This window comes from Schistocerca americana, chromosome 9, assembly GCF_021461395.2.
Source record: "Schistocerca americana isolate TAMUIC-IGC-003095 chromosome 9, iqSchAmer2.1, whole genome shotgun sequence".
Lineage (NCBI taxonomy): Eukaryota > Metazoa > Arthropoda > Insecta > Orthoptera > Acrididae > Schistocerca > Schistocerca americana.
In genome coordinates this window covers 88,693,289-88,837,467 of record NC_060127.1, presented here as the reverse complement: position 1 = coordinate 88,837,467, position 144,179 = coordinate 88,693,289, and the positions used below count along the sequence as shown (strand labels likewise).

Sequence of the window (144,179 nt, the reverse complement as noted above, 5' to 3'; positions counted from 1 at the left end):
TTCATCATAGCAATACTACTGGCACACGAACGAAACCGGGGATAGAAGCTAATTGAATGTGCAAATAAATAGACACTACTACTAATCGTTGAAGGACTTTCGAGTGCTTACAGGTGGCTCTCTGTTAATGTAGCACTTTGCAGCTATGCTTTGGACAAACCGACAGACCCAGTTTTGGTTCAAATGGCTCTGAGCACTATGGGACTTCTGAGGTCATCAGTCCCCTAGAACTTAGAACTACTTAAGCCTAACTAACCTAAGGACATCATGCACATCCATGCCCGAGGCAGGATTCGAACCTGCGACCGTAGCGGTCGCGCGGTTCCAGACTGAAGCGCCTAGAACCACTCGGGCACAAGGCCGGCGAACACCCAATATCAAGAACCCCCAACGACAGTAGAGGATTTGCAACATGGTATTACTGTGGCGTGTGCGGCAATATCTGTAGGAACCCTACAACCTGTGAAATACTCTCGTTACCCGTCTGCAAACGTGTATTGATGCAAACGGAGGGCACTTCGATCATATGTTGACTTGACACATTTTCATTGGTCAAGATGTGGGTGTATTTTCTATGCAGGATGTAATGCATAACAACACAGTATCTGTGGGCGACAGAGCGGTGCTTAGCAAAGAGAATTCATCTTTAATTGTAGCTCTAGTTGTCATTTCGCTAGAATAAACATACATTTACAATTAGAAAAACCTAACTTTGCGTTGGACGTGTTACTTGTTTATTTTTGTGGATTGTGCATACCTTTTCACTGTGTGACCCACTGACACAGGCAGAGTGAGGTGCACGCTTGAGTCTCAGGGCGTGCGCTAGCTGTGCGCTTCATTTATTTCCAGCGTCAACTTCGCATCGCAACTTCTCTAGATGTAATTGACGTATTGCGGTGCTACCAAAGCCATTATTTTTGTGATTTTTCGTACTATTGATTGGATACGAAATAATAGGGGGTGTCCATTTAAAAATACACAAGTTTTTGTTGAAAATAGTGTTTGTTTACGTTTTAAAATTTCGCATAGTATTTGGTTTCCTAAGTTCTTGCAGTACGTTTATGCTAGTGAAACCCGTAGGTGAGACAACCTGCATGTGTAGGTACGTGTGTGAGTGAGTGTGAGTGTGTGTGTGTGTGTGTGTGTGTGTGTGTGTGTGTGTGTGTATCTCTATTTTAAATTGTACTCACAACGCCTACAAGGACATGTTCACGATTCTAATCCTTGTGCTCCAAACAGAAAAACCTGTATGCGTCCCTGGCGGTGCTAAATTCTGCCCCTGACGTCAACTTCCGAAAAAACTTCTATTTTTCTTTTTCCTTTGGTTATCAGTCTTCTGACTGGTTTGATGCGGCCGGCCACGAATTCCTCTCCTGTGCGAACCTGTTCAGCTCAGAGTAGCACTTGCAACGTACTTCCTTAATTATTTGCTGAACGTATTTCAGTCTCTGTCTTCCTCTACAGTTTTTGCCCTCTACAGCTCCCTCTAGTACCACGGAAGTCATTCCCTCATGTCTTAACAGATGTCCTATCGTCCTGTCCCTTCTCCTTATCAGTGTTTCCTACATATTCCTTACCTCTCCTATTCTTCCTCTGAATTTCTGCGTATGCTGCATCCTGGTATTCTCGCACCTGGTACTCCTCCAGACTGCTGTATTGGGATGGCACCACTGCATCGAACGAAATTAAGGATGCTGCCTGAAATCCAGGATAGGTGCTTTAATGAAATGAAACTATTATGGCTCTCAAGGCCTTTTAACGTCCCAAACTTCAATGATGCATATATGCACACTGAGGCGATGAGTGAAAATTTGTTCCAAGGGTAGGAATCGAACTTGGGTCTCCCTTTTTCTAGACAGATGCGCTAACCGCTACATCCTGGCACAGTCTCTTTGCACAGCTGCACACCCCCCCAGCAAACCTCCGTGCCCTCTACAAATTCCCAATCACACCTCATCGCACTCGGTATTCCCATATAGCTGGAGAGCTTCGAGTTTAGGGGAAATATCAAAGTGGGCTGAGTCATGAATGGGAATTTGTATTGAGGAATGAGGCGTGCTAGGGTAGTCTATGGAGGTGTGCAAAGCCACTGTGGTGTAGTGGTTAGCATATCACCATAGTAAGCCAGAGACCCAGGTTCGAATCCTAGCGTTGGTATAAATTTTCATTCGTCGCTTCAGCCTACAAACACACTATTAAAAACTAGGTTTTTCGTCTTTTCCAATACCTCCGCCCACCAAGATTGCAGGAATTGGAGGCATATAGGCTGAAAAATCGCTCCTTCCGTTGACCTTCCACTGGGCGTCTAAGGACACTAGCGTCGAGCTGATAGGCAGAAAACAAAAGCGAATCTCACGGTTGGAAAGCACACTCCCAGATGACTCTGGCTCTACCGCATGATCTGCGCAGTGGGTCCAGCGGTAAACAACACAGACTCCAATAGTCTCTTCCCGTCGATCGCAAGATTGGCCGTTGGAGGTCCGTATTGACTGAAGAAGCGTGAGCCCTCTGTGTTAGTCGAACATTGCTGAACTGTGGAGCTGTCGCCCGTGAGCAGTTACCAGTGCCATCACACCAGATAGGGTCTTGACTGTCATCTTCGCGACCACTGAGGGAAGGGGTCTGCATGTGGAACTGTTGACCGCCCATATTGTGGACTACAGTGAGGTCCACTTGTAACATTACTTAATTTTGCGCCTTCTGTTTCCTCTGGCGCGTTCTTGGTCTGGTCTTCTAGTGCAATCTCACTCGTTTGTATTTGATGAGTTGCACGTCTTTGCGGATTGTGGCGAACGCATATTAAATTTGTAAAATTTTTATTAATTGGTACTGTGGCGTTCTCTGTGTTATTCGGTGGTTTGGTATTTTATTAATTTGTAAATGAAAATGAAAATCTTATTTTATTACAGTTACTAAATAATTTTTCTCCCTGCTAAAGATTTGGTCAAGTTGCTGAAGAACTCCAAGTTAACGTCGTGTTAACAGATTCTATACAACTACTGATTATGATGGAAACAGTTATCTTCAGCAAAATGATCATTAAAACCACCGAATATCAGCCGCGCACAACACTGACGTATGTTATCTGAAACAATATTCTTCGCAACTCGTGCTTAATTAATTTCGGCTCCATACATCAGCTAGAAAAGTTTGTTATAGCGATCGTGCTATGAGCACTGTTTTTAAAGAACCAATCTGATTCGAATTATTTTCATTAAAATGAGTTCGGGACCACCGATGCACATTTATTTTTACACATTTGTATTACGTTTGGCATTTATGTCTGCAGAGTTGCGTAATTTGAATTTGCCGCTGAGATAATTGTTAAGATGGCGGCAGACAATTGATAGAGACTTTCTATTGTCGGAGCAAATAAGATAAGTATTTGAAATGCTTATTAAACTTTACTTTCGTATTGTGCACTATGTAGACTTCATCAAGCAAACATTTGATTTTTTTTCTAAGGAAAACAGACAAAAACGCGTTACAAATCACTATCAACAATGGCTGCGTTCCATGCAGCGGAAAGAAATAATTAATACACATAATGCTTACTGAGAGAGGAGATAAAGTTACAAATAATTATTCACTCATATTTATAATAATAATGAACTCTATTCTCAAGTAATAATTAACAAACAATTACAATTTCTTAACAGACCTCAGTTTGATATGCGTCCACAACCTACAAAAGCCAACCAACAAAAGGTAAAAACTAAGGAAGACAAACGCAGATCATAAAACGAATTTACAATTGTCATTGTCTTTGTATGATACATATAGATATATCCAATTACATCATAAAATATTATATAAATAATTAATATTTATCATCGTTTTCACCGTTTTTTCATATGTCGGATAGATAACGTTTATAACTGTTAGAGGCATAATTTCCTCTCGTCGTACTGTAGCTAAAATTTATCTCGTCGATGTTACAGTACCAACACTGGAACTCGAAACAAAGTCTCGTGCTTGCTAGGCAGATGTACTGGATGCTATACCACACTGGCACTGGTACTACTCTACACGAATTGCAGTACTAAATCAACCACCTCAGTACACATTCTAACTCCCGCGATCCAGGCGCTGGTACACATTTTAATTCATTACTTCGACCTACATATTTATGTAGATAAATTTGAGACTCAGTATGTCTCAGGAACATCTACCGTATAAGTTTTTTATTCTCCACGTTACTGGGCAGCTCGATGTCCTCCGATGTCCGTAAGAGGCGCTTTCTGTTTACATTCATTTACAGTTTTCCTGTTTTATTCTTTTCTCTCACGTTTTGCAATCTTTTAAGGTTTTTGATAGTGTTAAAAGTAGTATTCTAAGCAGCTAATGTTAAGGTTAACTAAAATCCGTCTGCCTCATATTCTATCCAGTGTCTTGCGTTTTATGAAAACAGTTTTCATTCAGTTGGTTTTGCTGGTGCTTTCGGCTTTCGGCTTTAAATTAAATTTGTTTAATCTCATAGGTTCTGCATACTTTAAGATAGAATTGAAGAAAATAATTTATTTCGCAGAGTGCCTTTATAGATCCTCAAAGCAATCTCCGTCCACAGCTCGTGGTCGTGTGGTAGTGTTCTCGCTTCCCGCGCCCGGGTTCCCGGGTTCGATTCCCGGCGGGGTCAGGGATTTTCTCTGCCTCGTGATCACTGGGTGTTGTGTGATGTCCTTAGGTTAGTTAGGTTTAAGTGGTTCTAAGTTCTAGGGAACTGATGACCATAGATGTTAAGTCCCAAAGTGCTCAGAGCCAATTGAGCCAAAGCAATCTCCGTTCTTGCTTATGACAGCTTCCCATCGCTCTGGCAATTTCTGTATTCCGGATTGGACACATTCATTGTTGAGCTGTCTGTTACTCGGGTCACGCCACTGGGAAGCTTCGTCAGTTGTATTGAAAGTTTTCCGCGGAGTACTTCGTTCAGTTTGGGAAACAAAATATAGCCTGGTGGGCTTAAGGCAGGGCTGTGTGGGTGGTTCGATCACTTGTCTGACTGCTAGAGCATTATGTGGCTTTGCATTATCGTGCAAAATAAGGACACGATCTGCTAGTCCTGTTTGATGAATTTTCGTGCTCAATGTGTTTTGCAGAGACAGCTTGTACTACACACATGTTACAGACGTTCCCTGGGGTATTCTATGTGTAGCTGTGACTCCATTCATGTCACACGTAGTATCATCATCAGTTTCGCCTTAATTGTTGGCGGTGGTGGAATTTTTAAGGTTATGAAGGGTCGGAGCTTTTCCACTGTGACGACTGAGACCTCAGATCCGGTTCAAAGTCTCGTATCCGCGTATCGTCGAGTGCAACAATCCTTTACAGAAACTGATCCCCTCCTGTTCCACCAGAATGAAACAAATCTTCCTCGATTCTTTTGCGACATGCTTTCTGCTCTTCACTCAAACCATGCAGAACCCATCTGGCAGCAGCTCCTCTCACCTTTAATTGTTTAGTTACGTTCTGTAAACTGAAGTGACAGACATTCTGGTCTCATATGCAGTTTCCTAACATCTATTTCGCCGATCCTCTCTCCTAACGTAGAGTGTAGTCTGTTGGAGTTGATCGCCTTCCAGTTCTTGAGTTGTCCTTAGTGCTTACCCGACCTTCACGGGACGCTTAGTACGACGACCTAACGCACTACCGACTTCCCCAACGAGAGCTCCACACGATAGACGCTCGTAACAATGCTATTCTTGTGCTCCGATAGGTGATGCGCCACTTATTACGAGGGCTATTCGGAAAGTAAGGCACGATAGGTTGCGAAATGGAAACCACAGTAAAAATGAAAACTGTTTTATTTGCAACAGTTAAAAAATGGTTCAAATGGCTCTGAGCACTATGAAACTTAACATCTGACGTCATCCGTCCCCTAGAACTTAGAACTACTTAAACCTAACTAACCCAAGGACATCACACACATCCATGCCCGAGTCAGGATTCGAACCTGCGACCGTAGCGGTCGCGCGGTTCCAGACTGAAGTGCCTAGAATAGCCCCGTCACAACGGCCGACTTGCAACAGTTAGCTACAATTTCCATCTACTTATCTCCATAGTCGCCGATCCGACTTAGACGTTTGCCGTAGAGTTATTATAGAAGGTAGCCGCCAGTGCTTTTCGCCAATTCTCTATGTTGACCTACAGCTCGTCGTCTGTATCAAGATGTCTTCACAGCCAGCGTTTCATGTGAGCAGAGATTAAACTCAGAGAGAGACAATGACTGGCTGTATTTTGGGTAATCAAACATTTCCAACTGAAAACGAAGCAGGAACATCTTCATTGCCCCTGCAGAGTGTGGCTGAGAGTTGTGTTGAAGAAGAAAATGCGCGACAGTTATCTAATGTGGGCTGCATAGCTTCAGGCGAAGTTTCTCACCAGGCCCTCAGATTTTCTCTGTGGTTTCCATTTCGCGACCGATCGTTCCTTACTTTCAGAATAACTCTCGTACTTACCGTTGACGCACGTTCTCCTCGATGACAGCAAGTAAGACAAGCTGTATCAGAGTTTTGGTTTACGCTCTGTCCATATACAACGTTTGGTAGTGATCTGGCTGTCTGACTTCTGGAGGTTTGGGTGTTGGCACAGTGCCTTCCTGAGTCTACTTCTCGTCACTCGTTCTGGAGTCTTTTCATTCCAGCCAGTTACCTGTGTGATCTCATCTCTCGCTATGTTGCTCCCATGCGTCTCATTCCATTAATGAGACGTTTCTCATTGTCCGAAAGATGGCGATACATCCCACGCACGTCGTCTGTGCGTGCTGATAAAAATTTCCGATAACGTTGGACTCACTCATCAGCCGTCATGCGCTCACTGCAATTTTATTCTCGAACGGGCCAGGGTACCATGTCATCTTTATTTCAACCTAAAAATTTGTTTTATGGTACATTCTCCATGGGCGATCAAATACATCATTTGCGCTGAAGTCGTATGTTTACAATTTCTGAGGCCTGAGAAATTCTTTATTTACACTTGTTATTGTTTAGCTTACGATTATTTAGACATAGGTAATTCATGTAGGAAACAATATATCCAAAATTAGTTTTCAGTTTCAGTACTTCAATAAAAGTTGTTTTGGGCATAATGCTATAACATTTCACATCAATTTAAAACATTTATAAAATTTATCAGGGATTGAAACGGCACTGTAGTAGTAATTCTTACAGTTTCCATTTGCATTTTTCAATATCTAGCATTTAAAAATTAGGGTTATGTGAAAATTAGTTAACCCTTGCCATTTTACCATGTTGTTGTTGTGGTCTTCAGTCCTCAGACTGGTTTGATGCAGCTCTCCATGCTGCTCTATCCCGTGCAAGCTTCTTCATCTCCCAGTACCTACTGCAACCTACATCCTTCTGAATCTGCTTAGTGTATTCATCTCTTGGTCTCCCTCTACGACTTTTACCCTCCACGCTGCCCTCCAATACAAAATTGGTGATCCCTTGATGCCTCAGTACATGTCCTACCAACCGATCCCGTCTTCTGGTCAAGTTGTACCACAATCTTCTCTTCTCCCCAATCCTATTCAATACTTCCTCATTAGTTATGTGATCTACCCATCTAATCTTCAGCATTCTTCTGTAGCACCGCATTTCGAAAGCTTCTATTCTCTTCTTGTCCAAACTATTTATCGTCCATGTTTCACTTCCATACATAGCTACAGTCCATTCAAATACTTTCAGAAGTGACTTCCTGACACTTAAATCTATACTCGATGTTAACAAATTTCTCTTCTTCAGAAACGCTTTCCTTGCCATTGCCAGTCTACATTTTATAACCTCTCTACTTCGATCATCATCAGTTATTTTGCTCCCCAAATAGCAAAACTCCTTTACTACTTTAAGTGTCTCATTTCCTAATCTAATTCCCTCAGCATCACCCGACTTAATTCGACTACATTCCATTATCCTCCTTTTGCTTTTGTTGATGTTCATCTTATATCCTCCTTTCAAGACACTGTCCATTCCATTCAACTGCTCTTCCAAGTCCTTTGCTGTCTCTGACAGAATTACAATGTCATCGGCGAACTTCAAAGTTTTTATTTCTTCTCCATGGATTTTAATACCTACTCCGAAATTTTCTTTTGTTTCCTTTACTGCTTGCTCAATATACAGATTGAACAACGTCGGGAAGGCTACAACCCTGTCTTACTCCCTTCCCAACCACTGCTTCTCTTTCATACACCTCGACTCTTATAACTGCCATCTGGTTTCTGTACAAATTGTAAATAGCCTTTCGCTCCCTGTATTTTACCCCTGCCACCTTTAGAATTTGAAAGAGAGTATTCCAGTCAACATTGTCAAAAGCTTTCTCTAAGTCTGCAAATGCTAGAAACGTAGGTTTGCCTTTCCTTAATCTTTCTTCTAAGATAAGTCCTAAGGTCAGTATTGCCTCACGTGTTCCAGTGTTTCTACAGAATCCAAACTGATCTTCGCCGAGGTTGGCTTCTACTAGTTTTTCCATTCGTCTGTAAAGAATTCGTGTTAGTATTTTGCAGCTGTGACTTATTAAACTGATAGTTAGGTAATTTTCACATCTGTCAATACCTGCTTTCTTTGGGATTGGAATTATTATATTCTTCTTGAAGTCTGAGGGTATTTCGCCTGTTTTATACATCGTGCTCACCAGATGGTAGAGTTTTGTCAGGACTGGCTCTCCCAAGGTCGTCAGTAATTCCAATGGAATTTTATCTACTCCGGGGGCCTTGTTTCGACTCAGGTCTTTCAGTGCTTTGTCGAACTCTTCACGCAGTATCGTATCTCCCATTTCATCTTCATCTACATCCTCTTCCGTTTCCATAATATTGTCCTCAAGTACATCGCCCTTGTATAGACCCTCTATCTACTCCTTCCACCTTTCTGCTTTCCCTTCTTTGCTTAGAACTGGGTTTCCATCTGGGCTCTTGATATTCATACAAGTCGTTCTCTTATCTCCAAAGGTCTCTTTAATTTTCCTGTAGGCAGTATCTATCTTAGCCCTAGTGAGATAAGCCTCTACATCCTTACATTTGTTCTCTAGCCATCCCTGCTTAACCATTTTGCACTTCCTGTAGATCTCATTTTTGAGACGTTTGTATTCCTTTTTGCCTGCTTCATTTACTGCATTTTTATATTTTCCCCTTTCATCAATTAAATTCAATACTTCTTCTGTTATCCAAGGATTTCTACTAGCCCTCGTCTTTTTACCTACTTGATCCTCTGCTGCCTTCACTACTTCATCCCTCAAAGCTACCCATTCTTCTTCTACTGTATTTCTTTCCCCCATTCCTGTCAATTGCTCCCTTATGTTATCCCTGAAACTCTGTACAACCTCCGGTTCTTTCAGTTTATCCTGGTCCCATCTCCTTAAATTCCCACCTTTTTGCAGTTTCTTCAGTTTTAATCTAGCAATAGATTGTGGTCAGAGTCCACATCTGCCCCCGGAAATGTCTTACAATCTAAAACCTGGTTCCTAAATCTCTGTCTTACCATTATATAATCTATCTGATACCTTTTAGTATCTCCAGTGTTCTTCCATGTATACAACCTTCTTTCATGATTCTTGAACCAAGTGTTAGCTATGATTATGTTGTGCTCCGTGCAAAATTCTACCAGGCGGCTTCCTGTTTCACTTCTTAGCCCCAATCCATATTCACCGACTACGTTTCCTTCTCTCCCTTTTCCTACACTCGAATTCCAGTCACCCATGACTATTAAATTTTCTTCTCCCTTCACTATCTGAATAATTTCTTTTATTTCATCATACATTTCTTCAATTTCTTCGTCATCTACAGAGCTAGTTGGCACATAAACTTGCACTACTGTAGTAGGTGTGGGCTTCGTATCTATCTTGGCCACAATAATGCGTTCACTATGCTGTTTGTAGTAGCTTACCCGCATTCCTATTTTCCCATTCATTATTAAACCTACTCCTGCATTACCCCTATTTGATTTTGTGTTTATAACCCTGTAGTCACCTGACCAGAAGTCTTGTTCCTCCTACCACAGAACTTCACTAACTCCCACTATATCTAACTTCAACCTATCCATTTCCCTTTTTAAATTTTCTAACCTACCTGCCGGATTAAGGGATCTGACATTCCACGCTCCGATCCGTAGAACGCCAGTTTTCTTTCTCCTGATAACGACATCCTCTTGAGTAGTCCCCGCCCGGAGATCCGAATGGGGGACTATTTTACCTCCGGAATATTTTACCCAAGAGGAGGGGACTATTTTACCTCCGGAATATTTTACCCAAGAGGACGCCATCATCATTTAATCATACAGTAAAGCTGCATGCCCTCGGGAAAAATTACGGCTGTAGTTTCCCCTTGCTTTCAGCCGTTCGCAGTAGCAGCACAGCAAGGCTTATAGTCTGACAAATTCACGTGATATGTGTTCTGAGACATGTAAAGTCTAATTATAGCCAGTGAAACTGAATAATTAAAATGTTGTTAATTTCATTATTTTTACCGTCGCATCTGTCTGACTATTCTGAAATCATCAGAACTTTCTGTAAATTACATGTGTGTTAAAATTACCTAAATAAGAATACCTAATTTCAGCAGGACACTTGAGACCGTAAGAAGTTTGGGTATGAAAGCAAAATCTGGGTAACACTGATGTATTTAAGAGCGCCATCTTTTAAGTTCGCGCCATGTGCAAATTCAAACAAGTGCTAGGTTCATAGTCTCACAATGGGAAAAAAAATCTACACTTTCGATTCAGATTACTTCTCAGTATGGATAAAGCAAATGTCAAGAATGAAAAAAGTCAAATCTGAATCAATCACAAGGACGTCAACAGTTTGTTTACCTACATTGTTGAAGAATATGAATGCTTCCTCTTTCATAGGAAATGGTCATAACTCTGTCCTCACAATTCTCAATTACTTTGAGATAAGTATATACATATTTGGTTATTCATTTCATTTACACGTTTATTCAGGCTTCGCACAGTCACAAGCAGAACACTGCACAATGTGAAGAAGCATACTTTTGGTTCTGGCATGTAAAATTATTATTCCATTTCATTACCATCCCAAATTAAAAATAGAAGTTTTAGAGGAAGTAGCAAGGGACCTGTTAGATATCTTTAATCTTCTTGAAAATAGTCTGTCACTTTCATAATTTTCAGTTGCGAAGTTATTTGCTGTTCTCTTATAGTGGTGTAAGGTTTGAGTAAAATTGAAACCACAGCCTCTTGTTCATCCCCCCGGTGTTTGCCCTATTAATGTATGCCTATTTGTTTATTGTTACTACATGGCTTGCAGAGCTAAAAAAATGGTTCAAATGGCTCTGAGCACTATGGGACTTAACATCTATGGTCATCAGTCCCCTAGAACTTAGAACTACTTAAACCTAACTAACCTAAGGACATCACACAAAACCCAGCCATCACGAGGCAGAGAAAATCCCTGACCCCGCCGGGAATCGAACCCGGGAACCCGGGCGTGGGAAGCGAGAACGCTACCGCACGACCACGAGATGCGAGCTGCAGAGCTAATACTCACTGGATTATTAGAACTTTTTTGAGTAGTTCCCATGTTGAAATATTACGTTCATATCTCTGTACAGTGCATGATGTTCGAAGCACGGAACTAAATCGCGTTTCCCGTTAATCGATCGAAATATTAGGGCACTTAAACTCGTTATACTCCTATTACATGAGCTTTTCTCAAAATTTGGTGGAATCGATAGATTTTCTTTTCTCTCAGCATCTCACTTCTTGTGGTCTTCTGTACCACGTGCTATATGCAGATATGTTGTGAGTGCTGTTTTGGTTCAATTATATTTTGTAAGCAATTATAAGATTATTCTGCTTAAACTTTCTAAAATTATCCCAGATTCCATACCAATATTTCCAAATTCTCATGTCTTTACAATCGAGAACCACTATGTCATTACCGAGCGAGGTGGCGCAGTGGTTAGACACTGGACTCGCATTCGGGAGGACGACGGTTCAATTCCGCGTCCGGCCATCCTGATTTAGGTTTTCCGTGATTTCCCTAAATCGCTCCAGGCAAATGTCGGGTTGGTTCCTTTCAAAGGGCACGGCCGACTTCGTTCCCCGTCCTTCCCTAATCCGATGAGACCGATGACCTCGATGTCTGGTCTCCTTCCCCGAAACAACCAACCAACCAACCAACCACTATGTCATTGGTATCAGTCAGTTCTGTGCAACATACTTTTTGTCTTCAGCACTGACAGCAATTTCCCTGAAGTTTCGCTCCCATCAGTACTATGCGTTTCAGTAATAATGGTGAGCAATAAGTTTCATCTATTCTTTTACATAATTTTACAGAGCTGAAGGTAAGTCAGTTGCTGAAGGGAAACTGGAAATTTGTGGTAAGGACTTATGGGACCAACCTGCTGAGGTCTTCGGTCTCTAAGCTTGCGCACTACCTAGTCTAACTCAAACTAGCTTACGCTAAGGACAACACACATACCCATGCCCAAGGGGAGACTCGAACCTCAACCGGGGGGAGCCACGCGGACCGTGACAAGGCGGCTAAGACCGCACAGCTCCTTCGCGAGGCTCTGCTAAAGGAGCTGGCAGTCCATCACTAATATAAAGCGTGAATGTTTTACATCTTGCTTTTGTAGATTCGCTATCACAAGTACAAGCTATGAAACTTTAATATGTTTTCCAGTTCTATAAAATGCATTACTTGGAAAAGACTTCTGATATAACAGAAAACTACACTTCAAGAAACTGCCTGTTAAGTACAACGATTGTAAATTTTGATTTAAGTTGGCGGCAAAGTATTCTTGCCAAGATATTTCACTGGCTGCTCAGCATCAAAAGTGTCTTTATCTCTTATGTAGAACTAAATGTTAGTTGTAAGGTTCTAGGGAAGTTCCCCAGCAGCCATCACCTGTGGTGTTTTTCAGGAGTGGAACAGTATACAAACAATCTTTCCCACACATAACCGGTGTAATACTACACTGTGAATGAAATGTTGTTAAGTATTTAATTTATTATTGTTACCATAATTTCCTCCCTATTCTATTATTTCGTATAAATGATACTTAAATCCTTTAAAGCAAGTGAAGCGTTATACTTCATTGCTATGTGACTTGGTAAAAGTATTGGCGCCATTCTGCTGTACAAGGATTGCCCAACGACGACAACGAAAAACTACAGTGGCAGACCAGGTGGCGGCAGGTCTTGCACACTGCACACACACGCCTACCTTAAGCCCCGACACACGGCAGCAAGGGCGTTATTGTCTCAGCAATACTGTAGCAAGCCTCATGCCATGTGTTTGTTACTTGTTTCTGTCGGCATTGTAATTAAAATACCACTGATGGCTTTTCACATTTTCTGTACTAATGCAATGTTTCAAACCAATGCCAACTGCGAATAAAACTTACTCCTTTCTTTAAAATAAGGTTTAATTCAAAACGAAAATATTTTGCACTGTTGCGATGGCTAATTGATATTTCGAATTTTTCCTTGAGTGTTACTAATAGATAAAAACACCTACTACAATCGAGACCAAAAAAATACCGAAAAATACCAGTTATTCAGATCTGCACGGAACAACCAAACATCACCCATTGCAATATTCTGTGATCTCTCAAAGGCTTTTGATTGTGTGGATCACGAAATTCTTCTAGATCAGCTTAAGTATTGTGGTATGAGGGGGACAGTGCACAAATGGTTTAATTTATACTTAACTGGAAGAATGGAGAAGATTGAAATTTACAGTAATGATAGTCTTCAAAAACCAACACAGTGCTCTAACTAGGGAGGCATCGAGAATGGTGTCCCACAGGGTTCAATCTTGGGTCCCTTATTGTTCTTAATATCTATTAACGACTTGCCACTCTATATTTATGTGATGCAAAGCTAGTTCTTTTTGCTGATGATACAAGTATAGGAATCACACCCAACAAGCAAGAATCAGCTGAGGAAATTGCAAATAATGTATTTCAGAAAATTATTATGTGGTTCTCTGCAAATGGACTCTCACTAAATTTTGAGGAAACACAATTTATACAATTCTGTACGATAAATGGCACAACACCATTGATCAATATAGACTATAAACAGAAGTCTGTTGCTAAGGCAGAACACTCAAAATTTCTGGGTGTGTGCATTGATGAGAAATTGAACTGGAAGATTCACATTGTTGATCAGCTGAAAGTTAGGTTCAACTACTTATGCTATTAGGGTTATTGCAAATTTTGCTGATAAACATATCAGTAAATTAGACTTCTATGCCTATTTTCATTTACTGCTTTCATATGGCATCGAATTTTGGGGCAATTCATCATTAAGAGAGAATGTATTCATTGACACAAAAGCATGTAATCAGAGTAATAGCTGGAGTTCACCCAAGATCAACTTGCAGACATTTATTTAAGGGACTCGGGACATTCACAGTACATTTGCAATACATACAGTAGATTCCCTTATGAAATTGGTCATTAATAACCCATCCCAGTTCAAAAACAACATCGAAGTGCATGACTACAACAATAGAAGAAAGGATGGTCTTCACTATTCTGGATGAAATCTCACTTTGGCACAAAAAGGGGTGACTTATGCTGCGACAAATATCTTTGCTCATTTGCCAAATAGTATTAAAAGTCTGACAGATAGCCAACCAACATTTAAAAGCAAATTAAAAGAATTTCTGAATGACAACTCCTTCTACTCAATAGATGAATTCTTAGATAGGAAGTAGTAACTGTATATAAATAAATATACATATTAATTATCACTTTCTGTAAACACATGTTAAAGTGACACGTTCTACATCATTACGAAATAAATTTTTAGACAATATAGTTTTGTGGAGATAACAGCGATTAGTTTACTTACAATCAATTATTCAAAATCACAGTAACAATCGCATTATTTATTTTGCCGCCAACCGGTTTCAACCCGCGATGGGATCATCTTCAGGGCAATTTACTCCATTTGGTCGCTCGCTGGAGTCGTCACCCTGCCTGTACACAGTTGGCAATGTTACCAACGGTGCACAGGCAGGGTGAAGCCTCCAGCGAACGACCAAACGGTGTAAATTGCCCTGAAGATGACCCCATCGCGGGTTGAAACCGGTTGGCGGCAAAATAAATAATGCGATTGTGACTGTCATTTTGAATAATTCATTACGAAATGTCGTATTCATGATCTATGGAACAAGGATTAATATATGTATGTATGTATGTACTAAAATACCGGTAATGATTTTAACCGGGCGGTTTTTCCCATCCCTATCAACATTGCACTGTTCTAGATAACCATATTTACACGGAGCTGACTTGATCCTCTGGTAAAAATGAACCGATTACTGACTGGAAATGTCTATGTTCGGCTACCTGGAGACCATTTGCAGCCAGTCATTTTCATGCTCCCAAACAACGATTTCATGCCATCGGGCCACAATTGTTCGCGACTGGTTTGAAGAACATTCTGGAAAATTCGAGCGAATGATTTGAGCACCCAGATCGCCCCATATTAATCCCAAGGAACATTTATTGGACATAATCGGGCACAACACCCTGCACCAGCCACATGTTCGCGATTATGGACGGCTATAAAGGCAATGTGACTCAATATTTCTACAGAAGACTCACAAGGACTTATTGAGTCCATGCCACGTCGAGTTGCTGCACTGGCAAAAGGAGGTCTAAGTCGATATTAGGACGTACCCCATGATGATGATGATGATGATGATGATGATGATGAGGTCCCCTGCTGCTTGGCAGAGCGTAGGGGACGATGCGGGAGACCCGCACCGCTCTACTAGGCAAGGTCCTAATGGAGGTGGTTTGCCGTTACCTTCCTCCGACCGTAATGGAGATGAATGATGATGATGAAGACGACACAACAACATCATATATATATATATATATATATATATATATATATATATATATATATATATAGGGTGTTACAAAAAGGTACGGCCAAACTTTCAGGAAACATTCCTCACACACAAATAAAGAAAAGATGTTATGTGGACATGTGTCCGGAAAGGCTTAATTTCCATGTTAGAGCTCATTTTAGTTTCGTCAGTATGTACTGTACTTCCTCGATTCACCGCCAGTTGGCCCAATTGAAGGAAGGTAATGTTGACTTCGGTGCTTGTGTTGACGTGCGACTCATTGCTCTACAGTACTAGCATCAAGTCTACGCTAGACGGTAGAGGCGGACCAATTCCATGGCTTCCACGCTCTCCTGACCTCACCCCTCTTGACTTTCATTTATGGGGGCATTTGAAAGCTCTTGTCTACGCAACCCCGGTACCAAATGTAGAGACTCTTCGTGCACGTATTGTGGATGGCTGTAATACAATACGCCATTCTCCAGGGCTGCATCAGCACATCAGGGATTCCATGCGACGGAGAGTGGATGCATGTATCCTCGCTAACGGAGGACATTTTGAACATTTCCTGTAACAAAGTGTTTCAAGTCACGCTGGTACGTTATGTTGCTGTGTGTTTCCATTCCATGATTAATGTGATTTGAAGAGAAGTAATAAAATGAGAAGAGTATATATACTCTTTCCTGGCCGGTGAGCTCACTGCAAAGATAGTTACACTCTTTGTTGTGCCGGAGTGATGCTGAAGGAATGCAGCTCAAACTGTGCTTCCACCAACCTGCAATGCGACGTTATCGGGCAGCGACCTGCTGTAATTCCTTGCAATTCGTGTTTGCGGACTGCCTTAGTGCGAAAGGAGTTTTGCCCCGTGCGGCCTGTGGAGCCCCTCTTAGCGCTTTACGCCTGGTTACATAATCTCCAAGGGCGCCACGCGCCAGCAGCGGAACTGGGGAGGAGACAGGCGGAGAAGATTAAAATTTTAATTACTTCGCCAACGCGGAGTGTTTGCACTCACTTAGGCGGAAGGAAGGCGCGGCCGCGAAGGGAAGCGAAGAACGCGGCCGAGGAAACAGCGGTCGCCCTTCTGGCAGCCCTTAAGGGTCTGTGGCTTGCGAGGGCAGGTAGACTCGAAGGCCGGAGCTGATCTCGCAGTCTGGCCTGGTATCCGCCTTATCTTGCGCGAGCTTGAAGATGCGTTGCACACGAAGTTCTACCGTTAACTGAACTGGTCTAACACGGCTGCCGTGTGGTGGTAGAACAAGTGCATCTGAGGGAATTAGCAGAGACACGTAGTCTCGCGGAAATTACACTTCTAAACTGCCATGAATCCGTGCATAAGCAGTAGACAGACGGGGATAATATTGCAGGAGAGTCGGCGAAGAAGGATCCTATATTATCCCTTCCTTTCTGTGGTTGTTGTTGTTGTTGTTGTTGTGGTCTTCAGTCCTGAGACTGGTTTGATGCAGCTCTCCATGCTACTCTATCCTGTGCAAGCTTCTTCATCTCCCAGTACTTACTGCAACCTACATCCTTCTAAATCTGTTAGCGTATTCATCTCTTGCTCTCCCTGTACGATATTTACCCTCCACGCTGCCCTCCAATGGTAAATTTGTGATCCCTTGATGCCTCAGTACATGTCCTACCAACCGATCTCTTCTTCTAGTCAAGTTGTGCCACAGACTCCTCTTCTCCCCAATTCTATTCAATACCTCCTCATTAGTTATGTGTTCTACCCATCTAATCTTAAACATTCTTCTGCAGCACCACATTTCGAGAGCTTCCATTCTCTTCTTGTCTAAACTACTTATAGTCCACGTTTCACTTCCATACATGGCTACACTCCGTACAAATACTTTCAGAAATGACTTCCTGACATTTAAATCTAGGCTAAATTTCTCTTCTTCAGAAACGCTTTCCTTGCCATTGCCAGTCTACATTTTATATCCCCACTACTTCGACCATTATCTGTTATTTTGCTCCCCAAACAGCAAAACTCCTTTACTACTTTAAGTGCCCCATTCCTTAATGCAATTCCCTCAGCATCGCCCGAGTTAACTCGAGGCTCAATATACAGGTTGAACAGCATCGGGGAGAGGCTAGAACCCTGTCTCACTCACTTCCCAACCACTGCTTCCCTTTCATACCCCTCGACTCTTATAACTGCCATCTGGTTTCTGTACAAATTGTAAATAGCCTTTCGCTCCCTGTATTTTACCCCTGCCACCTTCAGAATTTGAAAGAGAGTATTCCAATCAACATTGTCAAAAGCTTTATCTAAGTCTACAAATGCTAGAAACTTAGGTTTCCCTTTCCTTAATCTTTCTTCTAGAATAAGTCGTAGGGTCAGTATTGCCTCACGTGTTCCAGTGTTTCTACGGAATCCAAACTGATCTTCCCCGAGGTTGGCTTCTACTAGTTTTTCCATTCGTCTGTAAAGAATTCGTGTTAGTATTTTGCAGCTGTGACTTATTAAACTGATAGTTAGGAAATTTTCACATCTGTCAACACCTGCTTTCTTTGGGATTGGAATTATTATATTCTTCTTGAAGTCTGAGGGTATATCGCCTGTTTCATACATCTTGCTCACCAGATGGTAGAGTTTTGTCAGGACTGGCTCTCCCAAGGCCGTCAGTAGTTCCAATGGAATGTTATATACTCCGGGGGCCTTGTTTCGACTCAGGTCTTTCAGTGCTTTGTCGAACTCTTCATGCAGTATCGTATCTCCCATTTCATCTTCGTCTACATCCTCTTCCATTTCCATAATATTGTCCTCAAGTACATCGCCCTTGTATAGACCCTCTATATACGCCTTCCACCCTTCTGCTTTCCCGGAATGCAAAGAATGCTTAAAACTGGATTTCCATCTGAGCTCTTGATAATGAAAACAAGTGGTTCTCTTTTCTCCAAAGGTCTTTTTTATTTTCCTGTAGGCAGTATCTATCTTACCCCAAGTGAGATAAGCCTCTACATCCTTACATTTGTCCACTAGCCATGCCTGCTTAGCCATTTTGCACTTCCTGTCGATCTCATTTTTGAGACGTTTGTATTCCTTTCTGTGGTTATTAAGTGTAATTATTATTAAGTGACACAGGAAAACGATTATATATATATATATATATATATATATATATATATATATATATATATATATATATATATACTGATTTGTATGTGGCCAAAGATAAATATCAATTTATGTTTCAAATGAGCGCCAGGCTCCCTACAAATTATTTCAAATACATTCGTCGAAATGTAATGCACGCTAAGTTCACTTTGATTAGATTAGATTAGATTAGATTTACTTTCATTCCAATTGATCCGTAGTGAGGAGGTCCTCCAGGATGTGGAACATGTCAGAAAAACAACAATACATGACAAATATTTAAACTAAAACAAATAAGCTAATGTACCATTCCACAGGTCCCAAGTGGAATGATCGTCATTTTTTAATGAACACTAAGAGTCACTGACCTAGAATAAATTGTATCTTTGAAAGTATGCATTTTTTGACGAAATAAAATTAGTGAAGCTTTGCACTTTAGTTAATTGAATAACTACAAATGATTCTTACTGCTCCGGCTGTGGTGCTATGTTACACAGAAAAATAAATTTAAATACGTCGCGTAATGGCGGCCAATTCTTGCCAGTCAAAGACCATCGCTGCTCGCTTCGCAGAGACTGAAAAAATGCTAAATAACTTCTTGCAATTATTAATTCAGAAAGAATTATTTGCGTGCGTTTGCAAAGGTTCTCTTATAAATATATTTCCACAAAGCACAGAATACACACTTGAATTACTCGCTACGTACGAGAACAAAAGCTACCTCAAGCGCACTTTACATACAGCAGCAGAAATGATCTGACTCGAAGTGATTTTAAATATCTTTTTTTCTCTTATGTATAATGACAAAGATAATAGTGTTAGTTTCGAGAACATTATGCACTACGATCTCATCTAATATAAATAATGTCTTTTTATAACACTGCAATCGATATAGTCTTCCTTTGAAGCTAATTTAATACATTTTCATAATTAATTTGTAGTTTATGTCCATGTAATATTATTCAGAGTCCTTTTAATTTTTATCTCAAATATATCGGCTTGAATATTTCAAAAGGGACACTATAATCCCTGTCACTTGCAGTGGGCTTTGAGTTACGTATTACGGTTTGTAAGCACCCTTTGTAAGATTCTCATATGTTTTCTGCTATTGTAAATAATTCACCTTTAGTGTACTGGGACAAAGACAAGTGAGCACACTGCATGAGTAGTGAATAAAATCCATGACTCTGTGTTTAATGCCTGCCGGGGTGGCCGAGCGGTTCTAGGCGCTACAGTCTGGAACCGCGTGACCGCTACTGTCGCAGGTTCGAATCTTGCCTCGGGCATGGATGTGCGTGATGTCCTTAGGTTAGTTAGGTTTACGTAGTTCTAAGTTCTAGGGGACTGATGACCTCAGCAGTAGAGTCCCATAGGGCTTAGAGCCATTTGAACCTTTTTTTTTCTTGTGTTTCATTATATCTGCGGTTGACTTGCTAGTCACTCTTTTGTGACTTCTGAGACCTCAGCTGAGCCGTAGTAGCAAACAGTTCAGTTTTTCAGAGACTGAGGCCTTTTATTGTAAATCTGGGAGAAGCTAAATGGAGTACTTTATTATGTAGATGGAAATTCATTTAATACTGTTTTCTTTTGAAGACCTTAGAAGGTATGTTTGTAATTTTTGTAATGAGAGAATTTTGTAATTGTTAGAGTCTCCTCGTGTTGTACTGTCTTTTTGTCAATAATCAGAGTTTGAATTCTCAAAAACGAGTGTTTAAAGTAAAACTAACCTCCTTGATTCACGGTAAAGTTTTGAATTATCGTGGTGTGTGCATCGCACCTAACGCCACACAAAGCAACAGATTGTGTCCGACAAAAAAATTAGAGTAGATTATTTATCTTTAATTGCTGCATCTGTTGATTTGTATTTGCTTTCGAGAACGTCAGTACTCTAGACACAAAAACTGCGTTTTGAGCAAGTGGTTGGTAACTCTTTCTTTGAGGGCAGTTCTCACCGTGAAGTCTTGTGTAAACAGTGTATAGACAGGATTGCCTGATGTACTAGCAAGTACATTAATTTTCGTGAAAGGTGTTGGTAACTTCAAACAGTTAGTTTCTTCCGAGCAGAGCAGTAATTTATTTTTGCGGCTCCTCTTAGTCTAACATTGCACCTCTTATCACGCATTGTTCATAAAGTGCGTCGGTACTGACTTCTAGTTGCACAGTTTTCAGCGAGCACATTTTGTTAGATTCATTTTCTTTACTTCAAATTTTCCGTTGTATGAAGTTTAAAGTTTTATTCCACGACATTGTTCAAATGCGCAACACGGGAGCAAACAACAGCCAGTTTTGCTCAGCAATTGAATACGATACCTGAAGTATATGTTATATGAGGAGAAAGTTTTTGGAAGCAATATATTCAGTTTTCGCGCATATAGACAATTTTTTATGAAAAGCTTACACCGGTCTTGCTTGAAATTCGAATTACATGCTGATGTATATCCTAAATATGCATTGAATTGAAACTCCCTCATATGCTGGGTAATTATTTTTTGTTAATGGTCTGCAGAAATGCAGTATGAGCCGTAGCGGCCGTGTTGCAGTCAGAATATGCAGTTGTCTTAGCCATACTGTTTATTAATTAAAGCTGCCTTACTCATCTCGATTATACATCATTTTTCAAGGATAAATGGAAAATACATATAGTATAGCACGATGTATCATGGTGATATCATTTATAATGCATAAAAATAAAGTAAATTACCTTTCGAGATTAAATATAACACTAGCACATATTTTGTAATAAAGAAAATATATGAGAGTAAACGTATATGTTTGGACATATGTTATAATGTACATGTGTAGATTTAAATAAACGATGGTAAACGAATTAGTTTATCGTGAAGATAGGGAGGAGGAAGGGAAGGGGTGGGGGTAGCGATACGGGAGAAAGGTGAAAGATATATTATTACAAATAAGAAAATATTAGTCCTGATATAGAAAATATTGCAATGGAAAATCATTTGTGTTTACAGAGAGAGAGAGAGAGACTCAGCTCAATTCAGCTTTAATGCTAACGTTCTTTGTCATGAAATAATTTAATTTCAAGGAGCTTGCTTATTAGTTAACTTCATAATTACTTACTTCATAATTCTTTCAACTGTAGGAGTAGTAAAGCTCGTACAACAGTTAATTACGAGGGTTGGAACTTTAACAGTGGCAACTATTTATTTGCAGCTCGTACAAAATAGATATGTGTTTCAAAGTTTTATTGATCCTCAAAGTAGTCACCAGCATTGTGTATAACCCGTTGTCAGCGATGTGGAAGTCGAAGGATACTCTTAGGAGTGCCAGTTGTGTTGACAGTTCGAGCGGCGCGGTCTATTGTCCGACGAATTTGAAGCAGTTCTGAAGCGAATGCCATGAAGTGTTTCTTTCAGTTCAGAAATCGAGTTGAACTCACGAGGGCTTAAGTCAGGGGAGTGCAGTATGTGGTGTAGCACTTAGTAGCCCCATCAGTCAAACAATTAATCAGTAACAGCTTACACTGTACGTCCTTGAGCATAGTCCTGCAAAATGATGGTCAGGTCCTGCAAAAAGTGTCATCACTTCTCTCTCTGTGCTGTTCAATTTTGGAACATCACCTACGACCAGCTTAGAGACAGGTTCAACGATAACCGCCATCCCTAGAGAGCGGCCGAGTATTGCGTGCGTATCAGAAAACAGATTTCACATGTACGTTCCTGAGAAGAGGGAATGCATGAAAGTTATGTTGGCTGCATAACATCAGGCGAAATCTCTCGCAATGTCCTCATACTTGGCAGGAGACACGATTTTCTTGGCGTCTTTACATGTTCAATGTGCGCTCAGAACTGAAAAGATCGACGTCTCGCGATTGATCGGAATATTAGAGGCACTCCTCAACACGTCTGTAAAAAATTTCATCCGATTTTCACTGGTTTCTAGTTCGCACCAAATTGTACCATATTGTTTTAATAGTTCTCGATTTCAACCATTCCCTTGACCAGCGTTTTGTTTTATTATCATCCTTTATACACAATGCTAAAGTCGTTACAAGAAGTACTTTGTCTGCATTGGTAGACTTTCCCACTACAGTTGAAATGCAGGGTGAGGAAAAAGTCTGGATACATCCCTACACAAGTTGAACGCTGTGAGGAATCATAGTGGCATCTGATGTGGGGTCACTCTAGATGAGTGTACAACTTTTGGGAGCTATGGCGAAGTCGGTGGTCATCTCTTGAAATCCGCTATATTGGATGCGTTACACGTTTCAAATGGGAAGGGGGTGACGTGGCATATCATTTTGAACTGACTCGTTCTCAGGAACGCACACGTAAATCTGTCTTACGATATCTTTATTTGTGTAGGAGCTATGACCTGTTGAAGTCTGAAAATGCAAGGAGGTGATCAATTCTGTTTGTTGTTGCAGGTGATCCACAATGGCACTCACACAGCAGGAAAGCATTGGAACTCTGTTAATGGGTGGTGGAAGAAGTACCAGAGTGATTGCTGCTGACTTCAATTTCCGGCATCCTTTTAGAGAAATGACATTTCGCATATGACAGTATTCAGATATTTGGACGAATTTCGTGCAACAGGTTCTGTGGTGGACAAACCACGCAGTGGACGTCCAAGAACAGCCACCGACAAGGAGACTGCAACAGCAGTTGTGGCATCGTTTGTGAAAAGTCCACATCGCCGCAGACGGTGGTCATCAGCAGTATCTGGTGTCAGTCAATGTTCAATCCTGTGGGTGTTACATACACATACACACACACACACACACACACACACACACATACACACACACACACACACACACACACACACACACACACACACACCAATGGCACCAGTATAAGTTAAAGTCACAACATCCCCTCTCGGAGGACGACGCTGACAGGTGAGTGGAGTTTGTAGAATGGACTCTGGATCAGTGTAACAGGAATCCAAACTACATACGACAGATGTTGTTCAGTGACGAGGCTAACTTTTATCTGCAAGGAAAAGTAAATGAACAGAATCATCGTTACTGGTTAGATACAAAACCGTCGTGGGTGGATCCCCGTAAAGATGGCGGTGGTGAAAAAGTCCTGGTTTGGCGTGGAATTTCAACACAAGAATCATGGGTCTGGTGTTTAATGATGGAACCTTGAATTGGTTCAAAAATGGTTCAAATGGCTCTGAGCACTATGCGACTTAACTTCTGAGGTCATCAGTCGCCTAGAACTTAGAACTACTTAAACCTAACTAACCTAAGGACATCATACACATCCATGCCCAAGGCAGGATTCGAACCTGCGACCGTAGAGGTCGCTCGGCTCCAGACTGTACCGCCTAGAACCGCACGGCCAATCCGGCCGGCAAACTTTGAATGGGGAGAGGTATCAATGCTGTTGAATCCGCAGGGTGATTCCCCAACCTTCTTCCAACAACACGGTGAACCTCCCCACTATGCTACTGAAGTCAGTTTCTGCATGAACAGTCTGGAGGTAGCTGAATAGGTAGGTGTCCTGTCGAGTGCCACCACGGCCCCATGATCTTACACCTCTTGACTTTTATCTGTGGGGGCACTTGAAATCAGTTGTGTATGAGGTAAAAATCAACACTGTAACCAACCATTGCCGGCGTACTAGCCGACCAGGGTGCCGTTCTAGGCGCTACAGTCTGGAACCGTTCGACCGCTACGGTCGCGGGTTCGAATGCTGCCTCGAGCATGGATGTGAGTGATGTCCTTAGGTTAGTTAGGTTTAAGTAGTTCTAAGTTCTAGGGGACTGATGATCTCAGAAGTTAAGTCCCATAGTGCTCAGAGCCATTTGAACCATTTGAACCGGCGTACTAAGCAGGTGGAAACCTCTTTTGACCCACAGATCTTGTTGCGACATGTGCAACAGGACTGGCGAAAAAGCCACCGTTTGTATGTCCAGTGCAGTTGAGGTCGTATTTAGTACATGCTGCAATGCCGACTCCGACAAGTTTCCTATTCATTAACAGGTCAAACCTCCTACAGAAATAATGATATCTTAAAACGTATTTCACATGTGTATTACTGACAAACAGGCAGTTCAAAATAATGTGCCACATGACCCCTTTCCTATTTGAAACACGATCCCAAACCCAAGATGGCGAATTTCAGAATGGCAGTCTCTGTTGCCATAGTTGCGCACTCACCTACAGACATCACATTCCTGACGCCATTGTGATTCCTCAGACCGTTCGACTTATTTAGGGGTGTAGCCAGTCTATTACCAACTGGCGACACGACCAGCGTCTGCTTCAAAAGTGAGGTTGAATAATCAAATTTCCCTGGCGCGTCTGACAACTTAATTCACAAGCCCGTGGATAGAGAAGAGCGAAATTGTCAAATAAGTTTGACCATCTACAGGAGCCATAAAATATCACACTGCAGTCAGCGAGAGAAGATCCCCGTCAATTGCAGTGGTCTAATTTGCGTGTCTGCTGCAGCCAATCGCGTAACGAGATATTGCATACGTCTCTACGGCAAAGCCTCAGCGTTGCCACAGGTCTATAGACAGCCATTGTTATGTTCCACAGCTGCATGCGCTTCGCAGCTGAAACCTGGCAACAGTGCTGACAAGCTGTCAGGGATTTCCTTTCGCCAACTGTATTATAGGAGACTTCTTTCAGCCAGGGATGTCGTCGTTGCCTGGTCTGGTCTAATTTTTAATACCTTCTGTCATGCGTTATGTCCTCCTTCACGCGTTATTTTGCTTTCTACGTAGCAGAAATCCTCCTACTCCATATTCACCACTTTTCATAGTTTCTCACTAACCTCATTTCGGCTACTCCTCATAGATTTCGTCCTCCCTACGTTTACGCTCAACCCATAGCGTCTACTGAGTAGAATGTTCATTTCATTCAGTAAGTTCTGTAATTTTCACCCACTGTCGTCACCGAATAGCATCACTGCTACTCAATCACAATGAATTTCAAAGCACTCGTGAACCTCTCTTTTATTTTTGTTATTGTGAATTCGTTACAAAGATTGAACAGTACACGAGAAAAAATGCATACTTGTCTCACACCCTCTCTAACCTGAGAACTTACTCATTGATTTTCCACTCCTCGCACTTATATGTATCGCATATTATCTTTCCCTATGTGTTACACCTCAACCGGTAAAAACGGAACCTTGCAGAATCATTCTTTGGTCCGTCTGACTGTTTAGACGATTTTTTTTTCTCAGAAACGGGTATGGGTATCAACTGGACATTTATGTCACGCACTAAAGCCTTTGCTCCCTTGGTGTGGTAAAAAATTTAAGTTTTCAAGTCAATGCAATCATTATAATTAAATGTTTCCCTGAGATATTTAAGTCTCTTTATCATCTACGATAATGACCGAAGCTGAAGAAATGAATTAAAATTTCTGCTGTGGCGGGGACTCGAACCCGGATCTTCTTGCTTGCTACCACAGGACAATGGTCAACATTGCTGTACGAACTACCTAAGTTGAGTGCCCTCCGCAACACCAACTCCAATTTATATCTCCTGCTTATTTTCCCTTACATTGTCATTACTGCCAGGGCGCTCCGACATTGGAACAGCAGTCCAGCGTTGGACTCAATGTCTCAGGGAAACATTAAATTATAAGATCTGTAAGATCACCTATGGTCTAGGACTTTCCCATTACGTCCAACGCTGGATTGCTATTCCAATATCGGAGCGCCCTGGCAGTAGTGACAATGTAAGGGAAAATAACAGAAGATATCAAGTTTGAGAGATGAAGTAGTGAAGGCAGCAGAGGATCTAGTAGGTAAAAAGAAGAGGGGTAGTAGAAATCCTTGGGTATCAGAAGAAATATTGAATTTAATTGATGAAAGAAGAAAATATAAAAATTCAGTAAATAAAGCAGGCAAAAAGGAATACAAAAGTTTCAAAAATCAGATCGACATGAAGTGCAAAAGAAAAATTCGAAGTAGGTATTAAAATCCATGGAGAAGAAATAAAAACTTTGATGTTCGCCGATGGCATCGTAATTCTGTCAGAGACAGCAAAGGACTTGGAAGAGCAGTTGCACGGAATGGACAGTGTCATGAAAGGAGGGTATAAGATGAACATCAACAAAAGCAAAATGAGGATAATGGAATGTAGTCGAATTTAGTCGGGTGATGCTGACGGAATTAGAATAGGAAATGAGACACTTAAAGTAGTAAAGGAGTTTTGCTGTTTGGAGAGCAAAATAACTGATGATGGTCAAAGTAGAGAGGATATCAAATGTAGACTGGCAATGGCAAGGAAAGCGTTTCTGAAGAAGAGAAATTTGTTAACTTCAAGTATAGATTTAAGTGTCAGGAAGTCGTTTCTGAAAGTGGTAGTGGTGGTGGTGGTTGTTGGGATGTTTAAGGGGGACTAAATAGCGAAGGTCATCAGTCCCCCATTTCTGAAAGTATTTGTGTGGAGTGTAGCCATGTATGGAAGTGAAACATGGACGATAAATAGTTTAGACAAGAAGAGAATAGAAGGTTTCGAAATGTGGTGCTACATAAGAATGCTGAAGATTAGATGGGTAGATCACATAACTAATGAGGAGGTACTGAATAGAATTGGGGAGGAGAGGAGTTTGTGGCACAACTTGACCAGAAGAAGTGATCGGTTGGTAGGACATGTTCTGAGGCATCAAGGGATCACCAGTTTAGTATTGGAGGGCATGGTGGAGGCTAAAAATCGTAGAGGGAGACCAAGAGATGAATACACTAAGCAGATTCAGAAGGATGTAGGCTGCAGTACGTACTGGGAGATGAAGAAGCTTGCACAGGATAGAGTAGCATGGAGAACTGCATCAAACCAGTCTCAGGACTGAAGACCACAACAACAACATGAAGTTTCTGTTGAGGAGGGCACTAGACTTAGGTAGTTGTGCAGCAATGTTGACCATTGTCCTGTGGTGGTATAGTGGTTAGCATTTCTGCCTAGCTAGCAAGAGTATCCGCGTTCGACTTCCGGCCACAGTACATATTTTAATTAATTTCTTCTGCTTCGCTCAATGCAATCAGTCATTTATGTCACATATTTTGGCACTCGCAAACTCACTCATTAAAACCTATGTGGTACGTCTTGTTTACCTAGAATCATGAAATTTGGGAAGACGTAAGGTTCGGTAGTAGAAATGAACGAAAAAATATGAAAATCGCGAAATTTATTTACATCAGATGAAAAAATATTTTTCTGCCTCATTTGTTATCCGTCTGAATGTCTGTCCGTCTATTAATACCTGTTTTTCTCAGAAACAGGTAGCGATATAAACTTGAAACTTGCATCACATACTAAGGTCTTTGCTCCCTTGGCTGTGTAAAAATCGTGAGTTCCTAACTCAATGCAGGCAAAAAATACGAGTTACATTACACATTTAATTATTGTAGTTATTAGTGTCAGTTATTGTTTTTATTATCGGAAGATTTAGTCATATCTTTGGTATGTTACTCCTGGACAGATGTAAGAGAGGGGCTTAATACTGTAAACTGATCAGGTTAAATAAGCAATAAATAAGAAAGTAAATATTTTGATGCTCGCGAACTCACACATCAAACCCTACAGAGCGTTACCCATGACCTGGAATGATGAGATTTCACAGTAAGCAAGGTTTCCCACTATAAGTCAAGGAAATTCCGAAAATCGCTTATTCGTAATTATATCACACGTAACAAACGTCTTTTTGTAATGGCAAATGCGAAATTACCTAAAAAGATTAACCTGAAAACATTTCGAAATCCTTAGAATTCTGGGGACCAATATATTGCCATTACTGATATGGATAACTGGCAAAATTCGTTGAGATTCAGAATTCCCGGGTTGGATGAACTGTCTGCATCCATAATTATGTTTGTCTGGAAACCTCAGATCACGATTCCTACTTGTATTTGGCCATTTACTTTTTACGATAATTTTAAACATTTCGCACAGTTTTACAGTATCGAACTCTCTTTCTAGGTTGACAGATCATATAATACCTCTCGATTGTTTCAGTTCTTGTTTCCATCGTCCAACGCTACTTCAGGACTGCCTCTCTGGTGCCTTTATCTTTCCTAATGTCAAACTGATGGTTTCCTCAGAGGTCTTCTGTTTCTTTTTCCGTTTTCATGTACATTATTCCTGCCTACAACTTGGATGCATGATATGTTAAGCCGATTGTGCAATAGTTCCCGCTCTTATCCGCTTTTGCTATTTTCTAAATTGTGTGGATGATATTCTTCCCGAAAGTGTAATGGTATGCTATCAGCCTCATAGATTCTACACAACAGCTTGAACAGACGCTTGGTTGCCGCTTCCCTCAATTATTTTAAAATTTCCGAAGGGACATAATCTGTACTTTCTGCCTTACTTGAGCTTGAAACGTTCAAAGATCTCTCAGACTGTTGTGTTGGGTATCCTACATCTTCCACATCCATTTACATTCCTTCTTCTGACAAGCCAGTAGGCAGTTCGTTGCCCTGGAATTGGGTATTATCAAGCAGAATTTACTCATATATATCTACTGCAAGATCTGCGAACATCTTAATATTTGAACTAAAACTATCTCTTTAGACATTAACCCTTTCGTGGGCAAAATTATTGAGCAGTTTTTTTTTAATGAATGGCGAGCAGATAGTAGTTAACAGATAGGTATATTTATCATACAGAATATCAAATCTGCTCCAACTGTGAAAGTGGGGTAACACAACAAGGGGGAAGTATTCTTCCCACTGCCCTTCCTTGTAGTTAAATGACAAAAACAACTTTTTCAATGTATATCATATTTATTTGATAAATCTACTTCTCTTGTTACAACGATTTTTCACAATTATTTGCCATGAAATTTTCTGAAACATGGGTCTATGCAAAGTGGTATTTGACAATATGTACAAACACAGCGAGTGCTCTTTTCCTCAGCTTTGGTACTATAATGACGGCACGTCCAGTAGGCTTCTCCTAAAATGGGTTGATGCTCCCCTACAGCCACATGACGAAAATCTTCGGGTACTTCACCTCTTTTTGCCAGAAAGACAGGTTTTTGTCCACGCCTTTTTTGGGATGAAAAGGCAGCGATCAATTGTCTGGCTAGATGGATCCTGTATGTGAGCTGATCATGCTGTCCACTTTCTCTTTTACTTATTTTCCACAGGATAAAACTATTCACTGCAGCAACGTCGACCAGGAAATAAAATATTCTGTGCCACCATTTTACACAACGTCTGCCAATAGCATACCTTTCTCGTAATTGGTTGGTTGGTTGGTTGGTTTGGGGGATTAAAGGGACCAGACTGCCATGGTTTCTCGTAATTGATCAAACTTATCGACACCACCCATTATTTTGTTGTATTCTGCCACAACTTCAGGACAACAAATCTCTATACTAGTACCATCCTTGTTTTTTCCTTTTCACAGTGGCTGTTTCTCATGGGTCATGAATTGAGGACAGGAAAGTGACTGGACGGTTATCCATCTATTTTACTACGGAAATGGCTCCTTTTGTTTCAAACTGGAAGTCTCCTCGTTCCAATTTTACCCTTTCCTTCATAAATTTGGGTAAATCAAAAATATTTACATTATACTATAGCTTTGAGGAAAAAAAATCACAAAATGTGACGGAAACAGCACTGAAAGGCTCCTCTACAGAGCAACACTCAGCTATACAATGCCTCTGCGCGGAGGTACAGCAAAAACGGCGGGAACTTCCGATTGGAAGTAGTACCCTATACTGTTCACTAGGTGGTAGCACCGTACAGGGGTGGGAACTGTGAATCCCACGGGATTAGGAGCGAGCTCACTGTAGTGGGAAGCATGTTTCCCACGGCTCACGAAAGGGTTCAAGCACATCACATGCATCATCAGACATTACTATAGTATCCAAGGGGTACAGAGGCCCCACGCAGTACAGAAAAGTTAGCAGGGTTGTGTGAACAGCAGGCGTTAAGCGGTGAGACGATACAGCAATTCCTGTCAGATATAGAGAGGATCGCTGCCTTTACCGCACTATTTTGCAGCGCCTGTCACGTGGAAGGATGCAGAGAATGGCTCAAAAGGGGGCCTTAAGAGTCTTTCCATACATATGTGATCGATACAGACGAGTGGGACTTCAACATATATAAACTGAAAGACCCAACTCTCAATACATTTCGAGAAAAGCGTGTTTGAAATTATTAGACGTGCTAGTGTACTCGTTTCGATAAAAACTAAAACTAAACTCCACCAGGACAGAGCATGAAGGGCCAACTGTACCGAGCGGCATTCAGAAGCACTGATGACGTGCGACTGTTGAAAGCTCAGGCTCCAGAAGGAAAAATTGCAAAAATTAATTTCAAAGCAACTATGGCATTAAATAAAAATCTGTGCCTCGCGCTTTATTAACCTCTTACGCAGACGTAAACAATGGTAATTAAACTTTCAAATAATTTTCGGGAGTTCAGCCAGGTAACACTTTCAGCGACCGCCGATATTTCGGCGGGAGCACACCCCGCCATTTTCAAGGCAAACTGCAACGGACAAGCGACGTACATGCAAATTTAAAACTTCGGTTCTCGGACTGAAGCAGGAAAAATAACACACACACTGAACACTAGTGCCGCCAAAGATGACCACAGTCAGAGCTATAGATAGTGAGACTACGAATTCGCAGGCGAGGTAGCATTGACTCTGTCCCTCTGTTTTTTGACAAGGGAGAGAGCCGGATTCCAAACAGAGTTTAAACAAAAAACCCCATCCCTGTTAACGAGGTTGCTCGCTAATTTAACCCCAACTGCCTCCTTAATAACTCTGTCCCAATAGCTGGACGTACATGCCAATATCTCGGTGTTATTATATAACATGGGGTGACCAGTGTCCAAGCAATGTTCGGCAATAGCAGATCTACTTGGCTGCTGTAATCGTGTGTGCCGTTTATGCTCAGTACGTCGGTCGTCCACTGTCCTGATAGTTTGACCAATATATGCCATGCCGCAGCTACAAGGAATACGATATACACCCTCCATTCGCAGACCAAGATAATCCTTAACAGAATTCAAAAGCGCTCTAATTTTAGATGGAGGTCAGCAACCTAGTAGATCTGCTATTGCCGAACATTGCTTGGATACTGGTCACTCCATGTTACATAATAACACCGAGATATTGGCATGCACGTCCAGCTGTTGGGACAGAGTTATTAAGGAGGCAGTTGAGGTTAAATTAGCGAGCAACCTCGTTAACAGGGATGGAGGTTTCTGTTTAAATGTTGGAATCCGGCTCTCTCCCTTGTCTGGCCGAGCGGTTCTAGGCGCTTCAGTCTGGAACCGCGCGACCGCTACGGTCGCAGGTTCGAATCCTGCCTCGGGCATGGATGTGTGTGCTGTCCTTAGGTTTAAGTAGTTCTAGGGGACTGATGACCTTAGATGTTAAGTCCCATAGTGCTCAGAGCCATCTCTCCCTTGTCAAAAAACAGAGGGACAGAGTCATTGCTACCCTTCGACCATAAATATAATAGTCTGGCCCTGACGTCATTTTCCTGGCTCCAACATCTCTGAGCTAAAGTCACGTGAATGTTGGCAAAACATGGTTGTTTCGTGTTGCGCTTATGGCTGTACTCAGCGTTTTGTCGGGGGAAATGGCATTACATTTCACGTGTGATTCTATGATAGTGCAGATGCGTTTATTGAAATCTGCTGAAGTGACTTTTGTATGTTTTTTTACACTTGAAATAGAGTATCACGTAAATTAAAGTGTTGGAAGTGATGCCTGTAAAGTCAGACTCATATTACATGTTGGAAAGTATCTGTGATTGTTCGGTTACAGAAGTAAGTATAACTGTTTCTCGTTCCTACTCATAGGTTCCCTAAGGATGAAAACCGAAGGCAGCTTTGGATACAGGCCCTGAAACGGAAAAACTTTAAGTCATCTGCACATACGCACCTTTTTGTATATACAAGTGAGATTATAATAAGGTAAGAGCACCTATAGTCGACACGTCAAGAGAATTTTTTTTCTACTTTCTAATACTATTAAATAAATGTAGGCTCCAAAATTATTTTCTGAAACTTCAAAGTCTCACCTTTCATCTAAAATACCATTTTTTTTAAACTGATAGTTTAAACTTTTGTAAAAATAGTAGGAACTGAACCTTTGAAGTGCACGTAAAATCGCTATTCTAAAATGGACCTGTTCCTAAAGTCGACAATTTTGGCACCTATAGTTGACATAATTCCCATATCCCATTTTCTTTTATAAGTGACTAGAGCTCAAAACGCGGCGAATCCAATATTTAAAGTTTTGACACGAGCCCACTCTTACTGTTCAAAAGAATTTTAACGACATTTTACATTAATTGATAGTTCATAGTAATTTCGTCCCGCTGCCCACCAGAGTGGCGTTCAATGTATTTGTTAGTTTTTATAAATGGTACTGTGAACAAATCCAGGTCAAATGTAGTTCTGACGTAATTTTTCGCAAATAGGAAAGTAATTTTTGTTGGAAGCGTTTGGCAGTCAATTGAGAAATGTGGGTAAAATACAATATAGGATGGCAGACCGCTGATTTGAAATCCCGCCACATTTTGGCAACAGTCACATGGTTTATGTTGGAGCCACACCTATAGCTTCTGCACAGCAAGGCCAGTCTACTAGTACCCATGGTCTACGATGCTACCTCACCTGCGAATTCGTAACTCTCACTTTCTATAGCTCTGACTGTGGCCATCTTTGGTGGCACGAGTGTTCAGTGTGTGTGTTATCTTTCCTGCTTCACTCCGAGAACCAAGGTTTTAAATTCGCATGTGCGTCGCCTGTCCGTTGCAGTTTGCCTTGAAAATGGTGGGGTGTTCTCTCGCCGAAATATAGGCGGTCGCTGAAAGTGTTACCTGGCTGAATTCCCGGAAATTATTTGAAAGTTGTGTACGCAAGGAGAAACTCAGGTCTCACAATGGTGATTAGAAGTTCAAATCCATATAAAATTTGTGTCGATGGGCGAAAATTGCACAGAATATCAAGTATTATGTTGTACATAATAGCCTCAAGTTTTACAATGTTAGCTGTAATATTTTTGGATATGCATGTGTTTGAGTACAAGAATGCAATTTGTCCTATTTCTGTCCTTAAAAAGCATGTCTTCTGTAGCCGAACGATGTTGGTAAACAAGACGACAGCAGCGCCGCTAGTGGGGAACAGTTGGAGATACTTCTGCACCGGAGGCGACGGCTCGGAGCAAGTAGTGTCAGCAGCAGCCGGTAGACGGCAGGAGCTGCTGGCAATGGCTGCGGCCAGTCTGCTTTAGCGCAAACGATGGTCAACAGATGGCAGGAGGAGGGTAGCAAAGCTTATTAGTAAGGGCCGTCATCCCCGAGCAAACGGCGTTCCTTATACAAAACTTCTATTCACATCCATATAAACTAAGTTGTAGATGAATTTGACTAGTAACTCTCAGTAGGACGGAGCGCATTATGTCAACTTGCCGAACGGGATTCATGTATCAAAACGCAGAGACTAGTATCGAAAATATTTATCACCAAAATCAAAATCTACATTTTCTTCTCCTTAAGTTGTACTATGCTGCTGCTACTGCTGCTTACTTAATAAGTTTGGGAGTATATTGGTTAACGTTCCATAAAATTAACAATATTGCCATCTGTCTGGAAGTTGCTAGAATGAACATTTTTACAGCACGATGTTGCAGTGCCATTGTTATTCCGAATTATGATGCAATGTTCCTCCCGACGTCCATGTCTGTGGGCGTTGCTGCAGTGTATATCCAAGGCAGCGCTCTCCGATCCAGGTACATAGTCATCGACGTGTAGAAAGGGATTGTTGTAGCATTCGCATCTTTCCGACGTGCTTGCGATCAACGCAGCACCGTGAACTATGGTACTGAAAAGCGTCCAAACGGGACCAAAGTGCAGTCATATTTTCTTTGCTCTTTCCGTTTGGTAAGCTGTTAATATTCGTTGTAGTAGATATTACAAGCAAAAGACAGAAAGGGCGACTGTAATGATATAATAGCAACAGAAATGGGCGGAGCCTATGTTGTAGGTGTTACGTCTGCCACAGACGGCCCCTGCCAGGCAGACTACACTCAAGACACCCCAGTGTACCATATAACATACACAAGCACATGCAGGCGCAACCAAGAGAAAAACAATTCTTCAAAATAAACAGAACTTGCTAGAGACTAATAAGAACCTTTTTCTGCAGAGGTCGCCTCACAGACACAGGGAAAGTTGGAGTACTCCGCCGACCTCCGCCGGCTTTATAAGACCACCGCAGCAGCAGTACAGCCAGTTCCTCACTGAGCTAGGACCAGCTCCACCGCACCTCACCAACGCTCTTAATGAATAGTCGTCTACATGTTATTTGTTTCCTTTGTGTGCGTATAGTGATATTTCGAGAAGTGTAGTTCTGTTTCAATAAACGACATTATACTGAGTGTTCTACAATGCTGAGTATTCTTCAGTAGGCCTATTTTAACATGAGGATATCCGGATGTATGTGGGAAGAGGTTTAATCAGTTTTGTGCGTCAGAATTAACTTTGCAAAAAAATTACGCTCATAAATCGGTATTGGAATTCATTATTGTGCAACCGAATGGAGGTTGGTTTGTTTTCTGATCGATGCATTGCATCATCGTATTAAGACGACTAACAATGAATATTTGCTGGAAAGCGTTAAAAATTATCAGATGAGAACAAGGAGAAAATTAAATAATACAAATGAATACAGTAGATATTCATATTAATATTCATATTAGTGTAATTCAGCTTATTTAAAATAACTTTGTATGACACCACTTTTTATTCCATCCGTTCACCAAGACGGCTACAAGGCAAGAGAGTGTAAGACAGTACTTCGTAGGGAAAAAAAGGTGATGCGGCATATCTCAGACGTTGGGAAACTGTAATGAGATAATATGTGAGCTATCTGGAAAGTAAGAAATGGATACCAAAGCGAAAATCAATTTATTATTATTTTGCGATAGTTAGCTACATATTCCAGCTACTTCGCTACATAACTGCTGCTACGACTTTCTTCGTAGTGATGTACCAACGTTCCAACACCCTCGTCATAGAACGCAGCCGCCTGTGCTTTCAGTCACTTCCCTACGCTGGTCCACAGCTCGTTCTCTGTCAGAAAATATATCTTCATAGCCAGCGGTTCATGTAAGGAGAGACGAACATCAGTGGGAGCCAAATCCAGGCTTTATGGTGGATGATCTACATCTACATCTACATTTATACTCCGCAAGCCACCCAACGGTGTGTGGCGGAGGGCACTTTACGTGCCACTGTCATTACCTCCCTTCCCTGTTCCAGTCGCGTATTGTTCGCGGGAAGAACGACTGTCTGAAAGCCTCCGTGCGCGCTCTAATCTCTCTAATTTTACATTCGTGATCTCCTCGGGAGGTATAAGTAGGGGGCAGCAATATATTCGATACCTCATCCAGAATCGCTCCCTCTCGAAACCTGGCGAGCAAGCTACACCGCGATGCAGAGCGCCTCTCTTGCAGAGTCTGCCACTTGAGTTTATTAAACATCTCCGTAACGCTATAACGGTTACCAAATAACCCTGTGACGAAACGCACCACTCATCTTTGGATCTTCTCTATCTCCTCCGTCAACCCGATCTGGTATGGATCCCACACTGATGAGCAATACTCAAGTATAGGTCGAACGAGTGTTTTGTAAGCCACCTCCTTTGTTGATGGACTACATTTTCTAAGGACTCTCCCAATGAATCTCAACCTGGTACCCGCCTTACCAACAATTAATTTTATATGATCATTCCACGTCAAATCGTTCCGTACGCATACTCCCAGATATTTTACAGAAGTAGCTGCTACCAGTGTTTGTTCCGCTATCATATAATCATACAATAAAGGATCCTTCTTTCTATGTATTCGCAATACATTACATTTGTCTATGTTAAGGGTCAGTTGCCACTCCCTGCACCAAGTGCCTATCCGCTGCAGATCTTCCTGCATTTAGCTACAATTTTCTAATGCTGCAACTTTTCTGTATACTACAGCATCATCCGCGAAAAGCCGCATGGAACTTCCGACACTATCTACTAGGTCATTTATATATATTGTGAAAAGAAATGATCCCATACCACTCCCCTGTGGCACGCCAGAGGTTACTTTAACGTCTGTAGACGTCTCTCCATTGATAACAACATACTGTGTTCTGTTTGCTAAAAACTCTTCAATCCAGCCACACAGCCGGTCTTTGTTTATCAGGCGACAGTGCGGAACTGTATCGAACGCCTTCCGGAAGTCAAGGAAAATAGCATCTACCTGGGAGCCTGTATCTAATATTTTCTGGGTCTCATGAACAAATAAAGCGAGTTGGGTCTCACACGATCGCTGTTTCCGGAATCCATGTTGATTCCTACATAGTAGATTCAGTGTTTCCAAAAACGTCATGATACTCGAGCAAAAAACGTGTTCTAAAATGCTACAACAGATCGACGTCAGAGATATAGGTCTATAGTTTTGTGCATCTGCTCGACGACCCTTCTTGAAGACTGGGACTACCTGTGCTCTTTTCCAATCATTTGGAACCTTCCGTTCCTCTAGAGACTTGCGGTACACGGCTGTTAGAAGGGGGCACGTTCCTTCGCGTACTCTGTGTAGAATCGAATTGGTATCTCATCAGGTCCAGTGGACTTTCCTCTGTTGAGTGATTCCATCTGCTTTTCTATTCCTTGGACACTTATTTCGATGTCAGCCATTTTTTCGTTTGTGCGAAGATTTAGAGAAGTAACTGCAGTGCGGTCTTCCTCTGTGAAACAGCTTTGGAAAAAGGTGTTTAGTATTTCAGCTTTACGCGTGTCATCCTCTGTTTGAATGCCATCATCATCCCGGAGTGTCTGGATATGCTGTTTCGAGCCACTTACTGATTTAACGTAAGACCAGAACTTCCTAGGATTTTCTATCAAGTCGGCACATAGAATTTTACTTTCGAATTCACTGAACGCTTCACGCATAGCGCTCCTTACGCTGACTTTGACATCGTTTAGCTTCTGTTTGTCTGAGAGGTTTTGGCTGCGTTTAAACTTTGAGTGAAGCTCTCTTTGCTTTCGCAGTAGTTTCCTAACTTTGTTGTTGTACCACGGTGGGTTTTTCCCGTCCCTCACAGTTTTACTCGGCACGTACTCGTCTAAAACGCACTTCACGATTGCCTTGAACTTTTTCCATAAACACTCAACATTGTCAGTGTCGGAACAGAAATTTTCGTTTTGATCTGTTAGTTAGCCTGAAATCGGCCGTCTATTACTCTTGCTAAACAGATAAACCTTCCTCCCTTTTCTTATATTCCTATTAACTTCCATATTCGGGGATGCTGCAACGGCCTTATGATCACTGATTTCCTGTTCTGCACATACAGAGTCGAAAAGTTCGGGTCTGTTTGTTACCAGTAGGTCCAAGATGTTATCTCCACGAGTCGGTTCTCTGTTTAATTGCTCGAGGTAATTTTCGGATAGTGCACTCAGTATAATGTCACTCGATGCTCTGTCCCTACCACCCGTCCTAAACATCTGAGTGTCCCAGTCTATATCTGGTAAATTGAAATCTCCACCTAAGACTATAACATGCTGAGAAAAATTATGTGAAATGTATTCCAAATTTTCTCTGAGTTGTTCTGTCACTAATGCTGCTGAGTCGGGAGGTCAGTAAAAGGAGCCAATTATTAACTTAGCTCTGTTGTTGAGTGTAACCTCCACCCATAATAATTCACAGGAACTATCCACTTCTACTTCACTACAGGATAAACTACTACTAACAGCGACGACACTCCACGACCGGTTGCATGCAATCTATCCTTTCTAAACACCGTCTGTACCTTTGTAAAAATTTCGGCAGAATTTATCTCTGGCTTCAGCCAGCTTTCTGTACCTATAACGATTTCAGCTTCGGTGCTTTCTATCAGCGCTTGAAGTTCCGGTACATTACCAACGCAGCTTCGACAGTTTACAATTACAATACCGATTGCTGCTTGGTCCCCGCATGTCCTGACTTTGCCCCGCACCCGTTGAGGCTGTTGCCCTTTCTGTACTTGCCCAAGGCCATCTAACCTAAAAGACCACCCAGCCCACGCCACACAACCCCTGCTACCCGAGTAGCCGCTTGTTGCGTGTAGTGGACTCCTGACCTATCCAGTGGAACCCGAAACCCCATCACCCTATGGCGCAAGTCGAGGAATCTGCAGCCCACGCGGTCGCAGCACCGTCTCAGCCTCTGATTCAGACCCTCCACTCGGCTCTGTACCGAAGGTCCGCAGTCAGTCCTGTCGACGATGCTGCAGATGGTGAGCTCTGCTTTCATCCCGCTAGCGAGACTGGCAGTCTTCATCAAATCAGATAGCCGCCGGAAGCCAGAGAGGATTTCCCCCAATCCATAGCGACACACATCATTGGTGCCGACATGAGCGACCACCTGCAGATGGGTGCACCCTGTACCCTTCATGGCATCCGTAAGGACCCTTTTCACATCTGGAATGACTCCCCCCGGTATGCACACGGAGTGCACATTGGTTTTCTTCCCCTCTCTTGCTGCCATATCCCAAAGGGGCCCCATTATGCTCCTGACGTTGGAGCTCCCAACTACCAGTAAGCCCACCCTCTGCGACCGCCCGGGTCTTGCAGACTGAGGGGCAACCTCTGGAACAGGACAAGTAGCCATATCAGGCCGAAGATCAGTATCAGCCTGAGACAGAGCCTGAAACCGGTTCGTCAGACAAACTGGAGAGGCCTTCCGCTCAGCCCTCCGGAATGTCTTTCACCCCCTGCCACACCTTGAGACGACCTCCCACTCTACCACAGGTGAGGGATCAGCCTCAATGCGGGCAGTATCTCGGGCAACCACAGTCGTAGTCCGATCGGGGGATGCGTGGGACGAGCTGGCCGTCCTCGACAAACCCCCATCCGGACCCCCACAGTAATGCCCATTGGCAACAGCCTCAAGCTGTGTGACCAAAGCCAACGCTGCCTGAAGTTGGGAGCAAAGGGATGCCAACTCAGCCTGCATCCGAACACAGCAGTTGCAGTCCCTATCCATGCTAAAAACAGTTGTGCAAAGAACGTCTGAACTAATCTACAGAGAGCGCAAACAAATCAACACATAATTTAAACGGTTACGGAAACGCCACAGAGGCGTCCTCATTTACCCCTGCATTACGCGGCTGAGATCTGTCACGAAAAACGCAACGCATGACAGGTATGTTATGTGGGGTTGCATGAAATCAGGCGAAACTTCGGAGTGGGCACTCGTACTTAGCTGTGGACACTACTGTTACAGGCATCTTTACGTGCGAATCGTGTGCTCAGAACCGAAAAGAACGACCTAACGAGATCGACAGGCTTAGACACAGTCCAACAACTGTCGTTTCCATTTTGTGACTTGTCGGACACTACTTCCTGAACAGCCCTAGGAATTCTGAGAGTGAAGAGTCCCCTTGCATGGCGTGGCACAATTTATCACTGCGGGCTGGACAACGTCATTCAGCAAGTCACTGAATAATGTTGGTTCATTCGTTTTGTTCCTGAACTCACATAACACATAATACACTGATACGGTGTAACAGTGCCCGTCTAATTACAATACTGGCCATTAAAATTGCTACACCACGAAGATGACGTGTTACAGACGCGAAATTTAACCGACAGGAAGAAGATGCTGTGATATGCAAATGATTAGCTTTTCAGAGCATTCACACATGGTTGGTGCCGGTCGCGACACCTACAACGTGCTCGCATGAGGAAAGTTTCCAACCGATTTCTCATACACAAACAGCAGTTCACCAACGTTGCCTGATGAAACGTTGTTGTGATGCCTCGTGTAAGGAGGAGAAATGCGTTTCTGACTTTGATAAAGGTCGGATTGTAGCCTATCGCGATTGCGGTTTATCGTATCGCGACATTGATGCTCGCGTTGGTCGAGATCAAATGACTGTTAGCAGAATATGGAATCGGTGGGTTTAGGAGGGTAATACGGAACGCCGTGCTGGATCCCAACGGCCTCGTATCCCTAGCAGTCGAGGTGACAGACATCTTATCCAAATGGCTGTAATGGATCATGCAGCCACGTCTCGATGCCTGTCAACAGATGGGGACGTTTGCAAGACAACAACCATCTGCACGAACAGTTCGACGACGTTTGCAGCAGCATGGGCTATCAGCTCGGAGACCATGGCTGCAGTTACCCTTGATACTGCATCACAGACAGGAGCTCCTGCGATGGTGTACTCAAAGACAAACCTGCGTGCACGAATGGCAAAACGTCATTTTTTGGGATGAATCCAGGTTCTGTTTACAGCATCATGATGGTCGCATCCGTGTTTGACGACATTAGGGGTGAACGCACGTTGGAAGCGTGTAATCGTCATCGCCATACTGGCGTATCATCCGGCATAATGGTATTGGATGCCATTGGTTACACGTCTCGGTCACCTCTTGTTCGCATTGATGGCACTTTGAACAGTGGACGTTACATTTCAGATGTGTTACGACCCGTGGCTCTACTCTTCATTCGATCCCTGCGAAACCGTGCATTTCAGCAGGATAATGCACAAACGCATGTAGCAGGTCCTGGACAGGCTTTTCTGGATACAGAAAATGTTCGACTGCTGCCCTGGCCAGCACATTCTCCAGATCTCTGTTCTGGGTAATGATTTCTCAGAATCTACGCACTCAAATTGCGTGAAGATGTAATCACATGTCAGTACTAGTATAATATATTTGTCCAATGAATACCCGTTTATCATCTCCATTTCTTCTTGGTGTAGCAATTTTAATGGCCAGTAGTGTACGAATTAGGATGCAATGTTCCTTTGGACATGCAGGCTCAGCAATATCGTATTTATTCGCCGACACAAGGCAAGCAATTTTCAAGTAAAATATTTCCCCTGTACCGGAATATACATAACGAATGTACGAGTACAGGCTTTAGACACATGGTTGATGACAGGGAAGTTTGGATCTTGTAGTGAGATGTGCTTGGATAGCTTAGTGGTAAGGTGACCACACGCGAAAAGCGTGCAATCCGGGTTCGAGTCGCGGTCCGGCACAAATATTCATTGTCATCATTCCATTGCACAACTGATGGTTGTACACATTCGCAACTGCAAATACATTTCTCGTATAAGGTCTGCAATCGTCGCAGTGCCTGTTCCTCTGGAGATACATTCATGTCCAAAGGAACATTGCATCATAATTCGGAATAATACCGGCACTGCAATGTCTTATCTGTACGCCGACACCGGGCAAGTGACTTTTAGGTAAAATGTCTCCCCTGTACGGGAATATACTGAATGAAGGTACGAGTGAGGTTATAGGCACATGGCAGACGACTTATAGAAGTTTGAGTCTAGCCGTGTGACAGATAGCCTAATGGGAAGGCGACCGCTCTCGGAAAGCAGAAAATCCAGGTTCGAGTCTTCGCCCAGCACGAATTTTCATTCTCGTCGTCCCATTACACAGCTGATGGTTGCTCAAGTTCGCAACTGCGAACACATCTCATGTACTTAGTACATTGTATCACAAAAATCATCAAATATATTGATTTCATTTACATAGGAAGAAACTGTTCATACACACAGGAAAATGTTTTGTTGCTTTCAATGACTAATTTTGCATTCCTGATTACGTTTCAGCATTTAAGAATGTTAGATTAATTGCCTCAGTCTGTTTTTCCGATGGTTGGTTAAAAGGTAGAACACATGCTCAGCGAAGTTAGATGACAGGAGGCGAAAGAGGTTGGCGGACAGTTCCAGAATATAAGTTTCTTGTTCGAACTGTTCCTGGGTGTCACGACTCGACCAGGACATCATTTAGGTGTTCGTAAAATTATTCACATACGCCGGGATCGTGAGACGATTGTACGGCATAATCACCGAATCTTTTTCACAAATCGAGACGGCTTTGTTGAAAGAAACATTAATAATAATTACTTTGCTGAAACATATTTTTATTATCCATTACATCATATAAGAAGTTCTAAAAACGTTTTATTACTACGACCTGTTATACAAACATTGGCAGTAGGTCTAAAGGTGGGAATGAAGGCCCATGATACAGGCTCACACTGCAGTATTCGCAGCGTCAGCCTCCGCGTGTCGCTTGCGCCTCTGCCAGTTCCTCATTGCTGCAGATCCCTGCTCTTGGCCCGGTCTCTGGACACCTGGGTTCCACCACTGTAAGAGACTGTTCTTAAGGAGAGGGAGCGTGGTGTCGTTGCAGACAATCAGAACGAAAAAGGCAGGGCCCTGAAGCATGCTCACCAGATGGACATAGTAAATGGCCTGTGGAAGTCCTTCAATCTGGTGAAAGGCCACGCGAATAAAAACTCCCAGCCCGCTGAAGATACACATCTTGGCTATGAGGAAGGCTAACCGTCTCTTGCTGCCCAACTTCAGTTTCGTAGTAACATCCAGCTGCTTCATAGAAGACCGGTTCCGAAGGTATAGGTCCCATACCATTACGAGTACCACTGAGTTGAAGAGAATCGATAAGCAGATGGCGACGAAGAAAAGTACCCTGCTGTGGAATATGTATGTGTCGTCCACACGCTCTAGAACGATCATTGCCGTGGAAACCGTAGTCCAGAGACTGGACACGCACAGGACGTGCTTTCGGAATACTCGACGGGCCTCGCCTTGGCTCAGTTGGTCCGGAAGACTGAGCTGTCGAACGCATTTCAACATCTCGTAACAGAACGAGTTGAGCCAGAGGCAGCTAAGAACGGTGAGCGAGCTGTCGAGTTGTACTATCGTCTGCAGGTCTAAGGCGTTCGCAAAGCGGTGGACAATCTCGGAGAGGACGATCTGTACCAACCCCGTGATCTGGAAGCACAGCAGTAGCTTCCCGGGGACGTTACGTAGTTTGGGGATACAACCGTACACTCCCGCAGTTAAAACTCGAAAGACGACATTCAAAGAAATTAGTGTAACCTCTAAAGGCTGCAGGAAGTCAGTCTTGAGACTCAAGTATTTCACTACGTTCCTTCTCCATTTGTAGATACTGGTAAACACTGAGGGCCGCCAGTACGGTTCGCATTTATATGGACCCGTATCGAAGGTAAACACCATTACGTCGTCTCGACGTGGGAATAGTGACTCGAAGCTGTCTCTGTGGAAGGACGGACACATCAGCCATAACATCGATCTCGAAATGGAGCAGATGCCATCTTTGGCATTGAGCTGTGCACAAACTTCCTCGCGCGAGTTTGAAAGTACGCAGTACATATCGTTCACCGATTTGACGATTCCGGTATGGACGTCGTGACAGATGCTCCTTTCATTGGACACTATCCACGAGAGCAGACAGATATTTATGTTCACCCTCTGCGTGTACGCGAGGTAACTAGTGACTGGAATATGCGAGACCCTGTGAACGAGGTTGCTCGTCAAGCGAGTCCGACATTCTCTGTGTCTGTTGACGGTCCCCTGAGGCAGATCCTCCATTGGACATGTGGGCAGAGCTATCATGTCCACCATCAACTGCACACAGCTAGTATCTACAGACACGACAACATTGCTCTGGTCGCCCAGTATCGACTTTTCACCTGAAAAAAAGAGACATAAGTGATTTTTAAAAAGAAAGCTACTTCTACATCTACGTCTACATACATAATCTGCAAGCCACCAAATGGTGCCTGGAGGATGGTACCCAGCACCGCTATTGGCCATTTCCTTTCTCGTTTCACTCGCAAACAGAGCAAGGCAGAAAGCGAATGTCTATGTGGCTCCATACAAGCAGTAATATCCCTTATCTTATCTTTCAAATTGCTGTCCTCAGTGAAAGTCAAAAAGAATTACAGAACATGATGAGTGGTATGGTCTAATGAGTACTGATACGGATCGACAGGAAGTCGAAGAAAGACGGAAGTAATGGGAAGTAACAGAAATGAGAACAGTGACAGACTTAACATCATAATTCGTAATCATGAGTAGATAAAGTTAAGGAATTCTGCTGCCTAGTCAGCAAAATAGCCCATGAAGGACGGAGCAAGGAGGACGTCAAGTGCAGAAACAGGTTGTGAGTTTTGATGTGTCCCTTTTTACCCAGGTTCCCCTGGAAGAATCCTTGCAATTAATTGGTGAGAAACTAGATGACGAAACAACTAAGCTTTGTCGCCATGTGCTGACGTAGACGTACTTTTTATTCAATGACAAATACTTTGAACAGACTGACGGAGTGACTATGGGGAGCCCACTGTCCCCAACAGTCGCCAATCTTTTTATTGAGGATTTTGAGGACATGAGGCTGAAGTAGGCGACTTTAAAACCAGCCTGTTTCGGAAGGTACGTCAACAATACGTTTATGGTGTGGTCTCATGGGAAAGAAGCTCTTGACCGCCTCCTATATCATTTTAATTCCCTGATCCTAGCATCAAGTTTATCATGGAGGTGGAAAGTGATGGGAAGCTTCCGTTTCTGGATGTTCTGGTGTACAGAAAGGATGATGGGACACTGGGACACAGTGTTTATCGAAAGCCTACGCACACGGACCGTTACCTGCATGCTTCTAGCTGTCTTCCATCGTTCCAGCGTACGGGGGTCCTGCGGACGTTGGCGAGAAGAGCTTATGCCATTTCAGACGGAGAAAGCTTGACACAAGAAGTGGACCATCTTAAGGTTGTGTTCAAGCAGAATGGCTATACAGATAAACAGATCCGTCGTGCTTTCCAGTTTGGACCTTCGCCTAAAACACCAGAAGATACCTGCAAATCGGTGGCTTTTCTACCCTTTGCTGGGAGCATTTCCTCGAAAATAGGAAGAATTCTAAAAAGATATCATATCAAAACTATTTTTCGTCCGCCAGCCAAGATTAGAGCTCTTCTTGGCTCAGTTAAGGATGACTTGGGTTTGAGGAAGGCCGGTGTGTACGAGATCCCTTGCCACTGTGGGAAGGCTTATAGTGGTCAGACAATCCGGACCATCCAGGACCGATGTGTTGAACACCAGCGGCACACACGGTTGCTTCAGCCTGAGAAATCTGCAGTGGCGGAGCACTGTCTCACCCAGGAACATAGAATGCTGTACGACGACACACAAATGGTTGCCCCTGCATCTTGCTATTGGGACTGTGTTTTAAAAGAATCCATAGAGATTCGATTATCCGATAATCTTATTGATTGAGACAAGGGTTACCCTTTAAGAAAGACTTCGAACCCGGTGTTATCAGACATTAAAAAACAACGGTCTGTGTTTCAATCGTCGGAATAATTTTTAGTTTTTTGATAGCGATATCTCAATTTCGCCTGTTTCCACCACTGGCGGCGCGGTATGTTTACTTCCGCTAGAGGGCAGAATATATGAACACGGGTTTGGAAAAGGTTCATTTCTGTGTTAGAGCTTAATTTCTACAACCTTCCATCACATTAATTGTGGGAAACAGGCAGGAAAAGAACGTATCAGCACAGTATTAAACATTTCCGTTAATTAAATATGCGAAACGCCCTCCGTTTGCAAGAATGCATGAATCAAACGTCTCTTATGCGTTGATGCATCCCTGGAGAATTGCCTATTATTTCACAGCCTTCCATAATACGGGCACGATGACCCAGTTCACCTTGCAGCGGGGTTCCGTACACAAGAGCTTTAAAATCTTCTCACAAGTAAATGTTTCGTGGGTTTAGGTCCGGAGAGGGTAGAAGCAACCTCTACCTACCATCCATCACGGAATCGCTTATTTAGAATCCTATGAACATTAACACTGAAACGACGAGAAACTCCATCGTTAAGTACAAGCTTTGTCGCGCTAGGTGTGGCACGTGTTGCAGCAGAACAGGTAGAGTATCCTCTAAGAAATCTAGTTTCTCCATTGGGCTTGGGTGAGATAAGAAACACTCGCTAAGGTTCATAGCTCAAATGTTGACAGAAGATCTTTGTTGATGATATGATTCCACAATTTCTGTTAATCACCTGATTCCAAAATTTCGTGAGGATTCTCGTTAGCTTACAAAAAGGAATAGAAGTGGACCAAAAACGGAACCTTGTGGGGCTTCCTTCACAACATTTTACATTCTGTTTGTTAAGTATGAATGAAATCAGTTGTGTTGCCCATGAATAATGTGATTATCAAGAGAAGTAAAAAAATGAATGAAGTAGACCGTTTCTGGATCCATGTCCATCTAACATTCTTTATTCTTGCATGTGTGACGAATTTTTTCTGAAAGTTTCTCCATAGCTATTATTACATCCTGTATACTTCATCTGCTCCCAGATCGTTGCTTGTTTGTGAATTATTGGCCGAAAGCAATACTGTAATGATTCACTAGTCTCTATATTCGGCAGATATACCCCATGTGCTCTTCTGTTCCGGAAAGTGAAGGAAACCTTGAAGCACAGTCATTCTACAAACATAGATGAGACTAAAAAAGCATCACCGAGAGAAGTATCCGTCCCAAAGGTCGAGTACCAGGACTGTTTCAGGGATCGGAAAATGTAGTGGCATTAGTGTACAATATCTGTTGGGATCATTTCGAACAGAGAACGTTGATGTGGACACATAAAAAAATTCTTTCAAAATAAAAACGGTATTTTTGTAGACATCTCGTATTTTTATTGTATAAAAAACAGTTTATTTACTTTTTAAGTATAAATGTATACATATCTACGAGTGAGTTGGAGCTAATGCCGTTCGTCGCTTTTCAACCTGCATAGTCTATAGTCTGTCCAGTCCTCTCTTGGGGTTTCCAGGAGCCCACAGATTCCTTGACTAGGCTACCCACCTTCTAGACGGGCGACCCCGTTTCCTTTTTCCCTTTTGTCGTATATTGTCACTATTTAGTTCTGAATGGTTATTCCGCAGTAAATTCCTCGTATGGTTAGCTTCATTTATCTTCCCTGCAACTTCCATAACTTTTTTGATTTCTTCATTTTAGTTGTGGCCCAACACTCCAGCATTTTGTCTCCAGTAATTCATTTCCACGATACAGCATTTTATTTATTTTCTCTTTATTATTTCCCAAAGTTCTGACATATGCAGGGTGGACCATTGTTAGTGAACGGGCCAAATATCTCATGAAACAAGCATCAAACGAAAAAACTACAAAGAACGAAACTCGTCTAGCTTAAAGAGGGAAACCAGATGGCGCTATGGTTGGCCCGCTATATGGCGCTGCCATAAGTCAAACGGATATCAACTGCGTTTTTTTAAATACGAACCCCCATTTTTTATCACATACTCGTGTAGTACGTAAAGAAATATGGATGTTTTAGTTGGACCACTTCTTTTCGCTTTGTGATAGATGGCGCTGTAATAGTCACAAACGTGTAAGTACGTGGTATCACGTAACATTCCGCCAGTGCGGACGGTATTTGGTTAGTGATACATTACCCTTGTTAAAATGTACCGTTTACCAATTGCGGAAATCGTCGATATCGTGTTAATGTATGGCTATTGTGATCAAAATGCCCAACGGACGTGTGTTTTGTATGCTGCTCGGTATCCTGGACGTCATCATCCAAGTGTCCGGACCGTTCACCGGATAGTTACGTTATTTAAGGAAACAGGATTTGTTCAGCCACATGTGAAACGTCAACCAAGACCTGCAACAAATGATGATGCCCAAGTAGGTGTTTTAGTTGCTGTCGCGGCGAATCCGCACATCAGTAGCAGACAAATTGTGCGAGATCGAGAATCTCAAAAACGTCGGTGTTGAGAATGCTACATCAACATCGATTGCACCCGTACCACATTTCTATGCACCAGGAATTGCATGGCGACGACTTTGAACGTCGTGCGCTCTTCTGCCACTGGGCACTAGAGAAATTACGTGACGATGACAGATTTTTTGCACGCGTTCTATTTAGCGACGAAGCATCATTCACCAACAGCGGTAACGTAAACTGTCATAATATGCACTATCGAGCAACGGAAAATCTACGATGGCTGCAACAAGTGGAACATCAGCGACCTTGGCAGGTTAATGTATGGTGCGGAATTATGGGAGGAAGGATAATTGGCCCCCATTTTATCGATGGCAATATAAATGGTGCAATGTATGCTGATTTCCTTCGTAATGTTCTACAGATGTGTGTGTGAAAACTTATGGTACTTAACTGCTAAGGTCATCAGTCCCTAAGCTTACACACTACTTAACCTAAATTATCCTAAGGACAAACACACACAGGTCTTACTTTGAGAAAGAAATTTCTGAGAATGTACTTTTGGAGTACAGCATCGTATGGTAGTGTATCATGGACAGTGGGGAAACCAGAACAGAATAAAATCGAAGCACTTGAGATGTGTTGCTACAGAAGAATGTTGAAAATTAGGTGGACTGATACTGTAAGGAGTGTGGAGGTTTTCCACAGAATTGGCGAAGAAAGGAACACATGGAAACAGTGACAAGAAGAAAGTACAGAATGATGGGGCATGCATTAAGACATCACGGAACAACCTCCATGGTGTTAGAAGAAGCTGTAAAAGTCGTGGAGAAAAGTGAGATTTTGAGATGAAGAGCTTGGCGCAGGAAAGGGATTCGAGACGGCAGCGTCAGAAGACTCGTACCACATTTCAAAATTATTTTCGATGTTAACATATTTCTTTTCTTCAGAATCGCTTTTCTTACAACTGCCAGTCGACATTTTATATCCTCTTTAATTCTGCCATCATCAGTTATTTTACTTCTCAGATAGTGAAACTCATCTACTACTGTTAATGTTTCGTCTGCTGATCTAATGTTCTCAGTATAATTTGATTTATTCGAGAAAATTCCATTTCTGAAACTTCCTGGCAGATTAAAACTGTGTGCTCTACCATCTGAGCTACCGAAGCACGACTTACGCGCGGTCCTCACAGCTTTACTTCTGCCAGTACCTCGTCTCCATTTCTGTTGTTGATGTTCGTCTTATATCCTACTTTCAAGACGCTGTCCATTTATTCAACTGCTCTTCCAAATGCCTCGCCGCCTCTAATAGAATTACAACGTCAGCGTATACTTCAAACTTTTTATTTCTTCTCCCTGAACTTTAATTCATACTCCAAATTTTTATTTACTTTCCTTTACCGTTTTCTCAGTGCACAGATTGAATAACTTCGGTGATAGGCTGCAGCTTGTCTCAGCCCCTTCTCAAACACTGCTTCCCCTTCATACTCCTCGATTCTTATAAATGCCATCTAGTTTCTGTATCACCTGTTAACAGCATTTCGCTCCCTGTATTTTATCCCTGTTACCTTCAGAATTTCAAAGGAAGTCTTCCATTCAACATCATCAAAAGGTTTCTCTATGTCAACAAATGCTGTAATGGTACGGTTGACTTTCCTTAACCTAGCTTTTAAGATAAGTTGTACAGTCAGCCTCATGTGTTCCTATATTTCTCCAGCATCCAAACTGATCTTCCTCGAGGTCGGCTTCTGTCAGTTTTTGCATTCTTCTGTAAACAACTGGTGTTTTATTTTATAACGATGATTTGTTAAGTTGATAATTCGATAATATTCCCACGTACCACCATCTTATTTCTTTGGAATTGTAGGTATTAGATTCTTCTGGAAGTCTGAGGGTATTCATCTGTCCCATACATCTTGCACGTCAAATGGAAGAGTTTTGTCAAGTCTACTAGTTGTTCTGAGTGAATGTCGTCTACTCCCAGGGCCTTGTTTCGACATAAGCCTTTAAATATTCTGTTAAATTCTTCCCTCAGTATCATATCTCCCATTTCATCTTCATCTACGTCCTCTTCCATTTCCATAATATTTCCATCAAGTACATCGCCCTTGTATAGACCCCCTATTTACTCCTTCCACCTTTCAGCTTTCTTTTCTTTGCTTGGGTCTGGTTTTCCAGCTGATCTCTCGATGTTCACACAGCTGCTTCTTTACTTTTCAAATGCTCATTCATTTTCCTGTAGGCGATATCTTTCTGCTACTGAAATATGCTTCTACATCCTAACATTTGTCGTCTAGTCATTCCTGCTTAGCCATTTTTCACTACCTCATTTTTTACACGTTTGCGTTCCCTTCCACCTACTTCATTTGCTGCGTATTTATATTTTGTCCTTTCATGAGTTAAATTCAATCTTTCCTGTGTTATCCAAGGATTTCTACTACACCTTGTCTTTTTAGCTATTTGATAATCAGCTGCCTTGACTATTTCATCCCTCAAAGCTACCCGTTCGTCTTCTACTGTATTCCTTTCCTCTGCTCTTGTCAACTGTTGCCTAATGTTTCCTATGAAACTCTCAGCAACATCCAGTCCTTTTAACTTATCCACGTCACATCTTCTTAATTTCCTACGTGTTTGCAGTGTCTTCCGTTTTAAGCTACAGTTCATAACCAATTAAATGTGGTCAGCGTCCACATCTGCAATGACAGAGTCTTACAATTTAAAATCTGGTTCCGTCTTACCTTTTAGTCATTCTAGGTCTCTTCCAAGTGTAATGCCTTACTTCATGATTCTTAAACCAAGTGTTAATGATGATTAAATTATACTCCATGCATAATTCTACCAGCGGCTTCCTCTTTCATTCCTTACCACCAATACATATTCAGCTACCGTTTTTCCTTCCCTTACTTTTCCTATTATCGAATTTCAGTTCCCTGTCACTATTAAATTTTCGTCTCTCTTAACTATCCAACTAATTTCTTTTATCTCATCATACATTTGCTTAACCTTCTTATAATCTGTTGGCCTATGAACTTGTACTATTGTGATAAATGTGGGATTCGTGCCTATCTTGACTACAATAACGCATTCGCTAAGATGAACCTAGTAGGCTTACCTGATTCCTATTTCCTTATTCATTATTAAGCCCACACTAGCAATCCCCTAACTGATTTTGTATTTATAACCCTGTATTCATCTGTCCAGAAGTCCTGTACTATTTAATTTCAATATATTCATTTCCCTTCTAAAATTTTCCAGCCTACCTGCACAATTAAGGGGTCAATCCTTCCACACTCTGGATCATAGAAAACAAGTTTTGTGTCGCCTGATGACGTACTCCTGATTAGAGGATTCCATCATCATGCAACCATACAGTACAGCTGTGCGCCCTCTGGAAAAATTACGGCTGTAGTTTCCCTTCGCTTCCAGCCATTCGCAGTACTAGCACAGCAACTCCGTTTTGGTTTATACACTCCTGGAAATTGAAATAAGAACACCGTGAATTCATTGTCCCAGGAAGGGGAAACTTTATTGACACATTCCTGGGGTCAGATACATCACATGATCACACTGACAGAACCACAGGCACATAGACACAGGCAACAGAGCATGCACAATGTCGGCACTAGTACAGTGTATATCCACCTTTCGCAGCAATGCAGGCTGCTATTCTCCCATGGAGACGATCGTAGAGATGCTGGATGTAGTCCTGTGGAACGGCTTGCCATGCCATTTCCACCTGGCGCCTCAGTTGGACCAGCGTTCGTGCTGGACGTGCAGACCGCGTGAGACGACGCTTCATCCAGTCCCAAACATGCTCAATGGGGGACAGATCCGGAGATCTTGCTGGCCAGGGTAGTTGACGTACACCTTCTTGAGCACGTTGGGTGGCACGGGATACATGCGGACGTGCATTGTCCTGTTGGAACAGCAAGTTCCCTTGCCGGTCTAGGAATGGTAGAACGATGGGTTCGATGACGGTTTGGATGTACCGTGCACTATTCAGTGTCCCCTCGACGATCACCAGTGGTGTACGGCCAGTGTAGGAGATCGCTCCCCACACCATGATGCCGGGCGTTGGCCCTGTGTGCCTCGGTCGTATGCAGTCCTGATTGTGGCGCTCACCTGCACGGCGCCAAGCACGCATACGACCATCATTGGCACCAAGGCAGAAGCGACTCTCATCGCTGAAGACGACACGTCTCCATTCGTCCCTCCATTCACGCCTGTCGCGACACCACCAGAGGCGGGCTGCACGATGTTGGGGCGTGAGCGGAAGACGGCCTAACGGTGTGCGGGACCGTAGCCCAGCTTCATGGAGACGGTTGCGAATGGTCCTCGCCGATACCCCAGGAGCAACAGTGTCCCTAATTTGCTGGGAAGTGGCGGTGCGGTCCCCTACGGCACTGCGTAGGATCCTACGGTCTTGGCGTGCATCCGTGCGTCGCTGCGGTCCGGTCCCAGGTCGACGGGCACGTGCACCTTCCGCCGACCACTGGCGACAACATCGATGTACTGTGGAGACCTCACGCCCCACGTGTTGAGCAATTCGGCGGTACGTCCACCCGGCCTCCCGCATGCTCACTATACGCCCTCGCTCAAAGTCCGTCAACTGCACATACGGTTCACGTCCACGCTGTCGCGGCATGCTACCAGTGTTAAAGACTGCGATGGAGCTCCGTATGCCACGGCAAACTGGCTGACACTGACGGCGGCGGTGCACAAATGCTGCGCAGCTAGCGCCATTCGACGGTCAACACAGCGGTTCCTGGTGTGTCCGCTGTGCCGTGCGTGTGATCATTGCTTGTACAGCCCTCTCGCAGTGTCCGGAGCAAGTATGGTGGGTCTGACACACCGGTGTCAATGTGTTCTTTTTTCCATTTCCAGGAGTGTAGTACAAGGGCAGACCAATCAACCATCCAGACTTTTAGCCCTGCAATTACTGAAAAGGTTCCTCCCCTTCTTGAGGAACTACACGTTTGTCTGACCTCCATTTTGGTAGCACCTACAGTACATCTGTATGTGTCGCTGAAGCAAGCAATTCATCCAACCAACGGGAAGGTCCATGGTTTACGGGGGATACCATACACATACAGGACGTATACGTACAGATATTTTTATTGATGGCTGCAAACAGTGTACTGAGCAAGAGTAGATCAGATTTTACTTCGTTTACAGGCCGATAACCACACCTGTTACAAATCGTATGTTTTTAGGTTGGTTAGTACCTCCAAGAACAAGTGCAAGAATGGTTGTTTTGCCCTGGGCAGCAGATCATATGTTGAAGTGTGGTTGCGTTAATGCAGTAAATTATGTGACCTGTTTGTATTGTAGGAAGACTGTTCTATGCAGAGACAGAACAACCAACACACTGATGTGTGTACATGTTAAGGTACCAAAAGCGAAAATATCTGCGCTTATAGTATCACAGTAGAAGTAGAATGGGTAGCTTTTAGAGATGAAATAGTAAAGGCGGCAGAGGATCAAGTAGGTAAAAGAATGAGGGTGAACAGAAAACCTTGGGTAACAGAAGAGATATTGTATTTAATTGATTAAAGGAGAAAATAAAAAATGCAGTAAATGAAGCAGGCAAAAAGGAATACAAACGTCTCGAAAATGAGATCGACAGGAAGTGCAAAATAGCTAAGCAGGGATGGCTAGAGGACACATGTAAGGATGTAGAGACGTATATCACTAGGGGTCAGATAGATACTACCTACAGGAAAATTAAAGAGACCTTTGGAGAAAAGAGAACCACTTGTATGAATATCAAGAGCTCAGATGGAACCCAGTTCTAAGCAAAGAAGGGAAAGCAGAAAGGTGGAAGGAGTATATAGAGGGTCTATACAAGGGCGCTGTTCTTGAGGACAATATTATGGAAATGGAAGAGGATGTAGATGAAGATGAAATGGGAGATACAATACTGCGTTAAGAGTTTGACAGAGCACTGAAATACCTCATTCGAAACAGCGCCCCGGGAGTAGACAACATTCCATTTGAACTACTGACAGCCTTGGGAGAGCCAGAACTGACAAAACTCTACCATCTGCTGAGCAAATTGTATGAGACAGGCGAAATACCCTCAGACTTCAAGAAGAAGATAATAATTCCAATCCCAAAGAAAGAACGCGTAGACAGATGTGAAAATTACCGAACTATCAGTTTAATAAGCCTTGGCTGCAAAATACTAACGCGAATTCTTTGCAGATGAATCGAAAAACTGGTAGAAGTCGACCTCAGGGAAGATCAGTTTGGATTCCACAGAAATATTGGAACACGTGAGGCAATACTGACTTATCTTAGAAAATAGATTAACGAAAGGCAAAGCTACGTTTCTAGCATTTGTAGACTTAGAGAAAGCTTTTGACCGTGTTGACTGGAAAACTCTCTTTCAAAATCTGAAGGTGGCAGGGGTAAAATACAGGGAGCGAAAGGCTATTTACAATTTGTACAGAAACCAGATGGCCGTTATAAGAGTCGAGGGGCATGGAAGGGAAGCAGTGGTTGGGAAGGCAGTGAGAAGGGTTGTAACCTATCCCCGATGTTATTCAATCTGCATATTGAACAAGCAGTAAAGGAAACAAAAGAAAAATTCGGAGTAGGTATTAAAATGCATGGAGAAGAAATAAAAACTTTGAGGTTCGCCGATGATATTGTAATTCTGTCAGAGACAGCAAAGGACCTGGAAGAGCAATTCAACGGAATGGACAGTTTTAAGTAACAGATTTAAGTGTCAGAAAGTCGTTTCTGGAAGTATTTTTATGGAGTGTGGCCATGAATGGAAGTGAAACGTGGACGATAAATAGTTTGAACAAGAAGAGAATAGATGCTTTCGAAATGTGGTGCTACAGAAGAATTCTGAAGATTAGATGGGTAGATCACGTAACTAATGAGGAGGTATTCAACAGAATTGGGGAGAAGAGAAATTTGTAGCACAACTTGACTAGAAGAAGGGATCGGGTGGTAGGGCATATCCATTGAGGCATCAAGGGATCACCAATTTAGTATTGGAGGGTAGCGTGGAGGGTAAAAATCGTAGAGGGAGATCAAGAGACGAATACACTAGATTCAGAAAGATCTGGGAGATGAAGAAGCTTGCACAGGATAGAGTAGCATGGAGAGCTCCATCAAACCAGTCTCTGGACTGAAGACCACAACAACAACAACATAGTATCTCACCCTGTATGTAGTAAAGAAGTTAAGTGAAACATACGAATGAAATGGGTTTAGAATGAACGTTAATAATACAGAATAGCTAGTAGCAGGAGGGATGTAGTACCACCACAATCAACTGTTAAAGTACTGAAGCAGTTTCAACACTTAGGATCTATACATCAGCAAGCTTCAAAACAGATGTGGAAGGCAGGATCCAGCAAGGAAGAGGATGAATGTAAGATGCTAAATGGAGTTCTGTGGAGCATGGCAGTATCAAAAGAAAGACAGGAGAGGATTCTGCACACAAAACATATGGTGCAGGTGGATGGTCCCTGGAGGAATGGCAGAGAAGTACAGTACAGGCAGCAGAGATGGCTGGAATAAGGAGGGCGGGTAAGTTTCCCAGAACAGAGGGGATAATAAATTAGGGAGGCAGTGAACTTCGAATGACTGGCCGTGTAAAAAACTGAGAATTGGTCTCTTCAAGAGGCAAATGAAGCAGCGGTGGTGGCTAAAAGCAAACCTTGGAGTGGTTACCATCATAAAGGCGGAAGCACAGACGGCTGAGAAAAACATGGAGCGCAGGAATGATTGGAACGATGAGGAAGAGAACACTCAAAGAGGCAGACTGCGATGATCGTCAGTGTTGGCGAAAGGGAATAGAGAGATATTAATGAACAGCGGAGATGCCCTTAAAAGTAAAAGTAAGCGAAAAGGAGTAAAGTTGATGAGCAGGCCGACCTGGGCAGTGATCTTGTTGATTGCAGTCGACTGCTGTATTGGGAACTCTTTTTTAGAGGCGTTGGAAATATTAGTATCGAGATTTCCAGTTCTGGCGTTCGCCTAGTGACCAAAACACTTGTTTGCAACCGGGGTGTTGCAGCTATTTGATTTTATTTTGACATACGGTTGTCCGAAAGTTCCAGACGAAATTTAAAGTTCTATGTATGTAAGTGTATGGGGTGTTGTGTATTGTATGTGTGCTTGTATATCAGTGTATTTGTTTGTGGCAATAAGCTGCTGGCGTAGTTTGAAGAGACTATGAGAAGAGGAGTATGTATTTGTGTATTTAAACAACGCAATCTTTGAGATTTTCAGAACGCCCATTATCTGCTGGCTACATGATGTCTATATTGTACTACTGTAGATACCATATAGAACGTTCCTGATGCCAAAGCAAAGATTGCTGTTGCAGAAATTCCTTGGGGCATTTAACCTACGATTGTATAAATAAAACCACTTGACACATTGTAAATACAGGTAATTTTTTCATATGACTTTTGTATTCGACACATTGGAGTCCTCAGAACAGGACACTTCGATCCTAAATGGTAGTAGCTAAGAACGTAAAGATTTCGGACAGTTTGGGTGGATTTGTCATGCGCATTACAGCTGACAAATCTACTAGATCTATGGTGGACTAATAGATCAAGGGAGCCCAAAGCATCAGCTTCCTGTACCTCTGTCGCTGACCTGGTCTGTTCATGAATGAGGTATTCCATCATGTCTCCCATTTTACAAGGCTGTGAGTGCTCCGTGACAGTTTTGCCATAGACTTTGTCCATGACCTCTGCCTCCTCCCCCTGTTTGTCCATCACCTCCTCCCCATCTCTTCGTCCATGTCATCCTCACCCATCTCTCGCCGTCTCCTCCTCCACCTCTCTCTGTCATTCTCCTCCTCCCCCCTTTCCCCCACTTTTACGTGTATTACATCACCCACACCCCCTCCCGTTATTCTCCTCTTGTCCACTTTCTCTTATCTTGAGCCTTGTTTATTGCTATTGCAAACGAAACCTTGGCTGGGAATTAAAGGCACTCAAAACGAATGGGTTAATCGGTTTGGATCAGTGGTACATGGGATATGAAAGACCTCTCCAGCTGTTGCGTTGTAACAGTGCATGTTAGACCACAGTCTCTTTAACACATTGTGACTGAACAAGTGGTCTCTAGCATTGAAACCATGCATTTCCGATATAAGTTCATTATATAAAAATTCTAGGAATTGACTGTTGAGAGGACATGCAACTAATAAGGTCTAATGACCTCATATCGGAAATGGCAGGTTTCAATGGTAGACACCACTTATTCAATCATAATTTATTACAGAGACTGTAGTATAATACCACGTAGCCACAGTTACAGAATGCATCGTTTCCTCCTAGAGGGTGCATGGTACAGCGCGTATTATGCCGCATTCTCTGGGGCAATGTATCATCGAATAAATGCTCTCTAGCTTAGAAACCATGCGTTTCCGGACATAAGTTCATTACAGCTTTTTTGTTCCGTATCCTTTCATCGATGAACCCCTAGAGTTTGTACACTGTGGAAAAAATCACACTTTATGTACATTGTTCTTAAAAAATATATATCCTATGTCCGTCTGAAAGTTCATTAGAGCACCGTGCAAATATATGAAGTACAACAAAGAAATTGTCTAGCTTTTTGCTAAAAGCGTTTCCAACCACAACTACGAGAGAACGTAGCAGTTTTATTAATACTAAAATTCAGTACCACTGCTATAAAAACAAACGGTCCCTCCACTGCAGTTAAAGAATTAGTACCTCACGACTCCATTTAGTCATGATAAGCATATTCCCTGTAGTAACTTGCTTTATATACATTAGCGCGTGAGTGCCTGCTCCTCCTACAATGACACACCTCTTGAGTCGTTTTCAGCAGTTGCCTGTGCGGCAGCCCGATCCAGACTGGCAGCGGAATCGGTTTTTTCTTCTTTTTTACTTTATTGTGATTTTAACACCTGAACAATCAGGTAGGCTGGCAGCGGCATACAGCGCCGCTCTTCAGCCAGAGGATACACAAAGATAAGAAACACTGAAAAGACACATAAGTTACAGAACGGTGGGCAATAAAACAGTAGACACATAAAGACAAACACGAAGCCATTCACACTCGACGATAATCCACGCTGCAAACTGTTGATACGACGCACAAACACTGAAGAAGACGATGGCACTGGTGAACGATGGAGTGTGACGGTGAAACACTGAACACTAAACATGACGGCACACACTAAAAACTGATGGCGGTGATCTCCGGCGCGCGAATGTCCACTGAGCGTGTGTGAGTCCGGGGACCTGCCAAGAGAGGAACAGGGGTGAGGTGGGGGAGAGGGGAGAAAAAGGATGCCAATGGGAGAGGAGACGGGGGCAGGAGGGGAGGGGAGGCCCAGGGGAGGAGGGGGGAGAAAGGAAGGAGGAAGGGAAAAGGGAGAGAAGGGAGGGAGGGTGCCCAGAGGAGTAAGCACAGGAGGAGGGCGGGAGGATCACAGTTGGTAGCGGAATCGGAAGCGGTCAATGCTTATATAGCCGAGAGCGCCCTTATCTGCACGGGACGCTGAAAACTGCGCGAGATTCCCAGTACAACTACAGGCGCTCACTGCGGGCAGAGACCACAAGTACACAAACTACACTACTGTCCATTAAAATTGCTACACCAAGAAGAAATGCATATGATAAACGGGTATTCATTGGACAAATATATTACACTAGAACTGACATGTGATCACATTTTCACGCAATTTGGGTGCATAGATCCCTGAGAAATCAGTACCCAGAACAACCACCTCTGGCCGTAATAACGACCTTGATACGCCTGGGCGTTGAGTCAAACAGAGCTTGGATGGCGTGTACAGCTACAACTGCCCATGCAGCTTCAACACGATACCACAGTTCATCAAGAGTAGTGACTGGCGTATTGTGACGAGCCAGTTGCTCGGCCAATTGATGAGAGATCTCGAGAATGTGCTGGCCAGGGCAGCAGTCGAACATTTTCTGTATCCAGAACGGCCCGTACAGGACCTGCAACATGCGGTCGTGCATTATCCTGCTGAAATGTAAGGTTTCACACGGATCGAATAAAGGGTAGAACCACGGGCCGTAACACGTCTGAAATGTAACGTCCACTGTTCAAAGTGCCGTCAATGCGAACAAGACGTGACCGAGACGTGTAACCAATGGCACCCCATACCGTCACGCCGGGTGATACGCCAGTATGGCGATGACGAATACACCCTTCCAATGTGCGTTCACCACGATGTCGTCAAACACGGATGCGACCATCATGATGCTGTAAAAAGGACCTGGAGTCATCCGAAAAAATGACGTTTTGCCATTCGTGCACCCAGGTCGTCGCTGAGTACACCATCGCAGGCGCTCCTGTCTGTAATGCAGCGTCAAGAGTAACCGCAGCCACGGTCTCTGAGCTGATAGTCCATGCTGCTGCAAACGTCGTTGAACTGTTCGTACAGATGGTTGTTGTCTTGCACACGTCCCCATCTGTTGACTCAGGGATCGAGACGTGGCTGCACGATCCGTTACAGCCATGCGGATAAGATGCCTGTCATCTCGACTGCTAGTGATACGAGGCCGTTGGGATCCAGCACGGCGTTCCGTATTACCCTCCTGAACCCACCGATTTCATATTCTGCTAACAGTCATTGGATCTCGACCAACGCGAGCAGCAATGTCGTGATACGATAAACCGCAATCGTGATAGGCTACAATCCGACCTTTATCAAAGTCGGCAACGTGATGGTACGCATTTCTCCTCCTTACACGAGACATCACAACAACGTTTCACCAGGCAACACCGGTCAACTGCTGTTTGTGTATGTCAAATCGGTTGGAAACTTTCATCATGTCAGCACGTTGTAGGTGTCGCCACTGGTGCCAACCTTGTGTGAATGTTTTGATAGCTAATCATTTGCATATCACAGCATCTTCTTCCTGTCGGTTAAATTTCGCGTCTGTAGCACGTCATCTCCGTGGTGCAGCAATTTTAATGGCGAGTAGTGTACATTACTATACGGTTCAGCGTCGCGCATGCGCAAATCATGGGCCACGACTCACTCAGATGCCCAGGCATGCGTGTAATCTACGTCCGTCCGATGGTTTATTAGAATATAGTGTAAAAATATTGAGGAAATCAGTCAAAAAGTGTCGTGATATTCGGAAACAATCTGAAACTACGTCTTGCCTTTGAACCTTTAAACAAATCTCTCCCACTGCAGGCTCTATGAATTTCATCTCTGTAGAGGAGGTAATACGACCATAACAAGAGAAAAATGTCCGTTGATCATGGGCCCTAATATGAGTACCTTAAAAGGTGAGAATGCTTGCTTGTCTTTGATACTGTGAAACACACCCTTCCTACTGAGCAAATACTCACAGATCTTAAGGTATACATTTTAGAGTCCATGTTTGCCGAACCTTTTTTCTTGTTTTCGAGTAAGGAACCTGTCATCATAGAGTGTAATAGGAATTTAGCTTCGTCATGTATAGTGGTATATACTCTGAAGATGACAAGGTGTACTTGAACACTGCAACGGATGTTAGCTTTAAAAGAAGAACGAATATTGCTTCGCTGAATAATTCAGACAATATAAAAAAAATAAGAACGTGAAAGACTGGGAGAAATAATGTATACATTCCTGTGGGGTTGATTTTGGAGTCCACTCTTTCCATTACATCTACAAATCACCCTCCATGTACTACGTGTAACAGTAGGGCGTTTTTCGAGTGACTCATGAATTTCAAATAAACATTTGGAGTGGAAGCCATAGAAAAAACTGTAAACATTAGTTTCAATTAATTTGTTATTTACAATTTGATTCTTCCTAAATTCCAAGGAAAAGACGGCAATATCGTTCCTATACAACAGATATAATAACACAAACATTAACTATATCATAGAGACAATGTGCAAGGAATAGCACCGTACATACAATGTTTAAGGTGTACGTATCAATGAAAATATCGAATGTATTATGGAACATATGAGACACCTAGTTTATTTACTTCTACTCTTCACATCATATCTCGCAACACAACCAAACATAATCAATAAATAGGTATAAATTTCACTATTCTACACTTCAATGCGCTTTGGCGTGTTAGGGTACCTCATTAGGTGGAAATAATTTCGGTGTAATAATAATGGTCAACCTACAAAAGTATAAGTAAAAATAAATTCACCAATTATCGCTAAAACTCTGCTTATTTCGGAAACGGATGAAGTATGTGTGGCCTGAAAGAATCTGAAGCCACTTTTACAACACAAAGTATCTGACCAGCAGGAAAGAAATCTGTTTACTCTGAAGTTGTTTCTTCTAGATAAATTCTTCTATTCTAGTCTGCAGAAGAACTTGCAATTAGAACACATTAGTATGTAAACGTTATCTTTGCTGTTGTCTTCAAGTGTGTTCCAATAGTGGCATATGCTCATTAACTTAAATAAATTTTATTATGTACAGTGTATGGAATATTTGACTAGAGAAAGTCGCGATATGTTCTCGCACGAATTATATTCATACAGTGCGCAATTGTACATGACTTCTGTCTGATGTCCCCAGTGGCTGTGCCTGCGTAAACTTCAGAAAAATTTTAATGTCTTCCCCTCTCCTACCCGGTGGCGTAACATTCCCCATTTATTGAAGAAATTCGTAACTAATTTTACTTCCTACGCCCATTACTAAGCTATTCTGTACATTCAATATGCATAATGCTTTTTCTAGCAATACAACGTTTCCAAAATGAAATTTTCACCCTGCAGCGGAGTGTGCGCTGATATGAAACTTCGTGTCAGATTAGAACTGAGTGCCGGACCGAGACTCGAACTCAGGACCTTTCCCGGTCGCAGCAAGTGCTCTACCATCTGAGATACCCAAGCACGACTCACAACCCTTCCTCACAGCTGTACTCGTCTCTTACCTTCCAAAATTCACAGAAACTCTCCAACGAAACTTGCAGAACTAGCACTCCAGGATAAAAACGATATTGCGGAGAAATGAGTTTGCCACGGTCTGGGGGATGTTACCAGAATGAAATTTTCACCCTGCAGCGGAGTTTGCGCTGATATGAAACTTCCTCACAGATTAAAACAATCCCTTTGCTTTTCGCGGGCAAATGCTCAAAGGTAGGAGACGAGGTACTGGCGTAAGTAGACCTGTGAGGAGGGCTCGTGAGTCGTGCATGAGTAGTATAGACGATGGAGCACTTGCCTGCGAAAGAAAGGTCGTGAGTTCGACATTCGGTCCGGCACACGGTTTTAACACAACGTTTGTCGAGAAAAGATGTAAGTAGGCTGTTTAGGTTTTTTTATTGGTAACGCCACCTGTGTGCAGTCTGTGGCTTTGACAAAAGAATTCTAAGTTGGTTTGTTGGCGTACATCTACACTTTTTCCAAAGATTGCACCTTGTAATTTAATCTTACGTAACGGAAGTGTGGGACAATCGTTCGACTTGTTGCATTTGCTAAAGGCTGTTTCACTGATTACTGAAATGGAACTGCCAGAGTCAAGTACTGCCGTAAATTTTACGTCATTTACAGTAATGTGAATCACAGGATATGCAATGTTGTTATGTTTTACGTCGTGTTCCTGGAGTAAGATGTCCCTAATGTCTTCCATTTTTACGTAATTACTAGCTACGGCAGCTGCGTCGTTAGTGTCATAAGAACGTTTTGTGGCTGCCAGCGGTGTGAGTCATTGCCTATTGTCTCTTTGTTGGCGCGCGTCGTTATTGGGATTTGGAGACCTGACTTCTACAAATTCACCTCCTCGAGAGGGCCCTGCTCTGTTTGAATCCCGCCAGTTCTGATGCAATTCAGGTCTGTCGTTACGATCACATCGTCTGTCGTCATGTCGGTAGTTCCTGTAGTTTCTTTCTTGTCGGTTAAGTGGTGGAGAATTTCTCCCTGAATCGTAACTGCGCGCTGAACTGTTGCGTCTGAAGTTATTCTGTCTCCCTTGATAATAATTATTTTGGTTCCCATATTGTCTGTTTCTCTGATTGTCTCTGTGATAGTCACTACCGTGGAGAGGTGATCTTTCCCTGTAATTATTACTACTCTGCCAACGGTTGTCGTACGGGTGGTGTCTATTTTGGTCACGATTTGCGTTGTAAGAATAGACCAGTCGTGTCCGGTTATTGTTTCTGTCGTCACGAAATTGTGACGGATGTGACCTGTAATTGTTGTGTTCTTGTTTTCGCGTTCCTCGATTATCAGTGTCAATTTCTAGTTCTTGTAACAGTCCCTGAAAAGCTTCAATGTCGTCTTTGCAACGTCCTGCTAAAATAATATGCCGTAAATGTTCAGGTAATTTGATTAAGCAAATGCGGATGAGTTCTGAGGGGCTGTATGGGTTTGACAGGTACTGATTCTTGTGCAACATGTCTTCAAAATACTTCACAAGACTGGAGAATTCAGATTGTTCGAAATGTTTCATCATTATGATACCATGTTTTACTCAGTCTTGTGTGGCTTGAGACCAATATGCTGAGAGGAAGGCATGGTAAAATTCTCCTTCACTGTGGCAATCGTGAATGACCGATCGCATTCTTACAGCTGGTTCATTCTCTAAGTAGCCACACATAAATTCTAATCTGTGCTCCAACGACCAGTTGGGTGGAAAACAATGAGAGAATTGATGGAGCCATGCTTGTGGATGAATGTCGTTGCCAGAATTCTTAAATGTTTTGAATTTACGTGTAGTAATGAACAGCTTATAGTCAAAATCATCATGTTGGCGAGTCGCATATCGGTCATTGTTAGGTCGTGTCGGCCGTTCCATCTCAAAATTCGGTGCACATTGCCAATTTCTTTCATAACTTCCGAAATGCCCTGTATTATTATTTTGCGGCTTTTCCGTGTTTCTAAATCCCTCTTCCCGTGTTGGAGCGCGAGTGTCCTCTGAAATACGTAATTCTTGTATTACCTGTGTCAGCTGATCTTGTACTTCCCGGATTTCTCTTTGGTGTTGTGTATTAATTTGATTCTGATTTTGTTTGAATTTTCTTATTTGTTCATACTCTTCTGTGTCAGTGAAGGCTACGGGTCTTGTGTCATTCAGATCATCATCTACCTTTGTAGATAAGTTAGTGACCTGAGCCGAAAGTTCGGCTACTTTCTCCGATAGTGTACTTATTTCTTCAGTGTGTTTTTCTGAACCAAGTTTCAGAGTATCTATTGTGTCCTTAAAGTTTTCCTGAGTTTTTGCAAGTTGCGTAACCGAATCGGTAGATGCAACTGAGTCAAATTTAGCTTGCAAGGTCTCATGATTTTCATGAACAATAATTTGCAGTTCTTTTATGGCTGCTTCGTGATTCTGTAATGCATTTTCATGCCGCGAAAAAATAGGTTGAAAATGCTCACAAATTTGAGTTTTTACGTCATTACAGACTTTTTGACATTTCAATTCAATGTTATGTAACTCAGTAGTTAAATCTTCACGCGTTTGTTCAAGAGTTTGTTCCAATGAGTCTAACTTTTGAAGCTGTTGCTGTGTTTGTCTCTGATTTTGTTCCATTGCGTCTAACTTTTTAAGATTTTGTTCCACTGTGTCTAACTGTTGCTGTGTTTGTCTCTGGTGTTGTTCCATTGTGTCTAACTTTTCAAGCTTTTGTCCCATTTGTTGCATTAATTGTAATAACAATGCACTGGTGTCTGAAACATGTTCCTCAGTGCTATTCGGCAACACATTTGAACCGGCAACATTCGCAGTTTGAATAGCAGAAAATGTGTCTTGACTTATTTGAGAAAAGGGTGAGGACGCAAAACCTGAATCTACAGTATTTGCAAGATTGTGTCCTGTCATTTCGGATTCCTGAGGCGAGCTGTTGCCGACCGATCGATCGATAATGCTTCCCTATTCACTAATTGTTTCACTGTCTACACCATTGTTTGCAGCCCGCTCCATTTCCCTATGTACAATTACCAAATTACTACTTTGAACATCAGTTAATTCATTACTCGGTGGCGCTAACACATTGCTTTCATTTTCACTATCATTTCTCAGTTTACTTTGGAGCCTAGTATTACGTTTTTCACACGCCATTATTGTCACAGTATTTCACACGACAACACAGAAAAACACAATTTGAAGATCAAAAATAAGGGAACACATTAACATAGCACTGAAAATAATATCTAGTTAATTGCAGCTGCGAAATACTTGGTGCAAATCTACATGCATACCACAACTGTTTTACTGTACAACAATGAAAGACTGCAACTACAAAGGAGATTTTCTCTACAATTACGCGCTAGCAATAAACAAAATCTACACTAATTACACAAACTGCAACAAAAAAATCAGAGTTTGAATCTTTTATTTAGCTGGCAGTAGTGGCGCTCGCTGTATTGCAGTAGCTTGAGCAGCGAAGATTTTTGTGAGGTAAGTGATTTGTGAAAGGTATAGTTTAATGTTAGTCAGGGCCATTCTTTTGTAGGGAATTTTGAAAGTCAGATTGCGTTGCGCTAACAAAATATTGTGTGTCAGTTTAAGGACAGTCGTGTATAATTGTTCAAAGGGGACGTTTCAAAGATAACCATTGTTGTCCCTGTGATAGTAGCTGGAAGATGAAACCATGTTCTCGCTATGTTACACTTGGTTCTGTTGATTAGTAATATGGTATTTCGCAATTCTGTCATCCCTGCTGATTTTCTGTTCGTGTATAACAGTTGACAATCAACTTTTCTGTTGAAAAAATGTTCAAATGTGTGTGAATTCCTAAGGGACCAAACTGTTTAGGTCATCGGTCCCTAGACTTATCCGCTACTTAAACTAACTTACGTTAAGAACAACACACACACCCATGCCCGAGGGAAGACTCGAACCTCCGGCGGGAGCGGCCACGCAGTCCGTGACATGACGTCTCAAACCACGTGGCCACTCCGCGCGGCTCTAATGAGAACATGGAGTAAATCCAGCGCTAACCAACTTTCTGGAAATGTGGCTATGGGACCAGTGCTTCCTTTTACTCTGAACTGTTTCCATTTTCCGAATAAATAGTTGGTCTCATCTACCTGGCTGGAAAATGGCACCACTTGTTATATCTGCTATGGTCGTCTTTTCGTTCTGAGACCAATAACTTTTCCGCTAAGGTCATGTTTTTGTTCGAGGCCAGTAACTTTTCCTGAGCCTTTACTTTTACCCATTTATTGATGGTGTCCCACTTAAACGGATATGCATGGATCGTGTTGTTGTTGTTGAGGTCTTCAGTCCAGAGACTGGTTTGATGCAGCCCTCCATGCTACTCTATCTGGTGCAAGCTGCTTCATCTCCCAGTACCTACTGCAACCTACATCTTTCTGAATCTACTTAGTGTATTCATCTCTTGGTCTCCCTCCACGATTTTTACCCTCCACGCTGCCCTCCAATACTGAATTGGTGATACCTTTGTGCCTCAGAACATGTCCTACCAACCGATCCCTTCTTCTAGTCAAGTTGTGCCACAAACTCTTCTTCACCCCAATTCCATTCAATACCTCCTCATTAGTTATGTGACCTACCCATCTAATCTTCAGCATTCTTCTGTAGCACCACATTTCGAAAGCTTCTATTCACTTCTTGTCCAAACTACACTCCTGGAAATGGAAAAAAGAACACATTGACACCGGTGTGTCAGACCCACCATACTTGCTCCGGACACTGCGAGAGGGCTGTACAAGCAATGATCACACGCACGGCACAGCGGACACACCAGGAACCGCGGTGTTGGCCGTCGAATGGCGCTAGCTGCGCAGCATTTGTGCACCGCCGCCGTCAGTGTCAGCCAGTTTGCCGTGGCATACGGAGCTCCATCGCAGTCTTTAACACTGGTAGCATGCCGCGACAGCGTGGACGTGAACCGTATGTGCAGTTGACGGACTTTGAGCGAGGGCGTATAGTGGGCATGCGGGAGGCCGGGTGGACGTACCGCCGAATTGCTCAACACGTGGGGCGTGAGGTCTCCACAGTACATCGATGTTGTCGCCAGTGGTCGGCGGAAGGTGCACGTGCCCGTCGACCTGGGACCGGACCGCAGCGACGCAAGGATGCACGCCAAGACCGTAGGATCCTACGCAGTGCCGTAGGGGACCGCACCGCCACTTCCCAGCAAATTAGGGACACTGTTGCTCCTGGGCTATCGGCGAGGACCATTCGCAACCGTCTCCATGAAGCTGGGCTACGGTCCCGTACACCGTTAGGCCGTCTTCCGCTCACGCCCCAACATCGTGCAGCCCGCCTCCAGTGGTGTCGCGACAGGCGTGAATGGAGGGACGAATGGAGACGTGTCGTCTTCAGCGATGAGAGTCGCTTCTGCCTTGGTGCCAGTGATGGTCGTATGCGTGTTTGGCGCCGTGCAGGTGAGCGCCACAATCAGGACTGCATACGACCGAGGCACACAGGGCCAACACCCGGCATCATGGTGTGGGGAGCGATCTCCTACACTGGCCGTACACCACTGGTGATCGTCGAGGGGACACTGAATAGTGCACGGTACATCCAAACCGTCATCGAACCCATCGTTCTACCATTCCTAGACCGGCAAGGGAACTTGCTGTTCCAACAGGACAATGCACGTCCGCATGTATTCCGTGCCACCCAACGTGCTCTAGAAGGTGTAAGTCAACTACCCTGGCCAGCAAGATCTCCGGATCTGTCCCCCATTGAGCATGTTTGGGACTGGATGAAGCGTCGTCTCACGCGGTCTGCACGTCCAGCACGAACGCTGGTCCAACTGAGGCGCCAGGTGGAAATGGCATGGCAAGCCGTTCCACAGGACTACATCCAGCATCTCTACGATCGTCTCCGTGGGAGAATAGCAGCCTGCATTGCTGCGAAAGGTGGATATACACTGTACTAGTGCCGACATTGTGCATGCTCTGTTGCCTGTGTATATGTGCCTGTGGTTCTGTCAGTGTGATCATGTGATGTATCTGACCCCAGGAATGTGTCAATAAAGTTTCCCCTTCCTGGGACAATGAATTCACGGTGTTCTTATTTCAATTTCCAGGAGTGTATTTATCGTCCACGTTTCACTTCCATACATGGCTACACTCCATACAAATACTTTCAGAAACGACTTCCTGTCACTTAAATCTATACTCGATGTTAACAAATTTCTCTTCTTCAAAAACGCTTTCCTTGCCATTCCCAGTCTATATTTTATATCCTCTCTACTTCGACCATCATCAGTTATTTTGCTCCCCAAATAGCAAAACTCATTTACTACTTTAAGCGCCTCACTTCCTAATCTAATTCCCGCAGCATCACCCGACTTAATTCGACTACATTCCATTATCCTCGTTTTGCTTTTGTTGATGTTCATCTTATATCCTCCGTTCAAGACACTGTCCATTCCGTTCAACTGCTCTTCCAAGTCCTTTACTGTCTCTGACAGAATTACAATGTCATCGGTGAACCTCAAAGTTTTTATTTCTTCTCTGCGGATTGTAATACCTACTCCGAACTTTTCTTTTGTTTCCTTTACTTGTTGCTCAATATACAGATTGAATAACACCGGGGAGAGGCTACAACACTGTCTCACTCCCTTCCCAACCACTGCTTCCCTTTCATGTCCCTCGACTCTTACAACTGCCATCTGGTTTCTGTACAAATTGTAAATAGCCTTTCGCTCCCTGTATGTTACTCCTGCCACCTTCAGAATTTGAAAGAGGGTATTCCAGTCAACATTGTCAATAGCTTTCTCTAAGTCTACAAATGCTAGAAACGTAGGTTTGCCTTCCCTTAATCTTTCTTCTAAGATAATCGTATGATCAGTATTGCCTCACGTGTTCCAATATTTCTACGGAATCCAAACTGATCTTCCCCAAGGTCAGCTTCTACCAGTTTTTCCACTCGTCTGCAAGGAATACGCGTTAGTATTTTCCAACCGCGACTTATTAAACTGATAGTTCGGTAATTTTCACATCTGTCAACACCTGCTTTCCTTGGGATTGAAATTATTGTATTCTTCTTGGAGTCTGAGGGTATTTCGCCTCTCTGATCACCAGATGATAGAGTTTAGTCAGGAATGGGTCTCCCTAGGCTGTCAGTTGTTCTAATGGAATGTTGTCTACTCCCGGGGCCTAGTTTCGACTCAGGTCTTTCAGTGCTCTGTCAAACTCTTAACGCAGTATCATATCTCCCATTTCATCTCCATCTATATCCTCTTCCATTTCCATAATATTGTCCTCAAGTACATCGCCCTTGTATAGACCCTCTATATACTCCTTCCACCTTTCTGCTTTCCCTTCTTTGCTTAGAACTGGGTTTCCATCTGAGCTCTTGATATTCATACAAGGAGTTCTCTTTTCTCCAAAGGTCTCTCTAATTTTTCTGGTGGCAGTATCTATCTTCTCCCTAGTGAGATAAGCCTCTACATCCTTACATTTGTCCTCTAGCCATCCCTGCTTACCCATTTTGCACTTCCTGTCGATCTCATTTTTGAGACGTTTGTATTCCTTATGGCCTGCTTATTTACTGCATTTTTATATTTTCTGCTTTCATCAATTAAATTTAATATTTCTTCTGTTGCCCAAGGATTTCTACTAGCCCTCGTCTTCTTACCTACTTGATCCTCTGCTGCCTTCACTACTTCATCCCTCAACGCTACCCATTCTTCTGCAGCTGTATTTCTTTCCCCCATTCCTGTCAGTTGTTCCCTTATGCATGGATTGTAAAAATCGATATTGTACATTTACTCCTGCTACTCAAAATTATATGGTGATATATACACTAGCTTTGTCAGTACTAACTTTAACAACAGATGTGTGATGAAACAAGATTATATTTTTCTGTTACAGGTACGACGTAGGGCAACCCCGTGGGAAAGTCCCTTTGTGCTTGTTGTAATCCTGTCGCAAGTTCCTCTCAGTATTGCATTGATGGCAGCGCTACAATTTCGATCCTTGCATCCCCCAAGCTGTCTGCTAACGACCTCAGTAACTTCGCTACTATCATTCTCTTACGAAGCGCACTCTGGTGACTTTGCACCTCTTTTCAGTTTCTATTTAGGGTATCTACGGTGCTCTGTGTGTACTGTTCTAATACTGTTGTTAGCTTCCCCACTGTTTTGACAACATTCATTATCCCTATTCCATCATTGCTATTTGTGTCATCTCCTATATGATTCCTGTCGTGTCGTTCGAGCTTAGTACAATCACGTTGTCTGCTGTTCCAAACACTTCCGTACTAGTGATCGCGGGGCTACTTCCGGCAATTGCTGCAATTGAGCCCTTAACGTTTCACAGGAAAGCTTCAACTCTTGACACTCGGTATTGGTAGCGTAACGGATATCGTCAAATAAAAGAGGACTTGAATGGAAAAGAACTCATACCACAGTATGCTCACCTTTAATCGTAAAATCTCTGGATAAGGTTAATCCTCGATTGTAAGGTATTAGCTGGAACCACTTAATAATAAGATACATGTGCAGTGTCTCAATCAGCTGCAACATTTCAGGCCCCTCGGGTATCTGCTTTCCGCATTGCTTTCCAAACGCCTCTTGAAGAGGAAGTGGCCGTCTATGATAAGTCAGTAATCGCTCACTCAGCAGCGCTAGCCTGAAAAATAAAACACGATACCATCCTCAAGAGTGTCTCTAATTGAATGAGAAATAACTAGTTTTTGAATACACTCGACTCAGACTCTTATATAGAGCTTGTACCTTGTATGGAATATCTGACAAGAGGTAGTCAGAATGTGTTGTTGCACAAATTATAATCGTACAATGTGCAGTTAGCAACAAAATATACATACAGCGTAAAAACCGCAGCTGCTATGGACTATTAGAACAAGAGATATCAGTCGTCAAATTTACGAAGAGAAAACCATAAGTACGAATTATTTATTGCACAATTGTATTGTTTGAGACAAATAGTCAATAATATGACATGAAACATTCTTTAACAGAGATTACTTTCTTGACTACACTATCGGAGGCAAAAAATGTTTAACTGAGCAATAACAGCACGCCCAGTGCATAGACAGTTTTCGCAGTGCGCACGTTTGATGAAAGCAGGTTGGTCACACTTCTCATGGAAAGTCTTCCGTTAATCCATCTTCGAAACAGTACTGTACAGGTGTTTTGAATACAACAGAAGGGTCTTCGGTGGAGTCGCACCGAAAACACGCAAATCTGGTTAAGTTGGAGATTCGTGCCGTCGAAAACTAGAAATACAGAAACGACTGGAGGCTTAAGAAGTGGTCTCTATGCCATATATTATTGTCATACTATAACTGTATCTGTAATAAATTTCAGAAAATTTTTGAGTGGACGGAAGAAGAAAACGTCAGCAGATTGCTAAATGCCTGTGCTCTTTGGCCGGCCGAAGTGGCCGTGCGGCTAAAGGCGCTGCAGTCTGGAACCGCAAGACCGCTACGGTCGCAGGTTCGAATCTTACCTCGGGCATGGATGTTTGTGATGTCCTTAGGTTAGTTAGGTTTAACTAGTTCTAAGATCTAGGGGACTAATGACCTCAGCAGTTGAGTCCCATAGTGCTCAGAGCCATTTGAACCATTTTGAACCTGTGCTCTTCGCTGGAATAAGCTTCCTGATGAATTCAACGCCTTCAGGAACTGTAGAGTTGTCTAGTACGTCATCTCTGTTGGCTGTCCAGGAGTCAACGAAATAAAAAGACTTTAGTTTTTTCTTGTACACCTGCCAGCATCACTTGTTCTAGGAAGACTTTTAAATCCCTCTTCATCATATAAGCAGATTCGCTACAAAACGCCCTGACGTTGTATAAATTTATATTCATTAAGCTTCCTGATGAATTCAACGCCTTCAGGAACTGTAGAGTTGTCTAGTACGTCATCTCTGTTGGCTGTCCAGGAGTCAACGAAATAAAAAGACTTTAGTTTTTTCTTGTACACCTGCCAGCATCACTTGTTCTAGGAAGACTTTTAAATCCCTCTTCATCATATAAGCAGATTTGCTACAAAACGCTCTGACGTTGTATAAATTTATATTCATTTTTGCAGGAAATGGCCAATGGGCTCCGATGCAGGGATATACAGGCTGGAGCAGAGGAAACACATGTTTTTCACTATTGAATGACTGGGACACGGTTTGATAAAAATAATAAAAAGAAGCATTAAGTGATAGATATTTAATGCAGTTTTGAAATACACATACTTTAATTAGATTGGAAAAATAATGTCTTGGAGATGACGTCCTTCTTGCTGGATACACATTTGGATCCTCTCCAGAAAGTTACGCATGGCTCTCTCCTACATTTCATTCGGCACGGCTTCAATTTCCTGACGAATGGAATTCTTCAGGTCATCGAGTGTGCGAGGCTTTTTCATGTAGACTTTTGATTTTAAATATCCCCACAAAAAGAAGTCGCATATCGACAAATCGTGTGCGCGGGAGGCCAGTAAACATCAGCATATCTCGAAATAACATGTCTTGCGAACATTTGTCGAACCACTTCCACGGATGCTCTCGCCGTTTGAGCTGTGGCACCGTCCAGATGAAACCATATTTCTCTCACGTTCACTTGACGCCTTTCAAGTTCTGGGTGAAGAAATTTGTTTAACATTTTAACGTAGCGCGTTGATGTCACAGTAACTGCAGTTCCTTCCTCTTCAAAAAATAGGGTCCAACAATCCCCATCTTTGAAATGCAGCACCACACAGTTACTTTTAAACTGTGGAGTGGTCTTCGGTGTAATTCATGTGGATTCTCCAGCGCCCAATACCGACAATTCGGAACATTTCCTAATCTAATTCCCTCAGCATCACCCGACTTCGACTACATTCCATTATTCTCGTGTTGATTTTGTTGATTTTCATCTTATATCCTCTTTTCAAGACACTGTCCATTCCGTTCAACTGCTCTTCCAAGTCCTTTGCTGTCTCTGACAGTGCTTCATCACTCATGAAGACTGTAGCACCCATTACGCGACAAAACTCTCTGCGCTGCACAAAATCCCCTTCACTAAGCTACTGCACTATCATTATCTTGTACGGGTGAAACTAAAGGTCATCATGTAAGATGCGGTGAAGCGAAAGACGTGACATACCTAGCGCTATAGCCTGTCGTCTAGCCGATCGTTTCGGACTAGCAAGAACTGCCGTTCTGACTCGGTCTACAGTTTCCGGAGTACAAACTGAACTGGAAAGACCAGGGGGTTTCTTTCTCATCCCACATCTAGTACTTCTAAAAGCTGCAACCCATCGGATTACAGTATTTAGATCAAGCACTGCACCTCGACATCCAAATCTAAAATTTCGACGGAAAAAACGTTGCACTGTGAATATGGAATCATTGTTTCTGAAGTACTGCTCGACAATAGTGCTCGACAACGAACACACGATGCTGTACGCTCCAACACTCCATAGCGACTGAAACCGCATTGTATGGGCAGCCTGCCAACATTCACGCAAGGTCAATACCCCCTTTCGTCGCTGTGTACTAGCGCCGTGTACAAGCCGTTCAAAAAGCATGCGTTTTCCCTGCCCCACTCTGTAGAAATGGGGTAGCAGCGTACCGTGCATCACAATCCCGGCATTATCAAATAGGAGCGTGGGTTGACGATGGAGCCGACAACGGAGCGAGGTTAGCACATTGGAGTCGCATTTGGGAGGACAACGTTTCAAAACCGCATCTGGTCAAACACATCTGCCATATGCTGTGTCGCAGTACTTCCGTCGCACTCGCCAGTTAATAAATTTTTCACGTCTCTTACTCAAGGAAAACAAATCTTTCAACGAAATGATTTTTAAGGTTTAATTATACAAAAATTACAGATACTTTGTGAGAACATTCATCAAAAATACTATTAGAATGGTGTAATCATTCAGAATAACAACAATCCCAACGGTATTTTTAACACAGAAAAGTAACTTGTTGATTTGTAATGTAGCCGTGTTAAGGGGGTTAGGACGTCAAACGGGCCGACTTGGAGCAGGAGAGGCACCACAGGACATTTTAATTTCCACTGTCTATACTTTTACAAATAAATTCATAAAACTTTGTCAGCATAACCAGGAAGGATTCAGAATTCACACTCATAGCAGTGGAAGTTCGAAAACATAACGAAGTAATTTTTTTTACATGTGAAATTTCATCATTTTTTTCACTTACTAATGGCAGCACATGTTGCTATAAGTACACTTCTCATCATAAGTATGATTGATGGTTCGACGAATTTTGCACAGCATACAAATCATTCTTAAAGGTGTATGAAACTCTAGAATTTTCCAAAACTATTAAAAACTGTGGTAAAAATTGAGGTAATTAACTACAAAATTTGTGTTTTTACTAAACATGTAGCTTAAAATACAACAGATCATTGGTTTTGTTCATAAATTAAATAAATTCTACAGTTTCATACACCTGTGAGTATGGTATGTATGCTGTCCAAAATTCATCGAAGAATCTCTCTAACTTATGAAGAAAAGTGTACCTATAGCAACAAATGCAGCCATTAGTAAGTGAAAAACTGATGAACTTTCACACGTAAAAAATATTATTTTGTTATGTTTTCGAACTTCCAATGCAATGAGTGTAATCCTGAATCCTTCCTGGTCATGCTGACAAAGTTTTATGAATTTATGTGTAAGAGTATAGACACTGGAAATTAAAATGTCCTGTGATGCCTCTCCTGCTCCAAGTCGGCCCGTTTGACGTCCTACCCCCCTTAAACAAAGACGCTAACTCCACCCATACGGGAGATCTTCCGAGGTTAAGGAAAAAGTAATCAGAAAGAAAATAAATATAACACACTCGTTGCTATTTTGGGAAAGAGAATGTAAACCTGGAAGACTTTTCATACTCACGGAAATGCGTAACGCCCCGGATTTGGGTCGACTGCGTCCAGTTTCATTCTGTCCGTTTCCTCATTTATAGCAACGATGTCTTCCACCACTGCATTCAGTCTCATACGAAACCACTCTGCGAGCTTTCCCATCTGCCTCACCCAAACCTGCAGCCGCTCTTTAGGCAGTGTTCTACCCTGCAGACAGAAATACAGATCTTACTGTGTCCGTTTAACATTTAATAAAGCAGACATTGAAATTTGTGTCATTAGAGCGCTGCGACTAATATGAGCAAGAGTAAAACAGTTTATCAGATTGTCAAATGTTTTGGTGAAATAGGAAATGTTTCCAGTATATCAAAAATTTTATGAAAAAGTAGATACTTGTGCACATTGAGAAAGATTGAATGCGACCCACTGGTAAATATCGTTATTGGCAATCAAACGTACACACGTAATAAAATGTTGCAATACAAGAAAAAAATTCACAGACACATTTTAAAAACAGCCTAACACATTTTGTTCCACTGATGATATCAACGAAGCCAGATTACATTGTATCGAAGTAAATACAATATTTAAGAAATAGTTTTCTGATATCTTGCAACGATTCAAGTGAATTAGTTCGAAAAGTTTACATCTGATTGGATATTAATTTGAACCACTTAAACAGTGGAGCTGCCTAATACTGTAAAAGTTGCAATAGGAAACAATGTTCGATTGCGCAACATGAACCAAGATTTCCTACAAACAATACCACAAAAGAAACTAATAAAGAATTCGCATGCTACTCCAAAATACACTTAAAACTTTTTTCGTTAGGTACCTAACATGACTCTTTAAAAAAAATAGACAGGGTAGCGTAGGGAAACGTAGCATCAGAAAGATAATTCCGCACCGAAAGAAAGCTGCAGGCTTCATAAATGGACTCTTGGTACCACGTATTGACTTTTAATTGAAGCTGTCTAATCTGAAATTGGCTGTCTTAGGACAAAGCATTCTACTATAGTTTAACATGGTAGACTTAAAAGTAGCTTGCTGGATTCAACAACAGATATTGTAGAGAGGAAACTAAGCCGGACAAAGTATGAAACGGAAAGGTACATGAAGAAATAGGGGAGGAGGAAACCACTGGCATATGTACTAAAGCACCCAGAGATAGTCATTATAAGACTGGTCAGAGTGTCAGACTAAAATTAGGTAATGGAAATTTTGTGCAAGAAGTCACTGATAAAGCTGTATTGTTTCTTTTCTAAGTTAATGGACAGGCGCTAACAGGAAACGATGTATGTGTACTAAAAGTTGTATTACTGACTGAAAGAAACATGTCGCGTTCTGCGCAAGGCTAATGGCCAAAATCTGTATTAAAGAAAGATATTTGTTATTGGCGACGTGCTTGTTTAATCAGTTCAAATTGTGTGCTAAAATGGAAACAACACATATGTTAATTTCAGTTATCCCCTAGGTAAGCATATCTAGAGCTCTTGTGCCTTGCTTTTATGGTGTTATTCAACCATGTTCACTATGGAGGCGTAGTATGGGGAAGTTTTACCACGACAAAAATGAAAAGAAGACTCATACTACAAAGAAAAACCATTTTGATAGTACTGAAAAAGAAGAATGCCACAGAGCTCTTTTTAATGATTTTAAATCTTCACTTTTCCATGTCTATATATAACTCTGACTCGTATAGACTTTCATTGCCCATCAACACAAGTATTTGATCCTTTGCGCAATAACATAAAATGTTTAACTGGTAGTATTGCTAGTTTCAAATTTAGAAGCATTTCTCCTAGGCAATTCCTTCTATTCCATACATGAATCGTGACGTATGATAAGATTCTCAAAAATACTCGAAAAGATCGCTTTCGGTATTACAAGATTTTTGATTGCCTTTATTCACAAAAGCGCCGGCGGCTTAATGTATAGCGTCAATGTTTGATGATTCAAATCTCGCTACTGATAATTCTTTTTTATTTTCATTTCAATTCTGCACCTATTATCATTATTTTTTAATGGGGGTAGCACCTTTCTATTTTCAATTAGTGGTTGCATAAAAATAAATTAAAAATTGGCTCATACCTGTGAAATGCCTTACTCTAAACTGAAAAAAATTAAGTACACCAATCTCACTCTTCCATCCCTGAAATTAATAAATGTATTTTTTGCTCATATATCCACCGATTAAAGGAAAAAGGAGTCAGTGAACATTTGGAGTAGAGATATGAAACATACATGAAAAATGTTTATGCAGGTGACTACTAGATCATATACACTGTCCTCCTTTTTCACTCTCCTTTACGGATGACAAATCTGTTAGATCACTCCTGTGACTCTCAATGTTTCAGGTGTCTGTTTTAGTTTGTTCCGTTAACCACCATTCACATCAACATATGTTGTAAAGTACTGATTTTCAGACGCTCTACATTGATTTCAAATTTCACGTAAAAGTTGACAGAATTTATGGAGCTTGTATTTGCCTGTCCTTGCTGGTAAAGAAAAATTTCAAACTCAGTTTTATTACGATCCAGAAAACCAGACATTGTGTCTGTTTCGCTATCACCGTCGGCTATTGCCACATTACTTTTTTAATTTTTCTATTTTTTATTTGTAGTTGGTTGCTTGAGCACTGTTCTCTATAATAAGCGCCCATTTTAAACCATTTTGGTTAAAAAATCGCCTTTGCAATGTTTTATAACCTCATGACATACCACACATGCAGATTTACATTTTACATTAAGGCACCGATTTTTTTGTTGTCGGCTAGTTACAGTCTTCTTGTTACACTGGTTCTTTTATTTGCTTATTGCAACGTAGTTTAACATTATGGCATCCCAGACATGTTTGTTATTCATTTAGTACCCTATTAACAGCGTTACAGGATGATTACGTGAAATATTCTGAAAATACAGCGCATGATTACTTTTTGTTACATATTCAAACACTCGCGTAGTGTTTACGATAAATAGTGCTAAACACTGATTAGTTCCGTTGAGCGACGCCAGGCAAGTATAAATAGTTATAATTTTCCATTGTAGATTTTATATCAATTGAAGTTTTAGGAATGTTTGTTTGTTATTTGTTTACTGATCCACGATCGAGGTCAAAATGGTTTTCTAATGGTTTTCTGGCTACTCAGCAGAAGGTATAGCGAGCGCTACTGGAAACCAATCTCCGGCTTTTGGGCGGCAGACGACCTGAAAGGCATTGTCGGCACTAAATTTGACTTACTAAAAATGTCTTGATATAAAATTAATTGATGAATTGTACTCGCTATTGTATCTGATGTCTAATGGTGAAGGATACAAATTTATGTTTTGCGCCATACGTATCAGTTGGTAACTGAATGTAAGTAAGAATTTCTCACAGGAAGTATAATGATATTTGGGATACGAAATACGAGAGTACCTAATTTTTAAGGTTTGTAGGTACAGGACAAGTCGTCAAGCAACTTTAATGGAAATTCTCATATCTCTTATGAAGTCTTCACGAGGCCAAATGGAAGTTTGACGACAATAAATGTTACCACCATTGTGTATGCTCAGAAATAAAAATAATATTTCAGGCGTAAATAGCGAAAAGACTTGATTATTATTTAGCGCGACAGCATACAATCATGTAATGAACTTCAAAAGAGGTTTCCTGAATTGCAGAGGCTGTTTTAGCTATCAATAATAGTCAATTAATAGTTAAAGGGTGCCAAATAACTACTTCACAGAATTAGGATTTCCGCGCATGTGAGCTATCCTGAGTGATTTGAATTGACTTTTAACGGCATTTAGACTTTGGTAAAGAACTTATAGTACCGAAAGGCACATGCTATACGTTTGCTGTTGTTGTTCAAGTCCATTACAACAAATATCGATTGTTAATTAGAGTGTTACCTCTGTCTGGAACTAATTCAGAATTTCTATTTCTGTCTTTTTTTATACGAGCTTGATTTTTTGGTCCAAACAAATACGTAATAATATTACAAGATCTGATTCTAACATTTGTAGGATATTAATCTTTCTTCCGTTTAGTTATGCCATCTTTCCCTAAAAAATGCATCCCCTTGAGTTACTTCTTCCTGTGATTCATATTCATCATTTTCTGACACTTCTTGCTCTGTTCCTGAATCATGACCTATTTCATGAACACAGTCCTCAGTCTTCGAGTGAGCGCTATCACTGTGAGCATCTTCATCACTTATCTCATTGAACCATTTCAACCATACATTAGGATCTCTACTAAACTCTGTCCGAGGTTATTTTGCCTTTGACATCTCTTCTACAATCTAAATATAGAGAGAATACTAGATAACACGAAAGGTGACTGCAATCAGTTTCAATACGTCTAAATTTACGCACATAAATGATCGATTGATTCTAGGAAAGCAACAAAGTAGTACAGACTTTGTTTCAGACTGTGGCAGCAGATCTCACACGGTTGACACGTGTCCTCCAGACTACAATAATGTTTCATAAACAATGTATCTTTCGTAACTGAAAGCCAACAATGATTGGAGCTAACACCTGCAGAGGTAACAGAAAGGTACTGAAAATGGCGCGAACTCAAACCAGCCCTGTCAGAAAAAATTGAGCGGAGAAGTCACGTGGATGACGAATGTCATCCGCGCGAGCAACGGAGGGTTAAGGAGAGGGAACTTTATTTTATAGGTTATTGCGGAGGAGGGAGAACCTAACCTCTGCTGTCTATTGGCCCTTGTGCTATGTACCATGACTGGTGGTCACCGTCGAATGAGAAGTTGGCTGCTGTTTACCAAATGCTGGACGTTTGCCGCGCGGCGGCAGTTACTTAATATTAGCAATCGGAATAAATACATGCTTAAATGTAAATTCTTAAACAAATAAACATTGTTATTGCTTAATATTAAAGGTTCAAGCGCCACAGTAATACAAGACTTGCCATAGAGTGGAATATTCCACTTATACTCACAATCCCTTCGAGGGCGAGCGGGACAAAATTGTGCATAGTGTTGTTTATTCCGAATGATATTAACTCAGCGCGGTGCTGAACCAGTGTGGTCATGTACTGATGATAGTTGTCGGACAATATCTTCGCCTCTGAAACAAAGATACTTGGTGTTCAGAATGATCTGCGAGCAGTAGTAGTAAATTTAGACATATATGCACACTAAGCAAATCATTGTGAAGTTAGTACTTCACACTGCTCCATGGCAATTAATACAGTCTTCCACTCGTCGTCCGTATAAGAGCAAGTCGTGACGTGTCGTGGTTCACGCCGTAGTGCGACTAGGGGTCTTCATTCCACAATATTGCTGCTTGTGTTGGTCGTGGACACACAGCATTCATGATAATCCATGCAAATACTATAAATGCGAAAGTATTAGTACAACACATTTGTTGATGTGAAGAATACAACCCTAAATAAAGAACAATAATTACTCTTCGAAAAAACTAGATAGTTTTTCAACTTTTGAGCTTTGTTATGTTTGTGAGTAGCCCATCATTGTTTGATATGGTCTGTACAATACGATTGAATGTAATGAATATAATGCTTATACAGTCGTCCATGTGTTTAACCAGTACGTCCATACTAATATCAGCAGGAAACCCACTGCATTTTAGCCACTGAGCGTCACGCTTCACTTTAGTTTCTAAGAAGCGTGATCAGAAGAGTCAAGGTTAGCGTTCTTCTGTCTGTGGAGTCCTGGGTTAGATTCCCGGCCGCCTTGAACTATTTCAGTTCGCGCTTGGATATGCATACGTTGTCATCATCATAATTTTACTAGCGTCGACGCTCAAGTCCCCCAAAGTGGCGCCAGATAAAAAGACTTGCACCAATCGGTAGAACTTCCTGAACGGGGGGCTTCCGGCCAGTACAGAAAGCTATACACAGTTTTCATTTCATTTTACTAATATGTGAGGGCAGCCGCGGATAATAGCTAGTATGGAATATTTGTGTTCAGGAGGGCTATGCAGAAACTAATCTCAACGTAACTACCACCAGAGAATAGACCGCCCACTCTGCTGTACAGAATCGTACAGCAACATCACTCTACAGCTCCCTCTAGTACCACGGAAAATATTCTCTCATGTCTTAGCAGATGTCCTATCATCCTGTCCCTTCTCCTTATCATTGTTTTCCACATATTCCTTTCCTCTCCGATTCTGCGTAGAACCTCCTCATTCCTTACCTTATCAGTCCACCTAATTTTCAACATTCATCTATAGCACCACATCTCAAATGCTTCGATTCTCTTCTGTTCCGGTTTTCCCACAATCCATGTTTCACTACCATACAATGCTGTACTCCAGACGTACATCCTCAGAAATTTCTTCCTCAAATTAAGGCCGGTATTTTATATTAGTAGACTTCTCTTGGCCACAAATGCCTTTTTTGCCATAGCGAGTCTGCTTTTGATGTCCTCCTTGCTCCGTCCGTCATTGGTTATTTTACTGCCTAGGTAGCAGAACTCCTTTACTTCATTGACTTCGTGACCATCAATCCTGATGTGAAGTTTCTCGCTGTTCTCATTCCTACTACTTCTCATTACCTTCGTCTTTCTCCGATTTACTCTCAAACCATACTGTGTACTCATTAGACTGTTCATTCCGTTCAGCAGATCATTTAATTCTTCTTCACTTTCACTCAGGATAGCAATGTCATCAGCGAATCGTATCATTGATATCCTTTTACCTTGTATTTTAATTCCACTCCTGAACCTTTCTTTTATTTCCATCATTGCTTCCTCGATGTACGGATTGAAGAGTAGGGGCGAAAGGCTACAGCCTTGTCTTACACCCTTCTTCATACGAGCACTTCGTTCTTGATCGTCCACTCTTATTATTCCCTCTTGGTTGTTGTACATATTGTATATGACCCGTCTCTCCCTATAGCTCACCCCTACTTTTTTCAGAATCTCGAACAGCTTGCACCATTTTATATTGTCGAACGCTTTTCCCAGGTCGACAAATCCTATGAAAGTGTCTTGATTTTTCTTTAGCCTTGCTTCCATTATTAGTCGTAACGTCAGAATTGCCTCTCTCGTCCCTTTACTTTTCCTAAAGCCAAACTGATCGTCACCTAGCGCATTCTCAATTTTCTTTTCCATTCTTCTGTATATTATTCTTGTAAGCAGCTTCGGTGCATGAGCTGTTAAGCTGATTGTGCGATAATTCTCGCACTTGTCAGCTCTTGCCGTCTTCGGAATTGTGTGTATGATGCTTTTCCGAAAGTCAGATTGTATATCGCCAGACTCATATATTCTACACACCAACGTGAATAGTCGTTTTGTTGCCACTTGCCCCATTGATTTTAGAAATTCTAATGGAATGTTATCTATCCCTTATTTGACCGTAAGTCCTCCAAAGCTCTTTTAAATTCCGATTCTAATACTGGATCCCCTATCTCTTCTAAATCGACTCCTGTTTCTTCTTCTATCACATCAGACAAATCTTCACCCTCATAGAGGCTTTCAATGTATTCTTTCCACCCATCTGCTCTCTCCTCTGCATTTAACAGTGGAATTCCCGTTGCACTCTTAATGTTACCACCGTTGCTTTTAATGTCACCAAAGGTTCTTTTGACTTTCCTGTATGCTGAGTCTGACCTTCCGACAATCATCTCTTTTTCGATGTCTTCACATTTTGCCTGCAGCCATTTCGTCTTAGCTTCCCTGCACTTCCTATTTATTTCATTCCTCAGCGACTTGTATTTCTGTATTCCTGATTTTCCCGGAACATGTTTGTACTTCCTCCTTTCATCAATCAACTGAAGTATTTCTTCTGTTACCCATGGTTTCTTCGCAGCTACCTTCTTTGTACCTATGTTTTCCTTCCCAACTTCTGTGATGGCCCTTTTTAGAGATGTCCATTCCTCTTCAACTGTACTGCCTACTACGTTATTCCTTATTGCTGTATCTATAGCGTTAGAGAACTTCAAACGTATCTCGTCATTCCTTAGTACTTCCGTATCCCACTTCTTTGCGTATTGATTCTTCCTGACTAATGTCTTGAACTTCAGCCTACTCTTCATCACTACTATATTGTGATCTGAGTCGATATCTGCTCCTGGGTACGCCTTACAATCCAGTATCTGATTTCAGAATCTCTGTCTGTCCATGATGTAATCTAATCTAAATCTTCCCGTATCTCCCGGCCTTTTCCAAGTATACCTCCTCCTCTTGTGATTCTTGAACAGCGTATTCGCTATTACTAGCTGAAACTTGTTACAGAACTCAATTAGTCTTTCTCCTCTTTCATTCCTTGTCCCAAGCCCATATTCTCCTGTAACCTTTTCTTCTACTCCTTCCCCTACAACTGCATTCCAGTCGTCCATGACTATTAGATTTTCGTCCCCCTTTACATACTGCATTACCCTTTCAATATCCTCATACACTTTCTCTATCTGTTCATCTTCAGCTTGCGATGTCGGCATGTATACCTGAACTATCGTTGTCGGTGTTGGTCTGCTGTCGATTCTGATTAGAACAACCCGGTCACTGAACTGTTCACAGTAACACACCCTCTGCCCTACCTTTCTATTCATAACGAATCCTACACCTGTTATACCATTTTCTGCTGCTGTTGATATTACCCGATACTCATCTGACCAGAAATCCTTGTCTTCCTTCCACTTCACTTCACTGACCCCTACTATATCTAGATTGAGCCTTTGCATTTCCCTTTTCAGATTTTCTAGTTTCCCTACCACGTTCAAGCTTCTGACATTCCACGCCCCGACTCGTAGAACGTTATCCTTTCGTTGATTATCCAATCTTTTTCTCATGCTAACCTCCCCCTTGGCAGTCCCCTCCCGGAGATCCGAATGGGGGATTATTCCGGAATCTTTTGCCAATGGAGAGATCGACATGACACTTCTTCAATTACAGGCCACATATCCTGTGGATACACGTTACGTGTCTTTAATGCAGTGGTTTCCATTGCCTTCTGCATCCTCCTGCCGTTGATCATTGCTGATTCTTCCACCTTTAGGGGCAATTTCCCACCCCTAGGACAAGAGAATGCCCGGAACCTCTATCCGCTCCTCCGCCCTCTTTGACAAGGCCGTTGGCAGAATGAGGCTGACTTCTTATGCAGGAAGTCTTCGACCCCCAATGCTGATTATTTATCAAAATTTAGGGAGTGGCGGGGATCGAACCCGAGACCGAAGACGTTTTGATTATGAATCGAAGACGCTACCCCCTTTTTTTTTAATCTCATTTTGTTAGCTTTTGTTCGTTGAATCTGCTCGGGGCGGACGTCGTAAGACATCCGTTTAAGTTCGTTGTTGATCGAGTAACTCAGTTTTTTTATTACAGATGGCAGCTAACCCTCTGACCGAACACGCTGAGCTACCGTGCCGGCTACCCCTAGACCACGGGTCCCTATTACACTATCACCCCTATTTCGTGATAATACAAAACGAGCTGCCCTTCTTTGTACTTTTTTGATGACATCTGCCAGTCCCACCTGATGCGGATCCCACATCGCACAGCAGTACTCCAGGGCGCACAAGCGTAGTGTAAGCAGTCTCTTTGGTAGACCTGTTGCACAGTAAGACGAGTATCCACACAGACAGTGCAAGAAATCACTAAAAAAACTGTAGTAGATAACCAGTTTCGATCTATTTTCAGATCTTCATAAAGGTTATTACAAACATCTTGTGCCGGCTACACACAAGATCCTTCCATTGACTTTCCAGGTACGTAAAACACGTACTGCAGCGACGCCTGTTGTGCCTGTGGTCAGTTCGCCTCATGCATTGGCTAGTGGCAGTTAGTCTTCTGGCCGGCGTGATGTGTGGTGTTACGGGAACTATGTTCTGGGGGATTGTGATGTACATAGCAATTTTAATTTTGACATGCCAACGCATCGTCCATTTCATGCTTTATGTACCTGGAAATTCAACGGAAAGATTTTTTGTTTAGGTGGCATATGACGTTTGCAATAACATTTATGAAGGTCTGAACATGGTAACTTAGTTTTGCCGAAACTGGTTATCTACAATAAAGTTTTGTATAGCGATCTCGGCTAAGAAGTTCTTCTTTTCCTAAGTAATCACTACAGATGCGCCCCTTCGAGCTCAACATGAATAAACTAATGCATTATGGGTTGGGTTGATTTGGGGAGGAGACCAGACTGCGAGGCCATCGGTCTCATCGGATTAGGGAAGGATGGGGAAGGAAGTCGGCCGTGTCCTATAAAGGAACTATTCCGGCATTTACCTCAAGAGATTTAGGGAAATCACAGAAAATCTAAATCAGGATTGTCGGACGCGGGATTCAACCGTCGTCCTCTCAAATGCGAGTCCAGTGTACTAACCACTGCGCCACCTCGCTCGGTAATGCATTACTAACAGTCAGCACAGCGACCACTGTTACGCATTTTCATGAGATGGCAGCAGAAGCCCAGTTCTGTGTAGAGCTTCATGACGGACTTACCCACTTGTAGAGGTTCTGAGGAGAACCTGGCAGGATGCTACGAGGTGCATTGAGTACACAACACCATCACCGCGTCCGCCTCAATAGCTGAGTGGTCAGCGCGGCGGAATGCCACGATAAGGGGCCCGGGTTCGGTTCCCGGCTGATTCGGAGATTTTCTCCTCTCACGGACTGGGTATTGTCTTCATGATCATCATCTCATGCCCATCGAAGCGCAAGTCGCCGAATGGCGTCATCTTAAAAGGCATGCAGCAGGCGACCGGTCGAACCGACGGGAGGCATCTCTACTTCTCGTACCTGGTTATTTGGACAACAGCAGTTCCATTGCTGACGTTTAATTCCAAGGACGATGCGCGCCTACGGTGTCCCCATGTAGTTGTTATTTGACAAAAATACGAAAGGCCGCTTCTGACTTATCCCCACAGAGTGTTCGACTGTTGCCCAGATCAGCATATTCTTCAGATTCTCACCCACGGAAAACACTTTGTTATGGACAGACAGACTGGCACACAACAATGCCAGTCACTATGACTGATGGGCTCTGGCAGAGAGATGTGCCTGTATAGAACGATATACCTGCATACAGTCTGATTCATTGATCGTGACCGGGCCATATATCTCACGAAATAAGCGTCAAACGAAAAAACTATAAAGAACGAAACTTGTCTAGCTTGAAGACGGAAACCAGAGGCCGCTATGGTTGGCCCGCTAGATGCTACTGCCATAGGTCAAACGGACATCAACTGTGTTTTTTAAAATAGGACCCCCCCCATTTTTATTACATATTCGTGTAGTACGTACAGAAATACCACTTTTTTCGCTTTGTGATAGATGGCGCTGTAATAATCACAAACATATGACTCACAATTTTAGACGAACAGCTGGTAAAAGGTAGGTTTTTAAATTTAAACACAGAGTAGTTCACCTTCCGTAATGTTCGCATATAGATTGACCATGCGCTGACGCATGTTGTCAGGCGTTGTCGGTGGATCACCATAGCAAATATACTTCAACTTTCCAGCATAGAAAGAAATCCGGGGACGTCAGATCCGGGGAACGTGCGGGCCATGGTATGGTGTTTCGACGACCAATCCACCTGTCATGAAATATGCTATTCAATACCGCTTCAACGGCACGCGAACTATGTGCCGGACATCCATCATGTTCGAAGTACATCGCCATTCTGTCATGCAGTGAAACATCTTGTAGTAACACCGCTAGAACATTACGTAGTAAATCAGCATACATTGCACTATTTAGATTACCATCGATAAAATGGGGGCCAATTATCCTTCCTCCCACAATGCCGCACCACACATTAACCCGCCAATGTCGCTGATGTTCCACTTGTCGCAGCCATCGTGGATTTTCCGTTACCCAATAGTGCATATTATGCCGGTTTACGTTACGGCTGTTGGTGAATGACGCTTCGTCGCTAAATAGAACGCATGCATAAAATCTGTCATCGTCGCATAATTTCTCTTGTGCCCAGTGGCAGAACTGTACACGACGTTCAAAGTCGTCGCCATGCAATTCCTGGTGCATAGAAATATGGTGCGGGTTCAATCGATGTTGATGTAGCACTCTCAACACCGACGTTTTTGAGATTCCCGATTCTCGCGCAATTTGTCTGCTACTGATGTGCGGATTAGCCGCGACAGTAGCTAAAACACCTACTTGGGCATCATCAGTTGTTGTAGGTCGTGGTTGACGTTTTAACATGTGGCTGAACCCTTCCTGTTTCCTTAAATAACGTAACTATCTGGCGAACGGTCCGGACACTTGGATGATGTCATCCAGGATACCGAACAGCATACATAGCACACGCCCGTTGGGCATTTCGATCACAATAGCCATACATCAACACGATATCGACTTTTTCCGCAGTTGGTAAACGGTCCATTTTAACACGGGTAATGTATTACGAAGTAAATACCGTCCGCACTGGCGGTATGTTACGTTACACCACGTACTTGCACGTTTGTGACTATTACAGAGCCATCTATCACAAAGCGAAAAAAGTGGTCCAACTAAAACATCCATATTTCTTTACGTACTACACGAATATGTAATAAAAAATGGGGGTTCCTATTTTAAAAAACGCGATATCCGTCTGACCTATGGCAGCGCCATCTAGCGAGCCAGCCATAGCGCCATCTGGTTTCCCCCTTCAAGCTAGACGAGTTTCGTTCTTTGTAGTTTTTCGTTTGATGCTTATTTCGTGAGATATTTGGCCCGGTCACTACCAATGAACCACCCTGTATATCGTCCAAACTCAGCTCAACGTGAAGCCCAGTCTGGTTAGAATAATTGCTGCTGAAGTTTCACATTCTGTTTACCCCCAAATCACTTCCAGATTGGTTCATATACCCAGCACTGTCTACCTATGTTTACATTCCAGTCTTCTACTAGTCCATCTCGTCCTCTCCTCCTTCACCCATTCTCCACTTATCTCCTCCACTGCCTCTCTCTGACCACCTCCTCCATCGCCCCACACTCTATCCATCTGCTCCTCCATCTCTTTCTCTATGCATATCTTTTTTGCCTTCTATCCATCTCATCCTCCCCCTCAAGTTATTGATCGCCTCCTCGCCCCTCTCCCCTCTGACCGCCTCTTCCCCTTCCTCTTTCCATTTTCTCCTCCTTCTCTCTATGGTCATTTCTTTCTCCCCCTCTCTCTCTGCCTTTCTCTTCTTCCACCTCCCTCTATTCCTTTTTCCTTTCTCTGTACAACTCCTCCTTCCTGCTCTCCCTGTCAACTTTCCCCTCCTTTTCTCTCTTCACTTTATCACGCTCACTCCAATGGGAAGCTGGTGATAATTTCCCCCAGAGTACTAATATGTGTACCAAATTTAGTTGAAATCGTTCCACGGGTTTAGGATGAGCTTTTTCCTGTGGCTTTAGCCGCATACGCAAATTTCAATATACTTCTCATACATTTCCACCTCCCACTCTCTCTCTGCCTATCTCTTCCTCCAGCTTTGTCTATGCATCTCCTCCTCTTTCCTTTATCTATCGATGTCCTCCTTCTTGCTCTCTCTGTCAAATTCCTACTCATCTTCCCTTTTTCTCTCCACATCATCAGGCTCACTAAATGGGAGGCTGGTTGTAATTCCCCAAGAGTATTTCTTTCCAGATCGTAACTAATTCGTGCACCAAATTTGGTTGAAATCGTTCCAGGGGTTTAAGATGAACTTTTTCCATTGGCTTTGGACGCATACGCAAATTTCAGATACATTTCACATACATTTAACGCATATTTCACCTGTATCTCTATCAAATTTCGCCCTGCATTCTCATTTGGACGTAGCTCGATGTTTATGATGTAGTGTCTCCTTGACTGTGTGCTGCACAATGATATAATTCTGTAGATGCATCCAGTGCTATACCCGCTACTGTCTGCGAAACATGTTGTGAGTGGAGTTAGTAGCAACAAAGTAATAAATTCAGACATCTTGCATGATGCTGAACTACCTGTCATACAATGATACATTTTTATAGTTACATTAAGCGGCATGTGTGGGTACTGTCTGCGAAATGTGGTGCAAGTAGAATTACTAGTAAAGACGTAATGAATTAAAACGTCGTACACGATGCAGCTGTTTTTAGCACATCTCAGTATTTGACATCATATTTCCTGAACTATGTATCCCATAATGATATAATTCTTCAGTTCGCAAATACTGTTAACAGCATAGAAATAATGAATTAATACATAATTTCTGCCTGGCAATTTTACTGCATGAACAACGCAATTGTAGTAAGTGATAAACTTCTTCCTTTCATCATTTTGTGGGCGCTGTAAGCGAGAAAAATTTTCGTAAAGATTTGTAATTATGTACAAACTGTGTTACAGTTGCAAGTCGCTAAGTTCTCTCATTCCCATATACTGGAGACTAAATTATGGGCATTCGCACGTTGTGGACTACATTGCTTTTTCATACTCAGCCCACGTCTTTGACAGGTAGGTGTTTTTTATACCCACGAAGTTGATCTTGAACCAATAAGAGATATGAATATCAAGTCTGATTGAAATCGATAGCTCTTAAGGTATGCAGTTTAGAGCCCTGTTTTGCTTCAAATAATCATTCCCGGAATATCACTGAATACTGGTCATTACTCCTAATACATCCTGTATATTATGTGAATCTGTTTGTGCTCAAAATAAAATCTTTGTGTTTCCTGTCACTCATTATGCAACTCTCAATCAATTTACTGGGCTAAATTACTTTCCTTTGCGAGGCCATTCGTATTTACAGTGCCATAAAAATTCTGGATTACAGAGCACAAAGCCGCTGATGGAAACACCTGGAGAATTCAAGGAAATGATCGAAGCATGCAGATTAAGCCATCTCCTTTGTCTGTGGTCAGTGTGAATGGAGAAATGGAAAACACTCTTGAAGTCAGTATCCGCTGCAAAATGCCCTTTCAGAACTCTGCCTATTTAGATATCATGTGAATCCAACTGCTGTCACATTAAACAATGTATGGAAACTGGCATCACAAGGACACCATGGCAACATCAACCAATTGATGAGCTGTTTGAACTGCCAACACTTGCTTACAATTGTGTCAAAAATGGCTCTGAGCACTATGCGACTTAACTTCTAAGGTCATCAGTCGCCTAGAACTTAGAACTAATTAAACCTAACTAACCTAAGGACATCACACACATCCATGCCCGAGGCAGGATTCGAACCTGCGACCGTGGCGGTCGCTCGGTACCAGACTGTAGCGCTTAGAACCGCACGGCCACTCCGGCCGGCACAATTGTGTCTTTAACGTCATATTGTCTTCAAAATAGCTTTGAAGTTATCTTCTGTTAACCGTAATCTAACTCGAACGACTCTTCTTTATCTCTCCTTAGAATTTGCAGACTAAATTTTCAAATTACAACATACCTGTGCATTGAAGGAAATGTAGAAGCGTAATAGTTGATGGCTAGCACATTAAGGCACGTGAAATATTTAAGTATTTGGGCAGCATCCTATCGGAAGATGGAAGAAGTAATTGGGAAACACAGCAACAGGTAGACCACGGCTAAACAGCAATCCAGAAGCTAAACTCTTTGTTATGGTTTTACGAGATAAACTGAAACTCAAGAAGATCGTATAAGTACTGCAGCGCATGTAACAACTTATGGATGCGAGTACTGGGACCTGACTGGATGAAACAAAAACAAACCGAGAGTTGTACAAATGAACTGTGTCAGAAAATCGGGTAGAAAGTTTCGGCGTGGCCACATACGAAAATCTAAAGGGAAGTTATCCACACTACAGAAGGAATCGCAGATAGAATACAAGAATGACAGAGTAGCTGGTTTGGACATGTAATGCGACTGACGGATGAGAGATGGCCAGCGAGAAACTAGGGAAAAAAGACAGGAAGAACACCGAAGGCTGCCTGGTTAAATAGTATAAAGGCGGCCATGAAAAAGTTAGAAATGCAAGAGGAACAATAGGAATGTAGGAAACGGTGGCTACTGATACATGGGGCGCGGCAACAGCTTTAGGAATCCCACAGGAGAAGATTATACATATTTTATTTTGGGGAATGCCACTCCGACATGGAACAGAATGGTGAAGGGGGAGGAAGGGATGAAAGGAAGGGAAGAAAATCAATGACAGGACAAAAAACCAAAAATGTGTCAAAAGTATGTCAGCTTACAGATCCATATGTACATCAGTTCTGCTCTGTCCGACGATTTTTCGTGTGTCACTTCTTACTCATCTGGCCATTATTTCTAAATGAGAAAACGCCGTGTTGGACTGTGGTTCTGGGCCCATGTCGAAGCGAAAATTTCCATTTTAAATGACTGGGCACGTCAGTTCAGAATTTGAAGGAGTGCACTGACGTACCGGCTCCCACGGATCATGCCTAGTGAAGCACTCTGATGTCCAGAGGAAACATTGGCTTCAGAACAGCTTTGTTCAGTTAAACAATAAGACATCAGTCCACACATTTAGAAAGTTTTATCATGTAACAATATACTCACCAGCGGCAATCGTGCTTTCGCCCAGGTCGAACTCCGCCTTGTTCAGATAGTAACACATGACGTTGTTTGTAATGGCTTCTGAAATGCGACTGTTGATATCCAGCACTCGCTCGACGAGACAATTCCTTTGGTCATCATTTTTAAGGTCCTGCTCGTTCCATTCCGTCTTGTTCGTCCTTAAAAACAAAAAGAAGAAAATAGTTCCTGGCATAACGCTACTAATATTCTAGTCAAAAGTGGCTCGGGTGAGAAAAGCCTTGGCAGAACTACTGATGTCTATGCTGGCCCCTGCAAGCAGAGGCTAACAAGCAATGAGAGGAAGTTAGATGAAAATGTGGCAATCATTTTAAGTTTTGTAATACGATTTAGTATCCAGGAGTGCAAGGACTGAACTTAAAAATGATATCACGAACAATAAAGTTTATTACAGACATTATTAATGCCTTTAGCCATGTATGGAAGGGAAACATGGACAATAAATAGTTTGGACAAGAAGAGAATAGAAAGTTTTGAAATGTGGTGCTACAGAAGAATGTTGAAGATTAGGTGGGTAGATCACGTAACTAATGAGGAGGTATTGAATAGGATTGGGGAGAAGAGAAGTTTGTGGCACAACTTGACTAGAAGAAGGGATCGGTTGGTAGGACATGTCCTGAGGCATCAAGGGATCACAAATTTAGCATTGGATGGCAGTGTGGAGGGTAAAAATCGTAGAGGGAGACCAAGAGATGAATACACTAAGCAGATTCAGAAGGATGTAGGTTGCCGTAGGTACTGGGAGATGAAGGAGCTTGCACAGGATATATTAGCATGGAGAGCTGCATCAAACCGGTCTCAGGACTGAAGACCACAACAACAACATTAATGGCAGCAATGCATCAACGTGCAATCCCAAATGTCAGCACCTCTAATACGTTGCTGGTTTTAACACATAACCTGTAGCAATACATCCGTAAGTATTACACTGTTGTAACAGGAAAATAAATGTGTCTTAATTTCTGCTGGCATAAACAAGCCTCAGCACTTGAAAAACGTCGTGATTTGACGCCAAGAGTTGCTGGTAATTTTTTTTTTTTTTTTTTTTTTTAACAATAAGTTTGAGTGCATCGACCATCTGCAGGTCCCAATATACAATTGAAGGAAAACATGAAGAATATTCACACCGTTATAAGCTAGCAAGATGGATGGAATCCCATTTCGGTTTTCCAAAGAGTACTGTACGCCATTGCTCCCGAACTTAGCTTCCATTTACCGCGAGTATTTCACCCAATGCGATGTCCCATGAGGCTGGAAAAAAGCTCAGTTGACTCCTATATATGGGAAGGATAAAACAACGCATCCCTAAAATTGCTGACCAACATCCTTTCTAATGGTTCACTGCAGAATTCTTGAATACATTGAGTTCGAATCTCTTCTCCACACAAATCAGGGCAGATTTAAATAGCACCGCTCATGCGAAACTCAGCTTGCCGTTTTCTCGCTTGATATCCTGCGAACGATGGATGGAGAGCAGCAGGCAGTTTCTGTATTCCTAGATTTCCGAAAAGCGTTTGGCACGATGGCCAATTACAGAGTGTTAGCAAGGGTCTGAGCATACGGAATAACGTTACGCCTAGATATTTCATCAAGACAACTACGTCACGCAGCACACTACTAATCATGTAGTCGAGCATTATGAGAAAGTTTTCCCTCCTCATTTGCTACAACCGAAATTTTTTTCATATTTAGAAGAAGCTGTCATCCATTCCAAACAGCTAGAAATTCCGTCTAGGTCATCTTGTATGCTTCTGCAGTCACTCGATGCTGACATTTTCCCGTACACCACAGCGTCATCAGAAAACTGTCGCAGATTGCTGCTCATCCCGCCCACCAGATCATTTATGTATACAGAGAGTCTTGACGATAACATTGTCTTTGATGAAAACTCACCGTCGAGGACAACGTATTTTATTATTTAGAAGTCTTCGAACCACTGACATGTTTTCGAATCTTAAGAAACATCTTAGAAGACTGCACTATAATAGTGATGGAGCTATGCAAGCTATGGCTCCGTCAACAGCTTCAAACATTCTGCAGTGATGGTATCAACAAACTGGTATCTCAATTGGGAGAAATGTGATCATCGCCACGGTGACTATGTTGAGAAATGAATATGAAGACATGAGGCATAAAAATGTATAATGTCAGTAACGTTTGTTTTATTTGAAAAGCTTTAAGAGTTTTCACATCAAAATTTGGAAGGCATTGCCTTGCAGCACGCCCCCGCACTTCCCTTATGCCACTAGGTGGCATTCAGTTCCATGGTGGTATGTGACCATAACGTTTTGGATCATTGATGTAACTAAGAACACTTAACTTACAACGTTCTCAAAAATGTACCTAACGCTGTTGTATAGGTCTTGTTATTGAATTAAACCATTATATATTTTAAAATACGAATTGTCTAATAAAGGGAAGCACGATATTTTAATGTGTGTAATGGAAAGGCACAAAGAAAACTAATGACCATGTCAACTCGACTACATGCCTTTGTGCTGGTACTAAGTAGCTGATGATCTTTACAAGTAAATGAAAAAAGTAAAAGAAAAAGTATAGCGTAGTGGTACAGTGTGTCGTAAGCTACTGGTACCACGGCGTGCTATCAAGTTGATCATAACTTATGGGACTGGGCTGCCAACCTATAGCCAGCTCCAAGACATACCCTTTGCAGCATGCGCAGCTAGCATCACAACGAAACTGATTTAATCCAACAAATTTATTACTGCGGTGTCATAAACGATTGATACCACACCAGGCAGTCTACATAGAGAAGTTGGCAGTAGCTCGTGTGACTGTCCAGCCAATCGATGGCCAGCTCCAAGATATACCTTGTGCAGCACACACAGCTAGTGCCACCATGCAACCGGCATAATCCAATAGATATATTACTGTCGTTTCTTACACTATCGATACCATGTTAGGTAGCCCACATAGAGAAGATGGCAGTTACTTATGTGACTTCCCCACCATTCCATGGCTAGCTCTGAGTCACACTCTCTATAGCATGTGGGGCTAGCACCAAAGCCGACTTAGCTAACAGATTTGTTAGTGTGATGATGTGCACTATCGATACCACACCACAATCAATACCATACCAGGAATTCCACATGCAGACGTTGGCAGTAACTCATAACTGCCCAACCAAGCCACAGCCAGCTCTGGGACACATCCTGCGTACCACACACAGCTAGTACCACCAAGCAGCCAACTTAGTCCAACAGATATGTTACTCGTGTTTTCATGCGCTTTCGATACCACACCAGATAGTTCACACTGAGAAGTTGGCAGTAATCGATGTGGCAGCCCCACCAATCTGAGGCCAGCTTTTAAACACACCCTCTGCAGCATGTGCAGTAAGTGCCATAATGCAGCTGACTTAATTCAACAGATGTGTTACTGTGGTGTTATACATTAGCGATACCTTGCAAGGCAATTCACGTCGAGAAGTTGGCAGTAGGCCATGTGACTGTCCGACCAATCCATGGCCAGCTCTTGAGAAACACCCTTCGCAGCACATGCACTTTGTGTCACCATGGACGCGACTTAATCGAACAGACATGTTACTGTGGTGTATTTTGTCGATACCACAGGGAGCCCACGTAGAGAAGTTGGTAGTCACTCAAATGACTGGCCCACCAGTCTGTGGCCATCTCCAAGACACCACCTCTGCAGAACACGCAGCTAATGCCACCACCGTGCCGAGTTAAGAAGGTGCTGCGCTGATGCTAGCCGTTCTGATCGTGGAGTTCTATCGAGGCATTCGAAGCATTACTAGTTAGCCTGTGTTGTTACTGTATTCGAAGAACCTGCCTCTCTCGCGGAACTTTTGGACTGTATTCGGACTTGCTGCACACAAGTTAAGTAAACCAGATTTACATACATATTACGTGTGTTTCTCATTATTTTTGCTCTCTATTACACGTGCTCCTTGGCGTCTGGCATGGGCCGACCCAAAAGGTTTAGAGATAGAAATTATAAAGCGAAAAGATAAAACTAAGGTATTTTATCACACATCGGCAAAAAATCAGACTAAAATTAGATAACATTTTAAAACAGTAATACACACGATGCGTTCCAAAAAGATATCAGACATCAGGAACAGGTTTATACATAATGTTACTTTCAATTAATAAAGTATGCCCCAGGTAGCATGGGGTCAGTGTTATGAAACGTACATTGCTGTATTTGTGTCTTTCTCTGGGCATTCTTGTACTTCCTTCTTTTCTCGATCATTTGAAGTATTTTTTTCTGTTACTTAACATTTCTTCCGGCTCCTTTCAATCACAGACCACATGTCCTGTGACTACGCAATGTGTGTCTTTAATGCTGTGGCTTCCCTTCTACACCCTCGTGCCATTGATTATCGCTAATTCTTCCGCCTTTTAGGGGCATCTTCTCACCCCAATCGTCGAAGAGGTTGTCCTGAAACTCTGTACGCTCCTACAGCCTTTTTGACAAGACCGTTGGTAATGCGAAGGCGACTCGATACACGGGAACTCCTCGGCCGTCATTACCGATGAATTTCATTAAAAGTTTAAGCATTGGCTCAGTTCGAACCCGAGACTCAGAAGTTTTGATTACTGGTCAAAGACGCTACCACTAGAGCCAAAGCCAGAGGCCTAGGGTGTACAGACGTCTAAAAAATGAGTCTTAGTAATATGACACTGTGTAATCGCTAGGTGCGGGGAAAAGGTTGAAATAATAATAACTGCAGAGACTGATCAAGGCTTGACTATGCTAAGTAAGTTGAGTGGGATCTTGTAGCAGTTTCACTGAGATGGAGAGACTTGCATACCATATATTACTCGCTCTGGGCTCTGCAATTAGGTTTGAAACTTAACCCATCTAAAACACAAGCAATCTTATCGCTCATAAAAGACTGAGTACCTCTCAATACAGAAATCTCTTCCACCATTAATCCTAAACGGCAGAGTAATAACCTTTTCTTCTTCTGCAAAAAACTTGGGAATAGTTCTGGACCATCACCCCTAGACTGGACTGAACACACAATTGTAATCTGTGAGAAGGTGCCTGCGTCACTTCACTCTCTAGAGAAATATGAGAAATTGTTTCCCTTCGAGTTTAAAAAGAAGCTTGTAGAGTCACTTATATTCCCTATACTCGACTATGGTGATGCTGTTCTCTAAGGACTTTTATACGAAAACTCACGCAGCAACTGGCGATGAACACTCGTGCACGATACATTTGTCACATTCTCTTTCCCGACCATATCACTTCTGCCTACAAACAATTATCTTGGCTAAGTGCCAATAAGTGTAGAGACTATCACACCCTATGCTTGCTCTATCATCTTCTCAATCACTGCGCTCCCTCTTATTTGGCCGGCCGGTGTGGCCAAGCAGTTCTAGGCGCTTCAGTTTGGAACCGCGTGACCGCTACCGTCGCAGGTTCGAATCCTGCCTCGGGCATGGATGTGTGTGATGTCCTTAAGTTGGTAAGGTTAAGCGGTTCTAAGTCCTATGGGTCTGATGACCACAGAAGTTAAGTCCCATAGTGCTCAGAGTCATTTGAACCAACCCTCTTATTTATCGACAACTTTTACGCTACCATCTGAACAGCAGAGCAGAATCACCCGCTCTCAACACAGTGAAATCCTCTATGTACCAACACATAACACTGACATATTCTCTAAATCATTCTCTGTATCAGGAACCCGACCCTGAAACCATCTTCCACAAAATATCAGAGAAACCAAATACCTCCTAAGCTCCAAAATACAGCTAATGGTCCACCTTCTGTCGCAACTGCCGTCTATCCCATACTCAGATGGGCAGCTTATTCTCACAAATTCTCTCTGCCCCACAACTCCCACCCCCCTCTTACCCTCTTGTTAGCAGTGTTCTCTGTTTGTATTTTATTGTTTCCTATTTTCACTGTCATTTCAATCTTCTCCTTCATCCATATTTTTTTCACTCGTTACAAGCTAATCATGGACTCAAATGTACTAAAATAATCTAAATAATTCCTTATGCCATTCACTATTATTATTATTATTGCTGTCATTATCGTTATTATTGATAATTATTACTGATAGTGTCAATATTACTATTATCATTATTGATATTATGTCTATTATTACTGAACACTGTTTTTGTGAAGTCTTTGGTATGTGTTATTCCTGGTCAGATGTAAGAGGGTGCCTTAAGGCCCTAATCTGGTCAGGATAATCAAGCAATAAATAAATATATTAGCCTAAAGAGCAGTGTCAAAAGTCTTAGGACTGAAGACCACAACAACAGGTAATCTAAAAGTAATAAATAAACAACGATTTGTTTTTAAACAATTGCACAAACACTTACCAGTGGGCGAAGGGGACTCTTTGTTCGGCAGAGGCAGCTTCGCACAGCAACGCTCTGACTTTGGGTTTGGAAATGGGTTTCATCTTCGACAGCAGAGCATGACAGACGTCACGACCTGGGACCGACGCGTCCTTCTCAGGCTTCCTGATGCCTTTCTGCACGATTCTTCTCACCAGCTCTCCGGCAGTGGTACTGAACGTCCTGTTGCGCATGACGTCATCACATGTCGTGTTGCGATTCAAGCTGATGATCATGCCGGCAGCAGCTGGAAACAAGAGTGACACTGAAAATCCCGAAGGCGATTTCTGTGCGAGAGGCTGACGCGCTTTCCTGGGCTTTGAAATCTACATCAAGTTTGGTTTTTGGCAAGTAGACGAACACCAAAGAAGAACTATCTCTATGTGGTCGAGGGTACGTCATACTAATACACTACTCGCCATTAAAATTGCTACACCAAGAAGAAATGCAGATGATAAACGGGTATTCACTGGACAAATATATTGTACTAGAAGTGACATGTGATACATTTCCACGCAATTTGGGTGCATAGATCCCGAGAAATCGTTACCCTGAACAACCACCTGTGGCCGTAGTAACGGCCTTGATACGCCTGGGCATTGAGTCAAACAGAGCTTGGATGGCATGTACAAGTTCAGCTGCCCATGCAACTGCAACACGATACCACAGTTCATCAAGAGTAGTGACTGGCGTGTTGTGACGAGCCAGTTGCTCGGCCACCATTGACCAGACGTTTTCAATAGGTGAGGGATCTGGAGAATGTGCTGGCCAGGGCAGCAGTCGAACATTTTCTGAATCCAGAAAGGCCCGTACATGACCTGCAACACGCAGTCGTGCATTATCCTGCTGAAATGTAGGGTTTCGCAGGGATCGAATGAAGGGTAGAGCCACGGGTCGTAACACATCTGAAATGTAACGTCCACTGTTCAAAGTGCCGTCAATAGGAACAAGAGGCGACCGAGACGTGTATCCAATGGCACCCCATACCATCATGCCGGGTGATACGCCAGTATGGCGATGACGAATACACGCTTCCAATGTGCGTTCACCGCGATGTCGCCAAACACGGATGCGACCATCATGATGCTGGAAACAGAACCTGGATTCAACCGAAAAAATGGCGTTTTGCCATTCGTGAACCCAGGTTCGTCGTTGAGTGCACCATCGCAGGCGCTCCTGTCTGTGATGCAGCGTCAAGGGTAACCGCAGCCACGGTCTCCTAGCTGATAGTCCATGCTGCTGCAAACGTCGTTGAACTGTTCGTGCAGGTGGTTGTTGTCTTGCAAAGTCCCCATCTGGTGACTCAGGGATCGAGACGTGGCTGCACGATCCGTTACAGGCAAGCGGGTAAGATGCCTGTCATCTCGACTGCTAGTGATTCGAGGCCGTTAACATCGAGAAGTTAGCAGTAGGCCTTGTGACTGATCGAAAAATTGACAAAATGGTTCAAAAGGCTCTAATCACTATGGGACTTAACATCTGAGGTCATCAGTCCCCTAAGAACTACTTAAACCTAACTAACCTAAGGACATCACACAGATCCATGCCCGAGGCAGGATTCGAACCTGCGACCGTAGCAGCAGCGCGGTTCCCGACTGAAGCGCCTAGAACCGCTCGGTCAAAACGGCAGGCGTAGTCAGATGAACAAGTTGCATTTGCCGCATCAAATCAGTCAGAAGAATTAATGCCCCCGAAAAAGTAAAATCCAGAGAGTTGTCGAGAGTAGCGACACGGCACCTACGCAACAGAGGGTACTTACCGTCACAGTAACTCCTGACGTCAGAGTCCGCTTCCGTAGTGATAATGCCCCGGTCGCTCAGGAGTTCGGGATGGTGGCAGAAACACTGAAGGACCAAAATGCTGTCTGCCGAAGCTTCCAGCACCAGCAACAGCACACACATCTGACCCGACAGGAGCATCACTCAGCCATTACGCGTCGACGGAACTGCTGCTCAGTTGTGAGACACAAGCAAGCTGTGGCAGAACGAAGAGTGGACTTCTGCTTGCAGGAAGAGACGGAATGTTTGGCAATCGTGACCGTACCCAGAAGCTGTTCTTCCGTCAAGGAAAGCCGCAGACTCCATTTTTGTCCGCGCGGCTCCTCAATTAACTCCTCACTTCCAGATATTTACTCTAAGAGAAAACACCGACCACTCTACCTAACTGAACACATCACGAAAAGATAGAGGACTGATATCGTTGCTGTTTCGTGTCGTTTCTTCTTGCGTCATACTCAAAGTTCCCTGTCAAAAAAGTCATTTGCCGGCACTGTGTTCATAACCATTAAATGCAAAATGTAGAGGATGTTTAAAAGAAGTAAAAGGCACCTTCTACAGTTATACTGCATTTATATGTATGGGTGTATAGCAAGCGTTGCACACATTTACCTTATTTGACTACATTGATGTGTTTCTATACCAATAATAAATGTATTACATTTTATACAAACAGTGTGACAACATACAGGTACAACCCTCGCCGATCCCTCTCTCATTCTTGGGAAAATAAGATTATGCACATAGTATATTATTGAAATGCTACGTCGTTCTTGTACACTTCGTACTTATAGTCACTTGATATATAAGTACATTGAGTGCATCTGTCAGTATGTTTAAATATATAGTTTATAAAGATCATTTTTGTGTATAACACTTGCCGTTGTAGCACTTGTTTCATTAATTTTGACGTTGCAACATACATTTCATATAATCTGTTTTTGTATGTAAGATCAATTTACAGTTATTGGCACGCAAGTTGAGCATGTACTATACAGACATGTATGATATCGACAGTTACCGATGTTATCTTTGAATATATCCACACTAGAAACCAGTCTTGTAACTGGTTTGATGCGGATCACCACGAATTACTCTCTTGTGTCAACTTTCTCATCTCAGAGCAGCATTTGTCACGTACTTCCTCAATTATTTGCTGTATCTATTAAATATCTGTGTTCCTCTATAGGTTTTACTCTCTAAAGCTCCCTTGAGAACTGTGGAAGTTATTCCCTGATGTTCTAACAGATCTCCTATCATGTTGTTCCTTCTCCTTATCAGTTTTTTCCTCTTATTCCTTTCCTCTTCGGTTCTGTGCAGAATCTCCGCATTCCTTATTTTTAACACCACATCTCAAATGCTTCGATTCTCTTCTGCTCCGATTTTCCCACAGTGCGTGTTTCACTTCTATGCCATTCTGTACTCCAAGCGTACATTCTCAGAAATTTCTTCCTCAGACTAAGGCCTATGTTTGATACAAGTAGACTTCTCTTCACCAAGAATGCACGTTCTGCCGGGTACTAGTCTGCTTTTTAGGACCTCCTTGCTCCGTCCGTCATTGATTATTTTGCTACTTAGGCAGTAGAATTCCTTAACTTCGTCTACTTCGCGACCATCAGTCCTGATGTTAAGTTTCTCGCTGTTATCATTTCTGGTATGTCTCATCAGTTCCGTTTTTTCTTCGATTTACTTTCAGTCCATACTCTGTATCCATTAGACTGTTCATTGAATTCAACAAACCACGCAATTCTTCTTCACTCTCAGTTAGGAGAGCAATGTCATCAGCGAATCTTCTCATTGGTATCCTTTCACCTTGAATTTTTATCCCACTCCTGAACCTTTCTTTTTTTCATCATTGCTCCTCGATGACTAAATTCTCTTACACACTTTTTTATCCGAGCACTTTCTTCTTCGCATTCATCTTTCTCTTTGGATTCTTGTACATATTGTATATGACCCGTACTTCGCTATAGCGCGCCCGTATTTTTCCCAGAATTTTGAACTTCTTGCACCATTTTACACTGTCGAACGCTTTTTCCAGTTCGAGAAATCCAGTGAACGTGTCTTGATTTTTCCCCAGTCTTGCTTTCACTGTATCAACAGCAACATTTCCTAGGACCAAAATGATCGTCATCTAAAAGATGCTCAGGTTTCTTTCCCATTTGTAGAAATCAGAACAGCTGATTTCACGCTGAGACCGCCATGGATGTGTTGCCGTTTACGCATGGTAAGACGTGGTTATGTGCGTCTAAGAGGACGTTTTCGTTCTTAAACTGGATTTTAGTGCAATATTTCACTTATGGTTTCATAAATAGAATGACTTTCCGATTGTATACCACGTCACTTACGACATATTGCACATGTTGCGTAAGTAAGATTGCTGGTACTGATTTAAACAGAATTGTGGTTTTGTTTAATGTTTTTCCGTGGTGTACATACACTGAAGCGCCAAAGAAACTGATATAGGCATGCGTATTCGAATCCGGAGATATGTAAACAGGCAGAATACGTCACCGCGGTCGGCAACGCCTCTATAAGATAATAAGTGTCCGACACAGTTATCAGATCTGCTGCTACAATGGTAGGTTATCTAGATTTAAGTGAGTCTGAACGTGGCCTTACAGTCGGTGCACGAACGCTGGGGCACAGCATCTCCGAGTTAGCGAGGAAGTGAGGATTTTCCCGTACGACCGTTTCACGAGTGTAACGTGAATATCAGGAATCCTCTAAAACATCAAATCTCCGATATCGCTGTGGCCGGAAAGAGATCCTGCAAAAACGGGACCAGCGGTGACGAGAATCTTTCAACACGAGAGAAGTGCAACCCTTACGTAAATTGCTGCAGATGTCAATGCTGCGCCATCAACAAGTTTCAACGTGTGATCCATTCAACGAAACGTCATCGATATGGGCTTTCATTGCCGAAGGCCCACTAGTGTGCTCTTGATGACTACATGACACAAAGCTTTACGCCACGCCTGGACCCGTCAACACCGACATTGGACTGTTGATGACTGGAAACATGTTACCTGGTCGTACGAGTCTCGTAACAAACTGTATCGAGCAGATGGACATATACGGGTATTGAGACAACCTCACGAATCCATGTCAGCAAGCTGGTGGAGGCTCTGTAATGGTATGGGGCGTGTGCAGTGGAGTGATAAGGGACCCCTCACAGTCTGACAGGTGACACGTACGTAAGCATCCTGTCTGAGCACCTGCATCCATTGCGCATTCCGAAAAACTTGGAAATTTCCAGCAGGCAGTGCGAGTCCCCACACATCCATAACTGCTCCAGAGTGGCCCCAGGAACATTCTTCGAAGTTTACACACTTCCGCTGGCCACCAAACTCCCCAAACAACAACATTATTGAGCATTTTTTCTGATGAATCCAGGTTCTGTTTACAGCATTATGATGGTCGCATCCGTGTTTGGCGACATCGCGGTGAACGCACATTGCAAGCGTCTATTCGTCATCGCCATACTGGAGTATCACCCGGCGCGATGGTATGGGGTGCCATTTGTTACACGTTTCGGTGTATGGGGTGCCATTGGTTATACGTTTCGGTCACCTCTTGTTCGCATTGACGGCACTCTGAACAGTGGACGTTACATTTCAGATGTGTTACGACCCGTGGCACTACCCTTCTTTCGATCCCTGCGAAACCCTACATTTCAGCAGGATAATGCACGACTGCGTGTTGCAGGTCATGTACGGGCCTTTCTGGATTCAGAAAATGTTCGACTGCTGCCCTGGCCAGCACATTCTCCAGATCCCTCACCTATTGAAAACGTCTGGTCAATGGTGGCCGAGCAAGTGGCTCGTCACAACACGCCAGTCACTACTCTTGATGAACTGTGGTATCGTGTTGCAGTTGCGTGGGGAGCTGAACTTGTACACGCCATCCAAGCTCTGTTTGACTCAATGCCCAGGCGTATCAAGTCCGTTACTACGGCCACAGGTGGTTGTTCAGGGTAACGATTTCTCGGGATCTATGCACCCAAATTGCGTGAAAATGTATCACATGTCACTTCTAGTATAATATATTTGTCCAGTGAATACCCGTTTATCATCTGCATTTCTTCTTGGTGTAGCAATTTTAATGGCGAGTAGTGTATTAGTATGACGTACCCTCGACCACATAGAGATAGTTCTTCTTTGGCGTTCGTCTACTTGCCAAAAACCAAACTTGATGTAGATTTCAAAGCCCAGGAAAGCGCGTCAGCCTCTCGCACAGAAATCGCCTTCGGGATTTTCAGTGTCACTCTTGTTTCCAGCTGCTGCCGGCATGATCATCAGCTTGAATCGCAACACGACATGTGATGACGTCATGCGCAACAGGACACAATTACAAGCATACAGTTTCCAACCATCGGCTATGAGCCATTAAAAATACAAAATTAAACGCTAATAATAAGGCAGTACAGGCAATGGCTCTCAGAAGTTTCCAGGGGCCTCGGTCTGCCCTTGAAATCTTAATGTTCGCTTAGGAGAGACAAGAAGCTGGCCCAACTATACTCGATCCGCCGGCAATACAACCAAGAGACAGTCAGGGACCCACTGACAAGACGACTTGCTAACCACCGACCAGTATATGAGAATTCCAAAGCTGAAACGTTGCACATATAGCCGCCCACAAACGAAAAATACATTAAGCTGTCAAAAACTACACACCATGTTGGACTGCGACAACAGGTGAGGAAAGGACGCTGCCTGAATTTACGTCAGCGACCAGGGCAGGTAACCGGAACACTAACGGCCACAAAGCAGAAAATTCCGCTGTTGCACTTGAATTTCAAACTGACAAATATAGTTAATTCCACCACAGGGTGACTAAATCTTCACCAACTGGAATACTCGCTGTTGCTCCCAGGAATACCACCAACAGCGAACCACCAACCAAGGGGACAACGTGAACAGACGTGGCTTCGGTAATTAAACCACCACTCAACTTTCACGTCCCGGGTCAGTGAGCCACGAACCTCGTAACACTCGGAACAGTCCCCAAACGCTCTGACACTGCATAGAGACCGCCGCCTCGCAACACACTATTCAGATCTCCACCCCCTCATACTCTTACGAATTTATGGACAGCCGTACAGGCATCATGATGTCAACTTGCTCCAGTACTATTTCAGACGTTATCCGAGTCCATGCCACATGGTGTTTCGGCACATCTGCGTCCTCGCGGGGGCCCTACACGATATTAGGCAGGTGTAGCAGTTTCTTTGGCTGGTCAGTGGGTATGTATACTGTAATACTCGTCCATGTTAATGTATTCTTTTGTAGGTGCCTGCAAGTGACTTAGGGTCGAAATAGGCTGGTCGTACGACTAATGTATGAAAACAGTGTACTACAGATAAATATCTCTTTCACAAAACCTTTGGAATCTGCGAACGCAAGTATGAGCAAAAGGATAGAAAGACATTCCTGTGGATACTGAGGTGGATTCAAAATGAATGGGCGAGGATGGGTGGTATCATAACTAGAGACTACAAATGTAGCACTTACAAATCTAATGCGGAGAATTGCCTAAACTAGAATTCGGCGTGCGGCTGTTACGTGCTATACTGAATTCTTCCTTGTCGCTGCAGTTCCGTGACTGTAACTGGTCGGAGAACGTTGATACTTCCTACACGTCGACTCGTTCTCGTTTAGTGAAGCATGCTGGAGTGAGGCAAGCCGCGACACTACGGAAGTTGAGAACACGATCACTCTGTTGTAAAGTGGCACCGACAGGGCGAAATGACCGATAGCCGGGATCAGATGGGTTCTAACGAAACTGTGTTTTGTGACACTGTGGACGGTATAAGATTAAAAGTAATTGAAGCACAGTCTGCAATTACAGTGTGTTCCATTGTACGAACAGTCGATGCTATAGTCCACTCTTCAGGCGAAAAACATACAAAGCTTGTCCAGTGAAAACGAAATGGTCGTATTCTTGTTTATTCCATCACGAAAAAACATGCGCGCTCAGAAAACTGCGCACAGAGCAACGTCACTGTTAGACGTCTGAGGCGAAAAAGTGATATACTTGTGTATTCCTTTGGTCATGGCAACCTTCGTTCCTGGACTAATAGCGAGCTGTGTTATTTATCATTCACTTTTTTAGTGTTATGGAAGACTGTTGTAAATTTGTTTTAGTAATTAATCCCCACTTAGCGGATACATTTCATACTCGTGTTTTCGTTTTTTGTACTGTCGTCACAGGCTTGTTAACGGGTCGAAAGCGTGTGTACTTCAATGAATTGTTTGACATTTTCAGAATGGAGATTAAATATTAAGAGACAATTACAGCTGTCTGCGAAAGAGTTTTACGTACGTACGTCGTGTATACTGGCTGGGGCAAATAAAAACGGCATGGAGAACAGAGTTCCAAGGTACAAAGAACCACAGCAGAGGAAACACAGTACTAACCTGACTACAACAGATGTTGCAAATGACCACTATTCACCTCTTGTCACTTTTCGGCCGTACTCAGCAAGTTGATGAAGGCGGATCGAAGCTGGACTGCTGGAATTACTGCAGTCTCATCCGAAATGTTCCGATGAATTTCTTGAAGACTATGAGGTTTGCCGCGATACGCGATACAACTTAGTCTTGAGGGCTCCCCACACATGGTAATCGCACACTGTCAGATCACGTGACCTGGGTGGTCAGCTAGGACCGCGACCAGATCGACCTCTGCTAACAACTCTGTCAGGCGTGAAGATTGTGTGAACGTCCACCAAGGAACCGGAGTGGAACACATTACGGGCATATACGTGCTGGACGCGTCAAGGGATGTGGTTATATGCATAAGTTAACGTCCAATCATATCCACTCATCTGGGTCACTTTTATTTGCCCCACTCTGTACATATATACATATACATGCATATTTGAAATATATAGAGAAGAAGGTCCAAATATGGACAGTGGTCTAAATAAGGGCTAAGAGACCTGGGGGTGCAGTAAGTTCTGCCACCTGGCCGTGGCGCGTGTAGGTCTGCCCACCACCGCCTCCGAGGGCCGCTCAGTTGGGTGTGCGAATGCATATTGTTTGGTTGCAGTGAGATTTTGCACGTGAAAACCGTCGATTCTGTGACTGCACTGTATCCGACACGTATGTCCTGAACCATTTACTTTAGAATTTGACTCAGCTCTGCACGCAGTTCGTTCCAAGAACTGTGTTACTGATATATTACAGTACCTGATTCCCAGTTTTCGTTGTTCTGTCTGTATTTCGTAATTGAGCTGTGCTGACCCTGGCTTATGCGTTGCTTTAAAACTTGGCTGTTACTTGATTTCCCGCGGTTATTGCGGTTATGCCGTGGTTCTTCCTCTTTCTACGTGTGGCAGCAGCGGTGTGTATCGATATTTGCACCATATACAATCTTTGGTCTGGTGTTTATAGTGCCGACTTGGCGGTGTGCAGCCATTCTGTCAGTTGGAGCGGATCAGCAAGCAAGTCTCCGCGCGGCGCAGTCGGCGGTCTCTATGCAGTGTCAGAGCGTTTGGGGACTGTTCCGAGTGCTACGAGGTTCGTGGCTCACTGACCCGGGACGTGAAAGTTGAGTGGTGGTTTAATTACCGAAGCCACGTCTGTTCACGTTGTCCCCTTGGTTGGTGGTTCGCTATTGGTTGTATTCCTGGGAGCAACAGCGAGCGTTCGAATTGGTGAAGATGTAGGCGCCGTGTGGTGGAATTAACTATATTTGTCGATTTGAAATTCAAGTGCACCTGTGGAATTCTCTGCCTTGTGGCCGTTAGTGTTCCGGTTACCTGCCCTGGTTGCTGACGTAAATTCAGGCAGTGTTCTTTCCTCACCTGTTGTCGCAGTCCAACATGGTGTGTAGTTTTTGACAGCTTAATGTATTTTTCGTTTGTGGGCGGCTATATGTGCAACGTTTCAGCTTTGGAATTCTCATATACTGGTCGGTGGTTAGCAAGTCGTCTTGTCAGTGGGTCCCTGACTGTCTCTTGGTTGTACTGCCGGCGGATCGAGTATAGTTGGGCCGGCTTCTTGTCTCTCCTAAGCGAACATTAAGATTTCAAGGGCAGACCGAGGCCCCTGGAAACTTCTGAGAGCCATTGCCTGTACTGCCTTATTATTAGCGTTTAATTTTGTATTTTTAATGGCTCATAGCCGATGGTTGGAAACTGTATGCTTGTAATTGTGTTTTTAAAAACAAAGGCCTCAGCCGTTTTAAAAGTAAGTATTTCTAAACTGGACAAGTCTTACAGTGTCTGAAGATAAAGCTTGGGCCTTCAGCCACTTTAAGTTTTAAGGACCTTACTTATCAAGCATTACCTTTTGGAATATAAAGCTGTGGGCTTTCTGCCTGTTGAAAATTTATTGTAGTGTATTGTTTTTAAAAGCATCGGCCTTCAGCCACTTTCATTTTTAAGGTTCTTATTTATCAAGTATTACATTCTTTCAAGATAAAGCTGTGGGCCTTCTGCTTGTTGAAAATTTACTGGAGTTGTGTTGTTCTTAAAATGATGGGCCTTCAGCCACTTTAAAATTTTGGATTCTTAATTATCAAGTCTTACATCATTTTGGCATAAATACTATTTAAGGTTAAAGGGTTTGGGCCTTCTGCCTTGGAGAATTGGTTGCAGTTTTTTAAACAAAGGCCTTCAGCGGTTTTGAAGTAAGGTTTCTTATTGGTCACAAAGCTTGGGCCTTCTGCCTATTGAAAGGTTATTGTAGTTATGTTGTTTTAAATTTATGGGCCTTTAGCCGCTTTTAGAATTAAAGACGTTTTTCTGTCGGTAGTCAAGCTAGAAGTTGCGCTATAATGTTTGGACAACTAAATAAAGTGTTATGCTTGGAGTGTAGCTGACACCCGCTCATTCTGGACCCCTTCCACAATTCCTATTACTTGTCCTGTCCTGCAAGTTTAGCAGGGTGTCTCAGTATGATCGTTAGGTATAAAAATGGTTCAAATGGTTCTGAGCACTATGGGACTTAACATCTGCGGTCATCAGTCCCCTAGAACTTAGAACTACCTAAACCTAACTAACCTAAGGACATCACACACATCCATGCCCGAGGCAGGATTCGAACCTGCGACCGTAGCAGTCGCGCGGTTCCGGACTGCGCGCCTAGAGCCGCTAGACCACCGCGGCCGGCAATCGTTAGGTCTGTTTTCGAGGAACCGCAGTGTGGTCCAGATATGGGCTACCATGAAATGTCTAATTATGGACTAGCCCATATTTGGACTAATTTATATTCCTAACATTTAAGTTAAAATCTACTCAAGATTTGTTTTCTAGGATGCCACGCACCAAGCCTAAATACCAAGCCAAGGGCAAAAGGAAGACATGGGACCCTTTGAGGAAGGCTGAAGCCATACTGCTGTGAGGGCGAAGAAAATGGGATCACTAAGGATCGCAAAAGTATATGATGCACCTCGCTCTACGCTGCAGCCTTAAATTAGAAAAACAGTTCTCCAGCTGCTACTACCAGTGGTAAGCTAGGTAGGTCTTCTTGTTTTACGACTTCGTCTGGAACAAAAACTTTTTTCTTAGTTGTTCACTATAGAACAAAGCTTTTTGGTTATACTTCATCCGATTTGGAACAAACGACGTTTGTTTTAGCAGAGAGGACAAGCGTCAATGCCTCTTTCACCGCTAACGCAGCTAACGGGAATTGGGCAGATGTTTTTCTGAATTGCCATTATCTCATTCGGCTCTCAGCTAGGATCGTCGTGAACGGATAACACAGAATCTCCTATGGTAAACCTACCAACAAATTCAGGTTATCCTCTCCTCAGCCTGGAACGTTTTCTGACTTTCTCTGCTCATTCCTTCCTCATCACATACACAACCAGAAACTAAGACTCCCGTTAGCCCTTTTGACATTTCTCCACCACCCACAATTGTAAGTAAAAGAAGCCATAGAGGTCGGCAATCTGTAAAATCTTGCATGTTTACAGGATCACCGTACGAGGAAGACCTCACAAGTTCCTTGGACAGGTCACTGATGAGAAAGTGACAGCTAACTTTTCCTGATCAGAAACTGAGGCAGATTCAAAAATCAAATGAAGAAAGCAAGAGAAACAAAAGAAAATCTACGGAAGAAAAATAAAGTACACTTATCTTCGCCTGACGGATTATCTAATAAGGTTGAGCCTACCCTAGACGGCGAGGAAACTGATTTCGAGCTTTCTGAAGACCGCATGCCTCCTGGGTCACAGGTATAGTGCATATTCTGCGACAGCCCATTTTCAGCGGACGCCAACAGAGAAATTAGGATTCTGTTCATCTACATCTACATCTACATCTATACTCCGCAAGCCACCCAACGGTGTGTGGCGGAGGGCAATTTACGTGCCACTGTCATTACCTCCCTTTCCTGTTCCAGTCGCGTATGGTTCGCGGGAAGAACGACTGTCTGAAAGCCTCCGTGCGCGCTCTAATCTCTCTAATTTTACATTCGTGACCTCCTCGGGAGGTATAAGTAGGGGGAAGCAATATATTCGATACCTCATCCAGAAACGCACCCTCTCGAAATCTGGCGAGCAAGCTACACCGCGATGCAGAGCGCCTCTCTTGCAGAGTCTGCCACTTGAGTTTATTGAACATCTCCGTAACACTATCACGGTTACCAAATAACCCTGTGACGAAACGCGCCGCTCTTCTTTGGATCTTCTCTATCTCCTCCGTCAGACCGATCTGGTACGGATCCCACACTGATGAGCAATACTCAAGTATAGGTCGAACGAGTGTTTTGCAAGCCACCTCCTTTGTTGATGGACTACGTTTTCTAAGGACTCTCCCAATGAATTTCAACCTGGTACCCGCCTTACCAACAATTAATTTTATGTGATCATTCCACTTCAAATCGTTCCGCACACATACTCCCAGATATTTTACAGAAGTAACTGCTACCAGTGTTTGTTCCGCTATCATATAATCATACAATAAAGGATCCTTCTTTCTATGTATTCGCAATACATTACATTTTTCTATGTTAAGGGACAGTTGCAACTCCCTGCACCAAGTGCCTATCCGCTGCAGATCGTCCTGCATTTCGCTACAATTTTCTAATGCTGCAACTTCTCTGTATACAACAGCATCATCCGCGAAAAGCCGCATGGAACTTCCGACACTATCTATTAGGTCATTTATATATATTGTGAAAAGCAATGGTCCCATAACACTCCCCTGTGGCACGCCAGAGGTTACTTTAACGTCTGTAGACGTCTCTCCATTGATAACAACATGGTGTGTTCTGTTTGCTAAAAACTCTTCAATCCAGCCACACAGCTGGTCTGATATTGCGTAAGCTCTTACTTTGTTTATCAGGCGACAATGTGGAACTGTATCGAACGCCTTCCGGAAGTCAAGAAAAATAGCATCTACCTGGGAGCCTGTATCTAATATTTTCTGGGTCTCATGAACAAATAAAGCGAGTTGGGTCTCACACGATCGCTGTTTCCGGAATCCATGTTGATTTCTGCATAGTAGATTCTGGGTTTCCAAAAACGACATGATACTCGAGCAAAAAACATGTTCTAAAATTCTACGGCAGATCGACGTGCCGTATGTGGGCGCCGTACTGAATGTGCAGAGATAGACAATGAAGTTTGTATTTATAATTATTGCAAATAAACTTGCACTTCAACCACGTTTTTAAATATTTTTCCTTCATTATAAAACTAGCCCATATTTGGACCCAAGAAAAAAAACCGCTGGCATATTATTGGTTTTTTAAATAAATTGTTTAAAATAAGAAGAATGTTTTTAATTCTTTAATCTCCCATAACTTTGAAGGGCACATGTTATTGTACCACCCCAGGGTTTCTTCAATAATTTAATGATTACGGGGAGGTTTACTATCTTTTGGTTCAAAAAATCGATTTTTTTAAAATTGCGTTTTTGGATTCATAAAAGTGTTCAGAATCCACCCCTGAAACGGTTTTTCCCAGTACGAGACGGAAATGTTTGTTATTTGCGGTTGAACAAAAAAATGCACCTGCCTGAAATCGGCCTTTTTCACGCTCCTGTATTTTTCTTTCGGAGGACGAGTTATTGTACCGGTGCTTGGGAGCAAACACACAAAATTCAAATGGAAGTTTGAACGCGTGTGTTTGGAAGTTAGCCCCCAAGCATTTGCATTCTGTTGCGAAGACTGTGGAGATTGCGACTTTCCTGGTGTGAGCAGCTTCAACGAAGGGTATTCAGCAATTCTGGAGACCATGACAACGATGGACGTCACTCTATTCGACGCAGTTCGCCAAGCATTCGGACGACCACCGGATGCAGGCGGCCGAAAGCCGCTTGTCACCGGCCGTACGAGCGTTTCTCGAGCAGAGCAGGATGGCCCAGATCGAGCAGAACGCCCTGTATGAGGAAGAGGAAGTACTAATTTATGGACCCCGAATAGCAGATTGAACGTACGTGGCATAATATTTCATTTATATGTAGTTAGAACTTCAAACGCGTTTTTCTCGAAATGAGGGTATGGTAACTTCAAATCTACTGAACCGATTGGCATGATTCTTTGTTCCGACGAAGCTAGCTAAATTGTATCGGAGTTGTACCACTTTTATTCCGATCCATCAACTATAAATATTTTTACTTGGCCGACGAAGTGGACAAATCGATGAAAAAAAACCTTGTTCTTCAAATGGCCGCCATTTTGATTCCTGTGGTCCTAATTACTTAAATAGGTACAACTTCTAAAGAATCTTATATACTTCGCTAACGTCAACTCAATTTTGATTTCAGACAAGCCAACTGACATATGACATACCACGCGTGGAGGTCTACATTGAAATTTTGTTTCGTTCCGACGTCACGTCCGCCTTTCCTCTTCGACATTTCCGGTCGAAAAAATTCCAGTTTGTAGAGGGAATATCAATAAACATTTTGACCAAATTTGACATTGACAGCTATAACACATCCCAGACAAAAATTGTCAAAGAACGTGCTTTTTTCAGGCCAAAGATAGTAAACCTCCCCCTAACAGAAAAATGTTATTGCGTAAAAACCTTAGCTGGCCTATATTTGGACCTCCTCCTCTACATGCATACATACACACTACTGGCCATTAAAATTGCAACATGATCGTTGAATTCGTTGTGCACTTTAGTTTTTCTTGTTCGGTTTGAATACCTAAATGATTTAAATATGAAAGCCATCAAACTTTTGTTAAGTAACTCATTCTTAACCATCAGCCTCCAAGAAAAATGCACATCTTCTAGTTTCTAATTGAAAAATTCTGATTCTCATTCCAAATATACAGAGTGTCCCATTTATCTTGAACACCCTAAATAACTGTTTGTCCAGATGCAAATTACAAAATTTTTCAAGCAAATGTTCTTTAGCCGACGGGGGGAGATCAATGAACATGATTGCCTTCGTTGTAGCTTTGTTTTTCACAGTATGAACAGCGGTATGACTTTTTTAAATGACACTCTGTATTTTTTATTCGGTAAGTCATTTCCTCTCCTAAAGACCTATTAAAAAATGTATCACAGTGTACCATTCTGTGAAACATAACGTTAATAATTACATAACACAACATTGACGTTGACGCTCCCAGTGCTTAGTGCAGGTACCCGGGGTAATGGAACACGTCCACGTGCAGACGTTGACAGAGGACAAATGTAAACATGAGTAGAATGTACACCCGTCGTTGCGTCAACCATCGTCAGTTGAAAAGATGTGTGAGTAGAATGTACAACAATGAAGAGAAGGTAGAAAAGCCACTCATCTTTGGGGAATGTAAGTTAGCAGAACAGGAATAGCAATACTGTTTTCTTATGTACGGGTTCATTAGTACAGTAGTTTAGTCCTTTTAAATACTGTTGTGTAGAGCAGGCATACAGTACAGGCTCTCCTACCTACAAACTGACATCGAAATAAGTGTCCAAGGAATAGAAAAGCAACTGGAATCACTCAACAGAGGAAAGTCCACTGGACCTGACGGGATACCAATTCGATTCTACACAGAGTACGCGAAAGAACTTGCCCCCCTTCTAACAGCCGTGTACCGCAAGTCTCTAGAGGAACGGAGGGTTCTAAATGATTGGAAAAGTGCACAGGTAGTCCCAGTCTTCAAGAAGGGTCGTCGAGCAGATGCACAAAACTATAGACCTATATCTCTGACGTCGATCTGTTTTAGAATTTTAGAACATGTTTTTTGCTCGAGTATCATGTCGTTTTTGGAAACCCAGAATCTACTATGTAGCAATCAACATGGATTCCGGAAACAGCGATCGTGTGAGACCCAACTCGCTTTATTTGTTCATAAGATACAGAAAATATTAGATACAGGCTCCCAGGTAGATGCTATTTTCCTTGACTCCCGGAAGGCGTTCGATACAGTTCCGCACTGTCGCCTGATAAACAAAGTAAGAGCCTACGGAATATCAGACCAGCTGCGTAGCTGTTGTTATCAATTGAGAGACGTCTACAGACGTTAAAGTAACCGCTGGCGTGTCACAGGGGAGTGTTATGGGACCATTGCTTTTCACAATATATATAAATGACCTAGTAGATAGTGTCGGAAGTTCCATGCGGCTTTTCGCGGATGATGCTGTAGTATACTGAGAGGTTGCAGCATTAGAAAATTGTAGCGAATTGCAGGAAGATCTGCAACGGATAGGCACTTAGTGCACGGAGTGGCAACTGTCCCTTAACATAGACAAATGTAATGTATTGCGAATACATAGAAAGAAGGATCCTTTATTGTATGATTATATGATAGCGGAACAAACACTGGTAGCAGTTACTTCTGTAAAATATCTGGGAGTATGCGTGCGGAACGATTTGAAGTGGAATGATCATATAAAATTAATTGTTGGTAAGGCGGGTACCAGGTTGAGATTCATTGGGAGAGTCCTTAGAAAATGTAGTCCATCAACAAAGGAGGTGGCTTACAAAATACTCGTTCGACCTATACTTGAGTATTGCTCATCAGTGTGGGATCCGTACCAGATCGGCTTGACGGAGGAGATAGAGAAGATCCAAAGAAGAGCGGCGCGTTTCGTCACAGGGTTATTTGGTAACCGTGATAGTGTTACGGAGATGTTTAATAAACTCAAGTGGCAGACTCTGCAAGAGAGACGCTCTGCATCGCGGTGTAGCTTGCTCACCAGGTTTCGAGAGGGTGCGTTTCTGGATGAGGTATCGATTATATTGCTTCCCCCTACTTATACCTCCCGAGGAGATCACGAATGTAAAATTAGAGAGATTAGAGCGCGCACGGAGGCTTTCAGACAGTCGTTCTTCCCGCGAACCATACGCGACTGGAACAGAAAAGGGAGGTAATGACAGTGGCACGTAAAGTGCCCTCCGCCACACACCGTTGGGTGGCTTACGGAGTATAAATGTAGATGTAGATGAAACTGCAGCGACATAACGTATCTTTTATTGTAGTTGTCGAAGACAGGCGAAATGCTACGCAGGCAGTGGAACAGTACAGAGAGCGAAATCCCGACAAGAATCCACCTTCCCGACGGATGGTTTATCGTCTTGTTGCGATGCTTCAGGAAACGGAAAGTTTCAACCCACGACAACGCAATCGTCGTAGCACATGCAAAGACCAAGCTGTCGAAGTTACTGTTCTCGCTTCCGTTGCTATGAATCCACATGTGAGCACACGACAGCTTGAACACGAAATTGGGATTCCCAAAACCAGTGTACATCGTATTCTTACACGTCACCGGTTCCATCCTTACCATGTACACCTGCATCAAGAGTTGCATGAGAGTGATTTCCAGAATCTTTTATAGTTTTGTCAGTGGGAACAGCAGCAAATCCTCGCCAACCCGAACTAGTTCTCCAATGTTCTATTTACCGACGAATGTTCCTTCTCAAACAAAGGACAGGTAAATACAAGGAACACGCATTATTGGTCCAGCGACAACCCACGATGGCTTAGGTGGAACAGCAGTGTCAATGGAGAGTTAACGTCTGGTGTGGGATGCTTGGTACTACAATTATTGACCCTCATTTCATCAATGGTAGTCTAAACGGCACAGCGTATGCCAACTTCCTCAGACGAATTCTTCCTCCTCTTCTGGATGAAGTGCCGCTAACAATCAGAACGCTTTTGTGGTATCAACACGATGGATGTCCAGCACATAATATCTTGCGTGCACGTTGTGTTCTGAACCGAAGGTATCCTGCCAGGTGGATTGGTCGAGGAGGAACAGTTACTTGGCCTACTAGGTCTCCTGATTTAAATACTCTGGAATTTTTTCCTTGGAGATGCATTAAAGACGTTGTCAATTGCGATATTCCAACAACTCCAGAGTACATGCAAGAACGTATCGTGCTTGCTTGTAATTCTCTTCAGCAGGCAACACTGGAAGCTGAAAATAATTCCTTCATTCAACGAGAGCACCACTGTATTGGTGTCCATGGTCACCACTTTCGGCAGCTTTGAATGTTCTACTCCTGGGCAATAGTACAGGAGAGTCAAAGTCAATTTTGTGTTATATTTTTACTTGGTTTTCATTTGTTTTCTGACAATTCCAACAAGTGGACGAGTTTGTGATCCCAGGCTCATAGTCAATGTTGTGTTATGTAATTAATAACGCTGTGTTTCAATGAATGGTACACTGTGATGCATTTTTGAATAGATCTTTAGTAGAGGAAATGAATTACAGAATAAAAAATACAGGGTTCCATTTAAAAAAGTTATACCACTGTACATAACTTTGTAAAAAACAAAGCTATAACGAAGGCAATCATGCTGATTGATGTCCCCCTGACGGCTAAAGAATATTTGCTTGAAACATTTTGTAATTTGCATCTGGAGAAACAGTTACTTAGGGTGGTCAAGATAAACGGGACAAAAAAAAATGGCTCTGAGCACTCTGGGACTTAACTTCTGAGGTCATCAGTCCCCTAGAACTTAGAACTACTTAAACCTAACCAACCTAAGGACAGCACACACATCCATGCGAGAGGAAGGATTCGAACCTGCGACCGTAGCGGTCGCGCGGTTCCAGACTGTAGCGCCTAGAACCGCTCGGCCACCCTGGTCGGCTAAACGGAACACCATGTACATTTTTAGTTATCGATATTTTACAAAATATTGTCAAACGTTGTTGAAGTTGAGAAAACATTACACAATTAAATTTATTGGAGAAAAATGAAAGATCAAATACTCTTTGTTTGAATATGCCCATTGCTTTGTAGGACAGTTGTGGTCTCACGCGAGCCAGAGGGGCGAGCGTCCTAGAAAAATGTAAAGCAATAATTTTCGCTGCGTCGGGCACACTAACAAATGTTGCATTTTTAAAGTTTTCATCGGAACACTGATATCTGAGCCCAATAGAATTGATTTAGAACCAAGTTCATGGATTTGTTGCGAGAAATGACAAGACATTTAAGCTGCCAAACGTACTTGTTAAAGATAGGAATTTTCATCGTACACGTGCCTAATATCGTGCAGGGCACTTGCGTGCTCACGTAAGTGCCGCAAAACGTCGCGGCATGGACTCGATTAATGTCTGAAGTATTGCTGGAGGGAATTGACACCATAAATCCTGCAGGCTGTCTATAAATCCGTAAGAGCACGAGGGGGTGGAGATATCTTCTGAACAGCACGTTGCAAGGCATCCCAGACATGCTCAATACAATCCGCTCGATACAATTTGAAGCGAGACTCGTCCGATCCGGCAACATATTTCCAGTCATCAACAGTCCACTGTCGGTGTTGACGAACCCAGGGGAGGCTAAAGCATTGTGTCGTGCAGTCATCAAGGCTATCCGAATGCTCCTTCGACTCCGAAAGCCCATATCTATAACGTTTCGTTGAATGGTTAGCACACTGACGCTCATTAATGGCCCAGCATTGAAATCTGGAGGAATCCGCGGAAGGGTTGCATTTCTGTCACATTGAACGACTCTCTTCAGTCGTCGTTGGTCCTGTTCTTGCAGTATCTTCTTCCGGTCGCAGTGATAACGGAGATTTGATGTTTTACCGGATTTCTGATATTCACGGTACACTCGTGATGTGGTCGTACGGGAAAATCCCCACTTCATCGCTACCTCGGTGATGCTGTGTCCCATCGCTCATGCGTCGACTATAACACCACGTTCAAACTCACTTAAATCTTGATAATCTGCCACTGTAGCAGCAGTAACCGATCTAACAACTGCGCCAGATACTTGTTGTCTCATATACGAGTTTCCGACCGCAGGACCGAATTCTGCCTCTTTACATATCTCTGTATTTGAATACACACGCCTACACCATTTTCTTTGGCGCTTCATTGTATTATTTCCTTCTGTTTAAAAGTTAAACGACATTCAAAGCTATATTTCCTTCAGTTTTAAATTACATTCAAAGCTATATTGTTTCTCTACTCGTCTCTTTTTACGTCTTTACTGCAACTGGCAGAAGCCGACCTCGGGGAAGACCTCGGGGAAGATCAATTTGGATTCCGTATAAATCCTGGAACACGTGAGGCAATAGTGACCCTAAGACTTATCTTAGAAGATAGGTTAAGGAAAGGCAAACCTACGTTTCTAGCATTTGTAGACTTGGAGAAAGCTTTTGACAATATTGACTGGGATACTCTCTTTCAAATTCTGAAGGTGGTAGGGGTAAAACACAAGGAGCGAAAGGCTGTTTACAATTTGTACAGAAACCAGATGGCAGTTATAAGAGTCGAGGGGGTGAAAGGGAAGCAGTGGTTGGGAAGGGAGTGAGACAGGGTTGTCGCCTATCCCCGATGTTATTCAATCTGTATATTGAGCAAGCAGTAAAGGAAACAAAAAAAGAAATTTCGGAGTAGGAATTAAAATCGATGGAGAAGAAATAAAAAGTTTGAGGTTAGCCGATGACATTGTAATTTTGTCAGAGCAAAGGACCTGGAAGAGCAGCTGAACGGAATGGACAGTGTCTTAAATGGAGGATATAAGATGAACATCAACAAAAGCAAAACGAGGATAATGGAATGTAGTCGAATTAATTCGGGTGATGCTGAGGGAATTAGTTTAGGTAATGAGACACTTAAAGTAGTGAAGGAGTTTTACTATTTAGGGAGCAAAATAACTGATGATGGTTGAAGTAGAGAGGATATAAAATGTAGACTGGCAATGGCAAGGAAAGCGTTTCTGAAGAAGAGAAATTTGCTAACATCGAGTATAGATTTAAGTGTCAGGAGGACGTTCCTGAAAGTATTTGTATGGAGTGTAGCGATGTATGGAAGTGAAACATGGACGATAAATGGTTTAGACAAGGAGAGAATAGAAGCTTTCTAAATATGGTGCTACAGAAGAATGCTGAAGATTACATGGATAGATCACGTAGCTAATGAGGAGGTATTGAATAGAATTGGGGAGTACAGAAATTTGTGGCACAACTTGGCTAGAAGAAGGGATCGGTTGGTAGGACATGTTCTGAGGCATCAAGGGATCACCAGTTTAGTATTGGAGGGCAGCGGTAAGCGTAAAAGTCGTAGAGGGAGAGCAAGCGATGAATACACTATGCAGATTCATAAGGAAGGAAGTTGCAGTAAGTACTGAGAGATGAAGAATCTTGCACAAAAATGCAGTAGCATGAAGAGCTGCATCAAACCAGTCTCTGGACTGAAGACCACAACAAGAACACTGCAAATGTTCACATCACTGCAGGTTAGTTGGACCAGGTGGCTGGCCAGTGCTGTCCAAGTTAAACACGCCGGTAAAGCTGCTGCGTCGAATCATCGCTGAGTCGATGTACGCGTAACGCACAGCATAAAACGTATCCTCATTACCGTAGTTGACTATACTCGGGACAACTTGGCTTCCGTTCCACGTGAAATGAAATCCTATGAGGCTCCAGCAAACGTGGAAGAATACGTAGTGTAGGGTTTACATGAGTTTTATTCTTACGATGACCAGAGTATAGATCCTCCGTGAGCGATGCGACCGACAACTTGGCTGTATTTAGTGTCGCCCGCTGATACTTGTTTGAGGGCAAACTGACTTTCTAGTCGGGCAAACCGTAGTAGAGGATTATGTTGCCAGAATGGTGAGGTTTTTGTGGCGTTCGCTGTTTTATTCAGTGGTTTGGTATTTAACTAATTTGTAAATGAAAATGATAATCTTATTTTATTACATTGAGTAATTACTAAATAATTTTTCTCCCGGCTAAAGATTTGGTCAAGTTGCTAAAGAACTCCAAGTTAACGTCGTGTTAAAGTGTTGTCTGTAAGTTGTGTAAGTGTCACTAAATCACAGTTCATACAACAGATTCTATACAACTATTGATTATGATGGAAACACTTATCTTCAGCAAAATGGTCATTAAAACCATCGAATATCAGCCGCGCACAACACTGACGTATGTTACGTGAAACAATATTCTTCGCAACTCGTGCGTAATTAATTTCGGCTCCATACATCAGCTAGAAAAGTTTGTTATATGGATCGTGCTATGAGCACTATTTTTAAAGAACCAATCTGATTCGAATTATTTTCATTAAAATGAGTTCGGGACCACCGGTGCACATTTATTTTTACACATTTTTATTACCTTCGGCATTTATGTCTCCAGAGCTGCGTAATTTGAATTTGCCGCCAGGATAGTTGTTAAGATGGTGGCGGACAATTCATAGAGACTTTCTTTTGTTAGAGCAAATAGGATAAGTATTTGAAATGCTTATTAAACTTTACTTTCGTATTGTGCACTATTTAGACTTCATCAAGCAAACATTTGATTTTATTCTAAGGAAAACATAGACAAAAAGCGCGATACAAATCGCTATCATCAATGGCTGCGCTCCTTGCAGCGGAAAGAAATAATGAACACAGATAATGCATATTGAGTGAGGAATTAAAGTTACAAATAATTATTAACTCATATTTATAATAATAATGAACTCTATTCTCAAGTAATAATTAACAAATAATTACAGTTTCTTAACAGACCTCAGTTTGATATGCGTCCGCAACGTACAATAGCCATCCAACAAAAGGTAAAAACAAAGGAAGACAAACGCAGATCATAAAAGGAATTTACAATTATCATTGTCTTTGTATGATACACATCGATATGTCCAACTACATCATAAAATATTATATAAATAATTAATATTTATCATCTTTTTCACTGTTTTTTCATACATCGAGTAGATAATGTTTATAACTCTTAGAGGCATAATTTCCTCGCGCGCACTGTAGCTAAAATTTCTCTCGTGGATCTTACATTCTGTAGTTATCCTGTTGACTGCGCTGCTGGCATCCGCTTCAATTGTGAGTTGTGAGTCATTCATTCTCGTGTGGGAACGAGCGCGCCGCGGCCTGGCGAGGAAGTTAAGGCGCCAGTGTTGCGAAACTGCGCACACGCTGAAGCCGGCGTGGACGTATCGTAGTGAGTCTGTCTCACCAAACATGTGTGTAACAGAAAAAACGAGATACTTATTCCAAAAACATACTATTTTAAAAATCATACAGTTGTGCAAATATGAATGCTTCCACAACGTAAAACAGGGAATAACTAACGGAAAGGTAGACCAAAGAGCACCTACGGGGTGTTTATAATAAAACTTTCCCTATTTAATACATTATCACAAACTTAATAGTATTAATAGTTAGAGTATTGGGTGCAGGAGCAGGGCATTATTAGTGAAGCTACACTACTGACCATTAAAATTGCTACACCACGAAGATGGCGTGCTACAGTCGCGAAATTTAACCGACAGGAAGACGATGCTGTGATACGCAAATGATTAGCTTTTCAGAGCATTCACACAAGGTTGGCGCCGGTGGCGACACCTGCAACGTGCTGACATGACGGAAGTTTCTAACTGATTTCTCATACACAAACAGCAGTTGACCAGCGTTGCCTGGTGAAACGTTGTTGTGATGCCTCGTGTAAGGAGGAGAAATGCCTACCATCACGTTTCCGACTTTCATAAAGTTCAGATTGTAGCCTATCGCGATTGCGGTTTATCGTATCGCCACATTCCTGCTCGCGTTGGTCAATATCCAATGACTTAGCAGAATATGGAATCGGTGGGTTCAGAAGGGTAATAGGAACGCCGTGCTGGATCGCAACAGCGAGCAGTCCAGATGATAGGCATCATATCCGCATGGCTGTAACGGATCGTACAGCCATGTCTCGATCCCTGAGTCAACAAAATAATGGCTCTGAGCACTATGGGACTCAACTGCTGTGGTCATCAGTCCCCTAGAACTTAGAACTACTTAAACCTAACTAACCTAAGGACATCACACACATCCATGCCCGAGGCAGGATTCGAACCTGCGACCGTAGCAGTCGCACGGTTCCGGACTGCGCGCCTAGAACCGCGAGACCACCGCGGCCAGCCCTGAGTCAACAGATGCGGACGTTTGCAAGACAACAACCATCTGCACGAACAATTCGTCGACGTTTGCAGCAGCATGGACTATCAGCTCGGAGACCATGGCTGCGGTTACCCTTGACGCTGCATCACAGACAGGAGCGCCTGCGATGGTGTACTCGACGACGAACCTGGGTGCACGAATGGCAAATCGTTATTTTTTCGGATGAATCCAGGTTCTGTTCACAGCATCATGATGGTCGCATCCGTGTTTGGCGACATCGCGGTGAACGCACTTTGGAAGCGTGTATTGCCGGCCGGGGTTGGCCGGGGGGTTATAGGCGCTACAGTTTGGAACCGCACGACCGCTACGGTCGCAGTTTCGAATCCTGCCTCGGGCATCGATGTGTGTGATGTCCTTACGTTAGTTAGGTTTAAGTAGTTCTAGGCGACTGATGACCTCAGACGTTAAGTCCCATAGTGCTCAGAGCCATCTGAACCATTTTTGAAGCGTGTATTCGTCACCGCCATACTGGCGTGTCACCCAGCGTGATGGTATGAGGTGCCATTGGTTACACCTCGGTCACCTCTTGTTCGCATTGGCGGCATTCTGAACAGTGGACGTTGCATTTCAGATGTGTCACGAGCCGTGGCTCTTACCTTCATTCGATCCCTGCGAAACCCTACATTTCAGCAGGATAATGCACGACCGCATGTTGCAGGTCCTCTAGGGGCCTTTCTGGATACAGTAAATGTTCGACTGCTGCCCTGGCCAGCACATTTTCTAGATCTCTCACCAACTGAAAACGTATGGTGATTGGTGGCCGAGCAACTGGCTCGTCAGAATACGCCAGTCACTAGTCTTGATGAACTATGGTATCGTGTTGAAGCTGCATCTGCAGCTGTACCTGTACACGCCATCCAAGCTCTGTTTGACTGAATTCCCAGGCGTATGAAGGCCGTTATTACGGCCAGAGGTGGTTGTTCTGGATACTGATTTCTCAGGATCTGTGCACCCAAATTGCGTGAAAATGTAATCACATGTCAGTTCTAGTATAATATATTTGTCCAATGAATACCCGTTTATCATCTGCATTTCTTCTTGGTGTAGCAATTGTAATGGCCACTAGTATATATTTTCATCACAACAGTAATGCTACAGCTGTACTTCGAGAATATCGCCGGCTGAAAGGACTACGGAAAGGTCCTGTTTCTCCACCAGCTGTGCGCAGCATGAAGAAGAGGTTCGAATCGACTGGAGAACTCGGCGTCACTGCTGTAAGAGGCTGACGACCGGTTACACCATAGGTGGTTGATGACACCGCTGTTGCTATGGCAGACATCGCTGAGCGCGATTGCCGATCGTCAGGCAATGTGTGTGCTGTGTCACGACAGTTGAGCATCCCGTGATCCACTGTAAAGAAAGTGTTTCGAACCATTCTTACATGGTATCCTTACAAAATCCTTATCGTACAGCAGCTAATACCACAGAAAGCACAACGACGCGTAGGCTTCGCTCTCCACTTTCTCGCAAGGATTGAAGTTGTAAAGTGCTGGCTCTGGACCATCCAATGGACAGAAGAAGCTCATTTTTCTCCAACGGATGACGTGAACACACAGAAATGCCGAGAATGGACATCTTCACCTCCAGTCACTGTGCATGAACTTCCTCTGTATGGTGAGCATTCCACCGTATGGTGTGGCTTCATTCTACGTTCATCTTTGGCCCATACTTTTCTGAACACGTCGGCGCTCAAAGGCCAAATACGTGCAGTGTGACTGTCCAGCGTTACTGCTATATACTTCTCTAGCATGTCGTACCCGCCCTACAGGAGAGAGACGCATTGAACTCAACACTTCTCATGCAAGACGGGACCCAACCGCACATCGCTCGTGAAGTTCACCTGCTTATCCGAAGGACATTTGGAAACGAGCCAATTATCAGCCAATCGTTTCAAATGCTTGGCCGGAAGATCATCTCACTCCCTGTAATTTCTGGTTGTGGGGATACCTGAAAGACAGGGTTTACCAGGGGCACAATCATACATGTGCTGACCTGAAGCGTAGCATATCAAGAGAAGTAGCCAGCATACTTCCGGACACTCCTCGTTCTGCTGTGCAGAATGCAATCCTGCACTTTAAGAATCTTCCGGACACTGATGGGCGCCATATTGAGCCTGTTTTCTAACAGTAATAGCACCGGTATGTAATGGTAGGATGTACAGTACCAGTTCATTAAAAGTGTTTCGATTGACTTGATTCTGCGTTATTTTTGTTCCCGATGCCCTTGATATTAATGGTATCAAGTTTGGTCCTCGTACCGTGAGTAGTTTCCGTATTATAACGTGCTAAATAGGGAAATTTTAATTATAGCCACTCGGTATATCAATACTGCTTAAAACTGCCACAGCACGGAACGTGTATATGTCACATACACGCAGAGAATTAGTAACCATTAGGCTGCTTGATATTTAATTTCGTGTATAAACTTATTTCGGGTTTACCGCCTTGATCAGTACATATGCAAAAAATTGCATTTATTTGTATTTTACCTAATATGTAATTTATACACTTTTTTTTACATTTGATGTTATACTGAAGTCCTGACGTTGTAAGCAGATGATTGTCAACTTTGAGTAAGCTATTGCTCCTGGCCGTAGTTGCTGGGTGTAATATTTTTTCAATAACGTTTTAAAGTTGTCCAGTGATCTGACTTTGCACGTATATTATAAAATGTTTTTCATTACTTTGACAGTTGCATAATTAAAGTCTTACAGCTGGTTGTTTACTCATAGATATTAATATAATTGTGGGTCGTGTATCTGCGGAATTGTTATAGATATGTTTGTAATATCTGGTGTTTTGGTTATCCGTTATCACTAGTTATAAAATGGCAATAAAATATTTGAAGCAATTTGGAATGTACATACACACTAAGGATTATCCACACAAAATACCAAACGAACAAACCGATTTCAAGCATACACGCTTTTTCACATATTTTACTGACATATTACGTAGGGATAAGGATAACCAAAACACCAGGGATTACAAACATATCAATAACTGTTCCATAAATGAAAGACCGCAGTAACTTCGAGTAAACAACTAGCTGTCAAACTTGAATTTCTACGACTGTCATAATAATAAAAGAAACTATGGTAATAACTTGCAACATCAAATCCTCAGACAGCTTTAAAACGTGACTGAAACAAGTTACACCCAATAACTACGGACAGCAGAAACAGTATACTCGAAGTTGACATATGTCCGTTTACGTCAGTAGATGAGTATAACATCCAATATAGAAAAGCCTGGAAAAATTGTATATTATGTAAAATGCAAATAATATGCGATTGTTTGCAGGTGTATTCATGAAGGAAATAAAGCAGAAATAAGCTTATATACGAAAATAAAATATCAAGCAATATACTGTTCACTAATTCTCTGTTTGATGTCATACTGTGACATAATGTACACTGCAGGTTTCATAATAAAGAAATATATTAATACTGGTCGCAGACCTGAGATACAATTTATTTACGTGTGATTTACGGTGTCTTTCGCCCAACAATTGTAAATTTTTTTTCTAACTGCGAACTAGTCACAAGCAATGTTAACAATAAATAAACTATATCAGTGCTGCTTTACTCACAGATTCTGGGTTATCTCTAATTTATTGTATGTAACGAGAATAATTACTTACGATTTTACTTATGTCCTAGATTGGGCTACGGAGTTACCCAAATGGAAAAAGTGTTCAGTTAGCTAGCAAACAATTTCCTGTGAATAAATCCAAGATATTTGTTATTGCTATTGTGGTCTTCAGTCCAGAGACTGGTTTGATGCAGCTCTCCATGCTACTCTATCCTGTGCAAGCCTCTTCATCTGCAATTAACTACTGCAACCTACATCCTTCTGAATCTGCTTACTGTATTCACCTCTTGGTCTCCCTCTACGATTTTTACCTCCAACACTTCCCTCCAGTGCTAAACTGGTCATCCCTTGATATGTCAGAACGTGCCCTAACAACCGATCCCTTCTTCTAGCCAGGTTTCACCACAAATTTCTCTTCTGCCTGGTTCTATTCAGTACCTGATCATTAGTTACGCTATCAACCCAACTGATCTTCAGCATTCTTCTGTAGCACCACATTTCAAAAACTTCTACTCTCTTCTTGCCTATACTGTTTAGGGTACATGTTTCATTTCCATACATGGTCGCACTTCATACAAATACTTTCAGAAAGGACTACCTGTCACTTAAATTTATACTCTGTATCGAGACATTTCTCCTCTTGAGAAACGTTTTTCTTGCTATTGCCAGTCTACATTTTATATCCTTTCTAGTTTGGCCATCATCAGTTATTTTTCTACTCAAATAGTAAAACTTACCTACTACTGTAAGTTTCTCATTTCCTAATTTAATTCTCTCAGCATCATCTGACTTAATTCGACTACATTCCATTATCTACATCAAAAATGGCAGCAGGCGGAAGAGCTGCCCGGGAAAAGAGGAAGAAAAAAGGGAACATGAAATAGAATATGTAATGCGCTCCTAAGCTGGCCCAATTCGTGTAAATAAATAAATAAAATTTTTATAGTTTATATGAATTCTTGTTTCTCGGATTGCGTCCTTCTCCAGACATTTTATTCATGACGTTTGCATACTTTGTGAAGTACATTTCGTGGTGGAAGATAGGGAACTTCTATTATTTACCCTTATGGAGTTTTAATGACATTATGTACTGAAAGGAAAGGTGAATAATCGATTGCGGTTTATTGGGAGAAGTGTAGTAAAGTGTGGTTCATCTGTAAAGGAGACCACATATAGGCCGCTGGTGCGACATATTCTTGAGTACTTCTTGAGTGTTTAGGCTCCGTTCCAGGTCGGATTAAAGAAACACATCGCAGTGATTCAGAGGCGGACTGCTAGGTTTGTTACTGGTAGGTTCGAACGATACGGAAGTGTTTCGGAGATGCTCCAGGAACTCAACTGGGAATCCCTCGAGGGAAGGCGACGTGCTTTTCGAGGAACAATTTTGAGAAAATTTAGAGAAATGCCATTTGAAGCTTACTGCAAAACGAATCTGTTGCCTTCAACATATATTGCGCGTAAGGACCACGAACATAAGATACGAGAAATTAGGGCTCATAGTAGGCATACAGACAGTCGTTTTCTCTCCTTCTGTTAGCGAGTGTGACAGGAAAGGAAATGACTACTAGAGGTAGGGCGTACTCTCCACCACGAACTGTAAGGTGGATTGCGCAGTATCGATGTACCTGTAGATGTAGATATAGATGCTAATGTAGATGCAGATTTAGGCATAGAAAAGTCTGTATATTTCGCATGTAACTCTTTATCAATTCGGTAATTTGTTACGATAGCTTTAATTACTGTTATTTTACCTTCTTTACGTCAACAGTTTGTTACTGCAAGATGCGACTATAATATCTGGAATCATTTTGACGCAGCTATTGTTCCGTCAACTGAAAGCTCTTTTTATTGTTGTCAGAGAAGTTATTGTCCCACAAAACAGAATTTAAACACCCTAAAATTTTTGTGGTTTGTTACATTCCGTAACTTATTTATGTATTACCCAATCAACTTTTGTCAATACATGCCCCTAAGCATTTAAATTTTTGCACCTGTCAAATAACTGTTCTATCACTGACGTGAACAAATCTAGTCTCACTGTTCTCTATTGCATATCCAGTTTCTGTTGGACACATCCCTACTCACCACTTGTCAAATTTTAGATACAAACGTCGTATGATTAGCTCAAGTTCGTATTTGTGGTGTCGTCCGTAAACAGAGGTGCTGAAGCCAGGTTGGTACCTCACAACGCAGCCACAAGGAAAGATAGTCGCTGCAAACCGTATTGACGAACGAGCATCACAGGTAAAGTCACGCCCACAAACGTTCGCCACGCCACCGCAAAGGCTCTTCTGCTTAACGATCGATCGCAGTACCGCTCAGCACATTCCGCAGTCAGCGAATAATGCTACAGCATCACCTTCTAGTGGGCCAGCTGTATGATCAGTTTAAGAGGTAGAAATGTACTTGGAAGTTATTAGTATATGTACTCTGAGTGTAAGACCTGTATTTTCTCAGCATCAGATGGCACATTGATGTTCAGAGACAATTATAAATATTCGTGACACACCTGTAGAAAAGGATTGTACAAAGTTAAGTAATTCTTCACTTCTATGTTATAGTAAGGTGAAATAATATTTTTTCTGTGATAGTATCAACTCGGTCTCCTCTTGGAAAAATGTAAAGAACTGATCATTGTACCGACGAGAATATTTTCGTCGGGGTGGACAGTCTTCATCTTGTGCTTGAATGCACAAACCGCAAGACATACTTAGGAGTGTAAAAATGAACAGAAAACAGTGGTGGCGAGAAAATGTGCTGCATAAAACGTGAGAAATGCATAGTTCTGCAGAACAAGTAAAAATTAAACTACAAGTATCAGTAACTAACGAAGAAAAACTCCAAAAATGTGCTAGCAGACGGCATTTCCAGATGCAGGCGAGAAACCAGGCGGAAATCACCGTAAATAAAAAGCAACATATTGTTAACGGATTGTTTTTCAATCTTAAAAATTAAACAAATTATAAATATCTTTAATTACAGACCGGGGCAACGGCCTTGCCGCAGTGGATACACCGGTTCCCGTGAGATCACCGAAGTTAAGCTCTGTCGGGTGTTGTCGGCACTTGGATGGGTGACCATCCAGGTCGCCATGCGCTGTTGCCATTTTTCGGGGTGCACTCAGCCTCGTGATGCCAATTGAGGAGCTACTCGACCGAATAGTGGCGGCTTCGGTCAAGAATACCATCATAACGACCGGGAGAGCGGTGTGCTGATCACACGCCCCTCCTATCCGCATCCTCAACTGAGGATGACACGGCGGTCAGATGGTCCCGATGGGCCACTTGTGGCCTGAAGACGGAGGGCTTTTTTGAATACGGACCACTAAAGATGCTTTACCTCAATAAAGCGAAACGTGTCTGCTGCAAAAAAAAATAAAAAATAAAAAACACACGTATTGTCTTATAGTTGCAAAGAGAGAAGGAAAATAACCTCCTGAAATCTGCTAGAATGTCCTGATCATCAGCAAAACGTAACGAAAACATCGCTACTGATTAACAAGGACTCCCATTCCTCAACAGCCTTGCGTTTTCAAAGAGACGCTTCAACGCATAAATTGAACAAGATGAGTGACATACTGTAACCTTGTCTCATCCTTTTATAACATTACTAGGTTCTGATGATTATGACCCTCTTTTGAACTGTACCTTATTATCTCAGCACACATCAATAATAGACTGTAAAAGTTGGTCATCCACTTCCATATTTTATATAGTTGCCCACAGTTTTGCTATAGCTATCGTGTTTTAAGCTTTCGCTAAATGTACAGAGGCAATGTGTAATTTTTTCTCTATTGCTATAAATTTTTGTATTGTCGTAAAATAAAGAGCTAACCTGTACAGGATCTCTTCCGTTTAAACTCACTGTGGTCTTCGCCAGGACTTGGGCTAGCACTCTGCGTTATTTTAACATACATAATTTTGCCAAATAAGCGACTCATCGTGCATTTCGTAATAATGACCCTGCTGCACTTAGTGTCTCTTCTATTCCCCTCCATGAAAATGGGAATCACATATGAATTTATCCACTCTGTTGGAATTTTAATCCACTGACAAGAGTTATCATCCAGTCTGTCAAGCGCTGTTGGCAAGCGTGGTGCACTCAGCCCTTGTGAGCCGGCCGGGGTGGCCGAGCGGTTCTAGGCGCTACAGTCTGGAACCACGCGACCGCTACGGTGGCAGGTTCGAATCCTGCCTCGGGCATGGATGTGTGTGATGTCCTTAGGTTAGTTAGGTTTAAGTAGTTCTAAGTTCAAGGGGACTGACGACCTCAGCAGTTAAGTCTCATAGTGCTCAGAGCCATTTGAACCATCTAAAAAAAAAAAAAAAAAACTACTTCGACAGTGAGGTATCCCAACCGCCACTATGGCTGAGGTTGGGCTTGAAAATGATCGACAAAACCGTAACTCTAGAACGCCTAGAGCAGTTTCAACCAAATGTGGCATCTACGTGACTCATTATTTGTGCAAAAATGCTTTGGGAGTGAGATGCCCCACTACCCCTAGTAGCGGGGATGAGGTTGAGCAGGGCTGAAATGTGGAAATGTTGTAAAGCGACCCATTGTTATTTCCTTGCTTTATTTCGATAACTTGGAATACTGTACTTTAAAAGTATAAAGCGTACTCTAGCTTACATTCGTGTTGTTCAATATCACCAGGTCACCTAAATGAGCACCGTCGCGTCTATATTGTGAATTCACTTTATAATGTTTTTATATTTGTTGGCAGTATGGCTAACAAAGCTCCAGATAATAACAAAAGCACTGCTTCTATATCGGCCTTTGTTAGCGGTTACTGGTGTTAATCGTTTAACAGTTTCATATTACATTACCAACTGTTGTGTCCATACAGGCCAATCAGACTCCAAATGAAAGCATAAAAATACAAAAACGAGTAACATCAAATACTCGTAGAAACGTTACGTGTCACCATGCATGTCCATTAAATTCAATTTCTTAGGCAATTCGAGAGCTTCAAATAATAACTGTAAACAGCACAAATGTGTTTGACCGTAGTGGGTGAAGGTTTTGTATCACAAATCGCGATGGACCAATGAATAGTACAAAGATTTTAAGTTGTTTCATTAAAAACGCTACAGAGACGTCTGAGTCCGTAAAGAGGCTTACGACGGTTTTGTTTAAGTCGTGCACCAGTGTCTGAGTGGTTTAAACGTTTTGAAGGACAGGTGCCGTTCTTGGACAACGAGACGCAGTGTGCAATTCGCAGGGAGTGATTTGGGGGTTTGTCGTCCACCCCCTCCCCGATCCCGATATGTCGCATAATCTGATTTAAATTATCTCCTGCCCCCATGTATAGGCGTCATTGACGATGAGAATAAAATCAGTCTCGGAACTTAATGGACAGTGTACGGTCGTATGCAAAATTTGAAAGATAACGTATGCCCTGCAGCCTAACGAATTGTTTAACATTTCTAATACGATGGATGTCTACACTGACAGATAACGTTTCTATGATTATTTCCCACTGAGTAGAACATTTAATTTAAATTTGTGGAACCATAGATAGAAACTGTAATACACTATCATTAAACTCACGTTCAGAAAAAACAGAACGCCTTGAAAGACTAGAAATAGGACGTTCATATTCACCCTGGCGGACCCTGTGCCGACGAGGCAACAGGAAACATATTGAACCGAGGTGACTGAAATGCTAATCGTTTCTGCAGTACATGCTAATATACGTGTCCTGTGAATATGAGCGTCTTGTCTCTAGTCGTCCTAGGTATTCTTGTTTTCCTGAACCTGAGTGAGTTTTCGTAGTAACATGTTTCATTAGTTTTGGAAGAAGAGCTATAATTTTAAACATGTCAAAATGGATCCCTCATTCTCGTGCAGTCACTATTGCTTTAATCTAAGCTCCGAATTCCTTACTTGTGAGCTTACGAGCCAAGTAGCATTACTAATGAGCTGCCGGCAGCTGTGGCTAACTGGTTGTAGGCGCTTCAGTCCAGAACTGCGCTGCTGCTACTGTCGCAGGTTCGAGTCCTGCCTCGGGCATGGATGTATGTGATGTCCGTAGGTTAGTCAGGTTTAAGTGGTTCTAAGTCTAGGGGACTGATGACCTCAGATGTTAAGTCCATAGTGCTTAGAGCCATTAGAAACATTACTGAGCTGCGTGCGTGTGGGCCTATAAGAATTACGGTACTTCAGTATGTCTTTCCAAAAATCCGTCACATTTTAAGTGCAATACTGTAAGTATGTGCAAACATTGACAGTCAGGATGCGAACAGTGGTGCTGAAAGGGTTAAGATAGATAGTGATTCTAATGACGGTGCTAACAAAGAGAAAGTTGGTGAATCTTCGCGAACTGTTAACTGTGAGAAATCTCTAGGCAGGAATGGGAGTAAAAGTAAGCATGAAATTACAGTGATAAATTGTATTGCTTTATGTTTTCAAAAGTGACAGAAAACCAAGCCGGCGCTGATTATGACAAAAAAAATTGGTAAGATTCGCGGTGTACTCAGAATTTCACGAATTTAAGGTGGAAAGCTTAGAACGTGAAGATAAGGCGTTTTTTGCTGGTGTTTCTCTTAATGATGCCAATTAACTAAACAATAAAATCCTTGATCATGCAGAGTGCAAATCACACATGAAATGCATAGAAACCATCTGTAACAAAGAAACGTAAAGTATAGAAAAATGCGTGAGTGAAAGTGAAAAGTTGGGGTGAAAACAATATCAAGAAAATATAATCACAAGTGTTTTGTTGTTGAGATCTGCGTTTTCAGTGGCTAAATAGTCGTCGAGGTGATGTCCATAACTGCAAATGCACGCGTCAAGACTCTTCTCCACTTCCACCATCAAACAGGGCAATGTCCCTGGCAGCAATTTCTTGAATGACTGCATTCTTCAAATGGTCTAAATTCCGCGGTTTGTGGTTAATATACACGGCTCTTTAGGTACACCCACTGAAAAAACGTCGCACATTGCTAAGTCAGGAGATCTGGGAGGCCAAGGAACATAGCCAAAATGTGAGATAATCTGTCCAGGAAACAAGTGTCGAAGGGATGCCAACGGAGCGTTCATGGTGCGCGATGTAGCGCCATCCTGCTGAAATCAAACATTTTTTGAGGAGATGCTTCGTCTTCTCAATTCGGGTTTCAAATTTCAAGCGTATTAATTTACTGATCTGAATTAACAGTGATTGTGGCCCCATTTTCTTAGAAAAAAATAGTATCCAATAATGCGGAAGCAGCCAACAGCACCAGACTGAGACTTTTCAGAGAGTAAAGTGTGGATGCTAAGGAGACGCGCGGGATTAGCCGAGCGGTCTTAGGCGCTGCAGTCATGTACTGTGCGGCTGGTCCCAGCGGAGTTTCGAGTCCTCCCTCGGGCATGGGTGTGTGTGTTTGTCCTTAGGATAATTTAGGTTAAGTGGTGTGTAAGCTTAGGGACTGATGACCTTAGCAGTTAAGTCCCATAAGATTTCACACACATTTGAACATTTGATGCTAAGGAGGCGAGTGACGCAGGGTTTGTTTATTGAGGGTCCCATTTGAATGAAAATGAGTTTCATCAATTAAATCACATTAACACTCAAATCACTTGCATTCTGCAAGCAAAGTCTTCACATACAGCAAAACCAGTTGCCTTCAAATGTTTCACAGTAAGAAGTTAGTACGGCTGGAATTTCAGTATCTACAAAATTCGTGTCAAGGATTCACGATTGATCGCTATCTCTCTAGGATGACGTCTAGCTGACCGTGTGGGCTTCTGACTATCGTTGCCCTTATCCTTGCAACATTTTCTGGCGTCGTTATGCTTCATCTCGGTCCTGTACTCGTCCGCGTCTCATCCACTATGTTCCCATTTGTTCTAAAGAGTTACATCAACCAGAGGATTGTGCTAAGACTCGGAACAAATCCCTACTGATCGTGATTGAATTATACACGCAACATTCGCTGCGCAGCCATAACAGACTCACCACTTCTACCAAAACTGTCGTAGACGAACAAACGATATTGCAAGTAGTCCCACTGCTCCATTGTAATTGGAATGGAGTCTTGTGTGGGAAAGAGCTATCCCCACCAGGATCTACTCCCTCCACCACACTCTCAGTACTACTCAGTTCGAAAATGTGCGTCTTCCCTGTGTCACCCCGTAGACTCACATGCAAACTTTATTATCATGAGGAACATAAATACAAAAATTTCCAATAAAACCTGATCAATAATATACACGCGTTTGTCCTTTGAGGGAGTTGCTTACAATTAGTTCAAAATGGCTCTGAGCACTATGCGACTTAACTTCTGAGGTCATCAGTCGCCTAGAACTTAGAACTAACTAACCTAAGGACATCACACACATCCATGCCCGAGGCAGGATTCGAACCTGCGACCGTAGCGGTCGTTCGGCTCCAGACTGTAGCGCCTAGAACCGCACGGCCACTCCGGCAATTTGTAGGTATCGGAAGATATGGTGCATCAACAATGTTTGCATCATGCACAGGTGGAGCCGCTTTCCGCTTTGCTGTATGTTCATTTACGTAAGGACTAAATTGTCGTGCATTTTATGAACAATAGAATGGAACTACTGTAGCTGTACACCATGTCATGAATGATGCAGCAGAAATGTATCATATAAAGACTTTTTAAATTCCCTTTATTCCGTGTTCTCCCGGAGTTACAAAAATAAGAGACTACTACAGGATGTTTCACAAGATATATCCTCTCAACTATTAAAATTAGGCCAAGTTTTACAAGTACGTTGGGTTGCTCCATAATTTAATGCTGTTCTAGATTTGCTTGAAAGCCGCAGTTCTCTTGTCCATTTGTTATGAAAAACTGAGTCATGATTGTTCCCGGTCAACTCTTCAGACATCTGAAATTGGAGAGTTGCTAAAATATCTCACAAAGTGGTTGCTTGTAACGAAATTAGTTGTGCTTTATGAGGCTCTAGCAGTTCTGCAGGTTTGATCATTGTTTATGCAAAACAGAAATTCTCCAGTCCTCGAAGTAAAACAAAAAATTGACGTGGCTATAAAATACTTGAAACACAGAAAACAAACAACTTACAGCGAATTCGGATTATAGTACAAGAGATGGGGAAAAAATGCACATTCAAAGGAATCGCAATTAAGAGGAATATTTTGCAAAGAATATTATAAAAGTGAAACATTTTGGAATAATTTTTTTTCTCTCTTTGGTAGGCAATATAAAAAACTGCTTCGAAGTACTTCAGCAGTGACTAAGAAAATCTGCTGCATGGCGATAGCAGATAGTGTGGGGCAGAGTAGTATGCAAGTGGCTGCTGGAGTACTGATTACTCTTCGTGTTGTAATGTCCCTGTTAACATATATCGATAAACTTTATATTGCATTGGACTACTATGGTATTTTTGAATGCATTACGGGAACAGCAGTGATCAATGTTTTATAAATAATTACTATTAAAAACAGTCTTGATCACGATTTATTTAACAAGGTGACCGGTTTCGACCACTACTGTGGTCATCTTCAGACCATTGAGTAGGAACCTCTTTCTGTTGGAGAGTAGTGATTCTCCAACAGAAAGAGGTTCCAACTCAATGGTCTGAAGATGACCACAGTAGTGGTCGAAACCGGTCACCTTGTTAAATAAATCGTGATCAAGACTGTTTTTAATAGTAATTACTATGGTATTGGTCCATCAAATGGTCATGGAAAAATTCTGTTTTGAACATCTCCTTTTATATATATATATATATATATATATATATATATATATATATATATATATATATATATATATATATATATATATATAAAATAAGAAATTGAAAAAGAAAAAGTTGCCGAACTCTATAAATATTAAAAACTGTATTCGTCTGTCAATATTGTGTATGGAAAGTTGACCTATAAGGGCGTATCTCAGGGACGAAACGAGGTGCTGAAGCAAGGTACGTTAGGCACTGTCTGGAGACGGTATGTGACTGTGGAAATAATGACGTGTTTGTTGCTTAGCGCTCCTCGCGTCGATAATCTGTTGCCTCTTAAGTAAAAATTTCGCACGGAGGTAATGAGCATCACGAGACAACCATTTGCAAGTGCGGTACTTGTTTGCAGCAAAGAACGTAAATTAAACTAACCTTCTAGCAATACAACGCAATGATCAAAAGAAATATGTCCACTGTTCAGGAAACCGCGACTCTAGTAACAATCTTGAATAGAAAATATTGTTGCTTCCACCGTTATATTCTTAACTTCCGCAGAGGTGATTGTATTTTTGTTTTTGTTGGGTGTTCACATCTTGAAAGTAAAGGATAAACATCTCACATAGATCAGTTCAGTTCCTTTAGCCTTAATCCTTTCGATGGCGCATTTTTGCAGCAACTCTGCGAAAGTAATTATTTTTGCTATTCGATACCATATTAGTAATGTGATCAATTTTTTGATAATTTTATTTTTGTGAAAAAATGGTTCAAATGGCTCTGAGCACTATGGGACTCAACTGCTGAGGTCATTAGTCCCCTAGAACTTAGAACTAGTTAAACCTAACTAACCTAAGGACATCACAAACATCCATGCCCGAGGCAGGATTCGAACCTGCGACCGTAGCGGTCTTGCGGTGCCAGACTGCAGCGCCTTTAACCGCACGGCCACTTCGGCCGGCTTATTTTTGTGATTTAGCATCAAAAAGTATGATGGTACATATATACATCACCATGGCACTTTTGTGTGGTATTAAAATTACTGTTAAATGGATCTCCCACTTCCCTTTTGTCTGCTGTTATGTGTTGCCATTACACGTAAAAAATAATGAACAGTGTTTTCTTTTTTTACGTTTTCTTTTACTTTATTTAAAATATATTTGTTATCGATATTAAAGTATACTTACCACAATGTGAAAACAATCCTTGAAACTTTATCACGCAATCAAGGTATGAGCTGATACAGGTCGCAATAATGTATATTGCACAAGCGAAGCAACGTATTCTGACAACAGCAGTAATCCCCACGAGAAACAGAATGTGATTGTTGTAGCAGTTTTCGTACACCCCGTGCAGCCTATTACCACAAGATGTCAGGCATAGACAGAGGTGGTAAAACGTATTCCCAAAAGCATTGGGTTACCCCTAAGTTGTGGTACGTATGTTTCTCGATGACCACAAATAAGGCATTAAATTTGTAATAAGTATTGAAAGGAGTCTATTGGGCCACACTTGTATGTGGCACACCGAATATGATATTATTAATGTAAACTAAAATGAACCTAGTAAATGATTTTATAAACGATGTGTGTCTCTGATAGGCAATATAATGCGGTTCGCTGACTGCGCACGACCGCAGAGCCAAAGATACTGCTTCCTGGGCGCAAAGTTGTAGGTAGCTGTCTGTCAGCGAAAGACGATGGAGTAGACAGTTTTTGTGGTATGCTCTGTGAAGCCGCCATGTGTTAGATTAATGTAGGAATTAAGAGAACTCGGAAGCAGAAATCTGCATGCAAGCAAGGTAAAGATGTTAAATAATTATAATTTTCGATTTGACAGAACGTTAGTACAGATGAGCTGGCTAATAATTTGTAATTGTTGAGTAAACCCAGAATATATGTAAACTGATTAATAAAAAGGCTAGTTAGATAGATCACTTTTGTAATGCTTCTAAGACTTATTAACAGAGCTATGTGTAATTTGATAATTTGCATTTATGCTGGATTAGTGAGGTCAGATCATACTTGCTGTAAAAATCTCATTATTTGTGGGTTATTTACTAGATATGATATATTCTTTTTTTTTCTTTTTGACCAATGTAACTTCAGTTGTCAAATATTTTTGAAAAGCCAAACTTAACTTGCAATATAATTTCACAAAAAATCAGTGTTAATAAGTCACCACAATCAGTACCGTCTCCCTGTCCATGTCATATATTTTTCAAAGAAGTTGGATTTTTTAAATGTTCTCATTTAACACCCAAAAGAATTTCATGTACATTCGAAAGTATTACGGTCAGCACTGCACCGCTGAGCCTGTACTTAGCATATTTGTTATTTTGTTTATGACAGACCGGAATATATCGCGTTCCACCGTTGCTGCTCTAGAGGTAAGACAATTTAATGTCTTTCTTGTGTGCACAGGGACCAAAGTTATCAGTTTTGACTGGGCCAGATGATTCAGTGCCTAAGGGGCTGAATGTACCTTGCAGTGACTGTGTTTCTTTACTGGTATTTGGAGTTGCATTGCCCAATCAATTCGTGTAAACTTTTGCTAACAGTAACGTAGAATAAGCACTCCACTTGCACTTACAACACGCAATACGACAATTCGAGTTCAGTACTCATTTCATACTTCAGATCTCATTTTAAGGTAATCGTAAAGTTTATTATTTCATCTTTGTTAAAGAACGTTAAATTACAATTATTATTATTATTATTTATAACAAACACACACACACACACACACACACACTGTCCTCTAACTTACACCTTCAATGAAATAACTCGCGTCGTTTCAATAATGATAAAATATTTGTTATGGTCATTATTTGTAACAATTACCCACCCCATCTTCTCAAACAAACCGAATCCTCTCACTACAGTGTACAGGTCTTGAATGACAAAACCCACACAATTGCTCTAAATGAGAAAGGGTGGCAGAAAGATCTTGAGGGAGAGGGGAGGGAGGGGGTGACGTCTAATATAGCTCGCATATTTGCTTCAAGTGTAACATGATGCCCCAGAAGCTTTATCAGCGACCTTGATATAAGAAACCCTAGAATCTGTTCTGTCCTCGAACTGCTGCTGATAACCTGTTAATATATGGACTGGTTAAGAGCTGGTACATGTTTTCGCCGCTGCAAACTCTACCACAATTGCAGCTGCATGAGATAGCTCATTGATATACAACGAGGGGAAATCCCTCCCCTCCCATTTCGAACACAAACTCTCTGAATCCTTTTGCACAACCATACCACGACACCAAAATAATATTGGTTCCACTGGGAATATCTTACTGTAGATAATGCTGTGAGCGTCAAAAAATACGACACGTATTATCTTCAATTTGGATTTTGTCATTCGCACCTTCTTCAGTCTAGGCAAACCATGAGAGATCCAGTCTGCACTTTGTCGTCTTTTAATAGGTTCACCGGCCGGGGTGGCCGAGCGATTCTAGACGCTACAGTCTGGAACCGCGCGACCGCTACGGTCGCAGGTTCGACTCCTGCCTCGGGCATGGATGTGTGTGATGTCCTTAGGTCAGTTCTAATTTCTAGGGGACTGATGACCTCAACAGTTAAGTCCCATAGTGCTCAGAGCCTTTTTAACCATTTAATAGGTTCATATGGATAATGCCAAGTCTCGTCACCCATGATGATTTGTTCCAGAAAAGAATTGTTTGCATTTGAACAAGTCACAGCAGGCGCCCGCGGACGGTTGCTTTTGTTCTGGAGTCGATGTGTGTGGGACAAACTTTTCACAGACTTTTTCTCCGCTTCAAAACATTCTAGCGAATGTCCTGAATACTTCATTTAGAAATTTTCAGCCCTTAAGTGATAGCTCTGCATGGGAAATAACGCTGAGTTTTCAAAAGATTATGAACTGAATCAGTGGTTCCTCCAGACGAACTTGAGGTGGGACACTCTGACTTCTCGTTAGTGTGCGATTTCTTCTTTTAATACCAGGAGGGTGGGGTGGATATGTATGTTTTGTGTGTGTGTGCCCACTAGGAAACATATCTCATATATATATTCCCCGAGTTTTACAGAGGGATTGTGAATCCGTTCCTACGCCCCTGCATTTTGGAAGGAGGAGCCAAGAGTCCCTACGCGTAGGGAAACGTCCCTACGGTTGGCAAATAGGCTCTCTACAGCGGCGCCGGCTGGAAACGCCTGCCCCCTTGCGGCCGCCGGCTGCACTACGTCTGAGATGCGTGGCGTCGCTGCGGATGTGGACGCCCAGTCCCGCCGCAGCCAGACGCAACGGCCTATTTCTATCGTCGCTGCCTCATTGGTCGTCGCTGTCAAAATTGTGAAGCACTGAACATAGTGAAAACAGCTAAAATAAACAGAAAATAAGAACTGCCCATCGTGCGCTGGGATACGGAACTGTGATCCAGTTCTGGCTTGTTTTTGTGAAAGAGAACTCACATTTGGAAGGATATAACGTGAACGGATCCATTCACGCTGGAAATGGTTAGTTTTATCGTAACAACTACTATAGTATTTTTGGCTTAACAACTAACTTTTGCATAGTACATGTTGTATATATCGTATTGGCTACAACAGCGGAATCTAACGCTACCATCTAAATCGTACACAAACGGTATATCTATAAAATCGATATCGCTTATTGCAAGTTATCTTACCAAACGGCGTACTCTTCATTACATTTTCGGAGAAACGTAACTGCTATTAGCTGTTTCTCGCAGCTGCGTTCGCTTGTCAATAAAATGAAATGAATTGTTCGTATGGCCACTTGCTGCAAATAATTCTTTTTATTTTATGCTAATTCGGCGATTTGCGCGTAGTTGACGATAAAATGATGACAACTTATTGCAAGTAATTCTTTTTATTTTATGCTAATTCGCCGATTTGCGCATAGTTGACGATAATATAATGACCACACACACACACAGACAGTCCCGAGCGGATAGAATCCGGCCCGGTTTGGAATACTACCAAGGACGGGGCAAAGCTAATCAAAAGACCACGATTTGTTGAGTATTATCAGTACTTTCGTTACGATGAGTGATGGTGGCGGTACCAAAGTAAAATATGAACTTCTCAAAATTATTAAATAGAGTTAAACTGAGGAAGAAAGAAAATAAATAATTTGGGTGCAGCACAAATTTTACATTTGGAAGGGCAATGACGTCATATACCCTCACGATTCTGCCTCTGTTATACGCTGCTACGCTTCCATATAACCAAATGCAGCCTCATATAACCAAATGCAGCCTATATGTAAAGGAACAACGCCTCTCTGTCGTACATCATTTAAAAAACATGGTTGTCAGTCTTCAAACATGCCAGAGGCTATAAGAGACGCTCAGCGACTAAAATGCGACAGGCTTGTGTCTGAAATTAGAATAGAAGTATGGATTACAGACGTTGGGGTTGTATTAGTGTTTTATTCATTATGTTGAATCGTCTTGTATATAACGTGTCAAACAATAAAAGCACATTCGTAAATATGACAAAGTTCAAAAGTCAAAGAGTAAGTAGCTTTTTCAAAGAGTAATTATTGTTCCATATTCCGCTTTATTTTCTTCAAATTAACAAATGTCTCGAACTAAACACTTTCTAAGGTAGCCTGTGTTCTTCCTCAGCGTTCAAGCTATCTCCATACCAAATTTAATCGAAATCGGCCCAGCGGTGTAGTCGTGAAAGCGTAACAAACACTTACTTTCGCATTTACAATGTTAGTATGTATAGCATGGATATGGATAATGTCCAATGCTCATTTTTGTTTCTTACGTATTTGGGAATTACTAACATTAATGAAACTCTTTTGCTGCAGATTGTTGGGTTCAAATCAGGCGTTAGAACGAATGCAAAATGCGCACGCACATCTTAAACGCAAAACGCATTTAAGTAGGACAGTATACCGTAGTATGCTTATTGTACTGCATTTTAAAGTTTGATTGTAGAAAACTAGAAAATTAAATTCCAATATGAGTTATTTTTTGAAAGCACAGAAGTGGAGCAACAGTGTATTCGTTATTGATGCTTTATGATTATGTGTGTTGGATATTTTCAGTGAGTTAGGTACAGTATCACATTCGTATAACATTTCACAGAGAAACAGGGGACAAACTGTAGGCCTTCATGTAATTTATGTGTAGAATACTATTCATTTTGCTATTGTTGATTAATTTTTGTAATACAGTAACTGTTACGAAGTTGTGACACTCATGACCATTATACTGCACAGCACCTACAACACGTTTTAAACGTGGCCAGCATTTTATCTCATTCATTATCCAAGGGCGTATTCGACATTCTTGAACAATTTACATTCTTGCTACTTCTGTCTTCCCTTATGATAAGTTTCATACATTTTACTGGCATTTTATCTTCACTCCCTCTCCACAAAATAAGGGTTTCTTGCGGACGCGACTGTTTATGTTCATTTCAAAAACCTTTAAAAAGTGTTAACTGTACGTGAGCGTAAGATTTACAAATACGAAATTTTTATCAAAAAACTATGAAAAAACCCGGGTGGTACGAGTGTCGGCTATAACAACCGTGTACCGTCGGTCCCTTCGACGTCGTTATAACCGGCTTTAACTATATTGCCTAGGTTGTGTTACATGCAAAATTTAGCACGTACTTGGTACCTGATAAAAATCATCAAACAGCGTGCGAATATTACACTAATATGTACCATAGGTTTGGCAGTTTATCTAAGTGGCTCGCAAAAGTGGAGTTTCAAAAGACAATTTAAATAAGATATCAGTATCTCGTCTTACCCACGTTCCGTGCGGTTAAAATACGTTAGGGATATTCTGCTTTGACCAAAACTCAATTCCTTTTTATATTCTCTTTACGTGTAAATGAGTGATGTGACAAAATCATCAGTCGGTGTCCGCACATTTCACTTAACCGCACACTGTGCTGTTAATCTCACTGATAGTCTTACGCAGTATAGCAGGTATTCAAGAAAGATTTTTACCTGCGTTTTTAATTTGTTTGGTCGGTTTTCCCAAACTGTCAAAACTATGAACTGATTCGCAACTTGCACAGTTTCACTAATTGCAATACATTAGGAAAACAAGAAATTGTTCTGCTCAGGGCAAAGTCTTACATATCGCTGAACCAAAGATGGACTTTAATAGTCATCGTGTATGAAGAGGAGTCACCTTAAGATGAACATGTAGATTTGATTTTCAGAGTAAATTAGTTCTGTTCTTACTATATCGTATTGGTTGTTGACTTTGGCAGTTTAAAATCAGGTCACCACTTGTCAGCCTAACCAAGAGGTAAGACTTCATTTCAGCTCAGTCTGTCACTATAGTTTTCATTGCACAATATACATCGCACTATAGTTTTCATTACACAATATACATCTACGAAAGCGCTCTTGGGCATATAGTGAGTAAGCTGCTGTGAATGGGTGTGTTGGGGAGGTAGCTTAAGCACCTGCAATCATCTCCCACATGTACTGACTGCTATCCAGGAGGAAGGTACACATTATTGCTTGTTGACCAAGTGGTTAGACTTCAGAAATATGTGCCCATCTTTCCCATTTCTTCTCTAGCAGACTCTCGAGATATATATACACGGCTTTCTTTTTTTTTTTTTAATTTTAAAACGTGTCTCAATATTAGTCGTTTTCTAGAGTTGGTGTCTCGTTATCCTTCTCTTCTCTTATCCAGCCTAGATACAAACAGAATGAAAAGCACATAACATTTGTACCATATTGCTCCACCTTGGTTTGATTTTAAGAGGTTTTGCTATTCACAACTGAAACCTCTGTCAACAAGAAGGGTAGCTATTTCCTGTTTGGAGCATTTGCTCTTAAATATGTATACCGTTCTTAATACTGAGCTGTTCTGTCAACTTTTACACCATAGAATTTGTGTACATTATAAAAACAACTCTGTACCGATTGTTTCTCGGTATAATTAGTTAGGAAGTGTTTACCACAAAGAGAGTTCTGTTATTCTGTGGAAACTAGCAGCGATAGGGAAGGTGGAAAACGGTCTTTATACACACACAAAACCGAAGAGATGAGACTGACTGTGGCATTTCAGAAGGAAAACTCTGTAGACTACAGTGAGATTCAACACTGTTAACCTAGGGAGAATCGTTCATTCAGAGGCCACGGTTTGAAGACTCCCATCATTGGGTAGGATTGTCACGGATATAAGCAAACTAAAACATACACTCCAATAGTATGCTGCTATAATGAACCACTCCTAATGGCTATATAACTAAGTGTAATTAAAGATAGGAAACTTCTGCTATTATGGGAAGTACTTACTAGACGCTATTTCCATTTTAGAAAAAGCAAAAAACTGCAACCTAGTATGCTGCATTCTTGATAGAAAATTTTCTGCTTCAACAAGTTCCAGCTTTTGTAAATGGCTAATTCAGTTGCTAGTCAGCTTCTACACCCTTTGTCTTTTTTTTCTCTTTATTTTGGCTTTGGGTTACAAGGGCCATACAGCCAATAATGGTTATAAAGTGCCACAGAAACATAATCGCAAAAAAGCAGAATAGCACTAAATAATGAAGTTAGCGTATAAACACACTCTAAAAAAAATAAAAGCTCAACTAGACAAACTCCAGAGAGCCGATGCCAGTGATGACAATGACGTTGGTTCATGAAAAGAAAGACGTTTAATGCTACATAGTGATGAGATGTGTTGACCTTGGCTTTTTACAATGTTAACAGCAATTTGCAGGTACAAGAACAAATTAATGCAAAAGAGAAGTATATTGTATTGGTGTTATATAATGATATGTTTTACTTAAAATATTTACTGACATTGAATATATTTAAAGTAATCTGAAATAGCTTTTGTTTGACGACTGCTTCTATTCTGTCTTAATTTTTGGAACATCATTACAAGTGAACCTGATTTATCGAATATTGTTAATTATGTTGTTTATTAGCTATGACATGTTATATTATTATCTATG

At 42.2% G+C, this 144,179-nt stretch overlaps 1 protein-coding gene across 1 annotated transcript; it reads right to left on the bottom strand.

Annotated features, from left to right (window-relative positions):
* Positions 1-42,828: 42,828 nt before the first annotated feature.
* Positions 42,829-99,872, bottom strand: LOC124551230. The gene is made up of 7 exons (XM_047126223.1): positions 99,685-99,872; positions 97,908-98,172; positions 91,549-91,724; positions 80,084-80,211; positions 75,168-75,343; positions 70,731-70,942; positions 42,829-44,389 (listed from the first exon to the last, which is right to left on the bottom strand). Exons 1-7 carry the CDS (start codon positions 99,842-99,844, stop codon positions 42,906-42,908), a joined length of 2,601 nt encoding a protein of 866 aa, XP_046982179.1. The 5' UTR covers positions 99,845-99,872; the 3' UTR covers positions 42,829-42,905.
* Positions 99,873-144,179: the final 44,307 nt, after the last annotated feature.

Bases quoted from the DNA above. Each gene is read 5' to 3' on its own strand.
- LOC124551230 (XM_047126223.1), bottom strand. From the start codon at position 99,844: ATGCTCCTGTCGGGTCAGATGTGTGTGCTGTTGCTGGTGCTGGAAGCT. The intron at 91,725-97,907 runs GTAAGTGTTTGT...TTTGTTTTTAAG, and splicing joins AGAGTCCCCTTCGCCCACTG to GACGAACAAGACGGAATGGA. The intron at 75,344-80,083 runs GTGAGTATAAGT...TTCTGTCTGCAG, and splicing joins CGCTCGCCCTCGAAGGGATT to GGTAGAACACTGCCTAAAGA.